At 40.8% G+C, this 111099-nt stretch overlaps 1 protein-coding gene and 1 pseudogene across 7 annotated transcripts; both read right to left on the bottom strand.

The window, feature by feature from the left end:
* Positions 1-3495: 3495 nt before the first annotated feature.
* MAPK8 (mitogen-activated protein kinase 8) lies at positions 3496-101544 on the bottom strand. Of its 6 annotated transcripts, XM_084904180.1 has the most exons (13): positions 101364-101533; positions 75091-75162; positions 56245-56414; positions 51205-51334; positions 46135-46193; positions 45907-46045; positions 30202-30367; positions 26201-26272; positions 23896-24078; positions 23394-23518; positions 22476-22539; positions 16634-16711; positions 3496-7788 (listed from the first exon to the last, which is right to left on the bottom strand). In XM_084904180.1, the coding sequence occupies exons 3-13, from the start codon at positions 56364-56366 to the stop codon at positions 7643-7645; spliced, it is 1284 nt and encodes a 427-aa protein (XP_084760306.1). In that variant the 5' UTR covers positions 56367-56414; positions 75091-75162; positions 101364-101533; the 3' UTR covers positions 3496-7642. The 6 variants fall into 6 exon arrangements, with proteins under 6 accessions (XP_084760306.1, XP_084760309.1, XP_084760307.1 ...); XM_084904183.1 differs by lacking the exons at positions 26201-26272; positions 75091-75162 and adding an exon at positions 26625-26696 and having other exon boundaries at positions 3496-7793; positions 101364-101544; XM_084904181.1 differs by lacking the exons at positions 26201-26272; positions 75091-75162 and adding an exon at positions 26625-26696 and having other exon boundaries at positions 101364-101544.
* On the bottom strand, positions 17192-22180 carry LOC311632546 (glyceraldehyde-3-phosphate dehydrogenase-like; annotated as a pseudogene). Its single transcript has one exon. The product of its transcript is annotated as a glyceraldehyde-3-phosphate dehydrogenase-like (transcript).
* Positions 101545-111099: the final 9555 nt, after the last annotated feature.

The following is a 111099-nucleotide window of genomic DNA, read 5'->3' as shown; positions in this document are numbered from 1 at the left end:
AAATCCCATTTACATTGCAACAAAAAACAATTAGGAAAAACTTAACTAAGAAGGTAAAAGACCTTCACTGAGAAAATTATAGGATGTTGAAAAAAGAGATAGAGAAAGATATAAACAAGTGGAAGAATATGCTGTGTTCATGGATTGGGTAGAATTAACATCATTAAAATGTCCATAATACCCAAGGCAATCTACAGAATCAATGCAATCCTTATTAAAACATCAATGGCATATTTCATAGACCTAGAACAAACTCTCCAAAAATTCACAGGGAATAAAAAAAAGACCGCGAATAGCCTCAGCTATCTTGAGAAAGAACGAAGTTGGAAGGACCATAATACCAGATATCAAGTTATACTACAAAGCCCCTGTAATTAAAATAACCTGATACTGGCACAAGAACAGGCATATAGATCAATGGAACACAACAAAGACCCCAGAAATCAACCCAAGCCATTATACTCAATATTTGACAAAGGAGGCAAGAGCATACAATGGAGTCAAGGCAGTCTCTTCATGAATGGTGTTGGGAAAACTGGACAGATACATGCAAAAAAATGAAACTAGACCACCAACTTATACCATACACTAGAATAAACTCAAAATGAACAAAAGACTCAAATATAAGTCGTGAAACCATAAAAATCCTTGAAGAAAACATGGGCAACACAATATCAGATACCTCATGCAGTAGAGTTTTCACAGATATATCTCTTAAAGCAAGAGAAACAAAAGAAAATGAGACTACATCAAACTAAAAAGCTTCTGCACAGCAAAAGAAACCAGCATCAAAATAAAAAAGAACCCACTGTATGAGAGAACATATTTGCCAATGATACATCTGACAAGTGATCAATTTTCAAAATATATAAAGTACTCATATAACTCAACAAAATGAAAAGAAAAAAAATCCAATTAAAAAGTGGACAGAGGACCTTAATAGACACTTCTCTAAAGAAGACACACAGATGGCCAAGAGACATATGAAAAGATGTTCAACAGCACTAATTATCAGAGAGGTGCAAATTAAAATGATAGAGAGATATCACCTCACACCTGTCAAAATGGCTACCACCAATAAATCAGCAAATGACAAGTGCTGGTGAGAATGTGGATAAAAGGGAGCCCTAGTGCACGGCTGGTGGGAGTGCAGACTGGTGTAGCCATTATGAAAAACAGTGTGTAGTTTCCTCAAAATATTAAAAGTGGAACTGCCTTATGACCCAGGAATATATCCCAAGAAGCCTGATACACCAACCAGAAAGAAAGTATGCACCCCTATGTTCATAGCAGCACAATTTACAATAGCTAAGATCTGGAAACAGCCCAGGTGCCCATCAGTAGAGGAGTGGATAAAAAGCTGTGGTACATTTACACCATGGAATACTATGCAGTAGTAAAAAAATAAAAAAGAAATTAAAAAAAGAACATCTTACCCTTTGAGACAGCATGGAGGGACCTGGAGAGTAGTAGCGTTAGGTGAAATAAGCCAGTCAGAGAGAGACACGTATACATGATCTCACTCACAGGTGGAACCTAATGAACAAAATACACTGATGAACAAAATAGAACCAGAGACATTAAAGCACAGGCCACACTGTGGAATCTCAGAGGGAAGGAGGGAAGGGTGAGCAGGAGGAGATTAACCAAAGAACTTGGGTGGAGGGGTCAATGGGGGGGGGGGGGGCGGGGGAGGAACAGGGGATATGTGTAATACTTTCACCAACAAATTAAAAAACAAAATAAAATTCAAGTCATTTTTATAAAATACATGAAGCCAGCCATTTCAGTAGCCATGGGAGAGACTGTCGCCCACCCTCCTCATCTGACAGTCAGCAGCCCTGGCTCTGCGAGGCGGACTTGCCCCATTACCCAAACTCGCCGAGCTCAGGTTCGCCTGGGTCTGCAGGCATCACAGATCCACCTTCTGGGGCCTGTCTGGCCAGGGCTTTTAGTTCTCCTCACTCAGCCTTCCCGTTTCTCTCAGGACAGTGTGATTCTTTATTCTGCATCTCCAGCCCATGTGTCAGCTTTTCATCCTGCCTCAGGGCCACTCCATCCTCAGCAATCCGCATGTGTCAGCTTTTCATCCTGCCTCAGGGCCACTCCATCCTCAGCAATCCGAGCAGGGAGGGCAGTCTCACACTGTGACACCCAACAGGAGTCCTCCTCCCTTTCCTCTGTCAGCAAGAGGCAGGAGTAGGCTCTGAGCTAGGACTGCTCTCCCAGCTGCCCGAGACGTGCAGTGTGCCCACAGACTTCACCCAGGTCCGTAATCCGAAAGGACGTCGGAAACATTCTTCCTGCATAAGTTCTCCTTGAGGCCCAGTCACCAGGGCCAGCACCTCCTGCAGCCCGCTAACTCTTGTGTGCCGACGGAGGGCACCTGAGCCCCTGCCCATTCCCGGGGAGAAGGACCCGCTGTCAGCTGGGCCCTGAGGCTTCTCTGTCACCACAGTCCAGCCCATCTGGCGTCCCTTGCCAGGACCCTCCCAAACAGGTCTGCATAGAGCACTCCCCATTCTTAGGAACTACAAGCTCCTATACCTTTAAATGAAGACAATGCCTCCAAAACAGTTCATTCATTGTCACTCAGGCCATGCGAGGTGTCCCCGTGAGTCCCTCTCCTCACAGCGCAGGGCTGGGGCATGAGCGCATTCACTGACGGAATGAAACGTTAGACAGAAACCCAACGTTTACAAAGTGCATTTGAAGTAACTTTTAAGTTTAAAAATAAAGTCCAGAGACACATTAGTATAGTCCTTGTAAAAGCTAAAAAGTTTGTAAAGCACAAACCAGTACAATTAATTTTCATTCCCATAGAGCCAACGGGCCTTCTCAGAACAACACTAAGCTAATGCAGCCCTGGGGGTGGGACCAGTTCCTCCTGCATTTCCTCCAAGCTTCCCTTGGGGCTTGGCAATGACTGCTGTGGCCCAGCGCTCAGCCCCCTGGACAGTGAGCTCCCCACAAGGTGCCGTCTGCCTGGACTCAGAGCAGAGGTGCGAGTGCAGGGGAGGGGCAGCATGGATACAGGATCATCTGAGCAAGAGCTGAGCGAGATGCAGTGTCAACTCCCAGGCTGGACACAGGCTGGTGAGCCGCCAAGCAGCCTGCCCGATGTCAGCAGTGGGAAGGTACGGGCCAAGCCAAAGCCCCTGATTTGTCTGGAAAGAGATGCTTTTTAAGGACTTGTTTTCGCTAAGTGGCCACAATGGCTATTCTCTCGCATGCTTACCAAGAACTAGGTTAAGGGTGTTGAAGCAACTTCCCTTAAAGAAGTTTCTGCAGTGATTTCAAACACCAGAAAAGCAAGACCAGATAAACCAGGAAACCAGGGCCTGGGTTAGGCTCCTCTGTCTATACAGAGCCTGAACTTAGGAAACCTGCCCCAGTGCTACCATCATCCCCACCTGCATGAGGTTAAAACTGCCCGGAAAGACTTTTTAGCAAAAATCCAGATAATTTTCAATGAAAACACTTAATTTCATCATGTTCATACCACTTTTTCTTTTTTATTTAAAATATTATAACCAATGAACATACTAGATAACATTGTCTACATCCAGTGGTGCATGTTTAATGACTAGGGCATGAATGATTAAAAACCACACAATGATCTCAGCATTCCCTACAAAGTGCCCCATTTGTTTGTCTAGAGGAGGGAACGGGACAGGGGGAGGAACGAGGAGTGGCGTCGTCCAGGGAGAACGCAAATGGCAGTTACCATATCTGGGGTTCAGGTGGTGACACCTGCTTAACAGGATAAACTGTAATGAGAAAATAGATGTCACAGTCCAGGTAGACAGCTAGTTCAATTTAAATTCATCATTCGGCTAAAAGTTTAAGAGCTTCTCAAAAATATACCAAATATCGGGCCTACAAAAGTAATTTATTTCTCCGTAAAGTTTAGACTTAGTCCTTTTGTAAAATGTAAAGGATGGACTGATGTCACGAGCAGGTTTCTGCTTGCAAAACAGACAACGATAACGGCCAACAAGCACACCTAACGATTTCGAAGCTACACAGCAGGAGGGCTGACGCGGAGTCTCTTACTGATGCCAGTATGTAGTTCACATACTCACTGGTGCTGTGTCAACACTACCACGAAGTGTTTAACACACGCTCATACTCACACCCAGTAAAGAGCTAACAGCAAGGGCTACGGCTTACTTGGGAAAGCATAGAAAATTAGTGTGAGGTAGTTCAATACAAACCTAATTTGTACGTTATTGTGAGAATAAAACATTGTGCAAAACTAATCCATAGGTAACAGTTCTTAAAAGTTTCAGTAATGAAGAGAATCTAAACCAGAAATGACCAGAAAGTGTTACTCTTACTAGACTCTCCTAAGAGCACTTAACTAAGAGCAGTTAGTTTGAAATTAAGACTTGTGTTCCTGATGACTTTTCTAATCATACCCCAAACTATACATTTCTGCTTCAATGCCCTTTACCCTTCATCTTTCTTGCTATTAGGAAAACTAGTTTTCCCTGATCCAGAAAAAGCCTAAGAGAGATGAGTAGCAACACACTATAGTAACATGTAAAGGACGAGAGTTGACACTGAAGAGGATGCTAATGACAGGATGGTGGTTTGTCTTCTCCCCGTGGGAGTTTACTGGAACCTGGGGCTTCATGCGGTCATTCTACTGCTAATGTGACCAACAGACACTCACAAACTACAAACGTATTTCTAAAAACAGACTATGCTTTCACCTCAGTATGTGCAGGCTTTGTCTGGGCCAGAGTGGCTGGTGTGACCATGCTACCTGTACGGGAGCAGCTCCCTGGCCTGCCGCCTACTTCGCTCCGACACTTTCATTCAGACAGCACGGCCGGATGAGCATGGAGGGAAGCTGGCTGTCTTACACACACCGCTTCTCTGGGCGGTCAGGGGCTGTGTGGCGGCATTTCTCTGGGGAAGTCTGGTGTGATGTGTGTGCTCTACCCACAGGGGGAGTGCCTGCCAGGAACCACAGGCACCAAGGGTGCGCGGCAAAGTGAGAACCGCTCAGCTAACAGGAGGAATGGGCTGAGATGCTAGATGTATGTATAGTGTAGGCAAGCAATCCGAACAATTACTCTACAAATGATCAATACACATTAGAGGGTAACAGAATAGTAAGCCGGGAGAAATATGTAGAGAAAATTAGAATTAGTGTCTCTTTCCTAACCTATGAAGTTGAGTAATAGATCTTGGTCAAAAACTCTGACAGTAAGAAGATGGTACATTAAGTGTATAAAATTGAAAAACCAAAGTTTAAGTAAGCAAATTTTAAATAAGCACTGCTGGAAAGAAATCTTATTTGAAATTTCTGTTAAAAAATAAACACAAATGATTAAGATATTTTAAAGGTTCAAAAAATTTTAAAAATAAAATGAACATGTATGTCTTTAGCTTAACAAATTTAAGAGGGTATGCTGTATTTAGATACTGCATTTTAAAAACCTAGGCACACACATTTACAGACAGACTTCGTTTTCAAGAAAGAATTTAAGCATTTTTGTCTCCATTAACTAATGAGTTCATTTTCTCTGGATCAACTGAAACATGCTGGTTGGCAAGTGGGAGCTGGCATTTACAACAAATGATACAGAAACAACACCGGTTTTCTTGCTTAACCAACATCTGTATCAATAGAGATGGCTTGTTATAATCAAACCTAAACTATGGGAAGCTTCTGAAAGCATGTCAGTTGTTAAAGTGCAATAGTGAAATGGTCTACCCTAGAAAACAGAGCTAGTTTACTGTCAAACTCATATACACAAAGGACACAATCATGCTTAAACATCTCCGCACATCCAATCTGTTTCTACAAGTCAAGGTGTTACAGTCTCAAAACTCTAAGTTGCTAAATGAAATTAATGCACCATGTTGTATGAGTAGAAAAGGGACTGATAAAAGGTTGACAACTTCTAGAGACTGGAAATCACGACTTTAAACCATAAAAAACAAACTTGCTATTTCAAAGTATATAAAAAGGCTAATGTATTTTAATCCTAAATATTGCACAGTAACAATGATCACTCAAAGGGATTTTGCACTAAATATACAAATAACATGCCAGGCGAGCTTTGAGACCTGCGTTGAGCTGCACCAGTGCTTGCTCCTGTTGGTCACTAACTCCAATGAGCTTTCTGCTAGAGCCTTGTCACGTATCTAAGTGTGCACTTCCTAGTTTATGACATGAAATCCCTCTGCTCCAAACATAACAAAGGTCCTGGGGCATCACAGACAATGCATTCAGAGATGAGACTTCAATGACATTTTACTTAAGAAAAATCCCGCCGTAGAGAAATAATTCTGCAGATATAAAATGTAAACAGTTACATCACTTGTCAGGAGCAGCACCATTCTTACACTACTCAACATCCACATTGCGGTTTTACTGAAAATCAGATATAAAAAATCAAAGTCTCAGACTAAATAATCACCATTTATGCCTGCTCTGCTCAGTGTGGAGAAACAGTCCTTGGGAAATGATACCTTATATATGGCTGTGTGCTACTATTTTCAGATGAACGGTGTATTGCTCCTTGGATACATCACCTACAGAAATCTCAGTAGGCTTTGGAACCTCCTGACAGCTAGTATAGACATGATTATGCTACAGGTAGAATCAAATGGCCAGAAGCACCCGGGCTGGTGCTCGACTGACTGCCACTCCAGCAGGAAACCGGGAGGTCCACAGCCTCCACTGCGAGAGGAAGGACCAGCTCCAGACCATCCATCACTGGGCCTGCGGCCTGAGGAGCTCAGCTGTGTGTACAAGAGCAGGCTCCCAGCAGGAGAGGTGGACCATCTGCTCATCTGCAGTGAAATGTGTTACTCATGAAGTATCCTTTTGGCTTTATGTGGTGAGGTCTGAGCATGCCACAGACTTGCAGGAAACACCATATTCTTTTCACTTGTTCGGTGGGGGGAGAGAGAGTAGAAGGGTGGTGGTGGACGCCCAGCATTTTCAAAAACATGCTGAGTTATTCTGCCATTTAGATGATGGGGCTTTTACTGAAATTCATGTAGGATTACTACCAATAGTTGTAACTAAATTAGGATTGGCAAGTAACAATATTGGAGGTTTTTGTTTTTTTCTTAACACGTTCATCATTTACAGTAGTTATTCCTGAATATAACTGGCTACAGGTTACTTTCCCTCACTCCTCTGTGGTTATTTCATTGATAAGCACATAACCCTGAAGGATAGCATCATGAACAAAACATTTGAAATAATTTCTAATTAAAAAAAACAACTATAAAAATCTTAAATAATTCATGATATAGGCAAGTCACCACATAATAGTTGCTTTGATAAACAAAATCTTATAAATTCAGTAAAAAAATCAGCAGCATAAGATAAAGCAAATATGCAAAAAATTTAAACCATGATAAAATAATTAGGTTTACATTATACAGTTAATTACAGCAAAAATACAATACAGTTTTGTTGCTGTTTTAAAACAACTTAGGTTTTAAATTACATCACTTGAAATTAAAAAAAATAAACTACTTTACTACAAAATGAATTCTACATTTTTGAAAAATCACTCAAAATAAGACCACTGACTTAGTTTTCAAAGTAGTTCTATCAATGACTAAACAGCTCCCCCTCCCTTCCCGCCCACCCCCCAGGCCCAAGTAGTCATCTGCAGCAGCCCAGAGGTCCAGCTGATGCTTCTAGACTGCTGTCGGTATCTGAGGCCAAAGTTGGATCTGTTGACATTGAAGATACATCGTTGACAGACGGCGATGACGATGGATGCTGAGAGCCATTGATCACTGCTGCACCTGTGCTATGAGAAACAAAACAGCAAATCAGTTGCAGACAGAGTTGCAGACCTGGTCACTTATACTATATTGGCCACCTCCAGTGGTCAATGACTTTTCTCTTGGCTTTAAAAGGCCCACTAAAAATAATCACAAGTGAAATTCAGAACAACACTAATTTATGAACTCTTTTCATTAAAATTTGTGAGGTGAGAACTGAACATGTCTTAAACCCAGTGTCCTGTCCTTTCCACAAATTTGTTTTCAATTCAAGATAAGAATTGTTAAGTCCAAGACACACTTAGAAATGGTCCTATTGCTAGATTCATAAATGGGCTTCAAGCTGTGTGGGAATACTGATAATGTTATCTTAGACAGTAAGGGAGCACCAGGGAGTCTCTCCCACTGCCCAAGATGGTGCAGGGGGAGATTCTTACACTGAGCACACCAAAAGACAGAAATACACATGGACAGGGCCTGAGCCGTCAAAAGCTGGAAATATGAATAGGCAGGATCCAAGCAGCCAAAAGGGTGGGAAGATAAATGGATAGGGCACCAAAAGATAGCAAGGTAATTTAATAGAAAAAAAACTCTCTCCCCTTCCTATTTCTAAAAGAACTACAGGCTTGAGTAGGAAGAGAGATGGTCTCTGAGATGGGAGTTCGCCGTTCTCTCAGGCTCCTGAATGCACCTCTTCTTTTGCACCAGTACCGGTCTCTGGAGTTTGGCTTTCATTGCAGTAGGCAGCCGAACCTACTGTATTCTAGTAAGACCTTAGGACTTGCTTTTGTTTGTTTGGATTAATGGAATTATGGGCCCAAGTTTTGTTTCTATGTTCCCATTTCGTCTGGGGTCTTGCTATAGTTACAGTTTTGACTTTGTACTTTTGTGCCATCAGGGGTTGTTCTGTTTCAACTCTTGAATGAAGCCCACTGGGCCAAATTTTAGAGATTAGTTCATGTACAGCTATGATCCAGTGACTAAGGAGGAGTTGGTTTTCTACTGTAATATTCCTTGGCCTATATATACTTTAGACCATGGGGAAAAAATGGCCCCTCAATAGTTCCTAAATTACTACCCCACCATACAGTGTAATTGTTCTGCCAAAGGCCAGAGAAATGGGATGAAATCCCTTACCTCCAGATGTTTATATCTTTACACAATAAGAATTTGGCACCTAATGACTCAGAGAAGGGAATTGGCCTCAAAATAAGACACAGGAAAAAAAGAGAAATTAGGAGATAAGTCTCTTTAATGCCCTGAACCCAGGGGACCTCGGATTACCTGCAGGAGAATTCCCCCACCACTACCCCAGCTGCTGGATGCCCTCGAGATAGGTGCACACCCGGGGGATGACAGCCCCACCCCTGTATGATGAAGGGATGGTCTCCCCCTTGAAGACCTGGCAGGGTGCCCAATTTGGCCAGGGAGCACCCCCCATCCAGAGAATGACAATTCCCTTTGAGGCAATACCCTATAGACTGAATAAGCCAGGCAGGCCAGCCTGCTAGTCACTATTGGGCCCACACTCCATTTTCAACTACTGAATTGGAAAATTTTATCCCCTTATATAGGGAGAATCCTTAGGAAATGGCAGATCTTATCACCTCCATTTTTTGTCCCTCACCATCCAAACTGGGCAGATGTACAGGCTCTCCCTAACATCCTGCCAAGGACAGATGAAAGGCAGCTAGTTATGGATAAAGCTAATGAAAAGGTTCATCGTCTGCATTAGAATTCCAATGGGACCCCCAACCCAGCTGGGATGATTCCCTTGACAAAGCCCAACTGGGAAGCACATAGGGGGACCTAGCACCCCTAGAACATTACAGAAGGTACATATCAGAAGCACCCTGAGATGAACCACAGGCACCAGAAAATGTCCGGAGGGTAAACATGACTTTTTTTTTTTTTTGGGGGGGGGGGGGTAAAGTGGCCCAGATAGAAGGAAGCGCCAACATTTAGATGGGGTACTGGGAATGAATCCCTCCCAGACGGTGGACATAGCCTTAAAACTTCACCATACCTGGAAACAAGGGAATTAAAGCAGGGCAATGTTTTCTTGGAAACAGTGTGGGAAATCAGAAGGAGAGGCGGACACAAAAGGAAAAGGGCAAGATCCACTAGGCATCCATCAATGAGCCTGCTGCAAAGAGGAAGGCCACTGAAGAAAGGACTGCCCAGAACTCAAGAAGAAAAAGGGTAGAAACCCTTGCCAGGAAATGTTACAAAGGAACGCGAGTCTGAGGATGAATGAGAAGGCCCAGAGGCTCCCCTAGGCACCTCCCGACCTATTACTACTAGTATTTCCCTACAGGAGCCTTGGCTAATACTAACTGTGGGAAACAAGCTAGCTCAGTGGTCGGCAAACTCATTAGCCAACAGAGCCAAATATCAACAGAACAACAATTGAAATTTCTTTTGAGAGCCGAAAACCGACTTCTGCACATGGGCCATAGTTTCAATCGCACTGTATGTGTGCGCCCGCACGTGGTATTTTGTGGAAGAGCCACACTCAAGAGGCCAAAGAGCCACATGTGGCTCGTGAACCGCAGTTTGCCGACCACCGAGGTAATTGAGTCACTGTATATACAGGAGCTACATACTCAGCACTAAGTACAAAACTAACCAAGGAAAGTGCAGCTGCAGTGATGGTTATTTGAATGACCAACTATTGATACAAAAACAGGTGTTCCTTCACTCTCCAGGATAAATGCCAGCTTGAGAATCAATACCTTACACATAATTATCTCTACCTGCCAGACTGCCTGGTTCCATGGTGGGCCAGCTTTTACTTTGCAAATTGCATGCACCAGTACTTTCCCCGAGAAGCAGCAGTTCTGTATACTGATAGATCCTCCCTTCCCCCAACTGATGGATGAAGGACTTAAACTCCACCTGCAGCCGGACATTCCTAAGCACTGAACCACCAATCAGCACCTGCCAAATACCCTAAGCTCCCGATTCCTAAGTCCCTAGGTCCCTAATCATAAGCCTTACATGAAACCACCAATCAGTGTGTGCTGAGTGTCCTAAGCCCCGCCCCCTCTCTTTCCTTCCCTTAAAAGGTGCCTGCACCCCGGCCTTGGCAGCAGGAAGAAATGACAGAGATGGGACCTCCATCCATTTATCCTGTGAGGTTACAAGGCTCCAGAGTTTTGAAGCGGGGACTTGTTACTGTAGACAGGGAGTGCTGGAGCATCTCCACCATTGGCCAAATGGCTCAGGGGGAGATTCTTACACCAAGAGCACCAAAAGCAGGTAATAGAAATGGACAGTGCCTGAGCTGTCAAAAGCTAGTAATATAGAGACAAGGCCCCTGAGCACACAAAAGCTAGAAAGGTGGTTAGGAAAATGCCTTTCCCTCCCTGCCCGGGTTAAGAACAGTGGGCTTGAGCAGGAGGAGATTGTCCCTGAGACGAGGGGGATGGTCTTTGAGACATGAGTGCACCGCTTTCCCAGGTCTAAATAAATCCTCTCCTTTTGCACCAGCACCTACCTTACAAGTTCAGCTTTCATTGCTATAGGCAGCTGAACCTCTGTTTCTTTGTTCAGTTACAGTAATACATGCAAAACTGCCTGTCTTGCCTTTTGTTAGAATGATGATCTCAAAGCGAAGTATGACTCAAAAAGGTGAAAACTACTGCCCTAAAAAGAGTGATTTATGATTATCTTCTCACTATAAAGTCCAGACAATACTTTTGGTACATATTGTTTTAAGCAAAAGCCAAGACAAAAACTCAAATCATTTCAATTGAAAGGGTCTTTAGCTTGCTCCTATTTACTTGAGGTTATATGACTTGTAAACTAAGGTCTTGTAATTTCTATTCTAATACTTGATAAGAGCAAATATGGATTTATTAAACAGATAAAGTTGGGGAAGACTATTTCTTTTACCAAAAATATAGCCTACCAAGCATTTCTTGAATTTTAAAAACAACAGGAATGCAGGCATGTCTCATGTTTTTGCACATTACTTTATTGCACTCCATGGACGTTAGTTTTTTTTATTTTAACAAAGTGAAAGCAGGACCCTAAATTGGCAAAAAGATTACATTTGTTTTATTGCAATACTCCCTTTGTTACAGGGGTCTGGAACCAAACCTGCAATAGTTCCGAGGGCTGTCTGTACCTACCCTACAGACAAATCCTCTCTAGGCCAGGAGTGGAGCCAATGACACTGGGGGTAGGGAACGTGTTTCAGGTGATTCATACACTTGGTAAGTATTTAATGCCCTTCACGATCACTAAATAAGGGTTATTCCAAATTTAAGTATACCAAACTATGCAAGCTGTACAAAAGCTCTTAAGAATACATTTATAGATAAAAGCAATGGTTTCCAAAATTTCTAGGAGTCAGTTCCAGGTATCCAAAGATGCTAAAAACTAAGTAGGTTTAAAACTGCTGCTCCAGAACACAGAATCTCTGTCTGAAACCATCCCCCCATTCTGTCTAATGATGAACAATGAAAACTTAAGTATAAAAGGTCCCCTGAGAGCTTGTCTTCAAATGCAACCAGGCAGTAGCCAGGAGGGTAGGAAGAGGCAAATCTTTAGGGTGCTGGGCAGGGACTGGGAGACAGAAGGAATGGAACCACAGAGATAGCAGGTGACTAGAGGTGCAACAAGAAAAAGGAAAGCAGACTGAGTACTTCAGACCTTGTCGGGAGAGAAGAAAAAGAGAACTGTGATAACCTTTCAGACCCAAAAAGGTCCATCAGAATCCCAGCCAGTGAAATGAAGATGCGGGGTGTCCGGTTAATAATGCGAATTTTTGTCATCAAAGAAAACATGATAATTTCAAGAGAAACATCAAAAGTGCTTTATTCAAAGTAATGTCCATCACTAGCTATACATTTCCCCATTTTCCAGGTAATTTGTGGTTACAGTCCCAATAGAACTTTTCTTCTTTTGAGGCAAACCAGAGACCCAATTTTCCACTTCTTCATATGTTTTAAAGTGCTGCTCAGAAAGTGTGTGTGCCATTGATCAGAACAAGTGGTAATCTGAAGGAGCAAGGTCTGGTGAATACGGCGGGTGGGTTAATACTTCCCAGACAAGATCTTTTAATGTGTCTTTTAACTGGTTTTGAAGTGTGTGGTGATGCATTATCATGAAGCAAAATTACTTTGCTGTGTCTTCTGGCCCATTCTGGTCATTTCATAATCAAAGCGTGGTTCAAATTGATTATTTGTTATTGGTAATGATCATCAGTATTAACGGTTTCACCTGCTTTTAGAAGCTTATAATACACCACACCTTCCCGATCCCACCAAATGCAGAGCATTGTCTTCTTTCCAAAGCGATTGGGCCTTGCAGTCAATGTTGATGGTTGACCTGGATCAACCCATGATTTTGTGTGTTTGGGCTTCTCAAAATAAAATCCACTTTTCATTGCTAGTCACAATTCAATGCATAAAAGACTTTCTTTCATGCCATTAAAGCAACATTTTACTGATGACTTTTCGGTTTTCCATTTTTCTTTTTTTCAATTGATGTGGCACCCATTTCCTCCCTTTAAAATCTTTCCCACTGCTTGTAAATTGTTTGTTGAACTTTTAATCTTTCTGCAAGTTGTTTTTTAGTTTGACATGCATCTTCATCCAATAATGCTTGTAATTGTTGGTCTTCAAACATTTTCGGTTGACCTGAACATCTTTGTCTTTCACATCAAAATCATCACTTTTAAAGCATTTAAACTAGCATTCATAAGTGTCTTGAGATGGAGCATGTTCACCATAAGCTTCTGGAAGTGTTCAGCAGCACTTTTCTTCAAAATAAAGTAATAAATTAAAACTTCCTGCAAGTGCACTTTTTTTGGCATGAAATTCGACATTTTTAATTGTAAAAATATCTATGATGTTAACATCTTCAGCAAATTTGACATATGAAGTTTTGAAGTTTATTGTCAATACAACAAAACAGTATACATATCAAATCGCATATATATCAACATATATGTAACTCTGTCTATTGAAAAAAATCTGCATTATTAGCCAGTACACCTGGTATTTTAAAAAAGTTCAATCCATACGATACTACTACTGGATTTGCTGGTGACTGAACAGAACACAAATACAATGGCTAGCTTCGAAGACTGGAACTGAAACATTCAATTCATAAAAGGGTTCCACCATATATATGTTTTTTCTTGCCTCTATTTTTTGATTCAAATTTCCTCTGTCCAAATTTCTTAATTTGATAATGATTGATTCATTTTTTAAAATCAAGTAGAAATGATATTGTGATCATCTGATATTTTTATGTCAAAGACTGTTCCTTTTTTCTCTGTATATAACTGAGAAAAGAGTATTTTAATAACAGCTTACTAAGGCTCTTCTATGCAAGCAATGAGAACCCAGAACACATCCAGAAACCTGACATCCTATCCTTTCCACTGACTTCTCTTGTAACCACAGTTAAGTCATCTAGGATCCAAATTTTTCACTTAACAATTAAGAACAAATACAACTGCTCTAATAAGCTTACTAAGCTTACTCAAACACCCAACACATTGAGCGTGTGCCACTCCCAGGACAGTGTGCTGCCTGTGGAACTCCCAAATCAGGGACTTTCCAATCCCACCTGAGCACTAAGTTGTACTACTACTGTTTATCAATACAAGCCAATTAGCTGTGCTATTAAAGCATTTACAACATAGCTTTGCTAAAAGTAAATTCTTTTTTTTTTTTAAATATATTTTATTGATTTTTTACAGAGAGGAAGGGAGAGAGAGAGAGAGCTAGAAACGTCGATGAGAGAGAAACATCGACCAGCTGCCTCCTGCACACCCCCACCCGGGGATGTGCCCACAGCCAACGTACACGCCTTTGACCGGAATCGAACCCAGGACCCTTCAGTCTGCAGACCGACGCTCTACCAGTGAGCCAAACCGGTTTCGGCTGCTACAAGTAAATTCTAAATAAAAGCTGTTGAAACCAATTTATATTTTCAATAGGATCTATATTATAATTTGGAAAATTTCCTTTCTAATCAAGGATTTAACAAAACAAAACATTTAAAAACTTTAAAATATAACCAAAATGTCATACGAAAATGATTTAAACAAATGTATGTTTACAGCAAAACAAAATGGGCATCTGAAACTATAGTTAAATTTTTTACCCATAACAGATATAATATACAATTTTTTTCTTAGAATGTGGAAGAGTTTTCCAGGGATAACTAAAATGGCATAATTTTAGTCAAGTTTAAGACCCATCTATTAAAACACTCCTCAGTCTTCGAGGCTCAGTTCACCTCTTCTATAAAAGTGCCCTGACCTCTGAGGCCAGGGGCAGATAAGATGCTGGGGAAACCATGCCCCAGTTATTGATAAATGTGGCTTCAAGTATTACCTTTTTTTATACAATATATTTGTAACCTTGTATCATTTAATTTTTCTGAATTTTAGTTCCCTCATTTGTAAAGTGTACATAAAATCCCTCCTTTGGGGTCTTGAAGGCTGAATGAAATAAAGTACATAAACCAACAGTGTTACTTATGTAGATGTGTACATAATATGTATATGCTGCCTCTCATTGAACTGTTTCCTCAATTCTTTATGCTTTTACAAGTACTAAAATGAAATGAGCTTATCCTATATAATAAAAGCCTAATATTTTAAGTGCCTGGCTGTTTAACCAATCGCTATGATGTGCACTGACCACCAGAGGGCAGATGCTCCAACCGGTAGGTTAGCTTGCTGCTGGGGTCTGGCAGACTGGGACTGGGCAAGACGCCTGGAGCCCTCCCACAGTCCCTTCCCAGCCCTGATCGTACACCTGTGGAGTCCCTCGGCCTGGCCTTGGGGATCAGGCCAAAACCAGCTCTCTGATATCCCCCAAGGGATCCCAGATGGCAGGCCAGAATGAGGGACTCCACCGGTTCAGACATCCATGCACAGGGCCTCTAATGATAAAATAAAATGCTTAACTCCTGCAAATCAGGTTCCTTCTTAGAAACAGAACACTTATATTTTTCCACTGATTTTTTTTTTTTTTTTTTTTTTTTTTTTTTTTTTTAAGAGAAAGTGGAAGGGAGGTTGAGAGAGAGGGCCAGGGATTGAACCTGCAACTGAGATATATTCCCTTGAGCAGGAATCAAGCCTGGACCCCTCTTCAGTCTCCAGGCGCATGCTCTAATCCCTGAGCAAAAATGGCGAGGGCGAAAACAGAACACTTTCTAACAGTAGTTCTAATATTCCTGCCTTCAATCAACAAATCAAAAATACCAAAGGGACAAAGAAAGACAGTAACTTGGTATCACCTGGACCAAATTTTGCAATGAAGCTTTAGCTTACTTATACAAAGTAAAGACTGTTAAAATCATAAAAAAATTAAGTATACTGCATGTGAGAAATTTCTTCTCTGAAGACAATAACAACAAAAAACTTTCTGTTCTTCAGTGGAATGTCAGTACCATAGAAAACAATGTGCATTTGATTAAGTCATTCACTCATATATATGTTATTATAATATAGTGTATTATAGTATAGTATCATGCAGTATAGTACTAGTATAGTGCATTTAACATAGTATAGTGCATTATAGTATAGTGTATTATAATATAGTATAGTGTAGTATAGTATAGTGCAGTATAGTATGGTATAGTGCAGTATAATAAACTATGGTGCACTGTAATACAATATAGTATAGTGCACTGTAGGATAGTACAGTGCATAGTATAGTGCACTGGTACAACATATCAATGTTTCCAATTTAACCACCCCAACTATACTCCTTATACTTATTAAACTTAGAATAATGATGATAGTAAATATGCAAAGAACTGCAGGTTTCAGGCTACTGAAGATTACAACACAAGAAGTAAACTGTAATTTAACCGAGCTTATATTGTAACCAACCTAAAGGAGAGGGCTGCCCCCGTATAACTCCATTCTTGGTTCTCTCTTCCAAGTCCATAACTTCCTTGTATATCAATTCTGAAAAAGAGGTGAACAAAAACAAACTTTAAAGTCTGAAAGCCAACTGCACAAGATGTCTGTTTTAAATAAATATTTTTTACACACATTAAGTACTTCAAATAGTATCCTCCAATGGTAGAGGGTCCATGTCAGCCTAAGATTCAAAGATATTAAAAACAATTCTTTGATCCTCAGCCATGAATTATGTTGAAAGGAACAAAATCTCTGACTTAACTGGTGTTCCTAGCGGTGGATTAAAGATAGAGCTGTGATTAGAAACCTTGCACCCTGTACTACGCCACGTGAGACCACATTTCACGCTGTACTGCACACGCTTGTTTAACGATGTCTCAGTGAGGGCTCGAATCACCTGTCTTATTAGTGTCTATTTCCTGACAGGGCCTCGGATTTGTAGGCATTAACCCAAACCTGTTAAAGGATTTAAATGAAAGAGTGGGGGAAGAATGGTATAAAAACACATTGGTATTTTTATAAAAGAAGAGGCAGATAGCCACACCTGAAAACCTTAAAACCTGCAGCCTGACATGCTGTCACTGCCACACTTTCTCCCCGGGACCCGGGACCCTGCCCTCTGCCTGCTGTGGGCGGTGGGCTGGGAGGATGCCCACCCAGGCAGCTGCACCAGATGCCGCCCTGCGTTCTCCTCCGTCGCCTGACGCTGAGTGTGATGGGCCTGTGACTGAACATCTACTGAAGAACCACCTTCTGGTAGAAGCTACAGAGCCATTGTTCCTCATTGTTTTGGGGTCCTGGAATACTTTAAGAACTGCAGAAAAGCAATGTACCTCTGCTGAGAAAATGTGCAGGCAAAATTTTAGCAAAGAATTTTAAGGAGTTTGTAAATCTTTAAACTTCAGATAAAGAATCTGTGATTATAGGGTATGACAAAGTTTCTGTTGGTAATAAGGTAAAACAAGTTGATATGTTGAAATGAACAAGTGCTTAGAGACACCTAAATTCGCTTGCTATGGTGAACTTCTTGGACTTGGAAGGAGAAAAATAGGAAATCTTGATAGAGGGAAGAATGGGGAAAGCTTTACTGCAAAGAAACAAAAAGGAATGATAAGCATTCCAGGTAGGATTTTTTTTTTTTTAATGAGAAAACAGCACCCCTTTATGAAAAGGAATTAGGTAGACAAACAAGAGCTAATTAGCAGTACTAACTGGGCAAAGTGATCTGCAGTTAATGGCTTTGGCAATGGATTTCTTTGCGTTATGATGCTAAAACTTGTCAGCAGATCTTGAAAGAGGCAGTGAGCGGGTAATCACGGAAAATCATGTGGGACTAAAAGGAAATGATTCAGAATAAAGGCGAACCTGTCTAGAATCCTCAAAAATCCCAGGTATGTCCTTATACAAACAAAACCCTTATGTTCCAATGATTTTAAGATGCACTTTTTCTTACAATGTCTCTGACATTGGGTTGTATAACCAGTGGCAAATTATGGTGTGTTTACAATTGGTGGCCTACTAAGATTCCATGAGATAGGAGAATATCAGTTTAGATATTTCCATACTATACACTCTGGCCCACAATTAGATCTTTGCGTATTATCTATTACAAGTAAAAATGTACTCGGTTCTACCCAATTGCATCATTCTGGTAGACTCTACATAGTCTAACTACATGTCTGTGAGAGTCAACCCAGAGAAAACTAATCTCTGGTTATATTTCTATGAAGAAAGAATCAAATTCATTCCTCCCAAATAAATTTATAACTGGATTACCTGTTTTAATTATTATTATTATTTTGGCTGGGTACAGTGAACTTTGACAAAACAGGGCTCCCTATACCGCTCCCCTTCTTTAGGGGCCTGGGATGGAAACGGAGGTCAGGAGATTCTCAGCGTGTAGAGGGATCGATCTGGAGCCAGGACTCCCCAGCAGCTGAGGGATCTTTTTCCTCTCGCTGGGGCTGGTGGTCCAGAGGGCTCTTACTCCTTGGAGGCCATGTGGACCATAAGGACCACCACCCTGTTGCTGTAGCCAAATTCATTGTCAGACCAGAAAACGAGCTTGACAAGTGGTCATTGAGGGCAATGCCAGCTCCAGCATCAAAGGTGGAGGAGTGGGTGTCACTGTTAAGAGTCGCAGGAGACAGCCTGGTCCTCAGTGTAGCCCAAGTTGCCCTTGAGGGGGCCCTCTGACGCCTGCTTCACTACCTTCTTGATATTATCATATTTGGCAGCTTTCTCCAGGCATCAGGTCAGATCCACAACAGACACGTTGGGGGTGGGGACACGGAAGGCCATGCCAGTGAGCTTCCCATTCAGCTCAAGAATGACCTTGCCCACAGCCTTGCAACGCCAATAGAAGCAGCGATGATGTTCTGGGCAGCCCCTTGGCCATCATGCCACAGCTTCCCAGAGGGGGCCATCACTGTCTTCCTGGTGGCAGTGATGGCATGGACTGTGCCATGAGTCCCTCCGCGATGCCAAAGTTGTCATGGATGACCTTGGCCAGGGGGGCCAAGCAGTTGGTGGTGCAGAAGGCATTGCTGACAATCTTGAGGGAGTTGTCATACTTGTCATTGTTCACAACCATCACAAACGGGGGCATCCACAGAAGGGGCAGAGATGATGACCCTCTTGGCTCTGCCCTTCAAGAGAGCCCCAGCTTTCTCCATGGTAGTGAAGTCACCGGTGGACTCCACCACATACTCAGCATCAGCATCACCCCATTTGATGTTGGTGGGATCTCACTCCTGGAAGATGGAGATGGACTTTCCACTGATAACAAGCTTCCTGTTCTCAGCCTTGACTATGCCTTTGAACTTGACACGAGTAGAATCTCACTGGAACATGTGCACCATGTAGTTGAGGTCAATGAAGGGGTCACTGATAGCGACAATATCCACTTTGCCAGAGTTAAAAGCAGTCCTGACCAGGTGCCCAATGATGCCAAGTCTGTTCACTCTGACCTTCACTATCGTGTCTCAGGGTTGTGGCTGGCGCAGCGCAGGAAGAGAGGCTGTCTGATGAATAGGAGGAGCAGAGAGCCCACCTGTCTGTTTCATACCTCTGCAGTCCCTTTCGCTTTCCCAGTGTGTAGGCACGTAGCAAGTCTTCTGTACCCAGCTATTTAAGTTCAGGTAAAAAGTGGATCAAGTGACTTGCCCCAAGTCATGTAGTTATAAAAGTGGTCCAAATACCACAGAACAACAACACAAATGAGGTAAACAGGATAAAAAATTACCTGGCCTAACTATCCCAGGGAATCTTTTTTTTTTTTTTTTTTTAATTTGTTAATCCTTACCTGAGGATATTTTTTTCTGTTGATTCTGAGAGAGAGAGCAACATCGATGTGAGATACATCAATTGGTTACCTCCTGAATGTGCCCCGACCAGGGTTGGGGACTGAACCTGCCAACAACCCAAGTGCATGCCCTAGACCCGGAATCCAACCCAAGACTTTCGGTGCATAGGCTGATGCTTTAACCACTGAGAGCAATACAGGCCAGGCCATCCCAGGGAATCTTTTATAGAAATAAGTATTTCACTATCGAAGCATTATTAATGTTCAACTACATTCATAAAATAAAACTACTATATTAGTTTTGCAAAGATTAAAAATTAACTCTCTGTGGGTGAACTCCCTGATAGACAGTCCTTTACAGTGCTGACAGAAATATAAACCACTACAATTTCTTTGAAGGTAATCTGGAAATAATTGAAAAATATCCTTTGGCAGAGCAAATCTTATAGGACTTTTTTTATTGGCATGTTCTCACATTTGTACAAGAGCACTGCAGTTGTAATAACAACAGACTGGACACAACTTGAGTGCTCTGCAAATGGGAGCTGGGTATAGAAACTGACACAGCTGGACAGCTGGGAATCCATGTGCCAGGCATATGGAGCAGGAGAGGGTGATCTCTCATGGGATTACACCTACAGAGCACACTACCAATGAAGATCAAAGCAGGTGGGAGAGTAGAAGGGGGAGATCCAAACACACAGGCTTGTGTACTTGTAAACTACGAAAGAACAAAATACTCTGAAAAGAACTAATGTTTCTGTGTCTGGATAAGGGACGTGAGAGATTAGGAGTGACACTATACTTTCTGTCCGGAAGACAAAACAGGCTGGGTGCTTCATGTGTTAAGTAAGGGAGGAAAAGAGATCTACTTTCTATTTTTGCAAAAAATACTAATGATAATATTACCATATATGAATTATCCAATCTAATAAAGAGGGAACATGCTAATTGATGTCACAAAGATGGCTGCGCCCACAGCTAAAGCCAAGTTCTCATACGGAGCCTTAACGATCAATCAGCAGGGACCTGAGGCTACGCCTCCCCCACTCCCCATGGGGCTTGACATGGGATCTCAGGCCACATCCCCCACCCAGCAGGGCTTGACAGGGGACCTCTGGCTGCAGCCACCGCCCTGGTGTCAGGCTGGGGCACCTCAGGCCACACCCCCCACCCCAGCGCTAGGCCAGGGGACCTGAGGCTATGCCCCTCGCCCCAGTCTAGGCTGGGAGACTTCAGGCCATGCCCCCTGTCCTGGTGCTGGGCCTAAGGACCTGAGGCTATGTCCCCTGCCCGGCGAGGCTTGACAAGGGTGGGACTGACCAGGTCTGGATCTAGCCCAATGGAGGGGGGTAGGCGATTTTGAGGGGCATGTGGATGGGTGGGTACTTGACTCTGGGTCCCATGGTGCTCCCAGACTCTGACAGGAGAAAGGCTTTCATATACAATTTTACTAATTTTCTTTCATCTCTGACACTTCTATTATAGAGAAAGAGCAAACAGGAATATAAATTATTTCCTCTAATTAATCCTCTTTTAATGTGCACGAATTTTATGCACCGGGCCATTAGTCCTATATAATAAAAGGCTAATATGCAAATAGAACAAATGGTGGAACAACCGAACAACTGGTTGCTAAGATGTGTGCTGAACACCAGGGGGCATGAGCAAAACATGGGGGTATTGGCCACAGCAGAATGGTAGAGCAGGTGAGTGGGGCAGGGCGCAGGTCACTGTCATGAGGGTGAGCCTCTGGTGGTTACTGAAAATTCTTTGCTCCCACACACTGTGGTCCTGCCTGGCACTTGCACCGGCCCCGGTCGCTTGGCGCCATCAGTGGGTGCAATCTGCGGCTGCCAGCCCTGACCACCCCTCAGGGCTTTTCCACTTCTCTCTGCTGCTAAAGGGCGATTGGGGCCAGCAACCACCTCTTGTACCCACTGTCAGCAACAGCCCCACTCGCACCTGCTGCCAGTGCCCCGTGCCAGTCCTGATCACTTGGCGCCATCAGTGGGTGCAAGTGGCAGATGACATCCCTGATCGCCCCAGAGGGCTTCTCCACCTCCCCTGCTCCTGAGGGGTGATCGGGGCAGCAGCTGTTGCTCGCACCTGCTGACAGAGCCAGCTCCACCTGCACCCACTGCTGGCACCAGCCCTAATCGTTTCACGCCTTCAGCTGGTGGGAGAGGGGCTGGCGTTGTCAGCGTGTGGGAGCACAGTGGTAGGAGGGGTTGCAGGTAGAGAGGTAGAGGGGGTGGAAGTGAAGGGGGTTGGGGGGGGCAGTGGTAGGAAGAGTCAGGTGGGGATGTGAAGGATGGGCCGAAACCCATCCCTGTGCCCATCTCAGCCTCACAGCCCACAGTTCCTTTCAAGTGTAGGAATTCATACACTGGGCCCCTAGTGAATAATATAAAGTATCTCTAGTTTCCTCAACATGATGAACAAATCAACACAATAAGCCAGAAGCTCTCTCAGCTCCATCTCTCAGGATCTGGTGAATGTTACCTTTCCACTCTTCTATTGTGTGTTCCCGTTCATCTAATTGCTTGTCAGGTATTTTTGGTGGTGGCTGAAAAACAAAAGGCAGCAATAATTGAGTCAGTTTACTAGGAGTATGGAAATCATCATAATTATTTGAAATGTCATCTAAACAGCAAGGGCTTATAAAAATACATTATTAGACCAGAGTGATGAATCATCTTTGATGTAGAGAGTAGTTTTGGAAGAATCCTTCCTGACAGGAAAAAAATATTTAACCAACTTTTTATTTTCTTCCAGCTTTTGAAATGGTCAATTTATTTACATTATAGAACTTACATAAAGGGCTCTGCTTTGGACACAATAATTTGTTTTATAACTGAGTTAGGATGTCCTCCCAAAGCATTCAGTGTTCTAGCTCATCAGATCAGGTATCAAGATAAGAAGGTAAGAAGCTGAGACAGGGAACTTTATTTTGTGTAGGAAGTGCTTGGGTAAGCTCATTACTTACGGCACTTTTAAATGCAAAACAGAAAACCGCATCATCATTTACCTATATTTTTATTTAAAACTATAGGCTCAGTGCACAAATTCGTGCACAGATGGGGTCCAGCCAGCTCGCCCTGATGGTGGCAGATTGGGCCAGGCGGGCAGGGGAGAAGAGATGCAGGTTTGCTGCCTAACCCCACCCCCCTACCAGGGTTGGGAGGGCCAATTAGGGCCAGGCTGGCTGGGGGAAGGAGCTGAGGGTGGTTGCAGGGGATGGGAGAGCCAAACAGGCCAAGTGGTTGGCCGCTGCAGTGTGCATCACAGCAACCGGTCGTTCTGCTGTTCTAGTCGCTTGGCTTTTATATATATATATAGATTAAAATGTTTCCTCCAAACCCAACCTTAATTCTAACTGTAAGGGGTATGACTTCTTTAAACATAAAGAGAAGAACTTACAGCCTCCGCCTCGGAAGGGTCATACCAGACGTTGATGTATGGGTGCTGAAGAGCTTCATCCACAGAGATCCTTTTAGATGCGTCAATCACCAGCATTTTGGATAACAAATCCCTCGCCTGACTGGCTGCAAAAATAATGATGTGAATGTATAAGTACCTCATAAAGGCTTTTAAAAATAGCAATACATTTCAGAAACTTGAAATGCTCATTTTTTTTTTTTAAAGTATGTGCTTTTGAAAGTATTTTACTATAAAATCAGGTTATACATGATGAAAAAATTCAGTTACAGAAAAAATGACTAAAACCTTACTCTGTTCCACCACCCAGAAATAATCTTAGTATATGCTCCATAATAATATGCACACACACACACACACGCACACACACACACGCACGCACGTACGCGCGCGCACACGCACACACACACACAAGCACGCACGTGCGCGCGCACACACACACACACACACACACACACAGAATTAAATAATTTATTAAAAGTACCTTTAAGTTTGTTGTGTTCTGAGTCAGCAGGGAAGAGCACATCAGGGAAGAGTTTCTCAAAGCTGTATCCAGCATATTTAGGTCTGTTTTCAACGTAAGTCCTTACTGTTGGTTGTAGTTTCTTCATGAATTCAGGACATGGTGTTCCAAGCTGTTCAATAACTTTATTCCACTGATCAATATCTAATATCAAATAGCTAAGAAAAATACTCCGTATCTAATGTTCAACACATAGTCATAGCAGTATTAAAATAACAAGAAAATAATAATTATAAAATTCTAAAAAAGAATGTGGCAGTTACAAATCTTTTATCTTATAGCCACCTTGCAAAAGGTGGACAGAAAGGGTCAACAAACAAGCACCGATAATCTTATTTAGAGAGAGGGGGGGGGGGAATTAATTTTATCATATAAATGAAAGCTTAGCCCAACTGGTGCGGCTCAGTGGTTGAGTGCCATCCCATGTACCAATATGTCACCAGTTCTAGTCCCAGTAAGGGCACATGCTCAGATTGTGGGCTTGATCCCTAATAGGGGGTTTGCAGGAGGCAGCAGATCCATGTTTCTCTCTCATTAATGTTTCTATCTCTCCCTTCCTCCCCTCTTCCCTTTCTAAAAAATCAACAAAAACGTATTTTAAAAAATGAAAGCTTAAACCAACAAATTCCAAATACAAATGACAAGTGACTCAAAAAATAATGATAATTACTACCCACAGGCACTCTAACTGTAAACTGTACACAATTCTGGAATACAAAAAAATTTTTTTCTGGCTCATCTGAAAATGTGAATGCATATCCTAAAGCAGTGGTTCTCAACCTTTCTAATGCCGCGACCCTTTAATACAGATCCTCGTATTGTGGTGACCCCAACCATAAAATTATTTCCGTTGCTACTTCATAACTATAATTTTGCTACTGTTAGGAATCGTAATGTAAATATCTGTGTTTTCCAATGGTCGTAGGCTCTACAGCAGCAGTTCTCTGAGAATCACTAGCAGGGTCGCCTAAGACCACACAGATATTTACATTACGATTCTTAACAGTAGCAAAATTATAGTTATGAAGTAGCAACGGAAATAATTTTATGGTTGGGGTCACAACAACACGAGGATCTGAATTAAAGGGTCAAAGTGTAAGAAGGGTTGAGAACCACTGTCTTAGAGGCTAAGAAATATTTCTTATAATCTGTCCTTTTCTTTTTTTTTTTTGAGAATTTTCTACACTAACAGAAAACTTGTAAAAATGACAGCTTTGATACAAGTGGCATTTTCCTTTGCCATGCTTTCTTTAACTTAGGTAATAAACTCTGAAAGCTCTGAAACCTGTGAACATGACTCGATATTTGATAAGTTGTTGAGGTTAGAACTTCCTATCTCCTTCCTCCTGAGTCTTCACACTGCCAGTCCTCCCTGAGACTAGAACCAAAGCCCTCTGATTAACTAAGTGCCGTGGTCGGCAAACTGCGCCTTAAGAGCCACATGCGGCTCTTTGGCCCCTTGAGTGTGGCTCTTCTACAAAATACCACGACCTGGGCGAGTCTATTTTGAAGAAGTGGCATTAGAAGAAGTTTAAGTTTAAAAAATTTGGCTCTCAAAAGAAATTTCAATCGTCGTACTGTTGATATTTGACTCCGTTAACTAATGAGTTTGCTGACCACTGACCTAGTGCATGTGGTTTTCCCATGCCACCTCCTAAAATAAGTCTCAGGGTTACTAGCTGATAAACACATCACACATCACTTGCTAGCAGTGTAAATATTAAAATAGTCGTTGAACAAAAAGCATGACTCCAAGTCTACTTACACCATAATAAAACTGTTACTGCTGAAATTCTCAGATGAAAAGATCAGTATGTTATGTTGAGAAATGAGACAACAACCCAAAGACAGGAAACACAAAGCACAGTAACACAAAGGGAGGTGGGGGAAGGGGGATAAAACAAAAGGATGGCCAGAAGCAACAGACAATTCCAAAATGCATATTAAAGTCCTAAGTGCTTCTAGACTTAATCAAGTGCATACCTAAGTATTAGAAATTTTTAATTTCTAATTAAATTTTTAATTTCTAATTTAAGCCAACAAGTAATTGTGGATAATTAACTTGGGCAGTTCTCAGAAACAACATGACACAATCAATACGTGGGGGAGGGAAATCTATGTCAACTAGCAGGTGGCATTTTGAAAGAGTAGAATAATTTAACAATATTATTAGGGAGAGACAAAATACATTATATTTGACCTATCTGAAGTGCTGTCATACATTTTGACCTTTAGAAACTACATTTTAGGCCAAAGATAAGGATACGATCTGTACCTGGGAACAAAACACCACCTTTGATCATTTCTCCCATGATGCACCCAACTGACCAAATGTCAACTGAAAACAAAATGCAATGACATTAACATAAAGAATTTGGTTAAAGTAAAAAAAAAAAAATAAACATTGAAAAAAATTACGCACACCATGTATACTTTAAAATTATAGAAAGCAGTACAAAATAAAAATGAGTGACAGTGAATGTGCTCTAACTACCAGCAGAGACTGTATTTCCTGCTGCCAGACGCAGCCTACGAACATTTCAGCTTCTCATCTCAGCAGTGTGTGAACTATAATGGCCACAAACTAGCTGTTTAAAACCCGCCCCCCGTATGAATAAGCCATCTCCATCCCCATTGGCGAACGTAAGGAAGTCATCACTAATCTCACTGCTGCAGCAGCACAAGGATACAGTCCCTTCCTGGGAAGAGGATTTTGTGGCAAACCATTTCTCCCATAATGCACCCCACAGACCATAAATCCACTATATGTTTGCAGCACAAAAGGAAAAGCAAAGCAAAAAGTCATTAAAATCAAAGAAGCATAATATGACTGCATTATATAACAACTACAAAACATCACAAAAAGAAAAGTGATTTTAATTTTAGCTAATGGAATAATTTAAAACAAAATATTTTTCAAAAGGCTTTGAATTACAAAAGCAGATGGTGAAATGTGGCCTTTTAACTATATATCTAATTTTAAAGTGAGAGCCATGCACAGAAATAATGTAGATAAAAATCCCATACAATTTGTCACTGGAAATTTGTTTATAAAATATAAAATAGCAGCAAACATAAACTTTGTAAATAAGGTTGAAAAAGTACACAAGGTAGCAAATTTTAAAAAGTGGAATCTTGACAATATTTTGAGGTTCAACTGTGCATTATTATGCTCTCTCTTTAAGACAACAAAAAGGCATGAGCAGAAATAATTTAGCATGTTAAATATTTAACAGAAAGCATGCATTTCTATGAATAATTACAGTTAAGAATTAATCCAAAGCCCTTTATCAATTTTCAAACTGAATTTCATAAATGTACTTGAGTGGTGCTTTGTCTATTTTGAATTGCAAGTCACTTGTTTCCTCAACAATGCTGTGCTACATCTACCCTACAATCCCAACAGGAACAAGTGCATAGACAGTGAATAAATGATCAAGGCAGAAAACTCAGCAAAAAGTTTATATCATGTTTTCTACCTAAAGTCTTTAAGCCCATAAAACTAAGTTGCTTTTGATTGAAGATGTTTAGTTTTGGTTGAACACAGTCTGAAAGTTCCCACTTCAATGGAACCTCTAATCAATGCTAAAAACATCTGCTAGACACAGAAATGGGCAATTTGAGGATCTCCATCTGCTTCATCAAAACTGATAGTGCACCCTGATATCTCTGGGCGAGAAAATCAGATAAAAAGAGGAGAGCAGGTGCTGGCAGCTTACTAGGAAAAGAGGGGAAGACAGCAATTTAAAAGGAAAGCCTTAGAAACTTTGTTTTTGAAGCTTGAAGGTCTAAATATTTTAAGGGTAAAAAAGGAAAAGGGTAGAAATTGATGTCAAAGAGAGAGACACCTGTACCCACATTGGAGGACTTAGGAAAGGTAAGTGTACTTCCTAGTACACTCCTTTACAAGGAGACTGCCAGTTCACCACAGACTCAAAGGAGCGAAACTGGAAAGAAATTTTGGAATACCTTTGGAATTAAAGTTTCTCTAAAATTTAATATTAAAATAAAGGCAAATATTTTTATATTTATAGTACGATTCAACTTTCAAAGACAAAAATTTAGAGTAAAGTTAATATTCATAAATCAGTTCAGAGGGAAAAAATTCCAGGATTTTCATTTCTGGTAAAAATCTATTACAATAAAATTTCCCTATAGATTATAGAGAATAACAAACTTTACTTAAATACCCAGGACACAAGTTATGTAGAAAACTTTAAGAAATCATATAAACCCATGTTTAAGCAGATTATGAAAGTGGCAAGCATGCAAAGCAGTTCTTGTCTGGGTCAGTGAAGACTTTCTCAACATGATAAGCCTGGTTCACGCATAAAACTTCCTTTAATGGGTCTATAGCCAACTAGCAGCTTAAATATATTCCATTATATTAAACTTTCTACAAAGCTTTGAGGTAGCTTGCAATAAAAGGCAAAATTAAGGTTATTAATACAGGTGACGGCGGGTGGAGGAAGTTCTTATGTTTGCCCTTGATGGCTAATGTGTTATCATCATTAAGCATTACATTTGACTCAGTTTCCTGAGATCAAAAAAGAAAAGAAAGAAAAATAAGGTCATCTACATAACTCTTATCTACGAGGAAAGCAAGTCCATTTTTAATATGGTATTTTTTCTTAGTGCTAATTCCTGGCAGGGAGCTATCTCCCCAAATCACACTTATAGGACACAGAGCGACACATTACACAGTAGCTGAGACAGTCAATGGTTTTAAAGCAAAAGCAAAAGCAATCTTCATGTTGGTTACTCGCATCAATTCTAAAAAAACAACAACAAACCTAATAAACAACAATAACAAAACCTCAATGAGTCTAATATTAAATCTAACTCACTTGATCTCTAGGGTATAAGACAATTTTAGATAGTAAGAAAACAAAACAGCCTGTTTATTTAAGAACAAAAGAATAGGAAATGTTTAAAGCATTTGTTTTTAATTAGCTCAGAAAATAAAAGGAAGTTAAAATCCTCAGTTCAACGTTATCTTTTCTAAAAATGAATCAAGAAGATTGACTTAATACAGTTTCTTAATTCAAAGCAAGCTGCTAGGAAAAAGCTCAGGCCCCATTCCAAGCAGTGCTTTGGATGAAGTTACCACAAGTCAATAAAGGCCTGTCTGTGTACTCACTCACCCCCTGTCTGAGTCAACAACATTTCTTCTTAATATGTGTATGTTTAATTTTTTAATAAATACTGGGCTTCAAGTCCTTTAAGAAATAAAGAATAAAAGACTGCTATGACATATACAAATATTTTGCAGTTCACAAGTTATCAGATCACTGATAAAACAATTGATGCAAACTGTTTATTTCTCTCACTATAATCGGTATCATGGCATAAACTCATTATAATAGGCACATTTGAGGAATTCACTTGATGGCATTTTAATTTATGAATCTATAATAATCTATAGGGAAATTTTATTATAATAGATTTTTACCAGAAATGAAAATCCTGGAATTTTTTTCCTCTGAACTGACAATTTTCTTCAACCTTGATTCTAATGCCGATATACGTAACTGAATATACCAACACATAATATGCCATTTCTTTAAGGCTGGACACAGGGCATTGATGAAAATTTCCTACAAGAGGTCACCTTTATTATCCTTCAGCTCTGTAGATGGCTTTATTTTGGTTCTTCAAATTCACCCTAAGTGCTATTGCTAGTAGTTCTAGACTCAGGGGGTTGGAAACATGTGCAAATGTCACTAACAGCAAACTAAACTTCATACAAAAGATAAACTGTCAGTTTACTATCGATATATATATTCCTTGAGCCCATGTTGGAAATATTCACTGTAAAGTTACAGGAAAGTAAATTTCAGAGGCCATGGCAACAAAGTCTTTATCCAAAGTAGTGTTGATAGTTACGTATTTGTAATTAAATAGACAGGTGCCCTAAGTTTTTCCAAACATTTATGACAAAATTTAGAGTTACTTTCAAACTCTTAATAAAATACTTCAGTGACATATATTTAACCCTTTGCACTCCGAACCATTCTGGACATTGGCTACCAGCTACTCGACGCTACTCTGCGGCTGAAACGTGCGTTGAAATAACTCAATTCCCCGTAATCACTAATAAACTGCAATGTCCCCTGAAAGGGGACATCCGAGTGATATGCTAGAATTCCGATGTCCCCTGAGAGGGGACAGCGGAGTGCAAAGGGTTAACTATGCACTTCAGCTTCAATATTTACATAAGCAATCTCATAAAATAGAACAGCATTTCAAGTAAACGTGTTTTCTGACCGTTTTCTTTGTAGCCCATCCCTAGGATGACTTCAGGTGCTCGGTAGTAGCGAGTCACTACGTAAGGAGTCATCATGAAACTCGTTCCTGCAGTCCTGGCCAATCCAAAGTCAAGAATCTTCAAAGTGCAGTCTGATTTTACTACAATATTACTGGGCTTCAAGTCCTTTAAGAAATAAAGAATAAAAGACTGCTATGACATATACAAATATTTTGCAGTTCACAAGTTATCAGATCACTGATAAAACAATTCATGCAAACTGTTTATTTCTCTCACCATAATCTGTATCATGGCATAAATTCATTATGAGGAATTCACTTGATGGCATTTTAATTTATGAATACAATTATTAGAGAATTTAGTAGTATTTTATTTGCTAGAAATTATGATTAGCTAGTAATTTTTGATCAAGTGGAGTAAAGGAACTACATCTTAAAGCTCACATAAGCCCTTGCTGGTTTGGCTCAGTGAATAGAGCGTAAGCCTGCAGACTGAAGGGTCCCAGGTTCAATTCCAGTCAAGGGTTGCGGGCTCTATCTCCAGTGTGGGGCATGCAGGAGGCAGCCTATCAATAATTGTCTTTCATCATTGATTTTGTTTCTACCTCTCTCCCCCTCTCCCTTCCTCTCTGAAGTCAATAATAAAAAATCTATAATAATAAAAGTATAATATGCTAATTAGACCAGACATCCTTCAGGACAACCTTCCAGACAAAGCTGGGGTTTGTGAGGGAAGCCCGGGTCCCAGGTGCCAGAGGGAAGCAGTGCCAGCAGTTAGGAGAAGGAAGGCCTACTCTTGCACAAATTTCATGCATCAGGCCTCTAGTGTTCAAAAATAAAAAAGATCAGCCGAAACCAGTTTGGCTCAATGGATAGAGTGTCGGCTTGGGGACTGAAGGGTCCCGGGTTTGATTCCAGTCAAGGGCATGTGCCTTGGTTGCGGGCATATCCCCGGTGGGGGGTGTGCAAGAGGCAGTTGATGGATGACTCTCTTTCATCGATGTTATTAACTCTATCTCTCTCCCTTCCTCTCTGTAAAAAATAAATAAAATAAAAATAAATAAATAAAATAATAAAAAAGAAAAAAGAACACATAAAACAAATACGGTAAAAGAAAGACAGAATCATAAGGTAGCATTTATATTCACTTGTATACTAAATTATAGGCATTAAAAAAACTAATTTTAAAGTCACAATGAAGTTTGTGTAGATATTGCAAATCAACAACTGACCATTTTATGTCAATCCAAACCAAGTGTCATTTGACCTCTCGCATTGGCAGATGGCCAAGTCTCACAGTCCTCAGCAGTCTTTCCCACACTGACTGCTCGTCCCAAATCACACAAATTTGTAAAATCTCTGTCTGCTCATAGAGGTAGGAGAGCATTATCTTGGTGCCACTAATCTATATAATTCCTTGCTGTTAATGCTACTAAATGTCTTTGTGAAGGATTTTCCAGCTTCACAAGCTGACCCAAGTTTCAAGCAATTCCATGGTTGGTCGTTAAAATGAAGGCAGCAGCGTAAAAACTCATGGCTTCTAGTTCAAGACATTTTGCCTGTTAGCTCCCATGAATCCTACTGTGAACCAAGAGACCACAGAAAGCAAACATGCATCCATAACACAAACACACTCCATTACGGGTACTGATGGCCTGAAAGGCACTGACTGCTTTTCCAACGTCTCTCTCCAGGAAAAACTGTATGTTATATTTAGCATCTTTTCATAGGCAATCATGGATGGATTTAGAAGATATGTAACCCAAGGGCTTTATCAAATTAAAAATAGAGATCAACAGGCTTAGTGAAACAGAAGATGAAATTTTTCATTATTGTTGTTACATAAATAAGATGTTGGCACTATTTGCAAAATACAATACTCAGCAAAGTAACTCTGCATGTTCAAGAAAAACCTTACAAGCTTTGATACCGTTTCAAAGTCTACTGTGATGGGTAAAGATCAATGGCTCTTTACACTACTGCATCCTCATCTAGAAATACAATTCTAATTTTAAACATTTTATTTTGGAAAATTAAGAGTAAAATACACTTAAAAATATTTTTAAAGAAAAACTGTCCAAAAATGGCTCAAAAAGTATTACCTGAAATCTACCCTTATCTATCAATAGGATAAGCATTCTACAGATGCTAGGACCATATGAGAACAACTGAATTGGTGTGAATTTGTAGCAGAGTGGAACGAAGCTAACATTATTCCATCTTCTCTCACAGTTTCTAGCCTCCTCACAATGAGGTAGGTAGTCAGGCAAGCCTAACGGAGGTCAGTTCTGGGAAGCGGATGCGAGTGAGAACATACAGAGGGCATCCTGCTGTCTGCCCTGCTCTGGTGATCATAACATTCCAGGCGGTGGACCCTGTCTGTGTGGGTGGGTGGCTGAGCATCAAGGTAAAGCAGAGTCCTCACCCATCATGACCTGCACTGGACATGCAATGTGGGAAATAAACCTTAGTTGGTAACCACTGAGAATTCAGGGTTTGTTACTAGCATAGCGCAGTTGTGACATTGTGATTTATAATTACTTATATATTTGGTTTTTGTCTCAATTACTGAGACAGAGCTCCTAAAAACCTTAGAATTTCTTTCTTTCTTTAAAAAAATTTTTTTTATTGGTGTGGTGTTTTTTTGAATGTGAAAGAGAAAGGGAGAGAGAGAGAGAGAAACATTGATCAGCTCTCTCTTGGACATACTCTGACCTGAGATCGGACGGACACTTGGGTTTGTGCCCTGACCTAGAATCAAACTTAACCCTTCGGTGCACAGGACAACACCAACCAGGGCAAGAATTCCTTAATTAATAAGAGAAAAAGGTGATTGTTATTTTTAAAGCCCTTTTCACCCTGAGCTTATGTTAATGGGGTGGCTTGCAAAGCCTAAAGGATGGGGGCTGGCTGCCAAGGGAACCAACATAGTGATTTGAGCTTCACCTTTCAGACCCACTCCCAGACCTCAGCTAGTGTTCAATTACCAATGGTAATGATTCAATCAACATGCCTAAGAAGGAAATGAAGACTCCATTAAAACCACAGAAGACAAGATTTGGTGTGAACATGTGAAGATCTGAGGAGTGGCGCACCCAGGAAAGGCATGGAGCTCCACCCCTCTTCCCACATTCCTTCCCTATGCATCTCCCTTTGGCTTTCCCTGAGGAACGTCCTTTGGAATAGCTGGTAGTTTGCTAAGTAAAATGTTGTCCTGAGTTCTGTGAGCAGCTCTGGCAAATACATTGAACCTGAGTAGAAAGATGTGGGAACCTCTGAATGGCACCCAGGAGGTCAGAACCACAGTAATAACCAGGGTTTGTGGTCGGCATCGGAATGGGGGCAGTCTGATGAGGCTGAGCTTTGAACCTTTGAATCTGATGCTGTCTCCAGGTAGAAAGGGTCAGACGAAATTAAACTGTAGGACACCAGCTGAAGTACAGAAAACCTGAGAACTGTTTGGTAAGAAAAACTCACACACTGTGTCACCAGTGGTACTGAGTGCAGTAAACTCAGAGCCTGCTCTTCCTTCTCGCCGGTCCATTCTGATATCCCTGAAACTGGTGCCAGGCAGGGTGCTACTCTTCCACATACGTGACCACAGCTTAGCCGTCAAGTAGGAGGCAGCAGGGACACTAATCCCACAGCTGGAAAAAGCGATCCAGGTTATACAGTGGCAATGCCTCTGAAGACACTGTCACATGGAAGAACTCGCAGGCACAGCCCTGCAGAATGAAGCGGAGGCTCTCGAGAAGGGCTGGCAAGGGAAGGCCTGCCTGTGAAGAAACAGCCACACTCACTCAGCTGCTCATTGTCTATGGCCATTCTGTGTTACACTAGCAAAGCCATAACAGAGCTTGTATCACCTGTAAAGCCTAAAATACTTACTATTTGGCCTTGCCTTTACAAAGTCAGTTTGGGGAAGAAGTGATTGGAAAGTAACGTTTTCGTAGTGTGTGTTGGTGGCTACTGGATAGGTTTGGAAGAACTGTAGTGCAGTAAACATAACACAGAGCACTGCTGTGCAGTAAACACAATTTACTGCCACGTGACAAGTAGAAATGAAAGGGAACAGAGTTAAGAATGTTAGGGCCTTGCCATTCTGGAAAAATTAAAAGTTACTAGACACTTACAAAAAAAGCAGAGTATATAGCAGTTATCTTCTCCTCCCAGCCCGGTATACCTCTATACCTTCTAGAACTCCTTCAATCAGCAGACTGTGAGAGAATGTGATGTCCACCAAATCTGAAGACAAGTTTTAAATGAGCTTGCTTGATTTAGCTTGGTTCTCCTCTCCTATCTTTCACCATGAGAAAAGGATGAGCCCAATGAAGGCACTCCTTCAGCCCAGACCAGCGGTTTACAAACTTTTTCATCTCATGACACATATAACATAGTTGCTAAAATTCTGCAGCACGCCAAAAAAAATTATTTTTTGCTGATCTGACAAAAATACGACGACATTCTATGGGGAAAAAGGTCAATGCCCCTGATAAGTAGTCAGGTATTGCATGTTTTAAACATTCTTCCTGTGCATTGGGTGAAAACTGCTGGCCTAGACAATGACACCAGACCATGGAATCAGAATGATAACTAAGGATAAGTAAGCATGAATATCTCAGATGCATAATTGTCTTAAAATAGTTAATTTGAGCACACATATACATATTTATTTTATTATATAAGTTAGGATATTTGTTATAAGGTAGCTCAGAAAAAAAATATACTTCCACTTAATTAAGTACATTTTCAAAAATTCCTCCCAAATTAGATGCAATTATTTTTAAAGAATAAGCTAGAATTAAAACTAAAATACAAAAACATATGTCCACACAAAAACTTGTATATGAATGTTCATGTCCACATTACTTAGGCAAAAAAAAAAAAAAAGGCAACAGCTGACTGTCCATCAAGTAGTAAAATGGGATTAAACACATGTGGTATATCTAATTAGTGAAATATTATTTGGCAATAAAAAATAAGTGAAATGACACGTGATACGTACATGGATGAACCACATATTATATAATTACATTTACAACTGAACCTTGAACTACATGGGTTGGATATGGAGAGGTCCATTTATATGTGAACTTTTTTCAATAAATACAGTAAATGTATTTTCTCTTATGATTTTCTTAATATTTTCATTTTTCTAGCTCACTTTATTGTATAACTGCAGCACATAATATATATAACATACCAAATATATGTTAAATGACTATGTTATTGATAAGGCTTCTGGTCAACAGGAGGCTATTTGTAATTAAATTTAGGGAGAGTCAAAAGTTACGTGCAGATGGTGGGCACACAATACAATATACAGATGAGGTATCATAGAATTGTACTCTTAAAGCCTATATAATTTTATTAACCAGTATCATCCAATAAATTTAATTAAAGCTTTCAAAAAAAGAAGTTATATGCACATTTTTTTACTGCATTGGAGGGGGTCTGTCTCTAACCCCCATGTTGTTCAAGGGTCAACTATGTATGAAATGCCCAGAATAAGCAAATACATGGAGACAGAAAGGAGACTAGTGGTTGCTGAGGGCTAGAGTTCGTGCAGGTGACAGGGAAGAATGAGAACTGAAGGCTAATGACTGAAGTTTCTTTAAGGAGGGCAAAAATGTTCTACTAGTAGATGATGGCGATGTTTGCACACCTTTGGATATAATAAAAATGCTGAATTATATACTTAAAGTGGTAAATTGTATGGCATGTGAATTATGGCTCAGTAAATCAGTTAAAAGCATAGGCTACAAAAATAGAAAATGCTTCTGAATATATACAAGAAACAGCTCTGGTGCATATTCAATTTTATATAATTATTAATGATAGCAGGCATTATATTAACTGCTTAATTTTATTTTATTTTTTTAACTATATTTTATTGATTTTGTACAGAGAGGAAGGGAGAGAGATAGAGAGCTAGAAACATTGATGAGAGAGAGTCATCGATCAGCTGCCTCTTGCACACCCCCCACTGGGGATATGCCTGCAACCAAGGTACATGCCCTTGACCGGAATCGAACCCGGGTCCCTTCAGTCCCCAAGCCGACGCTCTATCCATTGAGCCAAACCGGTTTCGGCAATATTAACTGCTTAATTTTAGAGCAAAAATAGCTTTATAGTACTACATATATATCAGCAAAATACAACACTCCCATATGATAAAAGGCTGTGTGTGATGTAGCAAAAATGAATGAGAGCTTCACAGAAACACTAAAAAGCAGAGGGGAAATGATCAAAATCATTTTTTTCAGAAATCTGGAAAATAGTCAAAGGTTTATAACCAAGTGAATGCAGAATCAAGAAAGAGGCAACTTAAAAATGATAGAAAAGATATGCCCTGGTTTTTTTGGTATGTTAAGAGCCCTTTCGCTATCCATCTCCCTGGCTGAGTGGGAGTCTTGAAGAAAGCAGGCCACATTCTCAGTGTGGGACCCAGGTCCTAGGCTACAGAAAGGGCACTTTCTGGAAACTTCGTAAGGCAACTGAATAACCTACTCTGTCTGGGATAAAACAGGAGAACAAGATATGGAATACCATAACATAAAGGGAGCCCAAAAGGAGTGAGAGAAAGGGGTAGAAAAATATTTTATTTTATTGATTAATAAAGATATTAATTGATTAATAAGATATTACATATGTGGCCTTATCTCCCCATTGCTACTCAACCCCCTGCCCTACTCGTACCCTTACCCCCCTATTGTCTGTGTCCATTGGTTAGGCTTACATGCATGCATACAAGACCTTTGGATGATCTCTCCCCTAGAAAAACATTTGAAAGATGAGTAAAAACTTTCAAATGAAATACATAAATCTACACATCCGAACTGTACAACAAGCTACAAAAAGGATAAAAGCAAAAAATCTACACTGAGACTCATCAAAAACAAACTGTTGAAAGACAAAGACAAAAAAGAGAATTTTGAGAGCATCCAGAGAAGCACACAAAAGATCCTCAATATTAACAGCTACTTTCTAAAAAATAAAAATAATAATGATGATGAAGGTCAGAAAGTGGTAAAATAACATATTTAAAGGGTTGAAAGAAAAGCCAACAGAAACTCTAAAATCAGCAAAGTCAAAATTAAAAGAGAAATTAAGACATTCTGAGATAAATGAAAAGCTTGGGAATCTGTCACTAGACATGTATCGTATAAGAAGTGCTAGCCCTAGCTGAAATAGCTCAGTTGTTAGAACACTGGCCTACGTACAGAGGGGTCACGGGTTCGATTCCTGGTCAAGGGCACAAACCTGGTCGCAGTATGATATCCGCCCCCTCACTTCTCCCCGGTTGGCACATGTGTGGGAGGCAACCAATCAATGTATCTCTGTCACATTGATGTTTCACTCTTTCCCTCCCCGAACTCTTCCCTTTCTATTAGAATAAATGGAAAAAATATCCTCACTCCTTGAGTGGAGATTCAAAAAAAAAAAAAAAAAAAAAAAAAGTACTAAAGAGTCCTTCAGATAGAAATAAAAGAACAACAAACAGTTACTTGAAGTCAAATGAAGAGATAAAGAATACTGGCTAAGGTAATCTGTGCATGGATGTGTGTGTGTGTGTGTGTGTGTGTGTGTGTGTGTGTGTGTGTCCTTATGCCCAGCCTGCACCCTCTCCAATCTGGGACCCCTCGAGGGATGTCCGACTGCCCGGTGGTATCAGGCGTAAAGGGGCAGTCAGATATTCCTCTCACAATCCAGGATTGCTGGCTCCCAACCACTGTCTGCCTGTCTGATTTCCCCCTTACAACTCCCCTGTCAACCTGGTCGCACCCAACTGCCCTACCCTGCTGGCCCGGTTGCCCCTACTGCCCTTCCCTGCAGGCCTGGTTTCTCCCAACTGTCCTCTTCTGTTGGACTGGTTGGCCCCAATTGCCCTCCCTTGCTGGCCCACTCACCCTCCCTTTGCCAGCCTTGTTGCCCCTAACTGCCTTCCTCTGCTGACCTGGTTGCCCCCAACTGCCTCTCCTAAAGGCCTGGTTTTCCCCAACTGTCCTCCCCTGGAGGCCTGGTTGCCCCCAACTGCCCTCACCTGATGGCCTGGTTCCCCCCAACTGTCCTTCCCTGCAGGCCTGCATCCCCCACAATTGTCCTCCCCTGCAGGCCTGATCTCCCACCACTGCCATCCTCTGGTGGCCATCTTGTATGTTGGAGTGATGGTCAATTTGCATATTACCTCTTTATTATATAGGATATTATAAAAGGCCTGTGGTGTCACGACCAAACAACCGGTCAGAGCCATGTGGCTTGGTGGGGCCCACGACTCTGCGTGGTGAGGCCTGGGGTCCTGCCCGCGCAGGGGGTCTGGGACTCACACGATTTCGCGTGCTGGGCCTCCAGTAGATACGTAAAAAGGCCAGCTGTATTTCCCCCGCAATATGATTTAAAAGGCAAATGCAGTAAACAATACGTACAAATCTAACTTAATGGGCACACAGTCTCTAAATATGTAATTTGTGACAACAATAATATAAAGGGAAAAGGAAGACTGCATAGGAGCAGAGTTTTTATATACTACTGAAGTTATAGTGGTAATATTTCAAAATAGATTGTTATAAATCAGAGAGGTTAAATTGTAATGCCCAAGGTAACCTTTAAGACTGAAATATAAGGAAAAGGAACATAGAAAAAAAGATACAGAGCAAAAAAAGTATTAATACTTACACACACAAAAAGGCAGTAATAAAAAATCTGAGGAACAAAAAGATATAACATATGACAACAAACAGTATAGTGGCCAAAGTAACTTCTTCCTTATCAGCAATTACTTTACATGTAGATACAGTAACTCTCCAACTAAAAGCCAGAGAAGGGCAGAAGGCATAAAAGAAAGATGTGCCTCCTACAGGCTATCTCCAGAGATTCCCTTTAGCTTCAAAGGCACAAACAGATTGAAAGTGAAAGGATAGAAAAATACTATGTTTCATTTAAATAGAAACCAAAAGGTAATAGCTATTTTAAAATCAAACAAAACAGACTATAAGTCGAAAATGTTAAATGGGGCAAAAGAGGACAATACTCTGATAAAAGGATCAATCCAATAATAATATATCTATACATACCTTACAAAGCCCCCAAATACATGAAGCAAAACTGACATGATTGGCCCTGGCTGGTTTTGCTCAGTGGATAGAGCCTGCACACTGAAGGGTCCCAGATTCGATTCCAGTCAAAGGCACACACCCAGGTTTCTGGCTAGATCCCCGGAAGGGGACATGCAAGAGGCAGCTGATCAATGATTCTCTCTCATCAATATGTTTCTATCCCTTCCTCTCTGAAATTAATAAAAATATATTTTTAAAAATTGACATGATTGAAGGGAAAAAATAGACAGTTATCTAATAACAGGTGTGGAGTTCTATGCCTTACTCTCATTAATGGACAAAACAATTAGAAAATCAATAAGAAATAAGGGTGGGAAAAACACTATAAGCCAACTAGACATAACATATATATCTAAATACTCTCTTCATTATTATACATTACTTTTCTCAAGTGCACATGCAACAAGATATTCTTCAGGATAGACTATATGTTAGGTCACAGAACAAACCTCAATAAATTAAAAAACATACAGTGTGTCTTCTCTGATCACAATGGAATAAAGCTAGAAATCAAGGAAAAGTGTAAAACTCACACATTTGTGGAAATTAAACAACAGTTTGTGTAATTAAAGAACAGTTTACAAGGAAAATTAGTTATACTTTGAGATGAATGAAAATTAAAATACAACATACCAAAATTTAGGGAATACCTAGTAAGTGGAGCTCAGGGGCAATTTCACAGCTGTTAACACTCACATTAAAAAAGAAAATTCATGGAGCTCACCTCACGGTCATGCCACAACACAGTCAAATTGGGCCCAAGAGCAGGGCTGCTTTGGCAAGCTGTCAGGTCCAGGTGGCTGTGCTGTGACATGACCGTGAGGTGAGCTCCATAGAAAATGGCACTGCTTTTGGTATTATGTTCTGTACACAATGAGTGCTCAATAAATCCTGTTCACTTCTACATAAAAAATAAACCTCAAATCCATAACCTAATATTCCACCTTAAGAAAGCAGAAGAGCAAATTAATCTGAAAGCAAGAACGTGACAGAAAATGATGAAAAGTAGAGATTAACAAAATAGAGGCCAATAAAACAATAAAGAAAACCACCAAACTAGAAGTTGGTTCTTTAAATTTTTAAAAAATTTATTGATTTGAGAAAGCAGAGAGAGAGAAACATCAATTCTTGTCATTACATTTGGTTACTTCTATTTTTTTTGAATCCTTACCTGAGGATATTTTTTCCATTGAGTATTTTAGAGAGCGTGGAGGGGAAGAAGAAAGGGGGTTAAGAGAGAGAGAGAAACATTGATGTGAGAGAGACACAGATTATTTGCCTCTTACACATGACCCCACTGGGGCTGGGGATTGAGCCGCAACTGTGGTATGTACCTTTGATCGGAATTGAACCGAAGATCCTTTGGTCCGTGGGCCAAAGCTCTAACCTCTTAGCAGCCGGGCCAGGACTTGGTTGCTTTCTGTGTGTGCCCTGACCTATGATCAAACCCACAACCTTGGTGTATTGGGATTACATTCTAACCAACCAAGCTACCAGTCAGGGCTCAGAAGTTGGTTCTTTAAAAAGAGCAACAAATTGACAAACCTTTACCTAGACTAAGAAAAAAAAAAAAGATGCAATTAACTAAAATTATAAATTAAAATGGGGACATTACTACCAACTTTACAGAAACAAAAGGATTATAAAAGAAAAACTATGAACAAGTGTACACCAACAAATTAGATCACTTAGATGAAAAAATAAGTTCCGAAAAATACACAATATTACCTAAACTGACTCAAAAAACACAAAACCTGAACCTACCCATAGCAAGTAAAGAGAGCAAATCAATAATGAAAATCTCAAAAAAAAAAAAAAAAAAAAAAAAAAGGTAGGGGGGAAAGGAATTCTACCAATCATTTAATTAAGAATTAACACAAATCCTTCTTAATCTCTTTCAAAAAACAGATGAGGGAAGAAGAGTTTTTAACTCATTCTGAAGCCAGCATTACCTCAATACCAAATTCTAACAAACACATTATTAAAAAAAAAAAAAAACAACCTACACAGCAATATCACTTATGAACATAGATGTAAAAATTCTCAGCAAAATACTAGCAAAATAATCCCAAGGCCTATTAGAAGGATTATATATTATGACTAAAATGGGATTTGATCCCAGGAATTCAAGTGTTCAATATACAAAATGAGTCAATTTAATATATCACACTGATTCAAGGAAAACCAAACATGATCACTTCAATTGATGCAGAAATGCATTTAACAAAATCCAACATGTTTTCATAATAAAAGCAGTTAAACTTGGAGTAAAAGGTATGTGGTAAAAAATTAATCTTAAAGACAGGTTTGGCTTCTGCCCTCAGTTATTGGTAACCTCAAGGCCTCTGAATGTCCTGACTGATATCAGAGTCTTTGTTTGCCTGGGGTTTTGGCCACAGGGAGTCTAACAATGTGAGAGACTAAAGGTAATAGTATAATTCTTAGGAAGGGTTGGAGACTAAAGGTCAGCCAGGAGGCAGGCAGTTTTCCTGAGCTGCAAGGAAAAGACTTGGGTGAGCTTTCCTATCTAACAAATACTCTGTACTTTGAAACTCTGAGGAGAGGATAATTGGCTGAAATCTCCACGTTTGGACTTCTCTCAGATTATGCCCACAGCATCACCATCACCTCCTTTGGTTGGTTCAAATTTATATTCTTTTGCTGTAATAACACCATACTCCTAACTACAGTGCTGTTTGGAACTGAGTCATTCTAGTGAATTATTAAAATTGAGAGTAGTTTTGGGGACCCCAAGTTTGTAGCCAGTTGACCTGAAGTGAGGGTGGTCTTGTGGATCTGTATACCCTCTGACCATATAATGTGACTAACTCCAATGCAAATGGAACTTCCTCAAACAGATCAAAGGCATTTATGAAGACTCCACAACTAATATCAAACTCCTAAGACCAAGACAGGACACAGATTCCCACCTTTGCCACTTCCATTCAATATTTTGCTGGAAGTTTTAGTCAGAGCAAGTAGGCAAAAACAATATAAAACAAAACAAACAATAAAACACAACAAAAAACCCAACCAAAACAAATTGGAAAGAAGTCAAACAATTGTGCAAATAAGATGAGTTTACAAAGACAAAATTGTAAAAAACAAACAAAACAAAAAAAAACAAAAACAAAGAAAAACCACAAACAACTCCCCAACTATATTTGAATTAATTAAGCAAAGTTGCATGATATAACATCAATACACAAAGATCAGCTGTGTTTTTATACACTAGCAATGAACAAAACTAAAAGGAAAACTAAGAAATAATTTCATTTATACTAGCTCCCAAAATAAAAAAAATACCTAGAGAAAAATTTAACTAATGAGGTGAAAGACTTGCACACTGAAAACTGTAAATCATGCTGTGATTTAAGAAGAATTATTTTATGGACTGAACTGTATATCCCCAACCCCAAATTCACATGTGGAAGCCCTAACCTCTTGTGTGGCTATATCTGGATAAAGGTCCCTTATGGAGGTAATTAAGTTTTTAAATGAGGTCATAAAGATGGGCCCTAATCCAAAATAACTGGTATGTGTGTAAGAGTAAAAGATACCAGAGCTTGTGCACATGCCCAACACCCCCCTCTCTGGCATAAGCTAGGAGGAGAGGTATCACTAAAAACTGAATTTGCTGGTCATGCATGGCCTTCTAGCCTCTAAAACTGTGAGAAGCAAATTTCTCTTGTTTAAGCCATTCAGTCCATAGTATTTTATTATGGAGCCCAACCAAGACTAATATAATCTAAGTAAATGGAAAGATACCATATGTTCATGAGCTGTAATATTAAATACTAGAGGCCCAGTGCATGAAATTCATGCATGGGTTGGGGGTATGTCCCTCAGTCCAGCCTGCGCACTCTCCTATCTGGAACCCCTTGAGGGATGTTCGACTACCCGTTTAGACCCAATCCCGATGGGCAGTCGGACATCCCTCTCACAATCCAGGACTGCTGGCTCCCAACTGCTCGCTTGACTGACTTCTTGATTGCCCCTAACTGCTTCTGCCTGCCAGCCTGATCAGCCCCTAACCACTCCCATGCCAGCCTAATTGATGTCTAACTGCTCCCCTGCCAGCCTGTTTGCCCCCAACTTCCCTCCTCTGCGGGCCTGGTCACCCCTAACTGCCTTCCCCTGCAGGGTTGATCACCTCCAACTGCCCTCCCTTGCAGACCTGGTCCCTCTCAACTGCCCTCCCTTGCAAGCTTGGAGCCTCCCAATGCCCTCCCCTGCTGGCCATCTTGTGTCCACATGGGGGCAGGATCTTTGACCACATGGGGCAGCTATTGTGTGTTGGAGTGATGGTCAATCTGCATATCACTCTTTAATTAGATAGGATAGAGGCCTGATGCATGGGTGGGAACCAGCTGGTTTGCCCTGAAGGGTGTCCTGGATCAGGGTGGGGGTTCCCTTAGGGTGTGGACAATCTGAACGAGGGGCTTGTGGTGGTTTGCAGGCCAGCATTGGACGGGTGACCCAAGCAGAGGCCCTGGTATCTGGGGTTTATTTATCTTCTACAATTGAAACTTTGTAGCCTGGAGCGGAGCCAAGCCTCCTGCTCGCTCTGGCTGCTGCCATTTCTGTATCTTCTATAATTGAAATTTTGTAGCCTTGAGTGGAGGCATAGGCCAGCCAGGGCAGGTGGAAAGCTTTGCTTCCTCCGTTGCCAGGGGCAACCCTAGCCAGCTCTTTCCAGCTTTGTGGCTGCTGCCATTTTTCTTGAGATTTATCTTCTATAATCGAAACTTTGTATTCTTGAATAGAGGCCTAGGCTGGCTAGAGCAGACAGAAAGCTTGGCTTCCATTGCCAGGGAAACCTAAGCCTCTCAACTGCTCTCCGTGGCTACAGCCATCTTGGTTGAGGTTAATTTGCATACCCATTCTGATTGGCTGGTGGGTGTGACTGGCAGGCGTGACTTGAGCAGAGTGATGGTTAATTTGCATATTACCATTTTATTAGGTAGGATAGTTAAGATGGCAAAAGTACCCAATCTATAGATTAAATGAAATCCTTTTAAAATTCCAATAGTGTTTTTTGCTGAAATGGAAAAGCTGATACTCAAATTCATACAAAATCACAAGGGGCTCTGAATCGTCAAAATAATGTTAAAATAAAAAAGAATAAAGTTAAAGGATTCACACTTTCCCATTTTAAAACTTACTATAAAGTTACAGTGATCAAAATAATGTGGTACTGGTATAAGGACAGATATACAGATCAATGGAATAGCACTTAAGAGTCCAGATAAAATAATATATGGTCAATTTTCAACAAGGGGGCCAAAACCATTCAACTGGGAAATAATAATTCTTTAAATCAAGTGCTGGAACAACTGGATTTCCACAAGCAAACAAATGAAGTTGGACCCTTACCTCACATTATCTTATACATTTAATATATAAAAATTAACTCTAAATGGGTCACAGACCTAAACATAAGAGTTAAAACTATACAACTCTGAGAAGAAAACTTAAGGGTGAATCTTAATGATTTTGCATTTGACAATGGATTCCTATATATGACACCAAAAGAACAAGCCACAAAAGATAAAGTAAACTAAATTTCATGAAAATTAAAAACTTTTTTGCAAAGGATATCAATAAAGTTAAAAGACAACATATAAAATGGGAGAAAATATTTACAAATCACATATCTGATAAGGGTTCAGTATCTGAAATATATAAAGAACCCCTACAACTCAATAATAAAAAGCAAATCAACCTAATTAAAAATGGGCCAAGGGCTTAAATAGAAATTTCTCCCACAAAAGTATGCACATGGCCAACAAGCACATATATGTTCAACATCATTAGTTACTAGGGAAATGCAAATAAAAACCACAAAATACCAGTTCATATGCACTAGGAGGGTTAGAATAAAAAAGTCAGTAAGAATTGGCAAATACTTAGGAGAAATTGGATTCTTAGCCATAAATTATTACTAGGAATGTAAAATGGTGCAGCCACTATGGAAAAACAGTTTGGTGGTTCCTTAAAAAGTATAATATAGGTTTACCATATGAATCAGCAATTCCACTCCTAGGTAGATACCAAAAAAAATTGAAAACAAAAACTCAAATAAATACTTGACCTTGAATGTTCATAGCAGTGTTATCCACAAAGCTAAAACTTAGAAATAACCCAAATGTTTATCAATTAACAAAATGTAGTAAATACATTAAACAGAATATTAGTCATAAGAAAGAATGAACTATCCATATATGCTACAACACGGATAAACTTAAAAACATTATGATAAGTCAAAGAAGCTGGACACAAAGGTCACATAATTGTATTATTCCAAGTATATAAAATCCAGAAGAGCTAAGTCTATAGACACAGAAAGCAGACTGGTAAGATGCCTGGGGGTTGGGAGAAAGGGAATGAGGAGTGACTGCTTAATGGGTATGAGATTTTCTTTTGGAGCAATGAAAATATTTTAAAATTTGGTATTGGTGGTGGCTTCACATTTTGTGAATGTATTACATGTCACTGAATTGTACACTTTAAAATGATAAATCTTATGTAACATGAATTTCACCTCAATGAATAAAAATAGATTATGATGATAGTTGTTTCTACTAACCCGATGAATAATTCCAGCAGAGTGAAGGTGCTTGATTCCACACAGCATCTGATAGAGAAGGTAGGACATTCTTTCATGATCTAGTTCCATCTGAATCACTTGGCAAAGATTTGCATCCATGAGCTCCATGACTATGTAACTTCACGGGTGAAAAAAGATGACAGCTAAAGTGTACAGCAACGATCTAAGAATAAGGCACTAACATAAAATTTTAATTATCACACTTACACATCTTGAAATTCTTCTAGGGATTTCTGTGGTGTGAAAACATTCAAAAGGCCAATTATCTGCGGCAAAAGCAGAGGTTAGAAAATTAGCAACTGCTACATGGGTTAAAAAAATCCACAAATAGTTTAAAAATTTTCAAATCTTATTTTCTAAGTTCAAATAATCTCTTTTCTTTTAATTAAAACTTTATGGCCTGGGGCTGGCGATAGAGAGGGAGCCATAGCACAGAGGAGCTTCAGGGCAGTAAAAATACTGTGGGATACAATCCAAACACACAGAATGTATAACACCAAGAGTGAACCCCAATGTGAGCTATGGGCTTTCCTGGGTGATATGGATGTGTCAGTGCAGGTTCACTGCTTGTAACAACTGTCTCACTCTGGTGGCAATGCTGATAATGGGGTAGGCTGCACGTGGGTGGGGAGAGGGCAGAAGCTAGAGAGACATTTTTTGTGCTTTCCACTCAATTTTGCTATGAACTGAAAACTTGCTAAAAACAAAAAAACAAAAAACACAAGTCTTTAAAAAATTACAACAAAAGAGCTCCACATAATCCATTCCACAAATGAACACTGTTATACAATCCTCGACATGATTTGAAGGCAAATTTGACATCTCTTATGCTCGTTTATAGCCAACTCTGAACCTCTATATAATCTCAGCCTTTGCCCCAGTTTTTCAGAATTCTGCACCTTCCCAGCCACACGCAGTCCCAGCATACTCCACTGGCCTGTCCACTGGCAGGCCCTCTTTCCCACTATTCTTCCACCTGCCTCTTTTCTCTACCCATACCTTTCCTAGGGTGACATTACCTATGGCATTTTCTCCAAACATCTCTACGTGGATAATTTCCAAATATGAATTAAGAATCCTTGCTTAGCTCATGAGTCTCAGATATTCTGAAATTACACAAGGAAGTCTCACAAATAATATAAAACTGAACTCATTATTTGTACTTGAACTCCTTACTGTTCTAGAGTGTGTTCTCTTTTACAATAGAAGACTCAGAGTTATTTTGTTTTATTCCTTTTTCAGTATTTGCACTGTAATAAATATTTTAAACAATGTTATCTATTGCATTGTCAGTCTGAACTTCAACCTCCTCTTTTCATTCTTTGTGCTACTACATAGGCTAAGGATTATAATATCATAATTCATATAATGACTAACACTAGGCTCCCTAACTTGATACTTTGGCCATACTAAATTAACAATTTTAAAAACATAAAATGCCTTTAAACATACTGCTTCATATGCTTGTCATTGACCTACTGAACTTTGTTACCTTCAAGATAGACCTCTTTTTTAGTCCGAAAACCCCTTGTCCTTGAGAGAGCTGGATTTTCTCTCTGCTTTATCCCCACAGTGTCTTACATGCTATTATGGCACTTAACACACTGTTGTATAGTCTTATTTTCACAACAGCCTTTCCCAGCCACACCAGGATCCTTGTTAGGAAGAGCTGTGTCTTATTCCCTTTATAGGGCTGGCACACATTTTAAAAATGTTTGTTGCCAATTATACTTAGGGGCAAGAATGTTCTTCTAGGCATAAACTTCGTTAGGACAGAATCTATGTAATTCATCTAAGCATAAAGTTTTGCTTAATGAAGGCGTTAAAATATTTGTTCAGTAAATAAATTCATAAAATTTTCAGACCAGAAAGGGCAAAACGTATTTATGAAAGGGGGGAGGTGCTAATAGGAAACATTTAGCTGCTCTGAATGAACTCAAGTCTCCTAACAAGTAGGGAGACTTGGACAAGTACTAACACTGTTCTTACTCCTATCTGGGAAGTCTTAGAGTGGAAGAAAATGTTAAAGATGAAAGGAAGAGAGACAGAAAGGAGACCAGTGTGTGTTCAGAGCCGAGGGGGAGGAAATAGGGAGATGAGAGCGATAAGACATACGGTTTCTTTTTGAGGTAATGAGAAGTCACACACATCAGTGAATAAACGAAAAACCACTGACTTACTCAGATTAAATGGATGAGTAGTATGCTGTGTAAACTGTATCTATCTCAGTAAAGCGGTTATAAAAGAAGACTGAAATAGCTGTCTGATTTCTCAAAAGGGAAATTATCTCAATCATAAACTAGACAGCCAAACAAAAGTCAAGGACTAATGAAGTGTGTGGCATATGACTACTGTGAGAGAAGTAACTGGAGCAGGAGCAGGTCAAATTCATTGAGAAACTTTATCTTCTTTTGTGAATAAAACCACAGTAACAAAGGACAACAGGAGTAAATCAGAGAAATGCATCTTGATATATTACATGAAGATTTAAAAAAGGCATTTAAAAAATGTCCCCAATAATAATCCCCATATAAATAAGATAAAGAACTGGGGAGAGCCAGGTGATTTTTACTCAGGTAATTTTCTCAGCACACCCAAGGCTGCTAACGCACCAGCCAGGGACCAGAAGGCCTCCTGGCAGAAAGGGGACACGAAGTTAAGTGAAAGTCTGAACAAAAAAAGCAGGTGCCAGTCCAGGCAGGAGCCAGATTTCACAGAGAAAATTTAATATGGACAAACAGAAACTACCTGACTTATTCTCCAAAACAACAACAACAAAAAAGGAAAAGTTAAAGAACAGGAGATGTGATGTGTTAGCAGGCCTGTAACAAAGAGTAACTTGCTCAGCCGATGTAAGTTACATGGTGACCTGGCTTCACCCAGGGGTACAGTGTCCACAGTGAAGAGAAAATGACACGCCCAGTTCCTCTCTGAGGGCTCGCTCAGGCATGCAGTGCTCTGCTCTAGGTAACATAGTAAAGTGTGCTCAAAGATAAGTGAAAAAGAAACTCAATTCTAAAAAAAAAAAAGAAAGAAAGAAACTCAAAACCTTTTATGAAGAGTAGGAAATGCACAATCATTTGAATGTGCTTAATACCACTTAAAAATGGGTAAGATGTGAGGTTTTATGTTATGTTTTACCACACTAAAAAACAAACAAAAAAAAAAACCCAAAAAAGTGACTGGGGAAAGCCAGAGATGTTTAGACCAATGAAGAGATGATTTGTGAACAACATGAAAATGTTGAAATGACAAAAAATTATGTAAACATCACGGAATAAAGTAATTCCATTACCTCTATTTACTTTTTTAAAATCCTCACCTGGGGATATGTTTTTATTGCCCCCCCCCCTTTTTTTTTTCCTTGACAGAGAGAGGAAGGGGAGAGAATGAGAGAAACATCTATGTGAGAAAAAAAACATAGATTAGTTGCCTCCCATTCGTGCTCTGACTGGGAATTGAACTTGCAACCTTATAGTGTATGGGACAACACTCTAACCTAAGAACATGGCCAGGACTCCTTATCTTTACTTAATATTTGTTCACTGAAATACATCTGAGCACCTCCTCTGTGGCAGCACTGTTCTAGGTGACAGGTTAATGCTTGGATGGATCTGCACTACACCACAGCATTAACCATGTGCAACAAACTTTTCATGCCCTTCCTTTGGCTGATGGAGCCATCTTTCTGTCCAGTTGCCCAGGCTAAGAAGTAGGCGTCATTGGCCATGTCTTCAATACAAAACCAAGGCCATGACACCACCACTCAGCAAACAGGCTATCGGGGCACAAGCAGCTCTGAGTGTGGAGGCTCCAGCAAAGGCCACAAGCAACATGCCTGGCTCCCACCTAGAACAAGACTGGCAGACACAACTTCCCTATCACTGGCCTTAATCTTCATTTATGTGTCTTTTTAAAATGCTATTTTTCCTCTCTGGGAGGCCCACTTCCTCCAGCAATGCAATTTCACCCAGTAGTTAAGAACGAGAGGCCTGGCACATGAAATTCGTGCACGGGTAGGGTCCCTAGACCTGGCCAGTGATCAGGGCCAATTGGGGCCTTCCTCCGGCTGCCGACCAGGGCCTTTCTTCCGGCTGTTGGCTGGGGCCTCCCTTTCTCAGCTGCCAGTTGCTGGCTGGGGCCTTCCTTCATTCTGCACTGTCCTCTGGTGATCAGCACATGTCATAGCGAGTAATTGGTCTCCCAGCTGAACTCTCACAGGGACAATTTGCATATTTTATATATATAGATAGATAATCTAGGTCCACCCTTCCCCAAAGCCTTAAGGCTCAGCAATCTTCTCTCCTGAAATCTAAGCATTTGTTTATTTTTCATTCACATGCTTTCACAATTAAATTTCTATTTAACTTTGACAGTTAAAATTTATCGTTTGGTCTTTAACTCCTTATGCATTTGTTTTGTCTTCAAATTAACACTGTAAACCCCCAAATAAGGAGCCTAAATTTTAATGTTTCCATAAAACTTCCCTTTGGTGACACAGAGGCTTGCACATAGTTAACTCACAAAATGGAATAAACTGTGTTGTCTGCAACCAGAATGTGCTGAGCTGACTACATTTTATAAACTCCTTCAGAGAAACACCACAAAACATCTCCAGTCAGTTACTTTAGGTTTAATCATTCATAAAAGTGTTCCTTGCACAATTGAATCCCAGTTTATTTCCTCTCAACATGGAGACATCACTCTATTAAAATAATTATAAAGTATCAGTATGCTTAATGTAAGCTTTAACTTATTCTCAACATGAGTGAAAGATATATGTGTAAGTCCTTATACTCATTAGGAAATAGAATTGGAATGTTTTTCTGCTCACTGGTTATCTTCACCAGGAGGTGACAGTGAGCAGTGGGCGGGGAAATGGTCTGAGACTACACCCATGTCAAAGCTCCAGTGTCCATGCACAACAGAACACACTTCAGATATATACACCTTCTATTTTTAAAAATATATTTATCATTTTATTTATTTATTAATTATTGGTTTTAGAGCTAGAGAGGGAGAAAGAGAAACACTGATAGTCTGGCTCTTCTAACATGTGCCTGACCAGGTATCGAACCTGCAACCTGGGTATGTGCCCTAAATGGGATGATGCTCCAACGAACAGAGCCACACCGGCCAGGGCAATATATAAACCTTTTAAACAATGCTTCAATCCAGAAGAACCATTTAAAACACCTACTATTTTTATATTCATGTATTCATGAACAAATCTTTATTTCATCTACATTTAAGAAACTTTCTAAAATGTCCACTTACATTTTTGTGATTAACACATTTCATAAGAACCAGTTCTCTGTAAGCCCGCTTAGCATGGGTTTGATTCTGAAATGGCCGGCTTAGCTTCTTGATTGCAACATTTCTTTCAAGAATGGCATCGTAAGCTGCACTGTAATAGAAATTAAAAAACAAAAATGTAAGAAGTCTGTAAAACTAAATTTCTAAAACAAGCATTCAGATTCCTCACGTTCTCCAAAGACAAATGCAACTGGACCAGCTCCCAGTCCCTGATGACCACCATGTTTTTGCTATTTGTACTGCAGCCCATTCCAATGTACAGCACTACCTGCTTCTTACAATGCAAATGGACTCGAGACAACTGACTGTGACTGTGAAGACACTCTGCTTGTTCACTGGGCTCCTCCGAGACTCACCTATGATACAAATGGCACTCGGTACACAAATGTTTATAAGTGTTCAGGTCCAAAGATAGCTGAAAGCCTAAATGAACACTCATCCTGCACCTCCACCAGAATACATGTGGTCATAAATTCTACTCAAAATATTTTCTGACGCATTCTGCATAAGTGCATCGCTTCCATCCTCTTTGGATACAACATAAATACAGGAAGAGGAAGGGACAGACAGAAGTTATCTGTACAAAAGATTATATGAAAAGTAAGCCTTAAAATTGATTTTAGAGGGGAAATTAAAAATCAAGGCGTTATAATGATGAATGCCAGATTTCAGGCCATCAGAAGCTGCTTCATAATTGCTAATGAAACACCTAAAATTCTGGCAACTATAACATCATATTCATTACTCTTCATAACCTCCCTCCCATGACACTGACCAAATGGCATCTGACGCATATCATAGGAAAGAGAAACTCAAGCACAAATAAAGGAAAGTATCTTAAAATTATAGAATATTATAATTAAAAGAAACTTGAAAGCCATTTGGATTTACCACTGCCTGCTATAAGGCCAGAAGCTTACCCAAGTTAAGCCAGAAAGTTAAAAAGTTAAGATAAGACTAGAAGACTAACACATGAAGTTATATCCTTCACACTGGACCACTTAATAAACTAAAAAATATTATTTCTGCTTATGTGATATTTAAAAGTCAGCACATTCCTGATTACAATGGCTCTCACCTAACTGGAAACCTGAATTTGTTTTACAGCTCTCATATCCTATCAAACATACTGCAGAAATATATATATTAAGAAATTGGTACCACATAAAGAAACACACCTGTACATTCTATATATACCATAACTATTGAATTCACATACACACACAAACACACACACACACACACAGGGTAGGGCAAAAGAAGGTTTACAGTTGTTTTTAGGGAAAATAATAACAATAATTAATAAATAATAATACAAGAGTAAACTCCATGTTTTGTGTACTCATAATTGTAAACCTATTTTTGCACCATCCTGTACCAGTATATACCTGCACATACCAAAATATACATAAGTATTACCATCTTTACCTAGAAAGTGTCATATCTACAGATATATCCCTCCAAAAGTAAAAAAAAAATATATATAGAGGTCATGCAAAATGTTTAAAAATTTTGACTATTTCAGAAAAGGAGTCTCCTGAGAAGGAGACAATGTGTGTAAACTTAATCAGACTGTAACACATTACAACAGTAGCTTCAGGCAGCATACCAACCGCTCACAAAGGAGAAAGAACACTCCCCAGGAGCAGAGTAAATTGGGAAACTGTTGGTTCAAGGCTAATACTGCATTGTATTTTGCCAAATTAAAGCCTCATTTATGTTTGCACTCTTTCTACTTCCTCAAAAACACTGAACAGAGTTTATCTTTTCTAGTCTTCTTAGACTGCCTATTTAAAGAGAGGAAAAAAACCAACTCTGTAGATACCTTCAGAATTTAGTTTCATAATAAAAACTGTTTGATTAGTCCTTTACATTCCTGAAGATAAAATAAACATGTAATCTTTTATTTTGCTCAGGAAAAAAACTTAACCATTAAATGCATTCTTATTAATTTTTATCTGCTAAATCAAATTAATATTTCAAGCTCGAAAGTTCAAAATTACCTGAGTAGGTTATACTGTTTTATATCCTTCAGAATTTAGTTTCATAATAAAAACTGTTTGACTGATTAGTCCTTTACATTCCTGAAGATTTCTAATCAGAAACACCTGGGATCCCAGGGTCCCAATTCAGACCCAATTGGGACCCAAAATAATGCCTTTAAAAAAATTAAGTTTTTCAGTTGATTCTGATAGTGAGTTAAATTTTATTTAATGTTTGCTTGTTTCATAGTAATATTTTATTAAAGCAGAAGCAAAAATTTGAAGATATTTATTGCTGGGACAGGGGCTAAATTGGCTTAAGGTCCCTTCCAAGGCAATGTTTTCTAAACAGTGGTCCACAAATTTCAAGATACACCCAACCTAAGGGTAAGTGAAAGTACAGAAACATTACCATATTTTCAAATAATATTAAGTAATTTATAAAGAATCCAGTTCTTACAACTCTAATTTAATAAATTTGGAAAGAAAACAGGCTTAGCAGTATCTCCCATGAACCATAAAGTTACTAAGTCACAGAGCTAGAGTGTAAACCCAGGGCCGCCTTTCAGCATACTTCCCACATTGACTGCATCACACTAGTTCCTTTATCTTTAATTTGTAGTTGGTTAAATATAGTTAGGATGACAACCAGCCATAAATGCTTTATAAAATGACCTAAACTTCTATAGTTTTTGATATTGTACTAGAGGCCCAGTGCACAAAATTCATGCACAGGTGCAGTCTGTAGGCTTGGCTAACAATCGAAGGGCAGGTCCCAGCTGACCTCTGGGCCTTGGTAGCACCTGGGCCCCTGGTGCCACCCGCTCTGCAGCTCCACCATCCTGCCATGGTCCCACTCCTGTCAGAGCCCATTGAGGCTGGCAGCGCCTCCACTGCTGCCCACTGCCAGTGCCACGTCGCCTACGCCAGCCATGTTCCATACCACCCCCTGGTGGTCAGTGCATGTCATAGTGAGTAGTCAAACATGTCATAGTGAGTGGTCGAACTCCTGGGCAAACTCCCAGTCAAGGGGACAATGTGCATATTAGGCTTTTATTATATAGGATATTACTTCAAGAATACAGAAGAAGTTGCTGGCTTCATCTCTATCTAGTGAATTACAATATTATTGATTATATTTCCTATGCTGCCAGCGGGAACACTCTGTAAAGTATATGACTGCCTAATCACTATGCTGTATATCAAACTAATGCAAAATACTACTAAATGTAAACCATAATTAAAAAAAATTTAAACATAAAAAAAAAAAAAAGAATACAGAAGAGAATAAATGTTAGTGTTCCCATTACATAAACTTGATAGATTTTTAACATCTTCTATATATATAAAAGCCTAAGTGACCTTTGGACCATTTGCACTGACCAATAGGGGGCAGACGCTCAACGCACAGGCCTGGAAATATGGAACAGAATGATGAATCTCAGAGGGGAAAGGGAGAGGGGAGAATGGGAAGAGATTAACCAAAGATCTTATATGCATACTAGAGGCCAGTGGGATCCCTCAGCCTGGCCTGAGATGACTGGGCCGAAACTGGCCCACACCAGGGGGGTCCCTCAGCCTGGCCTACGGGGATTGGGCCAAAACCAGCTCTCCAACATCCCTCAACGGGTTCCAATTTGCAAGAGGGTTCAGATCAGGCCGAGGGACACCCTCCAGTGCAGAGGGCCTCTAGTCTTACTATAATTGCTCTGATTAAAAAAATTTTTTAATATAATTTTTTTTTATTGATTTAATAGAGGAAGGGAAAGAGAAATAGAAACATCAACGATCAGCTGTCTCCTGCATGCCCCATACTGGAGATCAAGCTGCAACCCCGGCAGGTGCCCCAACAGGGAATCGAATTGGGAATCAAACTGTGACTTCCTGGTTCATAGGTTGATCTGAACAACTAAGCCACACTGGCCAGGCTGATTTTTAAAAATATATATTATTATAGGTAAAGTCCTCTTCTTTCTCTGTATTCTTACAGGTAAGCACTATCCTGAGTTTGTTGTTTATGAATAATTTTATACTTTTCTACATACTTATGCACAATAAACATATGGTATTGTTTGCCTATTTTAAACTTTATATATAAAAACTATATATAATGTCAGTATAGTCTGTATCTTGCTTTTAAATTCAAAGCTACACTTCTGAGATTATCCTTATTGATGCAGATAGCTCTAGTTCATTTAAAATGTTGTACATAGTTCACCGTATGAATGTATCCCGCTTTTCCATTTGCCTATTGATTGATGTTGTTTTATAAACAGTGCTACAGAGAACAGCCCTATGCATTTCTCTTCATGTACACATGCAGGGGGTCGTAAACACATGATTTTTTAATAGAATCTAAAACAAATCTGGTTCAAGAAGAGGTAATAAAAATATAACTGCTTGAGTGAGGCTTAAAAATTTCCTCAAACACTAGTTATGTGCTAACTTAGTGATCTAAATCATGAGTAGGACTGTCTTAGCTTATAAGTAATGATGCTGATATATAAAGTCTAGGCCTTTTGTAGAAATTAGCTTGTAAATTAAATTTTAAAAATACATAAAGAGTTTTGAAACACAGTTAGATGATATAGCTGACTTCATTCCCCAGTGTAAAATAAGATTTCTGAACTTCCAGTTTCATTATAGAGTGAAAGTGATGATTACGTGAAGATTCTTATTAAACAATTAACTCTAGGAACAGATGTACACACGAAAACAACCAGCACCCACTTATCCTCCCCTGTTACAAATATCTCTACATGGCTTATAACCAAGCATTTAATCATAATTTATCCTTGAAGATGGCAGTGCTGACTTATGGTTATATTTTATGAATGAAAAATAACATTAATCCCTGAACAAAACAACTTATTGCATCATAGCCTTAATTTAAATTTTATAGTTTCAATTAAATTTTTTGAGGCAAATTAAATATTTACACCAAGGTATCTATATTATGAGAAGAGAAAGTAATAGCAGTTAATGATTCTTTGCCTAATTTTTGGAAGTAAAAACTTACCATACTATTCCTTGAGCTCCTGAGCCTATAGGTTTTAAATTCTGATATCGTTTCAGGACTGTGAATGTAGAATCTCCAATCTCTACACTATAAAAATTGCTGTCACGCTTACTTCTGCTCATGATGGCAAGCAATTAATTTAATGGCTTCATCCAAAATTCACCAAGAAGCTGCAAAATGGAACAAAATATATTGTTAACGAAATGAGTTCATGCAATCTTAAAATTCAAGTTCTTACTCATTCACTAAGGGTAACATAAAATGCTATCAATAGATCATGTTAAAAGGGCTGCTTCTTTAAAGTAAACATTTAGGAAGAAAAATATATCACAGAGCCTGTTTAGCATAGCTATACTTAAGAAAATGACAACTGAAAAAACAAAACAAAATTTTTACTAATTTGAAACTAGTCCTTTTTTTTTTTTTTAATATATCTTTATTGATTTTGGAGAGGAAAGGAGAGGGAAAGAGAGATAGAAACATCAATGATGAGAGAAAATCATTGACTGGCTGCCTCCTGAATGTCACCTACTGGGAACCAGGCCCGCAACTCAGGTATGTGTTCTTGACCAGAATCAAACCTGGGACCCTTCAGTCTGAAGCCTGACGCTCTATCCACTAAGCCAAACCAGTTACGGCTGAAACCAGTCCTTTTTACGTGATTATAGAGTACTGAAACCTTAATTTTTGTGAGAAATAGAGAAACTTTCATTCGAAAATAATTCACAATCTCATTTAGTGTCACCTGGGAGGATGACAGATGCCCATGCTAGGAAGCTGGTTAGCACGTCTCACCCTAACACAGAGCAGCACGGTGCTGTCACTGCAAGAGCCTGTCCCCTCAACATCCGGTGGTGACACATACGAAGTTGTAATGGTTGAAAGAATGGTTGAAAGAGATAGAAAAATAAGAATATATAACATTATTTTTTAAATGAGAAAATATGAGAGAGAAGCATTTAGTATACACTGAGTGGCCAGATTATTATGCCCACCCCATCAGTACTTTGTTGGACCACCTTTTGCCTTCAATACTGCCATGATTCTTCTTGACATTGACTCCACGAGATGTTGAAAGGTGATGCGAGGAATCTGACACCATGCCTGATGGATAGCACTGTGCAGTTCTGTGAGATTTGATGGTTGTGGAACCAGCTTTCCAAGGTACTCAGAAGATATTTTCATTTTAAAGCTAAGAAAAAGTCCTACTTGTAAATTCCTACAAGTTTTTAATGAGTTCTTATGTAAGGAATACCTACATAGCTCTAAGGACAAGTACCTTTGGTTAACTCTTACGCTATCCAAAAAATTGATCATTTAATCTTTCTTCTTCGGGAATGATGTTTTCTAATAATAACTTTTGCCAAGTCTTTTAGTAATAAGATTCTCAGGCTCACAAGAGAAGAAAATGTTGATCACATTCACCACCACCAGAGATACTTCCTAAAACTACAAATTTTGAATAGTAAATGAGAAGTGTCCCAAATTCCCAGGGAATTTTATCTATATTAGTTAATTCTACATATAATTGCCACAGTTTATCTTGCTGGCACTGTAATTACGATCAGAATTTTTAAAAAGTGCTAGGTAGGTATTAGAAGAAAATGTTTCCATGACAAAGAGCTTTCTGTAATTAAATGTGTCTGCTCCGAACAGGAAAAAAAACCACACACCACATTTCAGAGTAAATTATCCCATGTTTCAGAATCTGAAAACTCGGCGGGATGGAAGACAGAACTGCCATTTGATTGTGGTACCTAGATGTGGCAAACCTGAGTTGAAGAGTAGTAAAAAGGCTTAGTTGTCCAGCTACAAAACCAGAACCCATCACCCAGGAGCAGCTTCCGTTTTAAGCTCTAGCTTACCTTCAGTCACCTTCACTGAAGAAGACCTGTGCTAAGACTATACAAATCTCTGTTCTCACTACCAACACAGGAGCAGCAATGAGGGCCAGAGACTAAAAGTATTTTCCCCTGCTAAGTCCATAGAAGATATTAAGTGCTTCTCCTCTAATCCTCTGTCCCCTCACCTCAACTCCTGTGCTCCCCCGCCCCAAGAGTATGAATTTCTGGAAAAGTTTAATAACCTCCATACAGAAAAGCTCATGAAATCACCGAGAAGACAATTTAACCATAACATGGGTATCCATTATGCCAACTGGCAGAAGTAAATAAGCCTCCTCTCCAGTTTGGACTTTTTAATTCATGAATGTCAATAGTACTAACTCCCTTAAGTGTATTTATTTGTTTCTCAAGGGGTTTCTAACCAATTTTAAACTATAGCAGAGTGAGTAGTTTGAAGGGGGGAAAACCCATGGATTAATATCATATGACTTAATGCAACAAATGACACAGAGAAAGGCCACCTCAAATATACGCTGGAACCACACAGCACAAGGACAAATGTCCCAACTACAGTGTTAGGCACACCGAGAAACAACCAATGATTATGATACCCCTGAAGCATGAAGAAAATTAAACAAGAGTGCACTCCATGTTAGAAAGTCAGAACCTGGCTAAGACATTTTTGTAAAGAAGTAATCAAAGTTATGTTTTTCAAATGTTAGTATATTGTGGAGATAAAATAACTTATAAGGTGATGTGAGAGGAATAAATTTACTCATGGTCATGGAAAGATGACATTGTAATTAAAATGACAGCAATGGGATCAAGTCAGTACTAATTATTTGTTTCAATAGTTGGGAAGGTACAACATCAAGTTTGAAAACTTTGAAGGACTGTACCCACCAACACAATGAAAAAGGAAAAAAGACTACAGAGCCAAGAAAGTAATACCAGTGCCATGGAGAAATTAACTACCCCTTTTAATAAGTTTTTAAATAGTTTATTTCTATTTAAGAAACATAGATAATGACCACATTTCCTCTTTTACACTTTAGCTACCAGATCCTTAAACAAAAAAATACAAGGACTTTATGAAAAGAAGCTGTTATCTAGTCCATACTATTAATATCTGCATATATTTTATATCAGTTAACATGCCTCTTTTCTTTAAATCATATACTATATTTTCAAACTGATGGAAGTAATTCATAGATATTACTATGTGTACTGACTATATACATTTACAAATACATATACAGACACAATTACTGAATAATTAATGTTAGGTGCAGTTTCTCTGGATAAATCAATTTTTACACAAGTTGAAGGTTATTATTCTAAGACTAGAGGCCCGATGAACCAATTTGTGCAGAGGTGGGGTCCCTCAGCCTGGCTGGCAATCAGGGCGATTGGGACTGCTGGAGGTTGGCCGGCTGCCCCAACTGGGGCTGATGGGCCAGCGAGGAGGAGACAGTGGGAGGTTTGGCTGGCTCGGGGAAGGGACCATGGAAGGTTGGCTGTGAGAGCGAACTGACCACCAGGGTACAGCTCCTGGAAGGTTCAGCTCCTATAACTGGTCATTCTGTTGTTCGGTCATTTAACCTTTTATATATATAGACTAGAGGCCTGGTGCATGAATTTGTGCAAGGGTAAGGTCCATCTGGGTGGCCTGTAGGGATCAGGCTGAAACCCGCAGTCCAATGCCGCCTACAGCTCCCACCTGATGCTCCCTTTCAGTCCCAACTGGGAGAGGCTTGTGCTGCCACAGCAGTGCTCACCAGCCATGAGCCCTGCATCTGTCGCCCTCCCAAGGCGAGTGGCCTGCGGGATCAGGTTGAAACCAGCTCTCCAACATCCCCCAAGGGGTCCTGGATTGTGAGAAGGCACAGGCCAGGCTGAGGGACCCCACCAGTGCATGATCAGGCTGGAGAGGGATCGAGGGAGAGCTTCAGGGTGTATCCGGCTCATCTCACTCAGTCCTGATAGGCTGGACCCCAGCAGCAAGCTAACCTACCAAAGCATCTGCCCCTTGGTGGTCAGTGCATGTCATAGCAAGTGGTTGAGCACTTTAGTGTATCATTAGCATATTATGCTTTGATTGGTTGTTCAGTTGTTCTGCCATTCGACCTATTTGCATATTCCCCTTTTATTATATAAGGGTATATGTTAAAGAGTTAAAATGACTGATTGCTCTAGTTTGCCAAAACACTTCTTTATATCAAAGGTCTTTTAAAAAGCAATTATCATAGACAATCACTATTTGGAGTTTTCTGCCTTTAGGATATGAAGTATTCAACCAGTTAAAATCATTATTAAAAACGGTTCTGACACTACAGGAAATTACGGTTTTTCTCTTGGTCAAAAGAACAAAGCAACCCTTGATATCCCAAAGAGACCAGATTCCCTCTACGGAAGCACAGACACATCATCCCAGGAGATGCCGTGGGCTAGAGAAAAAGGAGCTTTGAAGCAGGTCTGAGCAAGCCCTACATTCTGCCCTCCACTTACTAGTTGTTTAATCATGCAATACTTACTCAACACATTTGATCCTTCAGTTTCTTCATCTATAAAATGGAGAACTTTGTATTTGTCTTCTAAGATCTTGTGGGAATGAACAACTATATTAAGTGAGAAACTGGCACAAAATGAGCCTTCAACCAATCTCAGTCCCCCTTCCCTTCTACATACGAAGTCAAAACAACTAACGATGAGCACAAAATATTTCTAAACAACAGTTTTTAAAACTTATTTTCACTAAGTATCAACAAAGACAATGTGAAAAAGAGGTAAGATTCTCCTGAACACATGACTGATTACAACATGACCTCCATAAGCCAGTTCAGTTTACCCATCACTCAAGGAAAAATATTATTGCAGTATGTCCTGTTTATTCATCTGGTATCTCCTCCCCCTTCCTAATACAGTGCCAAACACATGAACACTCAATAAATATTACTCAATAAATACTACCGAGATGAAGCAAACAGCCCTCGAGTGTCATAAAAACTCCCAAAGTGCTACCATATTTTGCAAAATTACTCAAAATGACTATGAGTCGGGAAGAAAAAAATGATTTACTAACTATATGCCCAGTTTGAGGGGATCTATATACAGATTACTCTTGAAAGTAAAAAAAACACAATATTCTCAGCATTGTAAAACAATGTCTTTGCTTTTATATGAAGAATACTTTAGCTGATTTTAATTTGTAAATAATCACAAAATGCAGGGACACCTGCCCTCACGTGTATGGAACTGAGGAGCTGGTTCAGGGAGAGCTAGCTCATCCAGCCACCTGAGAAGCACACAGTATTCAGAAAGCAGAAACCCAGGCAGAGCAGGCAAACAGCAACGTGGGCTGTCAAAGTGGTGCACTTGAGCCATCTAGTGGATACGAGAAAAAACTTTAATTCTGTAAGGAAAATGTCATATTGTCTCCTCTATGAAAACAAGTAAGGTGTGTGTTTTGGGAATTGTAAATTGCAACCTATAAAAGACAGAGAATTAAGAAGTGGGTATTGGGGAAAGATGAAGGATAGATGGTGACAAATTTGGATGGAATTAAGAATTTTATGGACAACAAAAGATAAACACTAAAGGCAAACTCTCCTTATATTTTTTTAACCATAAGTTTTTCACAACCATCACACTAATACTGTGCCAAACATGTAAGTTTGTAAGACATTACAGGAAATAAGATTTCATACCTACTACAAAGGTCTGAGGAAGGGCTAGCGGCAGTAAAAAAAAAAAAAAAAAAAAAAAAAAAAAAAAAGGGAGGCAGCCTCTGATAGAAAGCAGAAGAGGAGAACTGAAAATAAAGTGAATTTCTTAGGAGCAAATGAGAAAATGATGATGCCTCCTATCTGACTGAGGAGTCCCATCAGTTAGGACTGTGACAACCCGAGCTCACTTAGGATGTTGTCCCTCCCACTGCCATCTCACTGTCCAGCAGAGCAGCAGGCCCTGGGAGAAGGCAGCAGAAGGATTTAAACTCTTGAAATACTCTTATCAACAGTGTGGCTTCTGAAGGTCAGAATGTGAAATTTAAAAATTTCAGAAGCCACAAAGTACTTACACAGTGTAGTTTTGGTCAATTTCATTTAAATTTTGGAGGCATATTTTCCTCATCCATAAAATTCTGGTCTTGGAATAAATTAGTGGCAAGACCACTTCATTCTCAAATTTAATAATTTTTAAAATACAAAAAAAAAAAATTACAGGTATCACACTTTCTGATTTTAACACTTACTATAAAATTACAGTAATCAAACACTATGGTACTGGTATATAGAGCCAAGTCAGAAATAAACCAATACATCAATGATCAATTGATTTTCAACAAGAGTACCAAATAATTAAATGAGTAAAAATGGTTCCTCCAATGACTGGTGCTGTGTAAGAAGATATCCACATGGAAAAAATTTTTTTACTGAAACCTTAACTACACCATACTAAAAAATTAACTCAAAATGGGTCAAAAAACAAAAGTCAAAACACTTAAAAGAGAGGAATAAATCTTGAATCTATATTTGGCAATGTCTTTTTAGATATGCTACCAAAAGCACAAACAACAATAACAACGAAGTGGATGACTTGAACTTCACTAAAATTAAAAACTCTTTCTACATCAAAGGACATTATTAAGAAGGTAAGGACAGCCCACAGAATAGAAGAAAGTATCTGCAACTCATATATCTGACAAAGTATAGGATTCAGAATATGTAAAACTCTTACAATTCACCAACAAAAAGAACCTAACTTAAAAACGGGGAGAAATATTTCTCCTAAGATATACAAACAGCACAAGAAAAGATAATCAACATCATTAGCTATCAGGCAAGTGCAAATCAAAGCCATGATACACCACTTCAGATCCACTTGGATGACTCTATAAGAAAGACCACAAGCATTGGTGAGGATGTGGAAAAATTAGAATCCTTGCATATTGTTAAGAATGTAAAATTGTGAAACTGCTGTGAAAAACATTTGATGGGTTTGTGATTAATAAGTTAACCACAGAATTAACATATAACCCATCAATTTCAGACCTGGGCTTATACCCAAAATAGGTACTGTACATGAATGTTAATAGCAACAAAAGATGGAAATAACCCAAATGTCCAATTGTTGATAAATGAATTAAAAAAAAATGAGGTACATACATATAATGGAATAGTATTCTATATAATAAAAACATAATATGCAAATTATCCCTTTGACTGGGAGTTCTACCGCTAGCTATGATGTGTGCTGACCACCAGGGGTGGAGCGGAACATGGCGGGTGTCATCAACGAGGCACTGACGGCAGTAGAGACACTGCAGGCCCCAAAGGACCCTGACAAAAGCAGGACCGTGGCAGGAAGGTGGGTGTGAGTGGGGACCCGATCGCCAACCAGCAGCAGTGGCAGGGGGCCCCGCCCTGATTGATCACCCTGCAGGCAGGATGGTGGAGCAGGTGAGGGGGCAGTGCCTGGCCACCCCACAGGTCACCCTGAGGGACCACACCCGTGCACCAATTCATGCACCTAGCCTTTAGTTCTGACATAAAAAGCAAGTCTAACACTCAAGATTAATGGCTTAGTTCTTTTTATATTTAATGTATTACTAATGATATATTTGGATTTATGTCCACCTTTTTATTATTTGTACACATTCTGTGGACTGCTTTTGTTTGTTTTTCTTTTGGATTTCATACTTTTCCTTACATCATGGTTTACACTATTTAAGAAGTTACTCTTTCTATTTCTTTATAGTTGCTAGTCTTTATTATAACATATATGCTGTTTAATTTATACTCTGAAAAGTTATCTTTATTCTCCTCACCAAATACCTGAGAATACTAAAGCCATTCATCCCTCTTTGAGTTATGCTATTAATGTCATATACATATATTAATTCTACTTAAAAAAAAAAAAGCCCATGAGCCCTGGCTGATGTGGCTCAGTTGGTTGGGCATTGTCCAGAGTACTAAAAGGTTTCGGGTTCAATTCCAGGTCAAGGTCACATGCCTGAGTGGGGATCCTGGTAGGGGCTATGTAGGCGGCAACTAATTGATGTATCACTCACATTGATGTATCACTCACATTGATGTTTCCCTCTCTCTCTCTCTCTCTCCCTCCCCCCTTCCTCTTTAAAAGTCAATTATATATACCCCTAAGATATGATCACTGATTTATATAAATCACTGTTTAGATTTACTGATCTATTTACTATTCGATACTTTTTGTGCTTTCCACTCTTTCTTACATTTCAGGCTTTTCATCTGAGAATCCCTTTCCTTCTTCCTAGAGCACATCCTTCAAAATTTCCTTTGGTGAAGAAATTTCCTTTTCAAACACAGTTTTTTGTTTGCTTGAAGTGTCTGAATTTCCCCTTTCTTAGGTGTAGAATTTAAATTGTTTTCTTTTTACCTACCCCACTGCAACCCAGTAGTTTTATTGCTAGTTGTATCCAGTGGCCAGATAGCTTCTATTGAACAAGTACAAAAAAAAAAAAATTTTACAAAGTATCATACATTAAAAATATATTAGCTTGTAAAAACATGTAATAAAAAATTTCAAAATGCAATAGGTATTTAATTTTAAGGGCTGCCTTTAACATTTATGTAAAACACTGTATAATATGAATACACAAGAATGCTTATGATCTGCCCACAATGTGTTAAGTTCCAATGTCTTCTGGGTGTGACACCATGAAAGGTGATTCTCTCCCCCCTCTAGATAATTCTATGCTGTTTCACTGTAACAAAGCTAAGTGAGGATTTCCTTTTATTTTACCAAGGTGAGTTCCTGTGATCCTCAGCTGCCTCTTGCACACCCCCTACTGGGGATGTGCCTGCAACCAAGGTACATGCCCTTGACCAGAATCGAACCCGGGACCTTTCAGTCCCCAGGCCGACGCTCTATCCATTGAGCCAAACCGGTTTCGGCTGGTATTATATTTTTAATTTCCATTTCCACATGTTCATTGCTAGAGTATAAATTAATTTTTGTAATTGGAGGCAAAGAAATGTGAAATTGGAGAAGTCTGGAGCCAGCTTGTTCCCTGCAGGCTCAAGATCAACCATCCCACACAGGAAAAAAAAATAATAATTTTTGCATGTTGGATTTGTATCAGGTGATTTTGCTAAGCTCACTTATTAGTTCCTATTTTTTGTTCGTTTGCAGATTACCTGGAATTTTCTACACATATGATCATGTCATATGCTAACAGTACAGCTTTATTTCTCCCATTCCAAACTGAATGCCTTCCCCCCAAGACTGCTGTGTTGGCTGGAATTTCTAACACTGTGAGAATAATAGTGATGAGAATGAACATCCTTGCCACCTTGCTCCCAGTCACAGGAGGAAAGTATTCATTCTTTCACCAAGTATAATGCTAACTGTATGTTTTCTGTACATGTTCCTTATCACGTTGAAGTTCTCTATTCCTAGCTTTCATAGAGATTTAGTCATAAGTACTCAATTTGGTCAAATGCTTTTTCTGCAGCAACTGACATAATGGTGATTTTTCTTCATTGTCCTGTTAATATGGGCAATAATACTGAATTATTTTCAAATGTGACTCATCCCTGGAGTAAAGTCCACTTGAAAACAGCATAATTTTTTATACGTTGTTGAGTTACAATCACTTATATTTTGTTAAGAAATTTTCTTATCTATATTTATGAATGATGCTGGACTGTAGTTTTCTTTTTCCCACTTTGTCTGGCCTTAGCAGCAGGTTTCATAACATACATTAGGAAGGGCTCCTTCATCTTGTATTTCCTGGCAGAGATTGTGTAGAAATCTTGTGGATTCTTCAAAATTTGGTAGGACGCACCAGTGAAACCATCTAGGTCAGGGGTCTTCAAACTACGGCCCGCAGGCCACATGCAGCCCCCAGGGGAGTCTGATCCTGCCTGCTAGGTTTTTTGGGCAGTGAGCGCAGCCAAGGTGTTACAGTAGGAATTAGTAGTTCATATAGTCCGGCCCTCCAGCTCTCTGAGGGACCGTGATCTGGCCCCCACTTTAAAAAGTTTGAGGACCCCTGATCTAGGTCTTTCATTTTAAAATTACAAATGCAGTTTCTTTAATGATTACAGGGCTATGCAAGTGATTTATATCAGACTGTGTGAGTTGTGGTAGCTTCTGCTTTCTAAGCAATTGGTGCATTTCATTCAGATTGCTAAACTAACTTTGTTGAGAAATTTTTATTTTTTCATTTTTTTCAAGTATGTAATTGCTTGTTCAAACATTTTTTAATTAAAATTCTTTATTGTTTAAAGTATTATTCAAGTCTTTTTCTCCCCCTACCCCCCATTGACTTTTCCCTGGCAGCTCCCACCCCCTAGCACATGCCCTCACTCCCTTACTGTGACCATTGGTTATGCTTATATGCATGCATACAAGTCCTTTAGATGATCTCTGACCCTCCCTCCCTGCCTTCTCTCTGAGGTGGGAAGGTCTGTTCAGTGCCACCTTGTTTTGGGATCTACAATAATTTTGTTCATAAATTTATGTTGATCATTATATCCCACATATGAGTGAGGTCATGTGATATTTATCTTTCTCTGACTGGCTTATTTCGCTTAGCATAATGCTCTCCAGTTCCATCCATGCTGTTGTAAATGGTAAAAGTTCCTTCTTTTTTTATAGCAGTATAGTATTCCACTGTGTAAATGTGCCACTATTTTTTAATCCACTCATCTGCTGATGGGCACGTAGACTGTTTCCAAATCTTAGCTATTGTAAATTGTGCTGATATGAACATAGGGGTGCATATTTCCTTTCTGACTGGTGTTTCTGGTTTCTTGGGATATATTCCTTTAAGTGGTATTACTGGGTCAAATGGGAATTCCATTTTTAATTTTTTGAGGAAACTCCATACTGTTTTCCACTGTGGCTGCACCAGTCTGCATTCCCACCAGCAGTGCTATGAGGGTTCTTTTTTCTCCACATCCTTGCCTGCACCTGTTGTTTATTGATTATAGCCATTCTGACATGTGAAATACTACCTCATTGTCATTTTGATTGCATCTCTTGGATAATTAGTAACTTTGAACATGTTTTCTAAGTCTCTTGGCCTTCTGTATGTCCTCTTTCAAAAAGTGTTACCTAGGTTCTTTGTCCATTTTTTGACTGCACTGTTTATCTTCCATTTGTTAAGTTGTATGCGTTCCCTATAGATTTTGGAGATTAAACCCTTATCAGATATAACATTGGCAAATATGTTCTCCCATAGAGCGGGGCTTTCTTGTTGTTTTGCTGGTGGCTTCTTTTGCTGTGCAAAGCTTTTTATTTTGATGTAGTCCCATTTGTTTATTTTCTCCTTAGTTTCCATTATCCTAGGAGCTATATTAGTTAAGATATTGCTACAACATATGTCTAATATTGAAACATTTTCTTGATGGCTATTTTAAAATCCTTGTCAGTTTATTCTAACACCTGTATTATCTTAGTTTTGGCATGCATTGTTTTTATCTAATTTGAGTTGATACATTTCTGGCTCTTGATAAAAGGTATTTTCAAATGAAACCTGGATACTTAAGGTATGAGGTTATGAGACTGGGACCTATTTAAATAATCGGTTAGAGTAGGCTTCCTCTGACACTGCTCTGGTCGGTAAGAAGGTCACAGCCTCATTAGGTTTTTACTGACCATAGGTGAGGGGGAAGGGAAAGCAGAACTCATTAAACCGAGTGAAGGTGAGAGCTCAGCATCCTCACTAACAGCATGCTGGCTGGGAGCAGTGTATCTTCACTGCTCCCCACATCACCTCCAGGGATACCTATGACACCTGAGGAGGGTGAAGTCTAGAACCTCATTTGGCTTTGCTAATCAGGATGATTATTTCTGTGTATTTTGCAACAGTGGAGTGGTTACTGTTTAAAAGCTTTCTGTCTCATTAAGCTATCTTTCCTCCTGTCGTTGGCTAGAGGACATAGACTTTTCTTGGGGCTTTTGTCTGCACCCAACATTTCTGGGTTGTCAGCTTCTCCACATCCATATATGAAGCAGTAAGAAAATCCAAGATTTCTGACATCATGTTATTTGAGTCTTTAGGTGCCTTCTCCTCTCCACTTTTTAGAGTCTTACATTTGTTTTATACATAATGTTGAGGGGGTTTTGCTGTACTTTGCAGGAAGACTAGAGAAAAGTACATCTATCCCATTTTTCTGGAAGCAGAAATCTATATCGCCATCACTTTTAAGTTTACTTTTATATTTTCTTCAGAGTTAGGCTTGGCAGGGAGGGAGAGTGTGAGTGTGAGTGCTGTGTGTGTTGGAAGTGTGGAGGGTTGTGTGTTTAAAAAAATATGATCTTGAACGCAACTAAATGTTTCTAATTCATTTCACTCACATGCCTTCCAATAACTCTCCAAATACTCAGTTGTTTTACTTCACAAAATATTTAGGATTGGCTTTCTACCAGAAACCAACAAAGAACCCAAGGCTCGTATACTGGCTAATTTACAAGCCAATCTGAGACAGCATACAGTAGTTGAGAGAGAGTTAACCATAAGGAATTAGAGGAGTTCAGCCCAGCTGGCGTTGGCTCAGTGGTTAAGCATCGACCAATTAACCAGGAGATCATGGTTCAATTCAGTCAGGGAACATGCCTGGGTTGCAGGCTCAACCCCCTAGTAGGGGGCATGTAGGGGGCAGCCAATCAATGGTTCCCTCTCATCGTTGATGTTTCTTTCTCTCTCTCTCCCTTCTCTGAAATCAATAAAAAATATATATTTAAAAAAAAAAAAAAAAAAAGAGGGGATTTAATGGAAACACTGACTCAGCCATGAACTGGAAGTTTCTGATAAGTTTATCTAGGTTTCTAATGTTATTGTCTTATTTATTCCCTGCATACTTACTCTCAGAGATAAGTATGTTAAAGTCTCCCACTATGATTTATCCATTTAAAAAGACCCTTTCTGTTCTGTTTACTGTTTTATGCCTTGAATTCTACTATATCTGATATCATTCTTACTTTTTTGTAAACATTCATGAATTTGTTTTAACTTTTCTGAATCACTATGTTTTAGATTATTTTCTCTTATAAAGTATCTACCTAGATTCTTTCTGAGGAAAAGAAGACAGAGAGGAAAAGGAGACATGCAGGATTATGTCACAACCTGGCTAGGAATTCTTTAACTTCTACAGCATTTTTAACTTCACTTGTCTCAGCAATTACTACTACAAGATTTTGGCATATTTACATACATGCTATCTTCTCATGTAGGCATTTGGAGGACAAACAAGTTTTTATTACTTTTTTTTTTAAGTTTCTCAAAGTAGTTAGCACATTGCCTTGTCTATAACAGATATTTAATAAATATATTTTGAATTTAAATTAATCATGAAGATAAATCTAACAGCTCTGTGAAGCTAGAGAATATATCAACAATGAGAACCTAGCTACCAAGCCTGTCAGTTTAGAAATGTATGCTGACAAGGGCTGCCAACAGATATTCAATCAGTTTCTGACAAGTTTATCTACACTGATGTGAAACTCACTAAATCAGGAATGAACAGTTTGGTTAAGTATATAATAAAAAACTAGTAACTAGTTTTGAAACAACAGCAGATGGTCAATTTGGCAATGATTTTAAACAGGGCGTGCCTCTTTAGGAATAAAGACAAAATCTGTAAGCTCAAAACTAGCTCACAAAATCTGTGCTCTAAAAATGTATATAGAGAAGCAAATCTGTTAGCCTACCAGGGGTCCTCAAACTTTTTAAAGTGGGGGCCAGATCACGGTCCCTCAGAGAGCTGGAGGGCCAGACTATATGAACTACTAATTCCCACTGTAACACCTTGGCTGCGCTCACTGCCCAAAAAACCTGGCGGGCCGGATCAGACTCCCCTGGGAGCTGCATGTGGCCCGCGGGCCGTAGTTTGAAGACCCCTGGAAACTTTCCAAGCTTTATCTGAATCATATTTTACTTATAATAATTTTCAAAGGTGACAAAATGTAGTTATCTCTAATTTATCTGTTGTCACTGAGGAACCCATATCATGTGAACTTGCTTTACTCTTATGTTGCTCTATTTACCATTTAATTTGCATTCCTTAAATATACCATGGCTAACTGGGAGAGAATGGGAGAACAACACAGATGTGCTATGCTCAACGGGTAACCCACTTAGTACTCAAAATACTACAAATCCACCCAGCCAATCATCCAGGTTTGTAACTGATAACTTGACCACACACATTTCCACGGGTGTTTAGGTATGGCACCGCCTTCTTTTCTCTGCCTCCTTCCCTTCTGGCTTCCTACTGCCTTTTCATGAAAACAGTAGGAAGGAAACCTCTGAAAACTGCAGCCTTTGCCTCCTCAGGCAGGTAAAACTGCCACCACCTGAAGCTTTCACTTCAGGTCAAGTTAGTCAATTATTTTGGGAACTGGACCCACCATCCATTACAAAGAAAAGAATGAGACAAAATTAATCATGGCTCTCATTCCTCATTTACTTAAAAAAATGCCCACCACTAACTCATGGCATTCTACATCTCTGACCTTGACCAAGGTCTTCACTCCTCCTCAACCTCCTAAACCTTTCTCTGGAGCTATTAGAACTGCAGCTCCAAATTTCCCCTGCAGCCTCAATCATTTTTCTCAGTATTTGCTTTGCTTATTCGTTTTGAGTTAAACCATCTTTTCACTTCACATGCTGCTCTCTCATATGGTGGCATAGGTATCTTGCTTACTCTCCAATGCTACCATCCTTCCCAAACCCATATAAGACATATACACAAAAACTTGCTCCTTTAAAGCTCATGTTATTCAGCTGTCATTGTCTATTGTGAAATTGGTTGACACTTCTATTACAGAGAAAGGGTGAATAGCTATATTAAAATATTTCTTCTAATTAATTCCCTTTCAATGTGCACGAATCTGTGCACCGGGCCACTAGTAGTATATTAGGTGCTTTCTGAGGTTTGTGAGCTATTTCCAGTATTATCAAACCTGAGGGGAGAGGTTGTGGGGAATAGCCATTTGGCCAGAAGTACTAGTGGCCCAGACTTGCAACTGGCATCAGAAGTGGGGGTAATCTTGTGGGACTGAGATCTAACCTCTGGAGTATACACAAAATTAAATTGTAGGATACCCAGGTAGTATCCAGAGCTGGAGAACTGGTTGTTATGAGGGGGGGAAAACCCCACATATTTGGTGTTAGAAATGTTGTAAAGATAAAAACAGCTAGAGCAAAGCTTTGGCAGGATGATTAAGGATCTTGAGATTATCCAGGTGGGTCCTAAATGCTATCACTAATGTCCTTATCAGGCAGAGGGCGATTAAACACAGAAAAGAGAAGGCAATGTGACCACACAGACAGGACTGGATGGAGTGGTGTGGCCATAGATCAAGGAATGTTGACAACCACCGCAAGCTGAAAGAGGCATGGGAAGAGCACGGCACTGCCGCACCTGGATTTCAACCCCCAGTACTGCTGCTTTCAGACTTCTGACTTCTCCATTTCTGTGGGGTCAAGCCACTACATTTGTGGTAATTTGTTAAAGCAATTATAGGAAGCTAATTCTCTGTAGCTTCTTTAATAATAAATTGAATCGGTTTGTTCAAACCAGTTCTTCTTTGGCTTCTTTAAAGATTCCTCATCCTTTCTACTTGGACACTAAAAAGGGGAACATCTTTTTCTATGTTCTTTTGCTCTGGCTAATTTCATCCACAGCAATTACCACCTCAACAAAAATCAAAATGAGTATTTTCAACTCTGATCTCTCCTACATCATATGTATATTCCAAAGGCACCTCCAATTCAATATCTGCAAAATACGTACCTGGTTGCCTTCCAGAGTTCCTTCTCTCAGCAAATGGCACGCTCTCCAACACTAGCCTTCTCTCAGGTCCTTGGAACATGCAAGACCCTCTCCTGATAGCTACTGCATATGCTTCTCTCAGCTCTGCACATGTTCTACTCATCCTACTTCTTCTCCTTATTCCTAAGCTCCTGTTCATCCTTCAAATCTCAAGTTTCAGCTTAGCTGACAACTCCCAAGGGGAACTCTGCCGGACTCTACAGTCTAAACTTCTTGACCTTATACATTTTCATGACTCCATGCTCTTTTCCACTGTATTTATCAGATTCTAATTGTTGACTTATTTTTATAATTAATGCTCTTCTCTACTAGACTAGAAACTCTCCTAGCAGGCAGGAAATGCTTGTTTTATTCATTCTGTATCCTGAAAGCCTAAGCCTCGTGCCTGACCTACAGGAGGCACCAAATAATATATGCCACTTGAACAAATAAAAAATGAAATCTATAACTTCAAGAATGAATGTCCTGGAAGGACACTTCCTTTATTTATTACATTTAATTACCAAAGCTATTAGTATGTCTTAACCCAGATCCACAACAGTTAGCAAATATTTGTTAATTTCATTGTCCATATTATACATTATATTCTAAATAGGATTCAGTGTTTCTAAAACAATAGTTCTTAAAGCAACTCTAAAAATAAAAACAGATAAAGCTGACTTCTGTTCTGTATGGTGGATAAGTGGGATTAGATTTATCCTATTTCAGTGATTAGAAAGAGCAGAAAATAAGATACTGTTATCAGACACTGGACAACCGAGATTAGGTCTCAACTCCTAAAAAAGGGAGAGAAATTAGATAAGCCCTATTACTGTCTGGCCATTCTGACTGGGGCCCTTTCCAGACCACTGTTCAGAAAGAGCTCCACTGCACAGAGCATAAGCACTTCACTGAGTTAAGGAAGAGCCAGATGAGGAAGATGAAGGCGACTGGAATTCTGAGGGCAGAGTTGGGAAAAGAAAGATCCTGGGAGAAAGAGCTTCAGACAGGAGCATGGGGTCCTCTTACGGCTGTGATGAAAACTAACTTCCATATATATATGCACGAGGCACAACTCCACAAGGCTGAAGCAAAGGACAACTGCAAGGAGGTATGAGATGCACAATTCCCAGAATTCATCCAGATACAGGGTAAAAATGACCAGACTTCTCTGAAACTGTGCACGTCAGAGACAAGGAAATGACAACTCTGAAATACTAAAGACAAAAAGTCAGTTCAGAAAGGCATATCATTCACCTTTCCAATGCACTCTCCAATGTAGTTTTCCAGAGGCTCAGACACCTGTGGTATCACAACAGGTTATATTATTTTCTCTTTTTGAAAATAGTTGTTTTCCATTAAAAAGTTATTTATGTACTTGTAATTGATTTTTTATTTTGTAAATAAGCTGATACCTTTCAAAGTGTTTAATTTTAATTTCTAAGCAGGTAAATTTTGATAACTATAATAACCCAGAAAGATAAAATCTGTTTGCAACCTTCAGTCTATTTCAAGAATGTAGACACCAGGAATGGAGAAGTGCAGCTTGGCCAGCAGTGGGCCATCCAATTAGTGTTCCTTGTGAGGCCAGAGCCTTGGGGACATTTTCTTTACAACTCAATTTCTCATTACCCTAATCAACATGCAGCTTTCTCACTGTGTCAGTCTGGGTAGCATATACGTTTAAAAAGAAACTGTCCATTTCATCTAAGTTGTTCAACTATTATGTATACTTGTTTATGATAATCCCTTAGGCTGCAGAGTCTGTTGTGATGTTCCTCTTCACTTGAGATACAGATAATTTGTAGCTTCTCTCTTTTTGAACTGTTCAGTCTGGCTAAAGATAACGACTTTTTCCCAAAATCATTAATGGTATACATTTTGATTCTTGAATACTTGACACAGATGGGGTTTTGGTAATGGCGCAGTGAGTGCTCATGATACACTAGAGCAACAGTGGTTTAATGTACTATAACATTATGATGATCTGCAGACCTCACTGAACCAGCCTTTTCAAAAGATCAATGCATGGGCTGCAGCCCAGGAGAGGGACAAGCCGACCGGCCCATGGTCCCGGGCACCAGCGGCTGAGGCTGCAGCCCGGGAGATGGACAAGCTGCCTGGCCTGTGGTCCCAAGTGCCAGCGGCTGCACCTGTGGCCCGGAAGAGGGACAAGCTGCCTGCCCCATGGTCCCAGGTGCCTGCGGCTGTGGCTCAGGTGAAGTCACCTGCCCACAGTCCCCTGTGGCTGCAGTCAGCCTGGGCGAAGCCAGACTGGGTACTGGGTGCCTGTGGCCGGCCAGAGGGAGAGAGTATAGTGAGTGTATACTTCTAGTTGTCTTCTTTACAATATCTAGGATTCTTACTCATCCAGAGGGAGAGAAGCCCAGGTCCTGGATGCCTGTGACTGGCCAGAGGAGGGAATCCTGGGTCCTGGGTGCGGGGCAAGGCAGAGGTGGTTAGGGGCAATCAGGCAGGCAGGCAGGCAGGTGAGCAGTTAGGAGCTAACAGTCCGAGACTGTGAAAGGCAGTTGGGCATTTCCTGAGGAGTCCCAGATTAGAGAGGGTGCAGGGCGAGCTGAGAGTGTCTCCCCCCCCCCCAACCCTCCCCCCCCCCCCCCCCCCCGCACACAAATTTCATGCACCGGGCCTCTAGTCTATTATAAACATAGATGCAAAAATCTTCAAAAAATATTAGCAGTCAAATACAACAATGTGTAAAAGTAATTCTATACCACAACCAAGAGGGATATATATCAGGTATGCAATGCTGGTTCTAAAGTCTATTAATGTAACAAGCATTACATTGTGATATCAATTGAAGAAGAAAAAGCATTTGACAAAATCTAAAAGCCATTCATTATAAAAACTCTTATTAGAAGGGAACTTCCTCAATTTGATAAAGAACAACTACCAAAACAAAATGGCAACCCCAAACTGTACACTTAACATTATCCTAATGGTAAGAAAGTTCATACTTTCCTTCTAAGTTCAGGAACAAGACAAGAATTTAAACAATAATCCTCTCACCACTCCTATATCATAATGGAAGTGACAAGAAAAAATAAAAGGTATACAGATTGTGAAAGAAGAAACAAAACCTTTTTCATTTGCAAATGTTTTTTGTCTTCACCTGAGGTTATGCTTTTTATTGATTTTAGAGAGAGGGAGAACAGGAGAGCGGGAGAGAGATTGGTTACCTCTCATATGTGCCTGGACTGGGGATCAAGCCTGCAACCTTTTGGTACAGGGGAAGATGCTTGGCCAGAGCTCTGTGGAACAAATTTCAAACAATTATTCAACACTAGAGGCCCAGTGCACAGATTCATGAACAGGTGGGGTCCCGTGGCATGGCCTGCAGGGATTGGACCAAAACCGGCAGTCCAACGCTGCCTGCCATTCCTGCCTGCCAGAGAGTTCCTGCTCATCCCGGCCCTGCTGCACCTGCCTCGGGATTGTGCCCAGTCAGTCCTGATCGTTAGAGGCTCGTGCTGCCACAGTGGCGCTCACCAGCCGTGAGCTCTGCGTCTGGCACCCATAACAAAGGGAGGGGGGGACCACTGATGTTTGTGGTGGTTGTTGGGAGCCACCTGGCAGCTGCTTTTATATCATTTCTTCCTTGCAGAGCGTCTAGGGAGGGGGAGTGGTTACAGTGCCCAAGGATGACTTCCAGGAGGCCAGTGGTACTGTCAGGATCATGCCAGCAATGCCAGTCGGTCAATGCCTGGCCTGTTCTCCGAAGATTGGACTAGTAGGACTGAGGGAGTGAGTGGCTACTGCTGGGCTGGTGGTCCAACAGGATGAGCTGGTCAGCTGAGCAGCATTCCCTCTGTGGGAACGCACTGACCACCAGGGGGCAGCTCCTGAGTTGAGCATCTGCCCCCTGGTGGTCAGTGCATGTCATTAGGTTGTTTAAGCTTTTATATATATAGATAACTGAGTGTATATTTCTCGTTGTCTCCTTTACAAGATCTAGGATCCTGCAGCCTTATAAATATATCAGCCCCTTTTATGTGTGACTGACCTTCCTCACTTCTGATAGACTTGAGAATGTTACTTTATTTCTGTCTCTCCCAAACTGCAAAAATATTTCTTACTCTGCCATTTGTTTCTTCATTTCAATTCCTAATCCTATAATATTTTCCCTTCTCTAATAATTGCTATAATGTATATTAAATAAATATATAATGCTATATAAAGATAGTGGCACCAAAATTTCACCCTGAAAATAAACAGAAACCACATACATGAGAATTTCAAATAGGGAATCTAATGAGATATGCCTTCATTAAGCTAACAAATTCCTTCCCCTTATAAAGGTGAATTAGGTAATTAGGAGCAACTCTCTGAGAGCAATGAGAAAGACATACATCCCTTCACCCAGGCAAATTAGAAACAAACAAAACATTTCTTTGAAGGCAACAGAGTGCTAACAAGGCAATAAGAAAAAATGGAGGCTAATATCTTGGGAGAGCAAGAAAATCCTTCAAGGTTAGGGAGGCATCTGGGACCTTTTTTTCCAGGGGGCATTTGTCAGATTCATAAAAGTGGCTAAGAAGTTGAGTTGAACTTTTCACAGATCTATAAGGCTAGGGTGGTTGGGATGAGGCGATTGGGTTTTAAATACCGAGAGTAAGGCCCCAAAAAAGTATGGTAATAGGGAAATGGGTGGGTTGCTGATAACACCGTGGTTTTATGTTGGCACTCCAAAGAGTTATATCCCCAAGGGTAAATAAAACATAAAAAAGGCCAGTCTTTGCAGACCCTGGACCCAGCTTTGAAACATCTTTGTCTCTGACTAGATTAAGATAATCCGAGATTGCAAGTGTCACTAGCTAGCCTCCTTCCAACAGTAAACAAAATTCCTTTTTAGAAGGAGTTGATATTCTTAAACCTTAAGTTACCTCTATAATTTTTCATAATAAATACCTTAATAAAAATATACAGTATACAAGACCAATACAACATAATAAAAAAAAATAAAGTGACACAAAAACCTGTAGGAAAACACAGAGGATCAAGAGAATGAGATTCAATACAAAAATGTTTAATATATTTTTAAAAAATGTTTGAGAGTCATTAAAGACTGTCCCAGTACAAAGCTCTGCTAATTTCAAAATTTCAAATCATACTTAATTTCCTAATTCTTAATCTTTGATTGGTTCTTTAGGAATTTCTAAAGTTGTTCTAAACCCTCCTTACTCCCCTTAGGTATATACACTTCCAAAAATAACACTTCACCTACTAAACTAAGAAAAATCCAATCTGCAAGGAATTCAGTACACCCACAAGCAGGTTCTCTAATCTGCCTATCAGTATTATTTCCCAAGAGGGAACACACATCATTAAATCACCACAGGACAGTGAACCATGTTGCAGGGAGTCACCTTAACTCAAATCAGAAGTCTTCAAGCATTTTACATCACAACCCATTATATACAAACCTTTGTTTGTACTCTACTACATAAGTACACAATTTAAATGAAACACAATTTTTAAAAATCAATTCTTTGCTTCAGTAATCAAGACAGGATGAGTGACAGCTAAATAAGAATTTGTTCAAGATGGAACCAAAATGGTGGCATAGGTAAACACTGGTACTCAATACCTCTCACAACCACATCAAAATTATAACTAAAATACAGAACAACCATCATTCGGAACAGCCTGAAATCTGGCTGAATGGAAGTCCTACAACCAAACAAGTAAAGAAGAAAGCACACTGAGACTGATAGGAGGAGCAGAGGCAGGAATGGGCTGGTCCGACACCCACATATGGCTTTTTTTTTTTTTTTTTTTTAATTGGGAGGACATCTCCACTGCAGAGGCCCTTCTTGAGAAGCAAGAGATCCCAGCCCCAGACTCCCAGTCCAGGGCTTCCTGAGCTATTGTAAAAAGAGAAGTCCCCATAACTTCAGGCTATAAAAAAGCAGGGACTGTGGCTTAGTGACATGGTGGCTACTAAAAGACCCAGGAGTTCCTTTTAAAGAGGCTAGCATATGAACTTACATGGTCCCAGCTCCCTCTGAGCTCCAGTGCTGGGGCAGTGGCTTGGGAGGAGGGCATTCAGGGACACACAAGGAGGAACTAGACCACATGTGTCAAACACAAGGCCCGCGGGCCAAATCCAGCCCGCCAGGCCTTGCAATGTGGCCCGCACCGCGCTGTCATCACTGCACTCTGCTGTCAGTTTATGACATTGTCAGTTTATGACTGTTCAGTAAACCATTCAGCCCGCGATTTAGGCTGGATTTTAGATTTTGGCCCCTTCTCTGATTGAGTTCGACACCCCTAAACTAGACTGTCTGGCATCAGCGCAGGAACTCAGGAAGAGGCTTTCTCCCAGACTGGGGTGCTTACAAGGGTCATTGTTTCTGTGCTGGAACCTCCCCCATCGCAGAGCCATATCTGAGTTTCCATCAGTGTGGCCCACACTGTCTACCTTAGTGATTCCCTGAGACCATGCCCCATCCAATCACAGCCTCACCCAAGTTGTTTGCAGTGCCATGTCCTGGCTTAGGTTTCAGACTTTGCTATAATTTCTCAAACAAGCAGCAGCTGGCATCAGCAAAAGGCCCAAGACCTGGCCTAGCACCAGCCTGCCTTCCTTCAAAGCTGGGCCTCACCCAGGCACTTCCAAGCCCAATACAAGAAGCAGCCATCTACAGATCTTTCTGTAACTCCTGTCCGTGTCCCCAGGCCATGCCTGACTTTGCATCTCCCAGGAGACCCCAGCTTCAGACCATATCAGATTACAAAGCTACTGGTAAAAATTCACAAGCAACACACTCAAGGGGCATATTCAATGAGCAGCAAAGCCCCACTGAAACAATTCCTGCTCCATAGGGTGTCTCCTGCACAGATTTTCCATTACAGTCACAACTTGTCCTCACAGCCACTTGGCTTGGAGGTCAATTCTTACCAGTGATACCAACAGCAATCAAGACTCAACGACAAGACTGTGCACAGAGCCCACACAGGGGTGCACTTAGATTGCCCAGCTCAAGTGACTGAGGAGGCTGAACCACTGACCTCTAAGGACACCTACTACACAAGGCCACTCTACTAAATTCAGATACATAGCAACTCTACCTAATACATAGAAACAAGCACAGGGAAGCTGCCAAAATGAGGGGACAAAGGACATGTCACAAATGAAAGAAATAGAAGAAAGCAAACTACTAGATAAAGAGTTCAGAACAACAGTTACTTAAGGATCTTAATGAGAGCTTCAAGGGATTTAGTGGGACTTTCAAGATTCTTAGAATTTCAAAGACATGAAAAAGGACCAGTCAGAAATTAAACATACACTAACTGAAATAAATAATAAATTACAAGGATCTGACAACAGAGTATAGGATTCCAATAATCAAATCAATGATTTGGAATATGAAGAAGCAAAAACACCCAATCAGAAGAGCAAAAAAAACTAAAAAGAATAAAACAATATGAAGATAGTGTACAGAGCCTCTGGGACAACAAGCATAACAACACTCACATGATGGAGATGCCAGAGGAGAAGAGAAAGAGCAAGATATTGAAAATCTATTTGAAAAAATGGCAGAAAACTTCCCCTACCTGGTGAAAGAAATACAATAGATTTACAAATCCAGGAAGCACAGAGAGTTTCAAACTAGAGAAACCCAAAGAGGCCCACATCATAATTAAAATGCCAAGAGTTAAAGACAAAGAGAGTAACCTAAAAGCAGCAAGAGAAAAACTGTTATCCATAGGACGACTATCAGCTGATTCCACAATAGAAACTTTGCAGGCCAAAAGCGAGTGGCAAGAAATATTCAAAGTGATGAATAGCAAGGACCTACAACCAAAATTACTCTACCCAGCAAGCTATCATTTAGGATTGAAGGTCAGACAAAGAGCTTTACAGATAAGAAAAAGCTAAAGGAGTTCATGATCATCAAACCAGTATTATATGAAATGCTGAAGGGTAATCTTTAAAAAGAGAAGAAGAGAAAAAGAAGGAGGAGGAGGAGGAAGAGGAGAAGGAGGAGGAGGAGGAGGAAAACAAGGAAGAAGGAAAAAATTAACATTAAAATGGCAACAAATACTTATCTATCAACAATTGAATCTATAAATCAAAATAAACCAACAAGAAATCCAATGAACAAAATAAATTGGTGAATAAAATAGAATCAGAGGTATGGAAACATGGGAAGAGACCTACCAATCTCAGAGCGGAAGGCAGAAAGGGGAGCGGGAAGAAATTAACCAAAGATCTTTTATACATATATGCATTACCTATGGATATAGACAATAGAGTGGTGAAGGTCTGGAGCAGGACAGAAACTGGGTATAAGGGGGCAATGGGAAGAAAAAGGGGGGGACATCTGCAGTACTCTCAACAATAAAGATTTAATTAAAAAGAATAAAAGAGCAAATAAAGAAATTTCTAGGGGAAAAAAGGATGAGTGGCATAAGCACAAATGTATAGATTAATGGGTTAAAACAGAGAGTTCAGAAAAAAAGAGCAACACCTATTTCTTTAAAAAACGAGAATGACAAGATGGTTTGATAATAAAGCACATTATTTAGTGCTAGGACAATTGAATATCCAGATGCAAAAGAATGATGTCAAATCTCTTTCCCACATCATACACACAAAAAAATGAAGTCAAAATGAATCACAGACCTAAATGTAAGGGCTAAAACTATAAAACTCTTAGAAAAAAATACAAGACTCATCTTCATATCCTTGTCAGACAATGCTTTCAAAGATAAAACACCAAAAAGCAACAAAGAAAAAAATAAACTGGATTTCATTAAAGTTAAAATATTTTTTTTGCAAATAATACAATCAAGGAAAGATGGGCTCTTTCTCTGCCATCAAGGTCTGTGCACTTGATTTTCCTTCTCCATATCTTTCCACAAGACTTTCAGGATCAAGAGTCCTGGCCAAGAAACAAAAGCAGAATCTGCCTATTCCTCAATAGATTGGGTGAAAACTGGTAATCAAATCAGATACAACTCTAAGAGGAAACACTGCAGAAGAACCTAACTGGGTCTATAAGGAATCACATGAGAGATGGCTCACATATTTATACAGTATCCAGGTTGCCTGCACCTTTAAATGATTGAAAAGATCACAACTGTCTGGACAGTTGGGCATTTGAATTGGGAAATTATTGGTCACATGATTTTTCTCTGTAAATTGTTCCCCCTGTAGATTGGTTCAGTAATAAATGAGACCTTAAATAAAAATAAAAAATAAAGATGGTATCTTTTCAAAGACAACCCCCAACCTAATAAAAAGATAACAGAATTTTAAAAATAGGCATAGAATCTGAATAAACATTTCTCCTAAGATATGCAAAGAACATGAAGAATATGATCAACATCAGAGAAATGTAAATCAAACTCACATCAAGACAGCACTTTATACTCAATAAAATGGCTATATCAAAAGACAGACAAAACAAAGGCGGAGATGTGGAAAAATTGCAAACTTCATACTACCTCATTGGTGGGAATGTAAAATGGTGCAGCCATTCTGAAACACAGTTTGACAGTTTTTCAAACTGTTAATGAATTACCCTTATAACCAGCAATTCCAATCCTGGCTATATACCCAAGATAACTGAAAATATTTACCACAAAAATTATGCACAATTGTTCATGACAGTATTACTTATTATAGTCAAATGCCCAGCAACTGAAGAACAGATAAAGGAATGAAGTACTAATACATGCTATAAGATGAATAACCCTTGAAAACATTACACTAAATGAATTAAAATTAGCCACAAACACCACATACATTATGATTGCTTTTATTTTATTACTAGAGGCCCAGTGCACGAAATTCATGCACGGGGTGCGGGGGGGGGGGGGGGGGGGAGTAGTAGTGGTGTCCCTCAGCCCAGCCTGCACCATCTCCAATCTGGGACGCCTCGAGGGATGTCTGTCTGCCCATTTAGACCCGACCACAGTGGGATCCGGCCTAAACAGGCAGTCAGACATCCCTCACAATCCAGGACTGCTGGCTCCCAACTGCTTACCTGCCTGCCTTCCTGATTGTCCTTAACCGCTTCTGCCTACCAGCCTGATCACCCCCTAACCACTTCCATGCCAGCCTGATTGATGCTTAACTGCTCACCTGCCAGCCTGTTTGCCCCTAACTTCCCTCCCCTACAGATCTGGTCAACCCTAGCTGCCCTCCCTTGCAGGCCTGGTACCCCCCCCAACTGCTCTACCCTGCAGGCCTGGGTCCCTCCCAACTGCCCTCCCCTGCTGGCCATCTTGTGGTGGCCATCTTGTGTCCACATGGGGGCTGGATCTTTGACCACATGGGGACAGCCATCTTGTGTGTTGGGAGTGATATCAATCTGCATATTACTCTTTTATTAGATAGGAGGATAGAGGCCTGGTGCACGGGTGGGGACAGGCTGGTTTGCCCTGAAAGATGTCCTGGATCAGGGTGGGGGTTCCCTTGGGGTGTGGGGCGATCTGAATAAGGGGCCTGTGGTAATTTGCAGGCCAGCCATGCCCCCTGGCAACCCAAGCGTGTCTGGGGTTTATCTATCTTTTACAACTAAAAATTCGTAGCTTGGGGTGGAGGAGCCAAGCCATCTGCTTGCTCCATGGTGGCAACCATTTCTCTTGGGACTTATGTATCTTCTTCTTTAAAAAAAAAAAAAAAAAAAAAAAAAAAATATATATATATATATATATATATATATATATATAGATTTTTCAGAGAGGAAGGGAGAGGGACAGATAGCTAGAAACATCGATGAGAGAGAATCATTGACCAGCTGCCTCCTGCACACCCCCTACCGGAGATGTGCTCGCAGCCAATGCACATGCCCTTGACCGGAATGGAACCTAGGACCCCTCAGTCCACAGACCAATGCTCTATCCACTGAGCCGAATTGGTTTTGGCTTATGTATCTTCTATAATTGAAACTTAAGCAGAGGCGTGTGCAGAGAGCTTGGCTTCCTCCAATGCCGGGGGGCAACCCTAGCCTCCTGCTCTTTCCAATTCTGTGGCTGCCACCATTTCTGTTTGGATTTATTTATCTTTTATCATTGAAACTTTGTAGTCTTGAGCCTAGGCCGGCAAGGGCAGGCGGAAACCTTGGCTTCCTCCATTGCCTGGGAAACCCAAGCCTCCCTCCTTCCCTCTGTGGCCATAGCCATCTTGGTTGGGTTTACTTGCATATTCACTCCTGATTGGCTGGTTGGTATGGCTTGTGGGTATAGCAGAGTGATGGTTAATTTGCATATTACCCTTTTATTAGATAGGATTTTTTTTTTAATTGATTTCAGAGAGGAAGGGAGAGGAGATAGAAACATCAATGATGAGAGAGAGTCATTGATTGGCTACCTCCTGCATACTCTCTATTGGGAGTGAGCCGGTAGCTGGGTATGTGCCCTTGACTGGAATCGAACCTGGAATCCTTTAGACCGCAGGCCGATGCTCTGTCCAATAAGCCACACCAGCGAGGGCTATGATTGCTTTTATATGAAAAGCTAAGACTAGACAAATATATAGAGAAAGAAAGTAGTGGGCTGGGGTGCATGTGTGCGCGCTTGTGTGCGAGTGTGTATGAATGGGAGTGACTGCTATAAGTATGGAGTTTTTTTCTGGACTGATAAATGTTCTAAAATTAGTATGTGGTGATTGATGATTGCATATTTACACCATGAAAATAAAATTCTGAATTGTATATTTCAAATAGGTAACTTTTAATGGTATGTAAATTAAATTTCACTAAAGCTATTAAAAATTTCTTAGCCACCTATTATTTGTGATATATCCTGATACTTTCTATTTTGTTTCATTTAAAAATAAAACACTAGTTGGGAGCTCCTAAATTCATTCTACAACCATTAATGGGTCATGACTAGCAATTTGAAAAACTGCCGAGTCCTCTCGAACAATCGATGCCCAGCATCTTCTATTATTAGAACCAATCATATCACACCTCACACCCCAGAAAAAGTCCAACTCTTCCTGGTAATCTATTATTCTCTCTGTTCTCATTGCTACACTGTATGTATGTCCTTCATTTTACCCAAGTCCTCATCCCTCCCCTCCCAGGTTCTTTATTGGGCCTTCTGAAATTCCTAATTGTAATCAGTAAACTTACCTGATTACATTACCTGTACTGTTCCTTTTCATCTACCCTCCCGCCAGTTCTCCCTCACTGAGTGAAAATGTTAACAAAGGTCCACAGTAGTATGTATGTACCCTTACTTCCCTCACCATTCATGCACATTGCCTAACTCCTTTCTTGCTTACGCCTCTTTAATTCCTCCTCATTTTCCTAGATTTTCTCCTCAATTCCACTTCAGCATCCCATTCCCAAGGCCATCCTGGGTATTACCAATACCAGAAACTATTATACTTGTCAAATCTCTATTTTAAGCATTCCACTCTGACCACCATCTTTAATTCTTACTTCACTTCATCCTACAAATCCCCGACAATTCTAATTAAAATTCCCAATGCACTGATGTTAACACTTCCTTACTATTCATCCTTACTTCACCTACTTCCTTGTCCATGTCACCACTCCTCAAAGCATTCCCTTTAAAAAGCCCTCATTTCCCTGCCCCCTTTCCTTCTTTTATATTGACTTAGTTTTGTGTCAAACTAAATTGGTTGGGCTGTAGTCCTGTTGTTAAACCAAACACTAGTCTAGGTGTTGCTGTGAGTGTGGTGTAGATAGAATTGACAGCCACAATCAGTTGACTCTCAGGAAGAAGATTATCCTCAACAATGTGGGCGGCTTCATCCTTTCAGTTGAAAAGCCTCAAGAGCAAACCTGAGGTTTCCCTAAGAGAAAATTCTGCTTCAAGACTGCAGCATCAGCTCTTGCCCAAGTTCCTACAAGTCTGCCTTACAGACTTCTGACTTGTCAGCCCCATAATTGTGTACCCAAACTCCTTGAAATTTCTTTATATACACAATATATTACCTACTGGTGCTGTTTCTCTGGAGAATTCAACTGATACACCAGGCAAAACTTCACACCAGAGGAATCCCACAATCTGCCTTACCTGTGCATACATCTAACCAGTTCAATAATGCTGAGAAGAAGAAAATCACAAAAACAGGCTGACTGATACCACTTTAAAATCAAGATTTCAAACCCCAAATTAACAATCAATATTCTTAGCAAACTTCTTCAAACTTCCCATACTCCCAAGCCTCTTCCCATGCCAACATCACACTTCCCTGAGGAAACAGAAACCACAAGAAGTGAAAGCCAGGACAAGCCTTCATCGTACCGCCACCACCCTTCCCTGCAAGCGCACACAACGCCTCGGTGTTTCCTCCTGCTCAGCGTTTAGTTTTATCCTGCTCGAGGGAAGACACCTCTCTAGCAAAGGCCTCTCTCTCTACTTTGCTCTCCATACCCTTTCCCACATATTCTCCTTTTCACTGGCTGGGCCCCACATGTTCCTTTAGCTACCAACCCTTTTCTCTGTTCCATTCCCAGCTAATCTTTAAAAAGTTGGCTACATACACTGTCTCTGGATTTGCTCATTTCCCTTTCCTCAAAAAATTTTTCATTCATTGTTTCTTATCTGACTTCAATTTGGCTCCTTTTACTTCACTTTATAAAACTCATCAAGATCACCAACAATTTCCCACATAATCTCTCTGTACCTGCTTCCTTATCTATAAAAATTGGAGCAACAGTCCAATAGTACCTACCTCATAATGTTGTGTGATGTTTAAACAATGTTAATATGTGAAACACCACAGCAGTGCCTTAGTATATGATAAGCACTGAATAAGCATTAGCTATTATATTATTAGGATATTCTGGATTCTTGTTTACCCTTCCTTCTGGTTTTTATTTCTAGCTTATTTGGCAATGTGTGAGTCCTTGAATAGTAAACTACCTCATATTTTGAAGGAAGGGCAAAGATAAGCAGAAAAAGACAAAATAAACTATGATATATCCATTACACAATGAGATCCCTATATCCATTACACAATGAGATATTTCGACCAAATATCTTCAATCAGCTACCACATAATTTCACAAGGATGAGCTACCTCAAACCCAAAACTCAAACCAAGCTGCCCCCTCCACTCCCTCACCCACCCTTAAGCTTTACTGACTTGCAAATTTCTTTGCCAATACCATTTTTCTAAGCATAAGTCTTTCCTGTCACTTTTCACTTCTATATAGTTTGACCCTCTATCTTAATTACATATTTTTGGGAAACAGACTAAGTTATATTCCTGGGAACTGCCTCTGGCTGTTACACACAAAGAAATCAATTTATATGCATTACTACATAAGAGACAAGTAAGTCAATTACTAATTCTGTATTTGCTGTCAAAAGATCACTAAGTTGTCTAACATTTTGAAAACTAAAATTCAAGTTTACTCACATCAATGTTAGAGAGAAAACTTCACATTACTTGAATTATTCCCATAATCCCTCCTCAATGTCACTTATTATTCAGATTCTTTAAATAGTCAGCAGGTATGCAGATATTTAGTTCTTGCTTTACAAATGTTTTAAAAATCACTGCTGCTAGTACAATATGAGAAAAAACTAAAAATTGGGAGAGGAAGGTAAAACCTAAAGAAACTTGGGCAAGGGAAATAAAAAATAAAAAGAGACCATATCAAACTAAAAAGTCTTTGCACAACAAAGAAAACCATCAACAAAATGAAAAGACAACCCCACTGAATGGGAGAATTCATTTGCCACAGATACAACTCGTAAGGGGTTAATATCTGAAATTCATAAAAATCTCATACAACTCAACACCAAAATAACCCACAATCAATTAAGAAATGGGCAAAGAACATCAATAGACACTTCTCCAAAGAGGACATAAAGATGTCAAAGTCACTATTTGTCAGATATATGCCAATTAAAACCACAATGAGATATCACCTCACACCTGTCAAAATAAATCATCAATAAATCAACAAACAACAAATGTTGGTGAGGCTATGGAGAAAAGGGAACCCTTCTGTACTGCTGGTGGGAATGCAGACTGGTGCAGCCACTATGGAAAACAGTATGGAGTTTTCTCAAAAAATTAAAAATGTAACTGCCTTATGACCCCGTGACTCCACTTCTGGGTATATACCCAAAGAAACCCAAAACACTAATTGGAAAGAATATATACACCCCTATGTTTACTGCAGCATTATTTACAATAGCCAAGATTTGGAAGTAACCAAGTGTCCATTATTAGATGAATGGATAAAAAAGCTGGGGTACATTTACACCTTGGAATACTACTCAGCCGTAAAAAAGAATGAAATTTTACCATTTGCAACAGTATGGTTAGACCTAGAGGATAGTATGCTAAGTAAAATAAGTCAAAGAAAGACAAATACCATATTATTTCACTTATATGTGGAATCTAAAGAATATAAATGAACAAACAAAACAGAAACAGACTCACAGATACAAAGAGCAGACTAATGGCTGTCAGAAGGGAGAGGGATTGGGGACAGGGTGAAAAGATTAGAAGTACAGATTAGTAGTTACAAAACAGTCATGGGACATAAAGTACAGCATAGAAAATGCAGTCAATAATATTGTAATAACTATGTATGGTGTCAGATGGATACTGCAAATATGGGGGGAAACTTCGTAAAGTATATGATTGTCTAACCACTATGCTGCACACTTGAAACTAACACAAAATAATATTGAATGTAAACTGTAATTGAAAAAATATTTCAAAAATAAAATATTTTAAGAAAAAAAAATTAAAGTAATAGAATTGCATGATTTATACCTGAAAAAATTCCATTACAGAGCTATTATATTAAACCACAACAGAATTTAAAAAGTGGATTTAGCCGAAGCCGGTTTGGCTCAGTGGTAGAGCATCGGTCTGCGGACTGAAAGGTCCCGGGTTCGATTCCAGTCAAGGGCATGTGCCTTGGTTGCGGGCACATCCCCGGTAGGGGGTGTGCAAGAGGCAGCTAGTCGATGTTACTCTCTCATCGAGGTTTCTAGCTCTCTCTCTCCCTTCCTCTCTGTAAAAAATCAATAAAATATATTAAAAATAAATAAAAAATAAAAAGTGGGTTTAATATATTGGTACAAATGTTAATTATTGGGTCGGCAACTAAGTAATTGCGGGTTTCACACATATATGGCTTCAGTTGAATTTTTAGGTTTGCAGACGTAGTACAAATGTAAAACACATTTTGTATTTGATAGTTGGCTATTCAGCTGTTAATCAGTAAAAAAAGTTTTTTGATCTGTTTTGTAGTTTTTGTTTGGCGTTCGTTGAAAAATGGAAAATCAAAAGGAACATTTTCGTCATATTTTGCTTTTTTATTTCCGCAAGGGAAAAACGCATCACAAGCTCATAAAAAGTTATGTGCTGTTTATGGTGACGAAGCCTTAAAAGAACGGCAGTGTCAAAATTGGTTTGCCAAATTTCGTTCTGGTGATTTTTCACTCAAAGATGAAAGACGCTCTGGTCGTCCAGTTGAAGTTGATGACGCCCTAATCAAAGCAATAATCAATTCGGACTGTCACAGTACAACACGTGAGATTGCAGAGAAGCTTCATGTATCACATACATGCATTGAAAATCACTTAAAACAACTTGGCTATGTTCAAAAACTCGATACATGGGTTCCTCACGAACTGAAAGAATCACAGTTAACGCAACGCATTAGCAGCTGCGATTTGCTAAAGAAACGTAATGAAAATGATCCATTTTTAAAACGACTGATAACTGGCGATGAAAAATGGGTTGTTTACAACAATATCAAGCGGAAAAGATCATGGAGCAGGCCAGGTGAACCAACTCAAACAACATCAAAAGCTGATATTCATCAAAAGAAGGTTTTGTTATCAGTTTGGTGGGATTACAAAGGAATTGTCTACTTTGAACTCTTACCACCCAACCGAACAATCAATTCTGATGTCTACATTGAACAACTAACGAAATTAAACAATGCAGTTGAAGAAAAGTGGCCCGAATTGACAAATCGAAAAGGTGTTGTATTCCATCATGACAATGCAAGGCCACACACATCTTTGGTCACTCGGCAAAAATTAATGGAGCTTGGTTGGGATGTTTTGCCACATCCACCATATAGTCCTGACCTTGCACCATCTGATTACTTTTTGTTTCGATCTTTACAAAACTCCTTGAATGGTAAAAATTTCAATAATGATGATGATGTCAAATCGTACCTGATTCAGTTTTTTGCTAATAAAAACCAGAAGTTTTTTGAACGTGGGATTATGATGCTGCCTGAAAGATGGCAAAAGGTCATTGATCAAAATGGGCAATGCATTAAAGAATAAAGTTATTTAGTTCCATGAAAAAATTGTCTTTGATTTTCTTTAAAAAATCCGCAATTACTTAGCTGCCGACCCAATAATATCCTACCTAATGAAAGAGTGATATGCAAATTAACCATCACTCTGCTCAAGCCACGCCCACCAGCCACTCAGAGTGAGTATGCAAATTAATCCCAACCAAGATGGCTGCAGCCACAGAGAGCAGTTGAGAGGCTTGGGTTTCAATAGAGGAAGCCAAGCTTTCCACGCACCCTGGCCCGCCCAGGCCTCCACTCAAGGCTACAAAGTTTCAATTACCTTATAGAAGATATATAAAAACAAACTGAAATGGCTGTAGCCACAGAGTAAGCAGGAGGCTCTGGCTCTGCTCCAGGCTACAAAGTTTCAATTGTAGAAAGTAAATATATCCCCGAATACCAGGGCCTCTGCTTGAAGGGGGGAGTGGGGGGGAAGCATAGCTGGCCTGCAAACCACCACAGGCCCCTCACTCAGGCCGCCCCACGCCCCAAGGGAACCCCCACCCTGATCCAAGGCACCCTTCAGGGAAAACCAGCTGGCCCCCACCTGTGCACCACTCCTCTACCCACCGATCTAATAAAAGAGTAATATGCAGATTGACCATCACTCCAACACACAATAGCTGCCCCCATGTGGTCAAAGATCCTGCCCCCATGTGGACACAAGATGGCCACCACAAGATGGCCAGCAGGGGAGGGCAGTTGGGAGGGACCAGGTCTGCAAGGGAGGGCAGTTGGAGGTGATCAACCCTGTAGGGGAGGGCAGTTAGGGGTGACCAGACCGGCAGAGGAGGGAAATTGGGGGCAAACAGGCTGGCAGGGGAGCAGTTAGACATCAATCAGGCTGGCATGGGAGTGGTTAGGGGGTGATCAGGCTGGCAGGCAGAAGCAGTAAAGGGCAATCAGGAAGGGAAGCAGGCAAGCAGTTGGGAGCCAGCAGTCTTGGATTGTGAGAGGGATGTCCCAGATTGGAGATGGTGCACACTGGGCTGAGGGATACCCCACACACACACTCCGTGCACAAGTTTCATGCACTGGGCCTCTAGTGTAAAATAAAAAGATTTCTTAGCTACCACCAGGCAGAAAATAAATACACAACCATCAAGAAAAATAAGTAATAAAACTTAAATATATATATAAAAAAAAAAATTAATGGCAAAAACCTTTAAAATGCTATTAGGAACCCCAAAAGACACTTGAATAAATAAAAAGGTAAAGTTTTCCATATTCTTTGAAAGAAATACACAACACTATACGCTATCAATTCCCCTATAAATTCAAAGTAAATCCTAATGGCAAACTGAATCTATGCGATATAAGTTGATTAGGTGGGGGTGGAGGGAGTTATTAACTTGAAAAGGGCACAAGAAAACTTTCTGGGTGATGGTAATGTTCTAGATGTTATATTGGTATTACACAAGTGTTACATAGGCAAACTTTCATTGGGCTGTAAATTTAAGGTTTGTGCATCTTACTGTATGTAAAATTTACCTCAAAAAATTAAATGATACTAGACTAGATGAACTGACCTAAAAGTTCATAGAAATAAAAAAGTTAAAAGCCAGAAAAGATTGTAAAAAAGAAGAGAATTAGACCTGATAGAAACACAGTATAAATAAGTACAGGAGTACAGTATAAATTAAAACACGATGGTTTGGTTCCCAAGTGGATAGAGAAATCAGTGGACCAAAAATGGTGCCAAACAAACATGCAATTAACTAAAACAGAAAGGTGCATTTCCAATCCGTAAGACAAAAATGGATTAGTCAGTAAATAATGTTGGGACAATTAGCTGGTCCTCTAGAGAAAAAAAATAAGGTTGGATTCATACTTTATATTTTACACCAGAATAAATTCCAAATAAGTAAAAGAATTAAAAATACTAAGAGAGAGAAAAAACTATCAAAGTATTAGATAAATAACATTTGAGAATCTACACTAATAAAAGAGTAAAGTGCAAATCTACCGTGCCTTCGTGACCCCCACCAGACAATCAGGAGTGAGGATGCAAAGTAACCCAACAAAGATGGCAGATTAATTTGCATGGGCAGGTGCTGAATGGACAGGGGTGGGATGCTTGCAGGCAACAACGTAGGCATTCACCACCCCAGCCACTCTGGGCCTCTGGGCAGCATGGGAAGGTGGAAAGGCAGCGCTGGCAGCCAGGAGAAGGAAAGCCCATTCTTGCACGAATCTTCATGCATCGGGCCTCTAGTTCTTATATAATCTTCAATTAGGAAAAGACTTTCTGACCATGACATGTAACTTAGAAGTCAGTAAAGACTGGTAAGTTTGACTACAGGAAAAAAAAAAATCAGCCTGACAAAACCATGATAAACAAAATTAAAAAGCAAACAGTCAATTGGGAAAACTATTTCCAAAAATAGCATAGAGCTATTTTCCCTAATATAAAAATAAACCCTACAAATACAAGAAAGAACAACAAAGAGATAGAAAACCAGACAAGGATATAAAGGATTCACAATAAAGACATAAAGAACCCTTAAAAGACAAAAGATGTTCAATCTCATAATGCTGATGAGGAAAGAAGCAGACACCCTCACACAGTGCAGGCGAAAGTAAGCTGAACAGCCTCTACTTGTGGCACCTTGGCCATATCTATCAAAATTATCAGTACACATACATATTGTAGCAATTCCATTTCTGGGAACGTATCCTATACATTTCTATACAACTGTGAAATGAAGTATGTGCAGCGGCCACAGCTTTTGACAGCAAAAGACTAAAAACAATCTAAATGTACATAAAAAGGGGCTAGTTAAATAAATGTCACACCTCTATAATGGTATTACAGACTGAATTGTTGTGTCTTCTCAAAATTCTTATGTTGAAGCCCTAAGGCCTGGTAGTTGGAAATAATTAGGTTAAAGATGGGGCCCATTATGAGATTAGTGTCATGAAAAGGGTAAGAAAGAGGAGAGCACTCTCTCCACACAACACAGGAAGAAGGTGACCTCCACAAGCCAGGAAGAGTCTCACCAGGAACCAAATCTCTAGGCAGCTAGACCTTGGACTTCCCAGCCTGTAGAAGTGTGAGAAATAAATGTCTTTTGTTTAAAACCCAGTCTATGGTACCGTATTTTTCGGACCATAAGACGCACCGGACCATAAGACGCACCAGTTTTTAGAGAAGGGAAATGAAGAAAAAAAGATTCTGAAACAAATAGTGTCCTAAAATATTTTATGTGCATTAAAACCCAACATCACAGTCATAAACACATGTAATCAACCCTGTAAAGTAAACAGCAGCATTTAGAACCATTTTAGAGCCGGGCAAGCACACAGAGACCACACAGAGCCGGGCAAGTAAAAAAACTTTTTTTTTTACAGTATATGTGTAGGCTATATTTGGACCATAAGACGCAGGGACTTTTTCCCCCCACTTCTGGGGGGGAAAAAGTGCGTCTTATGGTCCGAAAAATACGGTATTTTGTTTGAGCAACACAGCTTACTAAGACAAATGGTAAGCCATGAAGGTGTTTTTTAAAAAAAAAAAAAAAAAAAAAAAAGAAAAGCATGCTATTTCTGTACTGATATGATTAATGTAAAATCATCTCTAAGCTATATTGTTAACCTAACAACAAAGGTAAAGGGTAATGTGCATAGTATACAACAAGGTGTTTAATCACACTCATAATTTAAATGAAAAAGGTGGGGCAGCCTGCTAATGACATATACTATACACTATATACTATGTAAGACATACAATCCCTCACTGGCAATCTGAACTCCATAAACCTCTAAAAGGTAATTGGAAAAAAAAAAAAAGTTTAGTACAAACCTATTTGGTGTCAAAACCGGAGGGAAAAAACTCCATATAACTGTTCATAATTTTTAGCCTATATACTACTTATACTTTTAAAAAGAAATACTAATGTGTTTGATTATGGGATGCTAACCCACTTCCTGCTAGGAATTTTGGATAATATATTATATTACCTTTAATATAAGTGCATCTACTATATTACCCTTCTACAGTCACCCGCCCCTCTCTCCCACAAAAACATAAAATAAATAAAAGATCCTTAATTCTGAAATATAACTGGACCAAGGGTCTGGACAGTAATTATCTATTTACTTGCCCAGACACAAACCATCTTTGGAAGGACTCAGAAGCTTAGCGTATTTCCATGCAGAGGAACTGGTGACTGCACAAGTGGAAGGGAAACTTTTTAGAGTTTATCTTTTCAAATCTTTAACATTTTGAATCAAAGTGAATACACTAGTCAAAGGATAAATAAAATGTAAATAAAATAGAATCACTAAAACTCGTTCTCTCTCAACAGTAACAGATAAACCCAGATTTCTGTTGTTGCTGTTGTTTGTTGGGACCATAAAGTGACCCTTTCTCAAGTTGCAGGGAAATCTATACAAGGATGGCTTTCCTTTATCTCACCATTGACCTGAATGATGTTTAAGCAGTCAGGGAATGAGTTTCCACTCCTATTAACAGCTTTTAGGAAATAGCAATATCAATGGTTTTGATGCCTTGTGCCAAGCAAAGCAGGTGTGCTGGGCTGTTTCTCTTCCTTAGCATCCCCAGAAATACACTGGGGCTTGGGCCGGTCAGCAACAGGAAGCAGTGAAGCCCACTCTTCTCAGCATAAGAAAAAGGCTTAAGAAAGTGCTATCGGCATAGATCTAATCTTATGTGTTCAGAGCTTCAACACTGAATGTGAGGACTTGCCGGTACTTGAGCAGCATCTTTTCTACTATGTGCTGTTCATACACTTATTTTGATACCTTGTTGCGTTCCAAGATGGATTTGAGGTGACCATAGGTTTGCCTTCTTACTATTTAGATTTTGAGTAATCTGTACCACACTCTCAACTTTAACTAGAAATTAGGAGAGAATACATCGGTGTGTTTTTTTTGTTTGTTTGTTTGTTTTTGTGTGTGTGTTTTATTTAGTGAGTATATTTCAAAAGGAGGAGCTGCTTTGTTTTGTTTTTTCCCTTAGTGCCCCCAGAAATATGTTGGGTCGTGGGCCTCTCAGCAATCAGAAATGCATAAAAATAGTTTGATGTCCCCAAAATGCCCCAAAGTCCAGCTATCAGTCCTGATGACTAAAGAAATTCCTAACAAAATAACCTCAAAATATTTGGTTCCTTTTGTTAGAACATAAAGGCACTTATGTTTGTCCTTGCCTCTCATTAAGTTACACTCATTGAAAGTAGAAACTGACTGGCCTTCACATCACTTAATACCTGTTCATACTTATTCTCAATAAATATTTCCTGTGCAGAGCCAGCATCATTTCAGAGTTGTTATCTCAAGGAGGAGCAAGAAATTTGATGTATCACTAAAACAATAGAAAAACACCACACAGAAAACTTAAAAAAAACAGAGAAGATATTTCCAGATGTTACTTATAAATAACTTTCCTCACTTTTCTAGACCTCTGGAAAATGCTAAATTAACTGCTGGGGTTGTAAGGTCTCTGAAAAAGTTGCAATCTTCACACAGAATCAAAGATCCCAATAAGATTAATTTTAAAAGATGAGACAGCATTCAATTTTCTTCAAATATGGGCATGTGACAGAGCTCCTGGATCCCCATTCCTTTAGATAGTTTCAAAATAAACTGAGGAAAGCTCAAGCAATTCTCTACAGTACAGAGAGGTAAAGTGGCAAAACAACTGTGACAGAGAATGTGGCAAAAAAAAAAATCCCTTTTAATATATGCTTTTGGAACATTTCCAATTTTTCAGCAAGAGAGGATTACTGCCCTTAATGTTAAACCATTTCAGTCAGTTTAGATAAGATAATCAAATTTAAATAAACTCAGAGGTACAGAGGGAAACAACTGTGAATGTATCCTGTACATAAAATTAGTTTTAAATTTACTTGGCATTTTGCATTTGTTCCAAGTTAAAAATAATAAGTGATAACAACAGTTAAATTTCCCGAATACTTACATCTAGTGTTCCAGACATTGTACATGCAGTGCCTTATTCAAACTCCACAGCCCTGTGAGATTATGTGCTATTATTATTCTCATCTGACAGATAATAAAACAGGTCAAAAGATGTTACATAACCTAAACTAGCTTATGTATGCTATGTAGTTATTCAGGGCTGACCCTAAAGCCCATGCTAGCAACCACTATTAAGTTTAGGTTCCTTAATTTTCTAAAGAATGGGCAGATTTCAACCAAAGGGTAATAGGATAGATAGACATATATTTGTGTATATTTGCTATAGTGTGATATAACCCACCACTTTGGGAGTAAAAATGCTAATAATTTTTGGGAAAGGCCTTATCACACTCACCTATGATTTTAAAAACTGAATTTCAATGAAATTTGGCCTGCCCAGAGATGTGCAGTAGTTTGTTTGGGGGAAGACCTCTCATAAAGCTTTTCAAAGAATATGCATTCACTGTTTAGCCATGCCTAAGTGCCATCCCTGATCAGAAGCTCCTTGAGGCTACTAAATTCTTCATTTTCACATCTTCCATTAATAAGTCTCTGAGAACAATCTTATTAGTGGAAGGCCTAAAATGTGTCCTTGAAAGAACCAGCTTAACAGTGACCCATTCGATTTATTTTATAAGTATGAATATTACAGAAAATGTCTGACTCAACAATTTACTCTGCTTCTGAAAATTACAAAAAGTCCAACTTTCATTGCTGTTCTTGACAAGAGATTCTGATTATCACTTAAATAAGGCTCTTTTTGTCCCAGTATGTTTTCTGAAGAATCACCTATCTGGGGAACAATCTTTCTATTAAAAAAAAAAAAAAAAAAAAAAAAAAGTTCCAACAGCCTCAGAGTTCTAAATCCAAAAAGGCTAAACAACTTTCTAAGGCTCTAGACTTGTTGATGACAGAACTGAGAAGCGGACCTAAATCTGATTCCACCTACCACCCTGAATGATAGAGGGGCTCTTATTTCAATACTGGAGGCCCAGTGCACAAAATTCGTGCAGGGGGGGAAAGGAGGGTGTCCCTCAGCCCTGACTGCACCCTCTCCAATCTGGGACCCCTAGGGGGATGTCTGACTGTGCCAGTTTCCTGCCGGCAGTCAGACATCCCTCTCACAATCCAGGACTACTGGTTCCCCTGCCAGCCTGATTGATGCCTAACTGCTCCCCTGCAGACCTGATCGCCCCTAACTGCCCTCCCCTGCTGGCCCGGATCACCAACTGACCTCCCCTGCCAGCCTGATAGCCCCAACTGCAGTCCCCTGACGAGAACCACCTCTCTGAGATCCCCCTCCTCCGCCGGGACCGTCTCCTCCGCAAAAGGTGGCAGACCAGCCTCCATCTGCCCTGCGGAGCCAAGGGACCCCCAGGCCTCACTGCACATAGCAGCCACTGGGCCCTGCTCCTGCTGTGAGCATAGCCATCTTGTGGCAGCCATCTTGTGATGACATTGCAAGGGCAAGAGGACCACCTAGGCTTTTATTAGATTTCCGTAATATTTTCAGTAGTCAAGTCTGTTGACTCAGAACTCATTTCTGAAATCAAAATTCAAATCAATCTGAATTAGAATAAGAAGACAAAGTTTCTAAATGTTCAGGTAAAGAGACCATAACAGGCAATAAGCATCACAGCTCTCTGAAATAGGCCAATCACTCATATCTAAAGCTGTATGGCTACAACTTCCTTGCACTACATAAATCAGAAAGGCCACTATCCATACCACTGACTTGACCTGAGACCTCTAGAGATCTGTCATCTTAATGTTCGATGTTATACTTCTATAGGTGCCACTAAGCATTTCAACTTATCTGCATGACTAAAATTTATCAAAACTCAATTTAAAGACAAAGTAGACTAACAAGAATGACAATTAGGATAGTTTGACTAGTAACTTAAATTACGTCAGGTTGTTTCACTGAGCATTTAGTATCTTTCATAAGGTTATTTCCATAATAGTGAAGATTCTAACCTTATTAATTTTGGAAGAATTTATTCTTAAACTAATTTCCTTTTCAAGTGGCCTTTCTCCCAGGACCTAAGTCTGCCAGGACACTTAAAAGAAGCCTTTTTCAAGCACACTAATGGAATAAACTTACAGAATCAGTGCTATCCTTTCCTAGAAACACAGTCTAAAGAGGAATGAGAAGTGACTGACTGTTAGTGGGTATGGGGATTTCTTCTTGGAGTGATGATGTTGTGGAATTAGTGATGATGCACACTCTAAAAGGGTAAATTTTATGGTACACAAAGTATATCTTAACAATGCTGTTATTAAAAAAAACAAAAAACACACATACAGAAAATAGACACCACCCCCTCCCCCCCGAAAAAAATGATTTGACCACTACCCGACAGTGAGCAACTGCCAAAGGCTTTGTATCAATAACCCTTACTGGAATCTGACATACTTTAACTAAAAGTTTAGTACCTCAAGATTTTCATCCACTATTTAATAAAGTATCGTTTTCTTACTTCTTTATTTGTACTCTACATCAGATAAGCTCACCCCAATTCTTTCACATCCAAAACAAATGCTAAAATTTATTACACAGTGACTGCAAATACAATGTAACTTGGATAAATTGATATTATTTTTACTTTGAGGCCCATGGGCTTCACCAGCAGTATTAGTTAAAGAATTTAAAAATTAAACATTTCTGGTCGAAACCGGTTTGGCTCAGTGGATAGAGCATCGGCCTGCAAACTGAAAGGTCCCGGGTTCAATTCCGGTCAAGGGCATGTACCTTGGTTGCGGGCACATCCCCAGTAAGGGGTATGCAAGAGGCAGCTGATCGATGATTCTCTCTCATCAATGTTTCTAACTCTCTATCCCTCTCTCTTCCTCTCTAAAAAATCAATAAAACATATTTTTTTAAAAAATTAAACATTTCTGAAATATTGTTGGGAATTATACAGTTTGTTTCTTTTGTTCCAACTTTTCCACTTCAGGGAGTCATTGGAAACTTTTCACAAAAGGATAACAAATCACTTTAGACCCCTGTTGAAATATCACTGTATCTGTGTGTGTGTGTAAGAGAGAGAAAAAAAATACACAGATACACAAAGACATACATTTTAGACAGGTTTTATTTTAGGATAGTAAATGGTTTAAAAGTAACAAAAACATAACTAATAGTGAAGTAATTCAAAAGCTACTGCCATGACAGAAAATATATGTGAACTGATCATTTACTCATTTGAAAGTGACAGGTTGCATAAGGCGTCTAAAACTTTAAGGAGAACATTCTTTTTTTAAAGGCTTATTTTAAATATCATCGATTGTAAAGAGCTTTGCACCAATGACTATTACTGGACATTTGCTACTATCCCAGGACAGTGCTGGAGTCACAGATGCAAGAAGCTGCCCTTAAAGAAGTCCCCCTTTGACGGCTTGCTTTTGTCAGGCACAGAACCAAACTGTCCACTTATAGCATCTGACCTCCTAGGCTTAATCCACTGCAGGAAAACCTCAGGTAAACATTACAAGTGACTGTAAGGCTATAACTGTGAAAATTAAAATTTGGAGATAAATAAAAGCTGTTGAATATACTTAGACACAATCTAACTCAACTTTCTAATATAACATTACACTATAAGTCCCAGATCTACTACTAAAAAAACAGTAAAATGAACCAGAGTGAAACTCTATCTTCTTTAACACACATCATTTATACAGTGTTAGCAAAAATAGGTTTATAGTTGTGTCTATGGGAAATAATAAATAATAATATAAGAATAAACTATGTTTCACATACTCACAACTGAGGTGACAGAAGTGGGTGGGAAGATCATTGAATTTCAGAGGTAAAAATAGTAACGATCCTGTAAAATCACCCTATTTAAAGGTACAACTATTGTATAAATGTCCCAGAACTTTTTATCCATTCATCTACTGATGGGTACTTGGGCTGTTTCCAAATCTTGGCTAGTGTAAATAATGCTATAATGAATTAAATGGAATATTACTTGCCCATAAAAAAAGAAAATCTTACCTTTTGTGACAGCATAGATGGACCTGGAGAGTATTATGCCAAGTGAAAAAAGCCAGTCAGAGAAAGACAATTATCACATGATTTCACTCATATGTGGAATCTAATGAACTAAATAAACTAATAAACAAAACAGATCCAGAGACATAGATCCAGAGAACAGACTAACAGCTGCCAGAGGGAGGGAATAGTGGGGTTGGATAAAAATGGTGAAAGGAATAAGCAAGAAAACAAAAACTCAGACACAGACAACAGTGTAGTGATGATCAGAGGGGAAAGGGGGTGGGAGAGGTGGAAGAGGATAAAGGGGAGATAATTGTGATGGAAGGAAACTGGACTTGGTGACCATAGAACACACAGATGATAAAGAATTACACACCTGAAACCTAGTTTTATTAACCAATCTCACCCTAATTCAAATTTAAAAAAAGGCACATCTGTTCTATTTTATTTTATTTTTTTTAAAATATATTTTATTGATTTTGTACAGAGAGGAAGGGAGAGAGATAGAGATCAGCTGCCTCTTGCACACCCCCTACTGGGGATATGCCCGCAACCAAGGTACATGCCCTTGACCGGAATCGAACCCGGGACCTTTCAGTCCCCAAGCCGACGCTCTATCCATTGAGCCAAACCGGTTTCGGCGCATCTGTTCTATTTTAAAGCATCCTCTCCAATTAAAGGATATTACTCTTTACCCTTGAACCCTGGTGAATCCTGAGAAAAGAAAAGACACCTGCTAAGAAGGGATCCTGGTGACTAGGGCTCAAATAATAAAAGTAGAAGCCTCCCACCAACTGCACTTCAGGGAGAGGCCCACACTGAACTGCCTGCCTCATGGTTTCTGCCATCTGAGCCAGCCCTTATAAAGGAGTCTCTGGAATCCTATTCCAACCAATAGTACTGAGACTTTCCCCATCCAATAAGAGCTTCCAGCAGTTCCATTCTGACCTATCAGGACATTGCCTTTTGGGCCAAACTTCAAAGGTTCTGAACCCTAATTTGCATAAGGACAGACCAGTCAGATACTAGAGCTAGCTCCCCTCTGGCTCAACCTTGATAATCTAAGGTGAGCTAGAACCCTCACTGGAGAGTAGAGCCCACCAGGGTGTGGAGCAGCACAGGCCAGAGCAGAGCAGACCAGCAGGAGAGGGGCCTGGCCCCAGAGCTGCCCCACAGCTGTGTTTTCACAGCCTGCTATAGCATAATTGAGATGCTTGCACTAAAAAAACTTTCCTTCTTCACTGCACCCCAAACTGAGGATTCCTTCCTGTTGGTGTTTAAATTGGTGCCACCAATCATGGTTGACACTCTCCATCAGGGTGCAGTACTGAATAGTTGCTGAATGAATGAATGAATGGGCAGATGTTCTAATTGCCAAGAAGGCACTTGTTAAAACACCAGGGGCTGACAGGTCAGAATTCTACTGGTAAAATCACTGAAATTCAAAGGTAAAAACAGTAACACCTGGGCATTATCTGGCACCAGGCACTCAGCATGTAAACATCTGATGAGGAACTTTCAGAAATTAAAATGAAGAGTGTGAATCAAAATACTTAGAAGCGGACTTGGATTTACCCCCTAAGGCTTGGAGCGCAAGTGCAAGACAAAGAGATGGGAGGCTGGGGTGAAAAAGTCAAAAGGTCACCAGCGAGTGACCTCGAGAGAAGCGCGCCGTCCGCGGAAGCGGCGCTGCACGGACACCTCGGCCCCCGCCGCGGCGGCCCCAGCCGCGCTCCGCGCCGGGCTCGCCGGATCCTGAACACAAAGGAGCCACCGGGAAGCACCACCCGGTCCCGGGAGGGGCGGCGGGGCCGGCGGCCGAGCGCTCCGCGGGCGCCCACCGCCGGGGAGGCGGCGGGGCGCGGGGGGCCCCGGCGCCTCAGGCCCGACCTTCCTCCCAGTGCTCCCGAACTTGCCGCCCCTCCCGCCCCGCTCCATTTTCCCCTCTCGACGTGGACGTGGGACCCGCGCGGGGACGGGAGGGCGGAGCTGGGGCGCAAAAGGAGGGCGATGGCCGGGAGCGCGGGGGTCCCCCCGCAGCCGCAGCCGCAGCCGCAGGCCGGCCCCGGCCTTCCGGGCCGCAATGGTTCCCGCGCCGCCCCCGCCGCCGCCCGCGCCCCCCCGGCCCGCGCCCGCCCCACTCGCGGGAGGGGGTCCCGGCGGAGGGAAGGCGGCGGCGGCGGCACAATAACATAAACACGGCGGCGCCGGCCGGCCCCGCGGCGCCCCCCGCGCTTACCGGCAGCACAGCGCGCGGCGACAGGGGAGCCGGCCGGAGGCACCGGCGTGTCCGGGCGGTCCCGCAGCCGCTACCCGGCGCTGCCCACGGCTCGGCTTCGGGGACCGCGTCGTCCGGCCTCGGTCGCTCCGCTGAGTAACAGGGACGAGGGCCGTCACCGCGCACGCCCGCTCACGTCATCGCGCAGGGCACGCCCCTGCGCCTCCGGACGGCCGGCGGGGCGGGGTGCGGGGGTGGGCGGGGAGGGGCGGGGCAACGCGGGGGCCCGGATTGCGGGGGCGGGGCCCAGGCAGAGGAGCGGGGCCTGCAGCTCTGGAGCAGAGCTGATTAGGGGGCGGGGAGACGTGTGAGGTCCCCGGGGGCGGGGCTGAAGGAGCACCTCTGGGACCTGGGCGAGGGACTGGGTGGAAGAGGAGGTAGGGGAGCTGCTGTGGGCCAATGGCGGCGCCAGGCCGCACAGCTCCAGTTCCTGGCCTGGCCAGGGGCGATCTGCCAGGCAGAGCCAAAGCCTCAGGTGCTCACCTGCCCGGGTTTGGAGGCCAGGTGTGCTGAAGCCAAACTGCCCCGAGGAGCAGGTGGACACTGAGAGATGAGAGCTTATTACCTTGATTGACAATATGTTGCATTCTGAGAACACCTCCCCATGCTCAGCAACCTGAAAGCAAATAAATGTTCCCTTCAACCACTTGAGAAAGCTGCCTCCTGTTTTCCCAAAGTCCACCTCCTACCAGTCTATGCATTACCCTATTTCTCTCTGGGCTCTCACAAAGCGTGTATATATAGAAATGACAAAGTGGCCAGCCCCTAAATATCGAACAGTGAGTGGAAAGATGTCTAAATGGCATACTTCTATGCAATAGAATGCATTTTAGCAATGTAAATGTAAAGTGGTGTTCAAGGAATTTTTAACACAAGGAAATGTTCATAATATATCATTAATAGAAAGAAGCATACAATGATCCTACTTACAGTATATACTATACTAGAGGCCTGGTACAAAAAATTTGTGCAGGGGGGGGGAGGAGTAGGGGGAAGGGAGAGGTGTCCCTCAGCCCAGCCTGCACCCTCTCCAATCTGGGACCTCTTGAGGGATGTACAACTGCCCATTTAGGCCCTGATCCCTCTCACAATCCAGGACTGCTGGCTCCCAACTGCTTACCTGCCTGCCTTCCTGATTGCTCCTAACCACTTCTGCCTGCCAGCCTGATCACCCCTAACCACTCCCTTGCCAGCCTGATGGATGCCTAGCTGCTCCCATGCCAGCCTGTTTTCCCCTTATTGCTCTCCTCTGTAGGTCTGGTCACCCCAAAGTGCCTTCCCCTGTAGGCCTGGTCACCCCTAACTGCCCTCCCTTCCAGGCCTGATTGCCCACAACTGCCCTCCCCTGCTGGCCATCTTGTGGTGGCCATCTTGTGTCCACATGGGGGCTGGATCTTTGACCACATGGGGGCAGCCATCTTGTGTGTTCGAGGGTTGGTCAATTTGCATATTACTCTTTTATTAGATAGGATATGCATAGAAAAAAACCTGTAAAGAAATATGCCAAATTATTATAACAGTAGTTCATCATTAGACTGAGGAATGAAAGGTAAATTGGTTATTTCTCTTTTATATTTGGGGTATTTTTTTCATGGTTTCCAAATGGAACAGGTATGTTCATAATCAGAAAAAAAAAGTATGCTACTTTAATAATGAATAAATAACAAACAAATATTTGTTGAATGAATGAGTGGATTCAGGTAGACTGTCTTCCATATCATGTTGGACTGGCCTATTTCCAATGATTCTGAAGTGGAACATGAGCACTCATTCATTTATTCTCTCCCCATTTCCTCACTCCTTCTCAGGCTTCTTTATGTTCTTCCTTTATTCCTCCAATAAATATCTATTGCATGCCCATTCATTGCCAGGCACTGTACTAGCACTGGCAACACAATGGACCTTACAGATTTAACCATTGTAATATGGAAATATTAACAGTAAGCAAATGCAAATAATACAAATCAATATGGATACATAGTAGTACAAAACGAGTTGATAGAATTCATAAAGATAAGAAATTAACAATTAAGGAACTGCCTCTTAAGCTGAGAATAAATTTAACTAGATAGAAATATTTCAGTAAGAGGTAACTTTGTGTGCAGGGGTCCTGTGAAAAGAGGGAGCAGACTGAGTTGGAGAAACTGAGGAAAAGCCAGTGCTGCTGGAAGAACAAGGAAGGAGTTATTAGAAGCTGGGAAGACTGAAAAAGAAAAAGGACCAAACCTAGTGCAGCCATCTACCCAGGTTGAACATCTTGTCTTTGTCCCAAGTACAAGAGGAAACCTGTGGCATGCTTCTGAAAGAGGTGGCATGGTCAGAATGGCATCTTGAGCCGTCTACATGGCAGCTGGTAGAGGCTGGATGTGGGGGATGGTCATGGAATACTAAGAAGAAGGATCTGAGGACGGTTTAGGAAATTCTGTGCACAGAACTTGCTGATAGACCCCGTGTACAGTGAACCAGAGGGAGTCATCAAGAGAAAGCCATAGGTTCTTGCTTATGGGTAAGGATGGATGTTGATGCCAGTTCACTGAGTTGGAAAGAGGGCAGGGATTGAGGGGGAAATCATGAGAGCAGGTAGTTTGAAGGCTTTTGATCTCCCCAAAAGAGATGTTGAGTTGGCATCTGGGTAAACAGAGCTGAGCTTGATAGGTAAGAGATGAATCCAACAGTGATGACTTGAAGCCTTGGATAAGGATGCGTTAGGCTAGGCCTGAGGGAGAGAGGATAGAGAGCAAGAAGAGAAGAAGGCGGGGGTCAATCTTTAGGATTGGCATTGAATGCCATGAAGAGAATGAGCTTGTGAAGGAGCTGCCAGGGAGGTAAATGGAAAGAGGGGAACAAGAAGACTAGAGTGGCCAATAGTATCAAATATAAGAGGAGGTTTGAAATCCTGCAGTGAATCAGTGGTGCAACCTCTTCCTGACCACCCCTCAGGGCTCCAGCAGAGCCTGGGTGTGAGGGGCCTGCAGCATCCCCTCTCTCCTGCCCCATCCCAGCCTCAGAAAGAGCCAAGGACCAGCTGTGCCCAAGACAACTCCTCTGGGACAAGAGGCAAATTAACCTGAATGGGAGGTGAGAAAATGGAGGGTGGATATCAAGGAGTCAGGCAGTGAATCAAGACATAAGCATACCCCGGCCTGGCAGCTCAGTTGTTTTCAGTGCTCTCCAGCACTGAAAGGTTGCAGGTTTGATTTCCCATCAGGGCATATACCTAGGTTGGGGGTTTGATCCCCAGTTGGGGTGTGTATGGGAGGCAATCAATAAATGTTTCTCTCTCACATAGGTGTTTTTCTCTCTCCCTTTCTTCTAAAAATCATTAAAACGTATCCTTGGGTGAGAATTAAAGAAAAGACACAGCATGTTTTACATCTGATAGGAAGACTCCAATTAAAGGGAGAGGCAGAACAGAAGAAGCGTGAGTGTAAGTTTCCTGGAAGCTCAGGGATACACAGGAGGAAGTATTGGCAGGTACCTCCTACTTCCCACAAGATAATGTTAACAATTTGGAGGTAACAAAAGATCATAGAATCTGAACATTTGTAAAGTGAGGGGTGTGGCGGAACTGGGCTCCCAAGTTTTAATGCTATTGACAGCCTCTCATTCAACACCAAGAGCAGCCTTCCGCTTCAGCTTCCAATGGTCTACATCTAGTAGGGACATCTGCGTGTTTACGTGTGTGTAAGTACATGTGTGTGATTTCAGGAAACATTCACTAAGTGTGGTTGAATGTAATCATCGGTGATATTCTGAACATTGCAAATGCTTTCTGTAACCTAGATGTAGCTCGGGCCTCCTTGCTCCTCCTTAGGGCATAGTTCCTGTTAGCCTATTATGGCTTCTTGTGAACCTTTTGGGGGTGGACACAGAAAAAGAGGAAAAGCTAAGGATTCAGGTTTGATTCTTGTCCCAGGGAAGTTGTCTTGGGGCCCTTGGTCTTTCTGAGGCTGGGATGGGGCAGGAGAGAGGAGATGCTGCAGGCCCCTTACACCCAGGCTCTGCTGGAGCCCTGAGTGGTGGTCAGGAAGAGGCTGCACCACTCTGATCCACTCAGGATTTCAAACCTCCTCTTTCGGTGTGTATGTGCTCTGCAGTGCCTTTCTCCCTCCTCCCCCCCACCACACACACACACACACACACACACACACACACACAGAAACCCAATGTTGAAACTTTATCTCCCTTTCAGAGCGAGGGGACACTAATGCCCGCAGAAGGGCCCCATCCACCTCCACCACCTCCTTACCTCCTTCTCCTTTAGACTGGTTTCCAAGCCACCCACCTGGCTTCCTAACTACGCCCTTGGACAAGTCTGCCTCCGGAGGAGCAGGGTCAGTTCCCCAGTCAGTCCCTCTGACACTGGGATGCTCTTCGGGGCTTTTTCAAGGTAGAGCCTGCTTGCTCCAGAGGGGTGTTATGCCCAGACTTCATGATCCCCAAGGACCACCAGGGAGCCAAGTCCGATGCAATAAACAAAAGAGCCTTCACCATGCTAGCATGGGCCCCCCAACTCATGCCGGCAGCATGGTGGAAGAGAGCGAATTTCTCCCAGTCCAGGGGTTTTGAGGGCTAGGGATAACCCCTGCGGGGCAGAGTTGGGAGCTCATCCTTGCCCCGCCCTGCCCTCTCATTCCCCCCTTGTCTAATGTGCCTAGTCAAATCATTGACTCAGCCTACTTCCTTTCAGCATAAACAACAAATACAGTTAACAAGACCCTTAGTACCACAGTTCCCATCAGTATTGTCCTCACTGAAGTCCAGTTCCCCTCCTGCAGGTATCAGTTCTCCTCCTGGCCTGTAGTTGCCAGGATCCAGGCCATGCAGGAGCTGGGAGTCATGTAGTCAGGTCTGGGTGCCATCTACTTCAACAGCAGTGGGCGTGCTCAGGATAACAGTGCAGCATCCCTTTGAGTCCTTGGGCAGTGAATTTCTTTACCCACATTGAGTTCCGGGGCTACAGGGTCTGCGGTGGGCACTGGCAGTGCATCTGGAACAAGCAAACTGCAGAGCCTGTAAGGACTTGAGCAAGAAAATGGTTACCATACATGATCCCCTCCCAAAAAGGGGAAACTCGTCCCAGTAGGGGGTACACCTGGCCCTCAAGAGGGCAAAGGACAGGGGGTTGGTCCAATTTTCACCGATTCTAAGACACATTTAGTTAAACCCCCTTCCTCCCAAGTCGCACCTACCTGTCCTAAGGCTAGAGCTATACTCTGAGATACCTTAGCTACCAAGGTGGGGCTGTTATCTGATAGAGGGATATACCTCAACCTAATCTGAAGTGTCTATAAAAACTAGACCTTAATGCTGGTGGTTTAATCTCTGAAATCCACCTACCAATGCTCTCCTGGGGAGGTTCCCTGGGACCTGAATTCCCAGGGGGGATCCCCTTACCTTGCTTAGCATTTACCTGTGCACAGATAGTACTTCTAGCAACTCTGCCTCACAGAAGTTCAGAAGTCTTGGTGACACTTAACCTGGTGTCACCGGGCAACTCTGACCTAGAGCCTCTGGGACCAACAGTCTTGTCATCTGAAGGGTCCATCAACCATCTGGTCCTTCAGTGGCTTGCTTCTGTTCAGCCAATTCCTTCTGGCTGCAGTTGGTAACCCTCTTTCCTCTGTGGATGGCACAGTGTCTCCATCAAAGGGCCTGGATTAAGGCCAAAAGTTCTGGAACTGTGCCTAAATGGTGTGGTCCAAGGTGACTACCACTGCCCCTGCATATCAGGTCCCATCCTGAACATAACTGCTCCCATCCGTGAACAGTACCTTGTTGTCTGTTACCTCTGTGCAGTCATGAATGGGTTCCCTCATCATCATCTGGAAGCAGGCTGACAGGGTTGATGGTCAGAGTCTTATGAATCCAGACACAGGGCTGATCCAGGAGAAAAGCCTGACCCATCCAGGTTAGCTCCTGGTCCAGAGTCCGTTTATCTGCCTCCTTCCTTCACAGCAATGCTGTGGTGGCCACTGCCTGGGAGCACGCTGGCCACCCTGCTGCCACAGGGTCCAATCTCTTAGATAGATAGGCAACAGGTCTCTTCCAGGGGCCTAGAGTCTGAATGAGAACCCCTTTGGCAATGTCTCTTACCTCACTCACGTAGAGGTGGAAGGGCTCCACGTCGTCCGGCAAGGCTAGGGCAGCTGCTGAGATGAGAGCCTTCTTTAGCTCCTCAAAGATCCGTTGTTCCACTTTGGACCAGTTCAACAGCTGCATTCCCCCAGTATGTGTTCCTTCCCAGGACCACAGTCCTTCTTGATGTCCAAGGAAAACAGGCAATTTGTCCGGTGGCTTCCTGGGCTGATGTACGGGTCCTATTGGCTCTCTCAAGACTAAATAGGGTGCCCCAATGCCCATCAGGAAACTAACAGGCTTGCCTCGCCTAGCTAACCTGCCAGGACATAATCTTTATAATTTTTATAAAAATCTTATCTTCCAAAAATACATAACCATGCCTCAAATTTTAAAGAAAAGGCAAGGGAGGAGGGAGCAGGTCCAGTACCTGTTCCCAGGCCTCTCGAAATTTAAAATGCCACATTTTTCCTACAGATACAGATCTATCAGCATTTCTAAGCCCCCTCTACTCCCCTCACGCAGAACATCGGTGAAAATTGTCCAAGCAGTCGCAGGGGGTTAAATCATACAAGTAATTGTTTTCACATTGTTTTAACACAATTCTAAATAAATTATAAACCTTTGTGATGAAGTATACTTAAACCTATAAAGTAGATACACATGACTGAAAGTAAAAATGATTCCCAAAGTTTAAACAAAATACAAGATGCAGGTACAAGCCCAAATTCAACAGCAATGGCATATGAGAAAAGCAAAACAAAACAAATCAAATATAGAAGTTTCATGTTACATTAAACATTACTTCAGAAAAACTGACTTAAAATAATTTTTTAAGTGTAAGCATTACATACTTTTTCATCTGACAAATGAGAATAAATCAACCCTTGAGATTTTTGATCATTACTGCTTATTCTTAACACATATAATACAGTTTAGTCTGCCATATTCTAGGCATCTAGTTACTGCAATTAACTTTTCCTAATTCAATTTATACTTTGAGCTTTTAAAGCTGGCAAGTCAAATATAACATTACAGTTCTAACACATCCTGCTCACTTAGGGTAAAGTTTCAGCAACAGACCTAATCATACAGTTTTTTTCAGATCTCAATTTTTTTTTCCTGAAGTTCAAACAAAGCACTGAATAATTTCTTTGTAGGAGAGCTAATAGTCTTGCTCTCTCTGGCCTCCCCTAGACCTCTCCACACCAGAGGCAGTTTACTAGGATTAAGACAATGTCTGGAAATCATAGGTCAATCACAATTCATACTTAAGTAGCTATATGACTCTGCTTAGTTGATACCAATGACAAGGAAGACTAACCATTGTGGGCTGCTTCACCACCAATCACCTGCTGCTGGAGCAGCATTTCAAATGCAAATGAACACATTCTTTACCTGAAGCCTCTCAGCCATTATCGTCTAGTTTCTGCCTCAAGGCTGGGAATTTCAAAAGCTGCTTACAATGACTTGGGAAACTAGTTTTATCTCCCGGTTATCTTCACCATTTTTAAACCTCATTCTGGCTCATTCTGTACACAGAAAAGTTTTAAGCACAGCCCAAAACTATGCGCACTCGTTTTGAACTGGCCTTTTCACTTTACTGAGCACAGAGATTCGCCCTTGAGCTCTTCTCCAGTACCCGATGTCGCCAGGGACCAGATGCCTCCATGCCGGCCCAGGCCACCAGAGCCCAGGCCCCCGGAGCGAGGCTGCTGCCACTGCAGCCCCAGCCACGCTACTCAGGCGGCCCCCAGAGAGAAAGCGCGGGTCGCCCCAGCAGCTTCCCGGCTCCACTTCCCCTTCTCCAGGCAGCCAGCAAATTAACCCAGGTGCCTGCTCCCCGAGCCAGGCCACCACTGCCCAGCCGCGCTCCACCGCGCAGACTGAGCCCCGCGGGAGCACCCCCTCCGACCCAACGCCGCCAGGGGGCCCCGCACCGCCACGCCGGCCACACTTCACCGGCTCCATCCTGGGGCGCCATGTCGCCCACAGATACCAAACTCAGACCTGGGAAAGGCTCACTTTCCACAGGTGAGGCAACGGCTCACGCCGCTCACCTCGTCCTGGAGAGGATTCATTCCTCTCCCCATGAGGGTCCCTCTAGGGCCCTCCAGGGAGGTCAGAACGTCTTCTGATCCTCCTGCCCGTGGCCTTCATGGTGTGTCCACCAGGCGTTTTCGGGCACCAATTCCATGAGGGGTTTTACGTCCCTCCAGAGCGCTCACACACCTACCGCGGCCAGTCAGACTCTCCGGATTGGGGTCCCTCATGGTCCTGGGTGGGGATTCCGGACGAGTTCCCCCATATGTTATGCCCAGACTTCATGATCCCCAAGGACCACCAGGGAGCCAAGTCCGATGCAATAAACAAAAGAGCCTTCACCATGCTAGCATGGGCCCCCCAACTCATGCCGGCAGCATGGTGGAAGAGAGCGAATTTCTCCCAGTCCAGGGGTTTTGAGGGCTAGGGATAACTCCGCCCTGCGGGGCAGAGTTGGGAGCTCATCCTTGCCCCGCCCTGCCCTCTCAGGGGCAGCCCAGCCTCTGGTGCACGAGTAGAGAAAACATGACTTGGTCGCCAGATCGTTAACAGTGATCATGAAGAACTGGGGAGAGAATAAATGAATGAATGTTCTTCAGAATCATTGAAACAGGCCAGTCCAACATGACATGGGAAGACAGTCTACCTGAATTCACTCATTCATTTAACAAAATAATATTACAAATTATCTTTCTATCTGCTACTAACGATGGCTTATTTTGTCAGGGGTAGGACAGGACCAAAAATGAACACAGTTCCTCAGTCACAACTTGAACAAAACAAGTGGAGTCAGAGGTGGGAGGTTCTCTGATTTGAACTTACACGTTGTACCCCCTCTTCGCTTGGGCTTGCTTTTCCCTTCACCCCCACGTGCACACGTGGCTTCCAGGTGCACACAGGGGAGAGACACACTGGCTAGTCAAGTCTGTAGACAGGATGAATACACATGCATGTTTTCATGGAAAAAGCAGACAACATTTATTCTCTTGAGATGTCAGTTCTCAAACCGTGGTTCCTGAGCTTAGCAACACCATCACCACCAGGTAACGTGTTGGAGATGCACATTTTCAGACCCACTACAGACATGCCTTAGGAGAGGGGCCAGCCCTCTGGGTTTTGTTTTAAACTTTTTTAAATATATATTTTTATTGGTTTAAGAGAGGAAGGTAGAGGGAGAGAGAGAGATAGAAACATCAGTGATGAAAGAGAATCATTGATTGGCTGCTTTCTGCTCGTCCTCCACTGGGGATGGAGCCTGCAGCCTGGGCATATGCCCTTGACCAGAATCGAAACTGGAGTCCTTCAGTGCACAGACCGATGCTCTATCCACTGAGCCAAACCAGCCCTCTGTGTTTTAAAGAGCCCCCCAAATATAGACACACCTCAGAGATATTGTAGGTTCGTTCCAGATCACTGCAATACAGCGAGTTCTAATCTTTTTGTGGTGGAGCATCTTAACTTCAATTTGTAAAAACTGCAACATCTTAAGTTTCAGTAAAGTGAAGGCCAATCCAAGGAGGCAGGCCTGTGTTTCTAGTGACCAGTTGGGTTTGAGAATCATGCTCTAGGACAGTGT

The sequence above is a fragment of the Pipistrellus hanaki genome, assembly GCF_964339955.1.
Source record: "Pipistrellus hanaki genome assembly, chromosome: 14".
Classification (NCBI taxonomy): domain Eukaryota; kingdom Metazoa; phylum Chordata; class Mammalia; order Chiroptera; family Vespertilionidae; genus Pipistrellus; species Pipistrellus hanaki.
Note: the sequence above shows the minus strand (reverse complement) of the source record. Positions and strands in the feature narration are given on the sequence as shown.

Bases quoted from the DNA above. Each gene is read 5' to 3' on its own strand.
- MAPK8 (XM_084904181.1), bottom strand. From the start codon at position 56,366: ATGAGCAGAAGTAAGCGTGACAGCAATTTTTATAGTGTAGAGATTGGA. The intron at 16,712-22,475 runs GTAACATTCACC...CCTCTTTTTCAG, and splicing joins CACAATAGAAGAGTGGAAAG to AATTGATATACAAGGAAGTT. The intron at 7,789-16,633 runs GTTGGTTACAAT...CTCATAGCACAG, and splicing joins GGGGCAGCCCTCTCCTTTAG to GTGCAGCAGTGATCAATGGC.